This window comes from Tamandua tetradactyla, chromosome 23 (genome assembly GCF_023851605.1).
Source record: "Tamandua tetradactyla isolate mTamTet1 chromosome 23, mTamTet1.pri, whole genome shotgun sequence".
Taxonomy (NCBI): Eukaryota; Metazoa; Chordata; class Mammalia; order Pilosa; family Myrmecophagidae; genus Tamandua; species Tamandua tetradactyla.
The window spans coordinates 40500534-40644712 of record NC_135349.1 but is presented as its reverse complement, the minus strand read 5'-3'; the positions used below and the strand labels follow the sequence as shown (position 1 = coordinate 40644712).

General features: G+C 44.1%; 1 protein-coding gene and 1 non-coding gene across 4 annotated transcripts; both read left to right on the top strand.

Moving 5' to 3' along the window:
• Positions 1 to 45648: 45648 nt before the first annotated feature.
• Positions 45649 to 141613, top strand: SYT17 (synaptotagmin 17). Of its 3 annotated transcripts, XM_077141686.1 has the most exons (9): positions 45649 to 46055; positions 49519 to 49587; positions 49733 to 49750; positions 50410 to 50558; positions 57586 to 57734; positions 59963 to 60582; positions 109532 to 109652; positions 114740 to 114895; positions 140322 to 141613. In XM_077141686.1, exons 1-9 carry the CDS (start codon positions 46041 to 46043, stop codon positions 140516 to 140518), a joined length of 1494 nt encoding a protein of 497 aa, XP_076997801.1. In that variant the 5' UTR covers positions 45649 to 46040; the 3' UTR covers positions 140519 to 141613. The 3 variants fall into 3 exon arrangements, with proteins under 3 accessions (XP_076997801.1, XP_076997802.1, XP_076997803.1); XM_077141687.1 differs by lacking the exon at positions 49519 to 49587; XM_077141688.1 differs by lacking the exon at positions 49519 to 49587 and having other exon boundaries at positions 46040 to 46055; positions 49728 to 49750.
• LOC143667893 (U6 spliceosomal RNA) lies at positions 115300 to 115404 on the top strand. Its single transcript, XR_013168198.1, has one exon. It is a non-coding gene; the product is annotated as a U6 spliceosomal RNA (small nuclear RNA).
• Positions 141614 to 144179: the final 2566 nt, after the last annotated feature.

The following is a 144179-nucleotide window of genomic DNA, read 5'->3' as shown; positions in this document are numbered from 1 at the left end:
AGGAGCTCAGGGCTGGCTCTCAGGGCTGGGTTTCCCCAGCACCAATTTTCAAGGTGCCACCTTCACAGTCTTTGCTACATCAGTGTGCCCCTTGTATTTATTGTATTTACCCTTTTTTCTTTAGTCTCCCCCCGCAACGAGCCTCATTCCAAACAATATCTGTGCAATTATTGGTGGATGTAAGGATCAAATTAGTCCTTGTTAACAATCTGTGGGTGAGACAGAGCCCGTATGCAGAGGTTAATATGGTGCTAAGCTTTGTTTCTCTCCCTAGATTTAGACAAAGGCTTGAATATGCAAATCCTACTGAAGTTGGTAGGCAATATAAATAAATTAAGAGGATTAGATGTAGAGGGGAAAAAAACATTAAGTGATTCATTCAATATATTGCTTGTTTTACCACTCTGGAGAGATGACTGGAGCCCCAGCAGCCATCTTGGTCCATGAGGTGACCTTGAGTTGTGGATGGCAGTGCCGGAAGACCGAGCCTGGAGATCTGATGACACCATGGAAACTCCGTTCTAACCCTGAACTGATGAATCTCCTTTACTTGATGTGTAAGAGAAATAAGCCTTTATAGTGATTAGTTGCATTATCTTGAAACTTTTTGTTGTAAGAAGGAGAACCTAACCCTAAACGATTCAGCCATTAACAAAAATGGGAAGATGTCACATTCAAGTCCAAATGCCCATGATTACTTGAAAACCGAGATGTGGCCATACTGGCCTTACAATCTCATATGGGAGCAGTGGGGCTGGGGGCTGAGGAGGCACTGCCCCCCTTAATTAATTAATTTTTTTATTCATCTGTTCACACACTGGATAAAGGGACTGCAGGCCACAAGGTTTTCACAATCACATGGTCACACTGTAAAACTGCCCCCCTTTACGTGGGCCACAAGACCCCATGTGGCAGTTTGAAAGGATGTGTGTACCCTAGAAAAGCCTTGTTTTAATCCTAATCCCATTTTGTAAAGGGATTCTTCCAATCCCTATGCAATCCTGAATGTTGGAAACCTTTATTAGATTATCTCCGTGGAGATGCAACTCACTCAAGAATGGGTGTTAAACTGGATTGAGTGTAGACGCGTCTCCACCCACTCCAGGTGGGTCTTGTTTACTTTCCTGGAATCCTACGAAAGAGGAAACATTTTGGAGAAAGAAGGAGATTTGGAGAGAGCAGAGAAGAATGACAGAGCCACGAGAAAGCCGCAACAGAGAACGCCGCAGAACCACGAAGCAGAGAGTCCACCAGCCAGTGACCTTTGGAGATGGAGAAGGAAAATGCTTGCTGGGGAGCTGGAGAGGAAGCTAGCAGATGACTCCGTGTTTGCCATGTGCCCTTCCTTCTGAGAGAGAAACCCTGAACTTTGTCAGCCCTCGTGAATCAAGGTACTTTCCCTGGATGCCTTAGATTGCACATTTCTATAGACTTGCTTTAATTGGGACATTTCTACAACCTAAAAACTGTTAACTTGCAAATTCCCCTTTTTAAAAGCCATTCCAATTCGGGTATATTGCATTCCAGCAGCTAGCAAACGAAAACACCCCATCTCTAGTTCACACCATCCTCACTTGTCCCCATATCTTATGTCCACCCACCTCACCCACATATATTGGCCACCTGCTGCTGTTGGCCTTGGAATTGATGTCCTTGACCTACCTTCTCCGAGCCTCCATTTGCTCATTTGCAAAAGGGGACTGTGGTAGTTAGATTCAGTTGTCAACTTGGCCAGGTGAAAGCACCTAGTTCTGTTGCTGTGGACATGAGCCAACGGTAGGTGAATCTCATCTGTTGCTAATTACATCCGCAGTCGGCTAGGAGGCGTGTCTGCTGCAATGAGTGACGTTTAACTTAATTGGCTTGTGCTTAAATGAGAGAACGCAATGTAGCACAGTCTAGCAGCTTGGCATTCCTCATCTCAGCACTTGCAGCTCAGCCCAGGCCTTTGGAGAAGTCACCCCGGGGAAAGTTGTTGGAACCCAGGGGCCTGGAGAGAAGACCAGCAGAGACCACCCTGTGCCTTCCACGTAAGAAAAGAGCCTCAGTGGAAAGTTAGCTGCCTTTCCTCTGAAGAACCAACAAAATAAATCCCCTTTTATTAAAAGCCAATCCGTCTCTGGTGTGTTGCATTCCGGCAGCTAGCAAACCAGAACAGGGACTAACAACAGGGTCTCCTCTCTAGGCTTTTTGGGAAGTGTCCTTAGTGGATGTAAAGTACTTCGCAAAGTGACCCATCTCAGTAAGGAGACCCACTGCTGTTATTGCCATCACCATCATCATCATCTTCTTCTTCGTATCATCGGGAAGGAATTTGACCTTTGTTGGTGGATGATCAAGATCAGGAGAGAATGCAGGGAAACAGCTCCAACTGCCGCCGGAGTTTCTAGCTCACGATCATGCCTGCAGGCAACTTTTCATTTCAGCTCAGGAACAGAAGTGCCCTGTTCAAGTTCTCTCTTTAAAAGCATTTGCAGCAGCTCACAGCATCTGTAAAGGACGGAGCTGCCTTTGATCACTTCAATCAGCCCACAGCTTCTCCTTTTCCAAAGGCAAGAGCCGCCTCCCCACCCTGCCCCACCAAGCTTCCTCCCACCAGGCCTCCCCGAGCTGCCTGTTGTCCCCAGGGCTGGGCCTGAGGGCAGGAGCTGCCAGGCCCTCTGTGGAGGGGGGGGCGGATTCCAGGTCAACCCGGAGAATCTAGGAGGGTGGGCTTTCCCCCCTGCCACCTCCCTTTCTGCTGGGATGGTTCCCGGAGCTCCCCGGTGGGCCTGAACCCCAGCTGCCCACAGCAGTACCTTGCTTGGTAAAGCAAACCCTTTCTTGGCTGCTTCCCTTCCCTGTTTCTCACTTCCCCCTTCCCTCCCAGTGTTTCCTGGATTGCTTCCTTGCACTACAATTCCTGACTGAGGGTCTGCTTCTCGAGGAGCCTAACTAAATCAGTCTGAGCAGTCTGATTATGTTTTTATTTTACATTTTCTTTTCTTTTTTTTTTTCTGACTGTGCTTTGAATGCTCCCCCATCTCCACCCTGAGGATTTCAAGCTCGCCTCTCCCATACTGAGGAGCAGGGGCTGCTGGGGAGCTCGGCCGACCTGGGGACCAGCCACTAGAGGAAGTAAGCCCTGGGGGGCGGGGAAGGAGAGCCAAGGGGTTGGCAAGACTAAGAGATGGGGGAGGAAAGGGTCTGGGGGGCTCCCGAGGAGGGGGCCCAGGCTCAGGACGGTTGCACTGCATGGACTAGGGAAGCACCCAGCCCACTCCTTACCACTTCGTGTTGTTGGTAAAGCGAGGACCTGACAGGTTCGCCTTTGGGATCCCCACTCCTCCACCTGCTGCTGATGAGGTGACTTTGTTACCAATTTTGTTACAGAATCTTGTCACCAATGGGACTGGAGATGAGCTTCAATCCTACAGTCTATAATATCAGACAATTAGGAGTTCAGGCTTTTCCTAAAGTTTTGCAGAATCTTCTGCAGCTTCCAAACAGTAGCTTCTGACACCAGCTTCCGACACTCAGTTAACTCAATTAATTCAATGGACCCCAAGTGCTTGGAGTTGGGCCAGACCCCATGGGTTAAAGGAAATCCTCTACAAGCTTGTCCTTCAGGCACCAGTCTCAAGGTCAGGGGCCCACGACACCAATACTTCTGACCAACTGTCTACAGATTCAGGGGTCCCCACCAACCCCTTGGGTTTGCTAACTCGCTAGGATGACTGAGAACTCACTGCAAACACTCTATATATAATGACCCTGGTTTTATTATAGTGAAGAGGAGACAAATAAGAAGTCAAAAGAAGGGACGCAGAGGGCAAGGTGTGGGAGAGTCTTAGTCGCAAGCTTCTGCATCCTCTACCTGGAGTCAGAAAGCGTCACCCTCCCGGCCCCGCAGGGATGTATTTTCCCAACTGTGGAAGCTCATCGTGGCTTCCAGTGTCCCGGGGTTCTGGTGGGTTTCATCACGTGGCATGATTGGTGGAACTGATGCCCACGTGGTGAAACTCAATCCCCAGCCCCCACCCTCTCGCGGGCTACCGGGGGTCAGGGAGGTGGCCCAACCCCCCAATCACCTGGTTGGATTTTCTGGTGTGGCCAATCCCCCCTACCCCGCCCAAGTCTGCAGGTATGACTGACCCCACCCTGTTCCCTCCCAAAATTCAGAGTTTGCTTCCCCAGTTCCTAGGGACAAAGAGCAGTCTAGTGCTGCATTGTACCACCCTTTCCTACTCACAAGCTGTGTGAACTTCGGCACATTATTTAACCTCTCTGATCCTGTCTGCTAGTCCATAACACTGCAGTGAACATTCCTATAGGGGTCTCCTTGGGCAGTGGGCAAGTGTTTCTGTAGGGTGCATCCCTGGGGTCTGTATATACTAAGTTGTAGGGTATCAGCAACTTCTGTTTTATTAGTGAGGGCTGCGGGCACTCTGCAATGATTACAAGTCATATTCTCATCCGCTGTGTGTGTGTGTCACCCATCGTCCTGCATACCCTTTGCAGACACAAAAGCAATCACAACGTGGGTAGTCTTCACTTGCTTTTCTCTTCCACCTACCTGGTTTACTGATGGCCTTTGACCCATCCAGATAGGCCTCTTTCCCTCCATTTTAGTGAATTATAACGTAAGTATAGAAAAGTGCCCATATTGCTTGTTTACAACATGATGACTTTTCACAAGTGAAAATCGCCTGGGGACCACTGCTCCGATCAATAAGCTGAATCTTGCCCTCATCCCAGAAGCTCCCCCCATTCCACCCCATGCCAAAGGCTGCTAGTGGTACCTAGAGAGTAGAAACTGGATGGAGGGTGGAGGCTGCTGTATATCTACTCCCCAGCACAGCCCCCACAGTAAAGAAGCTTCCAGCCCCCAGATATCTGCCGAGGCTGAGAAGCCCTGACCTGGATGGATGTTCAGCTTTAGTAGATCCTTTCCAACGTGATTGTGTCCCCACTGCTCGCTAATATTTGCATCTTTTCCCATCATGTGGTCATATCATTTGACCAGTTCCCATCGATTAACTTCATCGTGTGTCCAATCGCTTGGCCATGATATGAAGTTACAGTGAAGGTCCAGTATCATATTTGGGAACAAACATGTCCACACTCTCTCCCTCACACCATTTTACTCTCTTTGGAGACCCCAGACAATGAAGGCGTGATCGAAATTTAAGTTAAGTGTAACTTTTCTTCTCCCCTTACATGTTTGACCTCGAACCGGCTTACAGAAATAGCTCCTGACATCTTGGCTTCTGCTGCAGACAGACATCTTGTGTATGTGGACATACCATCTGGAAGGATAAACAGGAAATCCCTCCCAGCTTGGGAAAACGGGGCAGGCCTCGGTTCTTTAGGGAGCTGGGGCCCAAAAAAGCCAAGGGTGAGCGAGGGTGCGGCCGAGAAGACCCGAAATTGACCTCCTCTCTGCCTGGAAACAGGATAGACCAGCTCTGGAGAGGTTTTACCACTTCTTTTCCTACGTACTTCATATAAATTAATACCACTTTGAAATTAACCTTGGGCATTTTGGTGCCTTTTAACTTTGTTTAAAATTCAAGTCACATATAATGCTCTGATTTTAAATGCACGCCATTAACATATACTGATCATTTTTACTTCATCTCTTTTTCAAGACGCTGGCTTAACAGTTTTGTTTGTTTGTTTGGCATGGGCAGGCACCAGGAATCGAACCCAGGTCTCTGCATGGCAGGCGAGAACTCTACCTGCTGAGCCACTGTGGCCTGCCTTGTGTTTTTTTATTTTTTTAACTTTATTGACAATGAAGTCAATAAAACAGAAAATTTAATAACGCACATTGCACAGAAGATTAAACTGAATAATACAATAGCTATTGATAAGAATTAAATTTCACTCTGCACTTCCCGGCAGTCAAAGCGAAAAGGGAAAAACAATACATCACATAATTTATTGTTCTTTAATCAAAGGAAAATTGCACATCTTTAGATGAGGTCATTATTTTCCTACATTCGGAAAGGAACAGGCTCTGAGAAATTTTTAATTAATATACTACCCACTTGCTACTCTGAGAGTAGATTTACAATTGGTCTTCCAGGCTGTGCGTCTACCTCCATTCCTCTTGCTTGCCTTGGGTGGACTGGAGGTGCGAGTGTTATCATCGTAAATGATGATAGCTGCCACTGGTTGACCTCCTACTGTGTGCCAGGCCCTGGGCTAAGAGCTTTACACACACAGTCACATCGAGCTCTCCCCACCACTTTACAGCTAAGGGAACTGAGGCTCAGAGAGGTTAGTTAACAAACCCCAGGCACACTTGGGCAGGTTTTATTGTCCTCTGGGAAGGGAAATAAGGCCAAATGCCAGAGCTGAGCTTGAAACTAGAGGACTTATGAGAATCTGGAAACTTTAACCCTATTTAGCATCCACTAAGTGCCAGGCACACATTAGGGCATTTTGTGTCATCGTGGGGGTGGCTAACAGATCGGAGCTCCAATTCCATCCTTAATAGCCAGCCATACGACATTCATCAATTACTGAACTTCTACGAGCCTCAGTTTCCTCATCTGCAATATGGGTAGATAATAGAACCAACCTCAGAGGGACTTGTGAGAAGCGAGCTTGAGAGGATTTAGCATGGTGTGTGAGAAACCCATCCATGTCAGCTCCCGATATCAATAATCCTGATGAGGCAGGAATCCCTGGCTCTGAGGCCACTGGAGTGGCAGGGCTCTGTCTCCCTTCCTCCTCTTTTTTTTTTTTTTTTGCATGGGCAGGCAACGGGAATCGAATCCAAGCCTCCAGCTTGCCAGGCAAGAACCCTGCCTGCTGAGCCACAGCGGCCCGCCCCCTTCCTCCTTTTTAAGCTTGTCTTCTTCCAAGCCCTGCACTCTCCCCGCTCTCTGATTGCCCTGAGGGGATTTGGGAGAGGGAGGGCAGTGACAAGAGGAAACAACCAAGGCAAGGCTGAAGTTTAATAAACAAGCTCCCTCTGAAGTGGCCGGAAGGCACCAGCTAATGAGCTGTCTGCAGTGACTTTCTCACCAGCTTCCCAGTAATACCTTATGCTTTTATTTATATTACATTTCCTTGTTTACAAGGCCTTTTAGGTACGTGCCCTCATCTGCCCACCAACTACCTCCCTTCGCTTCTCTGACAGTTCTGTGAAAGGGCAGGGATTCTCACTCCCATTTTATAGATGAAGAAAAGGAGGTTCAGAGGAGTTAAGTGACTTCCCTAAGACCTAACAGCAGGTCAGACACTAGAACCCATGTCTTCTGATTCCAAATTCAGGGCTTTCTCTATTGCATCATGCTGCAGGCCAGGAGTTAATCAAGCCATTTCCGGAAATGGTTAAGAGCCAGGGCCTGGGAAAAACATTTTGTGTTGGCCCAGAGGAACTTGAAAAACAACACACACTAAGGCCCTGGTTTTCCTGACGTAGCTGCCGGTCTCTCCATTCTGGTTCCCCGAGTCCTTGCATTTCTCCAACTGCCTTCACTTTCCTGCCCAGAAGCAAAGCAGCACACTGGCTTATGTGTTCATTCATTCATTCATTCATTCACTTATCTCCTCATTCATCCTTTAATACACATCTCACCCTCTGTGGGTCTCTGGCCCATTGTCACCCAGCTGGGCTTCCCTGATCACCCCTTTAAAATTGCAGCCTGTCTTCCCCTTGCCCCACACTCCGGGTTTACATCTCTGCTTCATTTTCCCCTGTAGCTCTTATCACTATCTAGAAATCCATATATTTTGCTTATTATGTGATCATTGTGGAGATAGAGGATTTTTTTTTTCTATTTTGTTCATTGCTTTATCCACGGTGCTCAGAAAAGGGACTGGTGTACAGGAGGTTCTCAATAAGTGTATCTTGAATAAATGACACAACCAACAAACGGTAATGGAGCTTTTGTTGACACTGACAAATGACAGTGCCAGGGGCTGTGTCAGGGGTTGGGGCTTACCTGGAGACCTGAACTGGTCACAGTGGTCCCTCCAGGCCCAGCCTGGGTGTGGCCTGCAGGGTTGCAAGGCCAGTGTTTGTTGATTGACTGAGCGATGGCAGCAGGGGCCTGACTATCCTGACGTTTGGGGCTGTGGGGCGAAAGGTCTCACTGGGGTCATGATGTGGCAGGTAATGATTCCTTATTCATAATGAGCTACCAGAGCTTGGGAACCTAGGGACAGAGGAAGTGGCCTCCTGCTCCTTTCCTTGATTTAACTCTACCCTTCTGAGTGTGAAAGAAAGGAGAAATGATGATTTTCAAACAAGGAACTACACAGAACCCCTAAACTTCTGGGCCCCAAAGTGACCCACCCGCATCCTCTCCCCCACCTCAGCCCGCAGCGCCCACCCCTCAGCTTGCCGTTCCTGGCCTGGGGGTCTTTGAGTTGTTATTTTAGACTGACATGCATTCACCTTTAATTTTACCCGTGGATGTATTTTTAATAAAATGGGGGATCAGAATGGGTGGAAAAAAGCATGAGCACCAGGCCGCTTTCAGGGGTGGCGGTGAAGACCTGTGTCTGGATAGGGCTTGCGTGGCACAGGTGGGGGCCTTTGTCACAACTCGCTGACAAGTGCACTTCATAGCACAGACGTTTTCGCCTGTAAACAAATACTGAGCTCTAGGGCAGCATTTATGCCTGCTGAAGTATTTAGGTGGAAGTGAACTAATGTCTGCAACTTCCTTTGAAACACGCATCAAAAACGAAGATTGGATTAACAGATGGAGAGAGGGAAGGTAAATGAAAAAGCACATGGGGCAATTGTACAGAACCTAGGTATGGAGGTACCGGTGTCGTTGCAAAACTCTTCCAACTTTTCAGAATGCTTGGAAACTTTTGTGATAAAATGTTGGGGGGTGGATCATGAGCTTTTATTCTGGCCGCAAGGAGGGGCACAGGTTTCCTGGGCAAGATGGTATTGAGGGTGTCTGAAGCAGTGAGCTGGTAGTGCCAGTTTCACAGTAGTTTTCCACTGTGTTCCTGGTTTTCTTTCTTTTTTTTTCTTGTTTAAACAGTTGCAACGTTGATGCGGTGGTAAAAGACGGAACTGCAACGCCTGTTGCCCAAATTTTGAAATGGTTTGCAGGGATTTTAGAGAGCTTTATCATATTTCTGATATTTATCAATTTTTCTCTCTTGAAATTTGGGAGCACATAGCGCTCACCTATTATTTGTTTAATCATTCACTCATTTCTTTTTTTCCTTCCTCCCTTCCACCCGCCTTCTCTCTGTTTCTCCTTCCCTCCCCTCCTTTCCTCCTTCCTTTTTATTTTTCTGTAACTCAATCACTCATTTGTATAAGATGTCTCGGTTAAAATCCCTTAATATCAGGAGAGTGAAATGTGCGATAATGCTTTTTGTAATAGTAATATAGCATGTTAAGATCTGCACAGTCCATTTGGTATCATTTTAAATAATAAAATAAGTTCTATTTATGCTTGTTTTTCAATGGTAAACTTGGTATGGTTGCCATAGTTAGCAAATAAAAACATGGAATACCTAGGTAAACTTGAATTTCAGTGTTCTAGTTTGCTAGCTGCCAGAATGCAATATATTAGAAACAGAATGGCTTTTAAAAGGGGAATTTAATGATTTGCTAGTTTGCAGTTCTAAGGCCAAGAAAATGTCCCAATGAAAACAAGTCTATAGAAACGTCCAATCAAAGGCATCCAGGAAAGATACTTTGGTTCAAGAAGGCCAGTGACGTTCAAAGTCTCTCTCTCTCATCTGAGAAGGCACATGGCAAACAGGGCCAGGGTTTCTTTCTCATCTGGAAGGGCACAAGGCAAACATGGTGTCATCTGCTAGCTTTCTCTACTGGTTTCCTTTCATGAAGCTCCCCGGGAGGCATTTTCTGTCTTCATCTCCAAAGGTCATTGCCTGATGGACCCTGCTTCTTGTGGCTATGTCATTTTCCGCTCTCGCAGAATCTCTCTCTTTCTCCAAAATGTTTTCTCTTGTATAGGATTCCAGTAAATGAATCAAGATCCACCCAAATGGGTGGAGACATGCCTCCACCTAATCCAGTTTAACAACCACTCCTGATTGAATCACATTTCCGGGAAGATGATCTAATTACAGTTTCACGCATACAACACTGAATAGGGATTAAAAGAAATGGCTGCCTTTACAAAATGGGATTAGGACTAAAACATGGCTTTTCTAGGGTACGTACATCCTTTCAAACTGGCACATTCAGATAAACAATGCATTTTTTTAAAGTATAAATATGGTCCATGTAATATTCAGAACATATATATACCAACACAATCATTTTCCTACAATTCAATTTTTTTTTCTATTACTGTTATGGTACCTGGCGCCATTTTTTATTCGCTTCTCAGTCATCATCTGGAAAGAAAAAAATTCTAGAATAACATCATTAAAACAGGTCTGATATAGCACAGTCTCTACTACACATCATAAAGCAGGTACAAGATATTTTACATTCACAGAGGTACGATACAGCATTGTCCTACATCTATAATACTAGAGGATACAATTTAAAAGGTATTATTTGAGACTTGATTTTACTTTTCCAGCAGAGAGCCCAAAGATTGGTGTGATGCAGCTCTGGTGAAGAAATGCACCTTCTTAGAAAGGAATTACTTTAACTAACGGTGCAGTTCTAAGGACATTGCTCTCTATGAACATGAGCTAAAAATCATTTTGAAAAAATAACAAACAAACAATGAACATTTGATTCATATAAAGATGATAGAGTGGAGCAAGTAAGACTCAACCTAACCCTGCAATTCAAATTTAATTGGGCATTTTTTCTGGCCACTCTAAAGATGGTTCACCTCACTTATATTACCTCGGAAGTAAAAGCCTGAAAAACATGAACTCTAATTATTTTTTATTTATTTATTTTTATTTTGGAGTAATTTTAGGTTTACAAAGTTGCAGCTACTGTACAGAATTCCAGGGTTTGCTTCATGCAGTCTTCCCCATTGTTAGCATTGTAGAAAATCATGCACATTTGTCAAAACTAAAAAGGGACAATGGCACCATACTATTAACTAAACTATGGAATTTATTCGAATTTTACCAGCTTTTCCACTGATGTCTTTTTTTCTGTTTCAATACCCAATCCAGAAGACCACATTGCATTTAATAACTGTGATTTTCTTTTTAAAGTTTCAATATTTTTAAAAATGAGATTGAATATGCTTATTCACCACTCATAAATTATCTAGATTTTTTAAATGACTGTTAGTTTTTCACAGGCTAGTAAAATATTTTAATAGAACCACAACAAAAATAAGAACTCATTCCATGGCTCTGTTTGCTTTACTTTCTAACTGGTTTTGTTAAACCCTGGATGTGCTGGTGGGAGGGCATGTGGTGTGAATGTCTTTTTTTCATCTGTAGTATTTACTGAGCAATTACTATGTGCCATGCATTGTGTTACTGCTACTGTTATCAGATCATGAGCTCTAGGAGGGCAGAAACTGCATCTCACTCATTGATATAACCCCAGTGCAGTGCATGACATACAATGTGTGTCTGCAAACATTTACCAAATAAAGGAAGTAAAGAATTATTCTCCTCAATTCCATCCTCACCAGTTTAATGAGTTTGGAAGTTTCAATTTTAAGTTTGTCAGATTAGTCTAAATCATGATGTAGTAGTAGATGAGTCCCCAAATCTCAGTGGCTTAAAAAAAAATTATCCCTCCATTCTGAATGGAGGTGATTTTTGAGGGGTGGGGATCTGCTCCATTCAATCACTCAGAGGCTCAGGCTGATGGATGCTCATACGCCAAAACAGGTTAAGAGAGAATCAAAGGTCGCACCCTCCTTCTTGAATATATGGGTTATGTCTGCTCACATGGCCCCCCTAATTGCTGGGGACTGGGAAACGCAGTCTTCTTTTGACCTAAACAAGAGAGAAAGGAAAGGGCACTTGATAAACACATTTCAGTGTCTGCCACATGTCTCCTAAGTTTCTTTTCAGTGGTGCATGCCTGTGATAGAGGGCTAAATTTCTCCAGGGTGGAAAGAGAGCTTCCATTTCTGGCCACCTGCCTTAGCTCCCAAAGTAGATTGGCCCAGAAAACGTGTATTGTTTGAGGACTGAATAAGCATCTGAATAATCAAGGAATTGATCATCTCATATTTTGCTTAGCGTTAGGAAGCACACACTCTGAGTCAGATTTAATTCCCTTGCTCCCAGGCTGAACCCTTTAAAAGGTTCTTATTAGATTCCTGGAAGAAATAATATCCATCAGACAAATAAATGAGAGGAGATTGTCCGTGGAGCTAAACTCCGGGCTGGGAAAATGTAATAAGAGGACCAATCCCTCCAGGGATTAGACAGATACGGAGAGAAAGGTCATGCCAATTCATAGCAAGCACAACTGCCATAAATCGTGTCCTTTGGGGATCAGCGCCCTGGCCAGCTGTTAGTCCAGTGGGGAAGTGGGAACGTGTCATGTTACTACAAGGACATTCTTTGTTTCTGATGGAATTGATCTCCAGAGAGTTCTGGATTGTTGACAAGGGTGTTTTACAAGCTAAAAGGCTGTATGATGGGGAATTTCAGAGCCATCTCTGTTCTGCCCTTGGCAAAGCATCAGTAAGGCTTCCCGGGGAGGCATAAGATACTTCCATGCTCTTACCTCTCTCATATTCTCTTGCGTGAATATACGTGGTTTTCCACTGAGTCCTAGGGTCCCAGAAGGAACCTCAGAATCATTCTAGAATGCTCATTGCTTTCTTTCTGCAAGTCGATATACCATCGCAGCTAAGTGCTCAGGCTCTGGAATCGGGCAGATCTGAGTTTGAAATGTGCTTTGACTAGTAACTGGATGTGACCCCGACAAGTCACATTAGCTCTTTGGTACTCAAGCTCTCCATCTGTAACATGAGCATAATCCCATCACTGTGTTGAATAGTGTCACCTTCAAGATGACCCTTTCTCTGCCTTCTTTGCCAACCCTGAGGTTGTTCCCAGTGGGAGTAGGTCCCACCCTATTGTAAGGACCATGGTGGATCTCTGAGCCAATCAATCGCACAACTCCCTGCTCTCCCAAACTCTTCTGTAGCTAGGAATGGCCATGGGAGTGGAGGCTGATGGACTGTTGCTTTTTTCCCAGAAGATTCAGTTCCTCTGGGATCCATCCCATTCTTTTCAGAGTGGGATAGATCTTGAAGGCTAGGTCTAAGAGAGAAGACACTTCCATCTGCAAGACTCCGAATTGGAAATCAGAACCCATGTTCTCACTCCAGCTGTGTCCTGGGGTGAATTTGCGGTGGTTACTTTCCCTTTTGGGATCTCAACTTTTCTCATCTGTAAAGTGAGGAGGGTTGGCTGGTGTCTGAGGTCAGTGCTTTATTTATTTACTTACTTAAAAAGGCAGAAAGGAAGCTTCAGTTCCCACACCTGGCCGCCTTCTGCCTATCACCCTTTCAGCCCCCCTCCAAGGGGCAGGTGTTGGGCTGGTCCGCCCTAGTCCAGGACACTCCTTGGGCCAGGCCCCCCCTGGTGGGAGGGGTCTCAGGGTGCCAAGGGCTGCACCTCTTGCTCTGCCTCTTCTCCCACTCCATGACAGCCGGCTTCAGCTCTCACACTTTCCCAAACGTACTGGCCAGGAACTCAGGTCCTGCACTGAGTTTGGTAAGACCCCAAGATTTATGTTCTTGCATTGGTGGGAGTTGGGGTGAGGTGGGAAATTCGGCAGTGCCGTCTTAGTCTAGAGCTTAAATAAAGTGCTTTAATCCAAGTTTATTTTAGGGAGGTCCACACTGGTGATTATTAGGTCCAAATTCAATTCTTTTTTTTGCACGAGCAGGCACCAGGAAACGAACCCCAGATTCAACTCTTAATGAAGAAGTATCCTATTAATAACTCAGCGATTAATAAAGGACATATGCTATGTTCCTTGACATGGCTCCCTAAGGAAGCCTGGGGGGGCGGGTGGAGTGGGAGAGGATGGTGGGGAGATTATCAGAGGCAGGGTCCGGGCATTCCTGGATCCTGGGTCTCCACAACATTAAAAAGATGAATGAGATCCCAATCCAAGTTAATCCTTGCTTAATTATTATTTTTTCGTCCAACACTTGTATCTTTCTGCTTCCTTTTTAAATAGTTTTATTCAATACCCTACACAATCCATCCAAATGAAGCAATCACTGGTTCCTGGTATAATCACAGAGTTATGCATTCACCACCACAATCTAGGTGCAGCCATTTCAATTTCTTCCAAAGAAACAGAAGAGGAAAAAATGAAGAATAAAAAAATAAATAGGAGAAACCACCACAAGAATCTCATACCCCTCCCTTATGTTCCCCTCTTATTGACATTAAACTTTGATATATTTTCTTTGTTATAATTAATGAAAGACTAATGCAAAGTTACTGTGACCCATAGACCCTAGTTTGCATTGATAATATGTTTTCTATATGCCATCCCATTTTCAGTACCTTGCAATGGTGAAATTCATTTGTTCTCCCTCATGCAAAAACTTTCTTGTTCTTGTACATTTAATCATCATCGTTGTCCAGTCTAGGTTTTGCTAAGTTACACAGTTTTCATCCTCTATCTTTCCTTCTGCTGTCATGCATGCCCCTAGCCTTACTTTTTCAACCATATTGACACTCTAAGCTATGTTCATTATACATATAATATTGTGCTACCATCAAATAGTGTTGCAACACATTTCTAGATCCTTGCAATCAATCTTGTTGAAAATTCTATACTCCTTCAGTACCAAATGCCTGATCTTATTCTTTTTCTGTCTTCTGATGAACTGTGTTCTTAACTTAAACTCTCCAAGTTTGTTCTTTGTAGTTGCTTCAGGTTAGGGAGCCCACGTGGTATTTCTCAGTTTATTCTGGCTAATTTTGCTGAATATAATGTCTTTAAGGCTCATCCACACTGTTACATGGGTCATGACTTTATTTTGTCTTACAGCTGGGTAATATTCCATCATATGTATATTCCACAGTTTGTTTATCCACTCATCTGTTGATGGACATCTGGGTTGTCTCCGTCCCTTGACAATCGTGAACAATGTTGTAATAAAGGCTGATGTACAAACGTCCCTTCAAGACCTTGTCTTCAGCTCCTCTGAGCATCTACCTAGCAATGGGATTGCTGAATCATATAGCAATTCTATATTTAGCTTCCTGAGGAGCCACCAAACTTTCCAGAGTGTTTGCACCATTCTACGTTCCCAACGAACAGTGAATAAGTGTCCCTCTTTCTCCATGTCCTCTCTAGCATTTGTCGTTTTCTGGTTTTTGATAATGGTCATTCTAGCAGATGTGAGATGGTATCTTGTTGTGGTTTTGATTTGCATTTCCCTAATTGCTAGTGAAGTTGAGCATCTTTTCCTATGTTGTCCTGGGTTGAAAGTGCTACGTACCCCTGAAAAGTCATGCTCTTTAATTCAGTCTTGTGGTTGCAGACTTATTATGGGTGGGGTCTTTTGATTAGGTTGCTTTGATGGAGATGTGACCCATCAATTGGAGTGAGGCCTTACTTCCATGTATATGTGACCCTCCCACTCAAGGTGAGTCTTAATTAATTTACTGGAGTCCTTAAAGTCCTTAGCTGAGAGAGAGAGAGAGAGAGAGAGAGAGAGAGAGAGAGAGAGAGAGAGAGAGAGAGAGAGAGAGAGAGAGATAGAGCTCAGAGCCGACAGAGAGCAGAGAGATGAAACCAAGACAGAAGTTTGGAGATGCAGAGAGAAAATTGCCCTGGCAGAAGCCTGAAGGACGCACAAGAGCTGAGAGAGCCATCGGAAACCAGAAGCTGGAAGAGAGGGACAGCAGACGTCAGCATCTGCCTTCCCGTATCACAGAGAAACCCCTGAAACCATTGGCCTTTCTTCTGGTCCAGGTATTTTTCTCTGGATGCCTTAGTTTGGATATTTCCATGGCCTTAGAAATGTAAACTTGTAACTTAATACATCCCTTTGTAAAAGCCAATCCATTTCTCATATATTGCATGAGTCATTTGTATTTCATCCCTGGATAAGTGTCCATGTCATTTGCCCATTTTTAAACTGGATCATTTGTCTTTTTGTTGTTGAGTTGCAGGATCTATTTATATACTCTGAATATTAAACCCTTATCTGATATGTGGTTTTCAAATATTGTCTCCTGTTGTGTAAGTTGCTTTTTACTTTCCTGACAAAGTTCTTTGATTTGCAAAAGTGTTCAATTTTGAGAAGATCCCATTAATCTATTTCTTCTTCATTGCTCATGCTTTGGATTTAAGCTCTAGGAAACAACTCCATTCACAGGATCCTTAAGATATTTTCCTTCACTTTCTTTTAAGCTTTATGTGGTCTTAACTCTTATGTTTAGGTCTTTGATCTGTTTTGAGTTCATTTTTATATAAGGTGTGAGATAGGGGTCCTCTCATTTGTTTCGGAAAGGATTTCATTCTGTAAAGACCATATATTGAAGACGCTGTTCTGTCCCAATTGAATTGACTCGATCATCTTATCAAACATCAATTGGCCACGAATGAGAGGGTCCACCTCTCGGTACTCCATATGATTCCTCTGGTCAGTATATCTAGCTTTATGCCAGTACCATGTTGTTTTAACCACTGCAGCTTTGTAATATGCTCCAAAGTCAGGTAGTATGAGACCTCCCACTTCATTCCTCATTCTCATTATATTTTTAGGTCTTCAGGGCACACTACCTCTCTATATAAATTTGAATATTGCTTTTATTATTTTTGCAAAGTAAATTGTTGGGATTTTAATGGGTATCACATTGAATATATGAATCAATTTGGGTAGAACTGACATCTGAACTATATTTAGTCTTCCAATCCATGAACACAGTATGTCCTTCCATTTATTTAGGTCTTCTTTGGTTTGTTAATTTTGCACTATTTTGTAGTTTCCTGCATATACGTCCTTGGTTAAATTTATTCCTAAATATTTGGTTCTTTTGGTTGCTATTGTTAATGGAATTTTTTCTTGATTTCCTCCTCAGATTATTCATTATTAGTGTATAGAAACACAGCTCATTTTTGTGCATTGATCTTGTTCCCTGGTACTTTGTTGTAGTTTTTTATTAACTGCACTAGTACTGTAGAGTTTTCAGGATTTTCTACATATAGGATCATGTCATCTGTAAATGTTGAAAGATTTACTTCTTCCTTTTCAATTTGGATGTCTTTTATTTATTCTTCTTGTCTAATTTCACAATATTGAATAACAATGGTGACAGTGGACATCCTTGTCTTGTTCCTGATCTTAGAGGGAAAGCTTTCAGTCTTTCCCCATTGAGGATGAGGTGCTTAGCTGTGGGTTTTTCATATATTCCCTTTTTCATGTTGAAAAAGTTCCCTTCTATTCCTATTCTTTGAAGTATTCTTATCAAAAAAGGATATTGAATTTTGTCAAATGCCTTTTCTGCATCAATTGAGATGATCATGTGGTTTTTCCTCTTTGGCTTATTGATGTGGTGCATTACATTAATTGATTTTCTTGTGTTGAACCACCCTTGCATACCTGGGATAAAACTTACTTGGTCACGGTGTATAATTATTTTAATGAACCACTTGATTCCATTTGTAAGTATTTTGTTGAGGATTTTTGCATCTATATTCATCAAATATATTGGTTTGCAATTTTCTTTTTATGTAGTATCTTTGGCTTTGGTATTAGGGTGACCTTGGCATCATAGAATAAGTTAGTTATCTTTCCTCCTCTTCATTTTTCTTGAAGCCTTTGTGCAGAATTAGCATGAATTGTTTCTTGAGTGTTTGGTGCAATTCACCTGTGAAACCATCTAGTCTTGGACTTTTCTTTATTCTGAGGTGTTTGATGACTGATTCAATCACTTTGTTTGTGATTGGTTTGTTGAGGTCTTTTATTTTTCTCAAGTCAACGATTGTTGTTCATGCTTTTCTAGGAACTTGTTCATTCTAAGTTGTCTAGTTTATTAGCACATGGTTGTTTATAGTATCCTCTCATTGTCTCCTTATTCCCATGGGATCAGTCGTTAGGTCTGCCCTTCTATCTCTGATCCTATTTATTTGCATCCTCTCTTTTTTTTCTGTCAGCCCAGCTAAGAGCCTATCGATTTTACTGATTTTCTCAAAGAACCAACTTCTGGTTTTGTTGAATTCTCTCTATTGTTTTCATGTTCTCAATTTCATTTTTTTTTTCTGCTCTAATCATTGTTATTTGTTTCCTTCTGTTTGCTTTAGGGTTACTTTACTGTTCTTTCTCTAGATACTCTAGTTGAGTCATTAATTCGATTTTGCTCTTTCCCTTTTTTAATATATGCTTTTAAGACAATAAATTTCCCTGTCAGCACTGCCTTTGCTGCATCCCATAACCTGCTTAAGATTTAACAAAAATTTCTCTCTTTTTTCAAAAAATATAAATATTTTAATAAATTTGGCAAAGTTTGAGGGTACAGGCTCAACACACAAAAAGCAGTTGCATTTCTATATACACGCAACAAGCAATCTGAAAGGGAACTTAAGAAAATTCCATTTATAACAGCATCAAAAAGAATAAAATACTTAGTAATAAACTTGACCAAGGATATGAAGACTTGTACATCCTATAAAACATTGCTGAAAGAAAATAAAGAACTAAATAAATGGGAAGTCATTTGTGTTCATGGATTGGAAGACAATATTAAGATGCTAATACCCCCTAAGCGACCCATAGCTTCAGTGCAATCTTATCAAAAATCCAGTGTTCTATTTCAGAGAAATGAAAAAGCTGATCCTAAAATTTACATGAAGTTAACAAATATTTCTTGACTATCCATCTTGTGTCATGTCATAGTCAGTTCTGATGTTCTGAGATTCTAAAATTCTCCTGATGCAGTGATTAGGACTAACTCTTAACCCCGAATTCCCATCTTCCCATTGGCCTGTGGCTTTTCCTCTCCTGAGACCTGATTACCAGTGGTGGTCCCCCAGGGGACAATGCTGGGGGGCTTACGTCTTCTCCATACCCCAACTTCCATCAGCCCATTCTTTACTATGGGAAATCGGCATTTTCTTAATCTGATGTACCAAACGACCTCATCTTCGTGTCCCCCTTTCTATCACAGTCTTTTTCTCATATAAAAATTCCAGAGCTACCTCTGCTGAGGGCTTACGTCCCTCAGCAGCAGAATGGGTTCCAGTGGGAAGGAATACCTTCCCAGAGACTAAACCTCAGACCGGCACAGCCAAATCCTGGCCTCGGGGACCTCGGAGCTTGGTCCTACGACGGGGTCCCGTTTGTCATCAGCACTGGGACCCCAGGACATTATCATGCCTGGTCCTTTGAAAGTGGAACAGGCTGTAGTTGAAGATATAAGGCAGAGGTTTCTTAACCAGCCACTTACTGTGTCTTGGTCTTTTTGCCAGGCGGGATTTGAAAAATGAAAAAGGAAGTGAGTTAGTTTACAGAAACTCTAAAGGACCACATAAGAAGAACTCGATTTAATAAGTGTTCACAGCAGCCTTCTGTGCTGGCTCTGTTTTAGGTATTCAAGAAACAGAGAAGGGAAGATGGTGCTGTCTTTCCTTTCAGGGACTGGTGGCCTAAGAGAGAAACAGAAGGAAACAGGCTAGCCTGGGCCAGATTATGATTAAATGTGCACATGAGTCAGCCAGAGTCTTGTTAGAATGCAGGCTCTGACAAATTCTCCAGGCCATAAAGAAACAGCTATATGTTTGGGTTTTTTTTTTTTTTTTTTTTAACATCTTGAGATGCACACAACACACGCAACACACACGCACAATTTGTGTTTATATTTGCTACTTGCTCTATTTTGGGAAGAGAGCATAAAATACATCTTGTAATCCATACTTACAGATATATACCTTCGTAAAATATGTTAGTGCTAAGGGTTTGCTGGTAATTCACTTTTTAACTGGACTGGATCCATGATGACTGTTTTAAGGTTCCACAGCCTATATTTTAAATAGTCTTTATTATAATATTTGTATTTATTGACTTTCTGCTAATCTGAAGATGGGAATATTGGACTTGATACATTTGCACAAAACTTTGATGGCTATATAGGGATTTAAAATTCTTTTGCAAGACAAGACAACTGAAATGTTTTGAGAAAAATTTTAAATTTAAGTAAGATTATCTTGAGGAGAGCTGAAATTAATATAATTTAGTTTTTCTGAGTTTTCCAGGTTTCCTTGTTATGTTGATATATGTTTAAATAATAATTTCTTGAAAAGTAGACAGGATTTAGGAAGAGAAATTTTGGGGAGAGAAAACAGCATTTAGGAAGAGAATTGGGGAAGGGAAATAGTGTTTTATTAAAAGGTATTAAACACTCTTTCAAAGGTAATTTAAAAATGCTCTGAAAAAAAATGCTTTGAGTCAGCAGGTCTGGGGTAGGGCCTGCGATTCTGCATTTCTTACAATATCCCAAGTGAGACCAACGCTGCTTGACTGACAAGGGGCCAGGAAATAAGAGCATGGGCTCTGGAGCCTGAAAACCCTGGGTTCAAAGCCCCTTTACCTCTCTGAGCCTCAGTTTCCTCATTTGTACAACGAGGATAACAATCCCTGACTCATGGTATTGTGTCAACATCAAATGGGATAATTCAGGCTAGGCACTCAGCCCAATGCCGGGCATATAGTAAGGGCTCAACAAATGGAAGCTATGATTGGGATGGGCTCTTAGGACTTATTTTAGGGGTCTGAGGTAAGTGTTATGGGTAGTTAAGGAAGGCTTCACGTAGGTGGTGGCATTCAGGTTGAGCCAGGCAGAATAGGCAGAAAATGGATGGTGGGGAGGTGGGGGGGAGAGAAGGGGACAGCTTGAGCAGTTGTCTTACAATGGCAGTGTGCTGAGGATAATTGCTGTTACATCAAGACCTGGTGTGACACAGAATTGGCAAAGGCCCTAGTCTTGCAGCTCCTCTTACTCGTTCCTGCTATCACCGCCGCTCTGGAAGGGACATATGCAGGAACCTGAATGGGGCTGAGCTGTCCAATACGGCAGCTGCTAGCTGCATGTGGCCAGTGAACATTTGTAGTGTGGCTAAGGCCACATGTTTGAAATAATAATATTTTGGGTTTACTGGGTTAAAGAAAATATAAACCAAAGAAAATATGCAATAAAATATATTATTGCAATTAATTTCATTGTTTCTTTTCACTTTTTTAAAGTGTGACTTCTGGAAAATTTTAAATTAAATATGTAACTCACGGCCCGCCCTCCTTCTCCCCTCTCTTTCTCCGCCGGCCCGCCGCGTGGCGCCCATGCCCCGCAGCAGCCAACGCACCCGCCCTCCTTCTCCCCTCTTCCCCCTCCTGCTCCGGCGGCTCTCCAACCACCACGGTGCCCTCTTTCCCCGCCTTCACCGGCTCCTCCGCCACCAGCCTTGACAGCCTTGCCGCCCTCACCTTTCCTCCTCCAGAACAGCTACTGGGGGAGTGGAGACAATACAGAGCAGCTCCCGGAGCCACGACGGAGATCAAAGGGACAGCGTACCCCATCCTGGAACGGCTGACTGTCTGGGAGAACCAGCTCCGGTGAGAACACCGAGGGACGCGGGCTTTCCTGGGCGGGACGGCAAGCGGCTGGAGTCCCTCCCTTCCTCCTTCCCAGGCCAGCTGGCAGAATTGGGCAGGCGGTCCCCTCAGGCCACGGCGGCTGGCGTCCCCACCACGTGAGGCCCCCTGGACCAACTGAAAGAGTTGGGTCAGAAATCCCCAGACTGCAGAGAACGGTGACCAGGGGGTCTCTTCCAAACACGTGACTCCCCGGTCCGCCTGGGAACAGTGCACTCTCCCGGGCTGCGACAGCTGGCGCCCTTCCGCCACACTTGGTGCCCCGGGCCGACTAGGAAATTTGGTCGGGCGCTCTCACGTGCTGCAGTGGCCGGCGACCCTCCCTGCGTTCGGACCCCCGGGCCGGCTGGCACTCTTCCAAGACGCTTCGGCTGTCAAACCTCCCCTACGGTGAGAGTTTTCCAGAGTTAAAGGACCCACAGCAACTTTTACTGGTGGATCCCGTAGACAAACATGTGCCACGAGCGCCACCTACTGGGCAGGATAAGAAAAACAGAACCCAGAGATTTCACAGAAAAATCTTACAACCTGTGGGGTCCAACACTCAGGGAAATCTGACTAAATGCCCAGACGCCAGCAGAAGATAACGGATCACGCTCAGAAAATTGAAAATATGGCCCAGCCAAAGGAACAAACCAATAGTTCAAATGAGATACAGAAGCTGAAACAACTAATGCTGAATATACGAACAGAAATGGAAAACCTCTTCAAAAACGAAATCGATAAATTGAGGGAGGACATGAAGAAGACATGGGCTGAGCATAAAGAAGAAATAGAAAAACTGAAAAAACAAATCACAGAGCTTATGGAAGTGAAGGATAAAGTAGAAAAGATGGAAAAAACAATGGATACCTACAATGATAGATTTAAAGAGAAAGAAGATAGAATTAGTGATTTGGAGGATACAACATCTGAATTCCAAAAAGAAACAGAAACTATCCGGAAAAGAATGGAAAAATTCGAACAGGGTATCAGGGAACTCAAGGACAATATGAACCGCACAAATATACGTGTTGTGGGTGTCCCAGAAGGAGAAGAGAAGGGAAAAGGAGGAGAAAAACTAATGGAAGAAATTATCACTGAAAATTTCCCAACTCTTATGAAAGACCTAAAATTACAGATCCAAGAAGTGCAGTGCACCCCAAAGAGATTAGACCCAAATAGGCGTTCTCCAAGACACTTATTAGTTAGAATGTCAGAGGTCAAAGAGAAAGAGAGGATCTTGAAAGCAGCGAGAGAGAAGCAATCCATCACATACAAGGGAAACCCAATAAGACTATGTGTAGATTTCTCAGCAGAAACCATGGAAGCTAGAAGACAGTGGGATGATATATTTAAGTTACTAAAAGAGAAAAACTGCCAACCAAGACTCCTATATCCAGCAAAATTGTCCTTCAAAAATGAGGGAGAAATTAAAACATTCTCAGACAAAAAGTCACTGAGAGAATTTGTGACCAAGAGACCAGCTCTGCAAGAAATAATAAAGGGAGCACTAGAGTCAGATACAAAAAGACAGAAGAGAGAGATATGGAGAAGAGTGTAGAAAGAAGGAAAGTCAGACATGATATATATAATACAAAAGACAAAATGGTAGAGGAAAATATTATCCAAACAGTAATAACTCTAAATGTTAATGGACTGAATTCCCCAATCAAAAGACATAGACTGGCAGAATGGATTAAAAAACAGGATCCTTCTATATGCTGTCTACAGGAAACGCGTCTTAGACCCAAAGATAAATACAGGTTGAAAGTGAGAGGTTGGGAAAAGATATTTCATGCAAATAACAACCAGAAAAGAGCAGGAGTGGCTATACTAATATCCAACAAATTAGACTTCAAATGTAAAACAGTTAAAAGAGACAAAGAAGGACACTATATACTAATAAAAGGAACAATTAAGCAAGAAGACACAACAATCATAAATATTTATGCACCGAACCAGAATGCCCCAAAATACGTGAGGAATACACTGCAAACACTGAAAAGGGAAATAGACACATATACCATAATAGTTGGAGACTTCAATTCCCCACTCTCATCAATGGACAGAACATCTAGACAGAGGATCAATAAAGAAATAGAGAATCTGAATATTACTATAAAGGAGCCAGACTTAACAGACATTTATAGGACATTAAATCCCACAACAGCAGGATACACCTTTTTCTCAAGTGCTCATGGATCATTCTCAAAGATAGACCATATGCTGGGTCACAAAGCAAGTCTTAACAAATTTAAAAAGATTGAAATCATACACAACACTTTCTCGGATCATAAAGGAATGAAGTTGGAAATCAATAATAGGCGGAGTGCCAGAAAATTCACAAATACGTGGAGGCTCAACAACACACTCTTAAACAACAAGTGGGTCAAAGAAGAAATTGCAAGAGAAATTAGTAAATACCTAGAGGCGAATGAAAATGAAAACACAACATATCAAAACTTATGGGATGCAGCAAAGGCAGTGCTAAGAGGGAAATTTATTGCCCTAAATGCCTTTATCAGAAAAGAAGAAAAGGCAAAAATGCAGGAATTAACTGTCCACTTGGAAGAACTGGAGAAAGAACAGCAAACTAATCCCAAAGCAAGCAAAAAGAAAGAAATAACAAAGATTAGAGCAGAAATAAATGAAATTGAGAACATGAAAACAATAGAGAAAATCAATAAGACCAGAAGTTGGTTTTATGAGAAAATCAATAAGATTGATGGGCCCTTAGCAAGATTGACAAAAAGAAGAAGAGAGAGGGTGCAAATAAATAAGATCAGAAATGGAAGAGGAGACATAACTACTGACCTCACAGAAATAAAGGAGGTAATAACAGGATACTATGAACAACTTTACGCTAATAAATACAACAATTTAGATGAAATGGACGGGTTCCTGGAAAGACATGAACAACCAACTTTGACTCAAGAAGAAATAGATGACCTCAACAAACCAATCACAAGTAAAGAGATTGAATTAGTCATTCAAAAGCTCCCTAAAAAGAAAAGTCCAGGACCAGACGGCTTCACATGTGAATTCTATCAAACATTCCAGAAGGAATTAGTACCAACTCTCCTCAAACTCTTCAAAATAATCGAAGTGGAGGGAAAACTACCTAATTCATTCTATGAAGCCAACATCACCCTCATACCAAAACCAGGCAAAGATATTACAAAAAAAGAAAACTACAGACCAATCTCTCTAATGAATATAGATGCAAAAATCCTCAATAAAATTCTAGCAAATCGTATCCCACAACACATTAAAAGAATTATACATCATGACCAAGTAGGATTCATCCCAGGTATGCAAGGATGGTTCAACATAAGAAAATCAATTAATGTAATACACCACATCAACAAATCAAAGCAGAAAAATCACATGATCATCTCAATTGATGCAGAGAAGGCATTTGACAAGATTCAACATCCTTTCCTGTTGAAAACACTTCAAAAGATAGGAATACAAGGGAACTTCCTTAAAATGATAGAGGGAATATATGAAAAACCCACAGCTAATATCATCCTCAATGGGGAAAAATTGAAAACTTTCCCCCTAAGATCAGGAACAAGACAAGGATGTCCACTATCACCACTATTATTCAACATTGTGTTAGAAGTTCTAGCCAAAGCAATTAGACAAGAAAAAGAAATACAAGGCATCAAAATTGGAAAGGAAGAAGTAAAACTATCACTGTTTGCAGACGATATGATACTATACGTCGAAAATCCGGAAAAATCCACAACAAAACTACTAGAGCTAATAAATGAGTACAGCAAAGTAGCAGGCTACAAGATCAACACTCAAAAATCTGTAGCTTTTCTATACACTAGTAATGAACAAGCTGAGGGGGAAATCAAGAAACGAATCCCATTTACAATCGCAACTAAAAGAATAAAATATCTAGGAATAAATTTAACCAAAGAGACAAAAAACCTATATAAAGAAAACTACAAAAAACCGCTAAAAGAAATCACAGAAGACCTAAATAGATGGAAGGGCATACCGTGTTCATGGATTGGAAGACTAAATATAATTAAGATGTCAATCCTACCTAAACTGATCTACAGATTCAATGCAATACCAATCAAAATCCCAACAACTTATTTTTCAGAAATAGAAAAACCAATAAGCAAATTTATCTGGAAGGGCAGGGTGCCCCGAATTGCTAAAAACATCTTGAGGAAAAAAAACGAAGCTGGAGGTCTCGCGATGCCGGACTTTAAGGCATATTATGAAGCCACAGTGGTCAAAACAGCATGGTATTGGCATAAAGATAGATATATCGACCAATGGAATCGAATAGAGTGCTCAGATATAGACCCTCTCATCTATGGACATTTGATCTTTGATAAGGCAGTCAAGCCAACTCACCTGGGACAGAACAGTCTCTTCAATAAATGGTGCCTAGAGAACTGGATATCCATATGTAAAAGAATGAAAGAAGACCCGCATCTCACACCTTATACAAAAGTTAACTCAAAATGGATCAAAGATCTAAACATTAGGTCTAAGACCATAAAACAGTTAGAGGAAAATGTAGGGAGATATCTTATGAATCTTACAACTGGAGGTGGTTTTATGGACCTTAAACCTAAAGCAAGAGCACTGAAGAAAGAAATAAATAAATGGGAGCTCCTCAAAATTAAACACTTTTGTGCATCAAAGAAATTCATCAAGAAAGTAGAAAGACAGCCTACACAATGGGAGATAATATTTGGAAATGACATATCAGATAAAGGTCTAGTATCCAGAATATATAAAGAGATTGTTCAACTCAACAACAAAAAGACAGCCAACCCAATTACAAAATGGGAAAAAGACTTGAACAGACACCTACCAGAAGAGGAAATACGGATGTCCAAGAGTCACATGAAGAAATGCTCAATGTCCCTGGCCATTAGAGAAATGCAAATCAAAACCACAATGAGATATCATCTCACACCCACCAGAATGGCCATTATCAACAAAACAGAAAATGACAAGTGCTGGAGAGGATGCGGAGAAAGAGGCACACTTATCCACTGTTGGTGGGAATGTCAAAGGGTGCAACCACTGTGGAAGGCAGTTTGGCGGTTCCTCAAAAAGCTGAATATAGAATTGCCATACGACCCAGCAACACCATTGCTAGGTATCTACTCAAAGGACTTAAGGGCAAAGACACAAACGGACATTTGCACACCAATGTTTATAGCAGCGTTATTTACAATTGCAAAGAGATGGAAACAGCGAAAATGTCCATCAACAGAAGAGTGGCTAAACAAACTGTGGTATATACATACGATGGAATATTATGCAGCTTTAAGACAAGATAAACTTATGAACCATGTAATAACATGGATGGATCTAGAGAAGATTATGCTGAGTGAATCCAGCCAAAAACTAAAGGACAAATACTGTATGGTTCCACTGATGTGAACGGACATTCGAGAATAAACTTGAAATATGTCATTGGTAACAGAGTTCAGCAGGAGTTAGAAACAGGGTAAGACAATGGGTAATTGAAGCTGAAGGGATACAGACTGTGCAACAGGACTAGATACAAAAACTCAAAAATGGACAGCACAATAATACCTAATTGTAAAGTAATCATGTTAAAACACTGAATGAAGCTGCATCTGAGCTATAGGGGTTTTTTTGTTTTTGTTTGCTTGTTTGTTTGTTTGTTGTTGTTGTTTTTTACTATTATTACTACTTCTATTTCTTTTCTTTATATTAACCTTTTATATCTTTTTCTGTTGTGTTGCTAGTTCCTCTAAACTGATGCAAATGTACTAAGAAACAATGATCATGCATCTATGTGATGATGTTAAGAATTACTGAGTGCATATGTAGAACGGTATGATTTCTAAATGTTGTGTTAATTTCTTTTTTTTTTCTTTCCGTTAATAAAAAAATAAAAAATAAAAAAAATAAAAAAAAAACAAAAAAAAAACCCACAATGAGATATCATCTCACACCCACCAGAATGGCCATTATCAACAAAATAGAAAATGACAACTGCTGGAGAGGATGCGGAGAAAGAGGCACACTTATCCACTGTTGGTGGGAATGTCAAATGGTGCAACCACTGTGGAAGGCAGTTTGGCGGTTCCTCAAAAAGCTGAATATAGAATTGCCATACGACCCAGCAATACCATTGCTAGGTATCTACTCAAAGGACTTAAGGGCAAAGACACAAACGGACATTTGCACACCAATGTTTATAGCAGCGTTATTTACAATTGCAAAGAGATGGAAACAGCCAAAATGTCCATCAACAGAAGAATGGCTAAATAAACTGTGGTATATACGTACGATGGAATATTATGCAGCTTTAAGACAAGATAAACTTATGAACCATGTAATAACATGGATGGACCTAGAGAATATTATGCTGAGTGAGTCCAGCCAAAAACTAAAAGACAAATACTGTATGGTGCCACTGATGTGAACGGACATTCGAGAATAAACTTGAAATATGTCATTGGTAACAGAGTCCAGCAGGAGTTAGAAACAGGGTAAGATAATGGGTAATTGGAGCGGAAGGGATACAGACTGTGCAACAGGACTAGATACAAAAACTCAAAAATGGACAGCACAATAATACCTAATTGTAAAGTAATCATGTTAAAACACTGAATGAAGCTGCATCTGAGCTATAGGGTTTTTTTGTTGTTGTTTTTGACTATCATTACTACTTTTATTTCTTTTCTCTATATTAACATTTTATATCTTTTTCTGTTGTGTTGCTAGTTCCTCTAAACCGATGCAAATGTACTAAGAAACGATGATCATGCATCTATGTGATGATGTTAAGAATTACTGAGTGCATATGTAGAACGGTATGATTTCTAAATGTTGTGTTAATTTCTTTTTTTTATTTTTATTTATTTTTTCTTTTTTTCTTTCTTTCCGTTAATAAAAAAATAAAAAATAAAAAAAAATAAAATAAAAAATAAAAAAAAAATATGTAGCTCACATTATAATTCTGTTGATTAGCACTGGTTTGGAGCCTCCATTTACTCCTGATTGATTCCCCTTGCTGGAGGCTGGGACAGGGTCAGTGGGAAGGTCTGACTTAGGGACCTATGCCAAGGAAGGCTCCCAGTGGTTAGAAGCAGCTAAGAGGGAAATCATAGAACAGAACTGAGGGCTGAGCTTGAGATAGTAAGGACGTCAATTGAAGTTCTTGCAGATACCATGTATCTGTTAGGTACTGCTGTGTAACAAGATGCCCCTAATCTTATTTGCCTAAAAACAACATCTATTTATTATTACTTATGTATTGTGCTGGTTTGAAGCTGTTATGCACCCCAGAAAAGCCATGTCCTTTAATCTTCATTCGGTATTGCTGGGTGGGATATTTTTGATGGTTTCCATGGAGATGTGACACACCCGATCAAGGCTGGTAACTTTTAAGTAGATGGTTTCCATGGAGATGTGTCTCTAGCCATTCAAGGTAGGTTTGCTCAATGGAGCCCTTGAATAGGAAACCATTTTGGATAAAGCTTCAGAGCCACCAGAACCAACAGAGCCCACAGAGCCAGAGACCTTTGGAACAGAGGGAAACACCCCCGAGGAAGCCTTGTGAAATGAGGAGAGAAAGCTAACAGACGTTGCCATGTGCCCTCCCAGCTGAAATAGAAGCCCCAAACTTCATTGGCCCTTTCTTTGGAGTTAAGGTATCTTTCTCTCTGGGCCTTATTTTGGACATTTTCATGGCCTTAGAATCATACAATTGCAACTAAATAAATTCCCTTTTTAAAAGCCATTCTATTTTTGTATATTGCATTCTGGCAGCTTTTGCAAACTAAAACACGCACCTATGGATTAGTTGCGCAGTTCTGCTGATTTAGACCTGGCTCAGCTGATTTTAGGGCTGGGCCTTTGATCTAATTGTCTTGTGGTGGGACTCCAAAAGTCAATAATTAAAAAAATTTCCCTAGGTGATTCTAATGTGCAGCCAGGGTACAGAACTTAGGGCAGTGGTCCTCAAACTTGGTGTGCATTGGAATTGGAGGGCTTATTAAAACACAGACTACTGGGCTTCACCCCCCAGAATTTCTGATTCAGTAGAGTTGCCCCGGGGCTCAAGAATCTGCTTTTTTTTTTTTCTTACAAGTTTCTAGGTGATGCTGACGTGCTGGCTTGGGGACTACACGGTGAGAACCACTACTGAGGAAGAAAACACCTATGAGGTAGTGATGAAAGGGGGTTCCTGCCGGACATGGGGCGGGTGGAACAGAGAGCCTACCTGGGCTGGGAGGAGGAAGAAAGAGAGGAAGTGAGGTCAGAGACCAGATTCAAGTTTCTCACGCTCTCCTGCCCTGAGGAAGTGGCTGGCACAAGTGAGTGATAGAAATCTCCCGGGAGGTTTTGGAGACCCTGAGGAAGTCTGAGATGTGGTCAGTTCTCCAGCCTGCAGGTCTCGTAAGCATGCCTGCTTCAGCATAGCGCCATGTTCAAGGTGGCATGGGACTGGGAGGTCCCCAAAGGCTAAGGAAAGACCTGGGTGGAGTGGGGTTAAGGGCAGCCTCACAGAGTCCTGACCACTGGAGAGCAATCACCCAGGGGGTGCAGCACCACCCCTTCCAGGGGTTCAAAGGTGACCATGCTCCTTCAGATGCCTAGAGCGGGAAGAAGCCACCAGAGGGACAGGAAGATGGAGGCAGTAGCAGAGTCCACTGCCACTGGTGATGGATTGCAGCATGATATCCAGGAACCCGGCCGCCCAGACCCACAGAGAGCAGCTACCCCTCAGCAGAAAGCTGCAAGAACGGAAGCTGGTGTGCAAAGCGGGGCCAGATTAGGGTCAGGAGAGCGAGGCACTGAAGACACAAAATTCAAGGATATACTCGCTCTCAGGGTGGTGCGAGTGCAGGGTCGGCCCTCACCCTCATCCCGACCCTGGCACAAAGAGAAATGAGATGAGACCCCTCTAAACTGAGGCCCCACAAATTCAACTGTCTTTCCAGAATGCTACGGGATTCTTGCATGTTCCCTGGGAATCCCTGGGAAGGTGAAAAAGTAGGGGATATTCCTTGAGCCAATGGAAGGAGTTCTGTTAGTTCTGTTTACAGGGGAAAAAGACTGTTTTAAATCAGAGGAGACTGGACTATCTTGAAAGGGCATGTTTTCTGAACCAGGAAAGGAGTTACAGACCCAGATGAGAAGATTAAGAGAAACGATAAAAATCATTGTTTTACACAACTGAATCAGGGTATTCAGGCATCAAGTTTGCTACGGGGTATTTCACAGTTGACGTATGTGGCATCAAAAGGCCTTGACAAATGAAGAAGAGTTTGCCTGAGACAAGAGATGGTTGGAAGCTTTTAAGGCTTGGGTGGGGTTGGTTTGGAGGCTGGGACCTGCCTCATCAGGTTGCGTCCACTGAGAAGCGGGGTCAGGGTCCCAGGTAAGATCTGAAGGAGTTTGGTGATGGGCAGGTGAATGCGGCTCTCTCCAAGAAGCTGACCGAACTGCCAAAGTAAAAGCAAGCTTGGGATCCAGGAGAGCAGCCCCACGAGGTGATTGCAGCGTTACTCACTCAGCAGTGTTGGCTTTGCAGAGGGAGGGGGCGCAGAGGCAGGGAGAGCTTCTCTCAAGTCAGGAGACAGACTCAGAGTTGGCTGATTTTCCCTGGATACCAGGGACAAGGGATACAAGCCTGGATGGCAGATGCCATCCTTTCTGAGGCTTCCCTGGGGTGTCTGTCCCCCTTGTCGGGGATGCGGGAGCCAATGCCCACTGGCTCTTGTGGTCGGGGAGGCCAGATGCGGCCTCTCCAGGGAGTGAAGGGAACCCAGCCACAAGGAGTCCCTGTTAAGCTGCGGCAAGACTGTCAGGAGACAATTCCCCTTTCCAAAGCCTGACACCCCTCTCTTTTTATTTTTATTTTTATTTTTTATTTTTATTTTTTTTAAAGGAAAGACAGAGAGAAGGAAGGAAGGAAGGAAGAAAGGGAAACATTTTTAAACATTTTCTTGTTTTATTGTATTCTGTTTCTCCGTTTTTGTTACATGGGCTGGGGCCGGGAATCGAACCGAGGTCCTCCGGCATAGCAGGCAAGCACTTTGCCCGCTGAGCCACCGCGGCCCCCCCTCTTTTTATTTTTTTAAAAATACTCTTTAAATTTTATTGTCATAATATGTACATACCGTAAAAGCTGCCACTTTCACCATTTTAAAGGGTGCAATCCAGTGGATGAATTACACTCACAAAGTTATGCAACCATCACTGCCATCCATTATCAAAACCTTTCATCGCTTTGTATCCCCTAAACAATTACTCCCTGTCCTCCCTCCCCTCAGCCTCTGGCAACTTCTGATCTACTCTCTAGCTCCATGAATTTTCCCATTCTAGACACTTTATCTAAGTGCGATCATACGATATCTGTCCTTTTGTGTCTGACTTATTTCATCTGATGTCTTCGAGGTTCAGCCATATTGTCGCATGTATCAGAACGTCATTCCTTTTTGCTGTCAAATAATCTTCCATTTAGGGATATACTACACTTTGTTTATCCATTCATCTGCCGATGGACACTTGGGTTGTTTCCTTTTTTAGTCTAGTATATGACATCTATAAACATCTGTGCACAAGTATTTCCTTGAGTCCCTGCTCTCAATTCTTTTGGGTCTATCCTTAGGAATGGAATTGCCAGGTCATATGGTAATTCTCTGTTTAACTTGCTGAGAAGCTGCCAAAATGTCTTTCACAGTAGTGCACTATTTTTACATTGCCACCAGCAATGTACGAGGGTTCCAATTTCTCTACCTTCTCACCAACATTTGTTATTTTCTGTTCTTTTTTGGGGGGGTGGGGGGTGGGGAAGTTGCATGGTCCAGGTATCGAAACCGGGTCCCTATTTTCTATTCTTTTTGATAAGAGCCAACCTAGTGGGTGTGGAGGGCACCTCATTGTGGTTTCAATGTGCATTCCCAACCAATGATTTGGTTGGCATCTTTCCCCAGGCTTATCCTGACATCACTGTTTTAAATCAGCCAGTTCTCTCCAGTCTCATCTCTCCCTCTGTCCAGCTTTGCATGCGCTGTCTGCATTGCCTGGGCAAAAGTGGGAAGTGAAGGGAGGAGGTCGGGTTCAGGAAGGCATCAAATGCCAGGCCAAAGGGTTGGTACTTGTCCTGCAGGCACTGGTGGCCAGGGGAGGTTTCTGGGCTGAGCACTGGCAGACTTTCTTTTCCCCATGCCTCACCCAGGTCAGTGGCCGGCTCACAGAAAATGGTGCCTAATAGACTTTGTTGAATAAATAAGCAAGGCAGTGTCTTAGAAGGGCTGGGGAAGTTTCCATTGTTTAGCACTGCCTCTTCTGTTTTGTTCTTGCTCAAAGTGATCTCTGCCCCATCCTTTCTCTACAGAACTGTGTACATGTATTCATTTCCATCGACTACCCATTTGGTTTATTCAGGAAGATTAGTGATTGGAGCTTCACTGGTCTTAAATCTGAACCCACAAATATCCAGGACAATGGGTCAAGTAGGGTTTTACCTTGATCCCCACCAAAGGCACTTTGGTTGGCCTCTCTAAGATTTTTACCCCATGATAATCTTCAGGGTTGATTGATTTTAACAGAATTTGCGCATTGTTGAAGGCATCACAATGCATCTTAAGATGGTGCTGTCTTTGTATGCCCTTTGCCCAGCACCTAGAGCTCTGTGGGGGCAAGAACTGAAATGAGACATTGTTTGACTTAGCCCAAAGAACAAGAGCTTTGGACTCTGTTGGAGCTGGGTTCAGATCCCAGCTCTGCCATTTACTTGCTGCCTGATCTTGAGCAATTACCGAATGTCACGTTGCCTCAGTTTGCTCTTGGAAATTGGGGATAGTAATCATGCCTCTGTGCCTGGCTCACAAAGTTTTAAAGATGGAATGGCCTTAATGTGTATAAAGTGTTGTTTTAGTTTACTAAAGCTGCCAGAATGCAACACACCAGAGGGGGCCAGCTTTCTAAAAAGGGGGATTTATTTAGTTAAAATTTCCAGTTCTTCAGAGGAAAGGCAGCTAGCTTTCATCTGAGTTTCTCTGTCACATGGAAAGGCACATGGCGATGTCTCCCGGCCTTCTCCCCTGGTTTCTGAGTTCCAGCGACTTTCTCTGGGGTGATTCCTTTCTGCATCTCCAGACATCTGGGCTGAGCTGTGAGTGCTGAAATAAGGTTTGCAGAACTGCTTGGGCTGTGCTGTGTTGAGCTCTCATCTGACCTCTTTCTTTAAGCCTCTGGCTAATTAAATTGAACCTCACTCTTTGTGGAAGGCCCTCCCCTTAGCTGACTGCAGGTGTAACAGCCATTAATGAATTTCAGATGCAGATGATTTAAGTTCACAGCAACTGAACCATGGGCCATCATTACCTAGCCAAGCTGACCCCTGAACCTAACTACAAGTGGTTAGGGCAGTGCTTGGTCACACAGGAAGGGCTCAGTAAGTGGAAATAGTTATTAAATGCCATTGGGGGCAGCAGTCCTGGCGACTGGGGCTCCAGGACACCCCAGTTGTTGTCTTCGACCCAAGTCCCAGAAACAATTCTGAGCAATCATCACGGATGTTTCTGGGCAAGGATGAGGGTAAACACCCCATTTTAGTTTCCTGGGGTTGTCGTATCAAAGTACCATGAACAGGTGGCTTAAAACTATAGAAGTATATTGCTTCACAGTTCTGGGGGCCAAAAGTCCAAAATCAAGTTGGTGGCCATGCTTCCTCTGAAGTCAGCAGGAAATAATGTGTCCCCTGCTTCTCCCAACTTCGAGAGGTGGCTGTTCAGCAACCCAGGGTGATCCCGCCTTTGTCTGTGTTTGTGTCCAAATGTCCTCTTGTTATGAGGACAGCAGGCAGACCAGATCAGGGTCCATCCTAATCCTGTCTGGCTTCATAACTAATAACATCTTCAAAGATCCTACTTCCAAATAGGGTCACGTGCATGAGACCTGGGGGTTAGGACTTGAACATACCTTTATGGGGATACAATTCAATCCTTAACACATCTTGAGACATACTTTCAGGATAAACTCATTTTTATTTGCAGCAAAGTGCAAATATCCTTCCGCTCACAGAGCTCTTGAACCTCGAAGATATTTGGATTTGTAATGGGCTGAGCCCTCGATCTTGGGGTTCACCCCTATGAAACGTATTCCTGCAAGGGATAGGCTAAGTTTGCTTAAAATTAGGCCTAGGAATTACCCCCAGAGAACCTCTTTTGTTGCTCAGATGTGGCCTCCTCTCTAAGCCAGCTCAGCAGGTGAACTCACTGCCCTCCCCCACTACATGCAACCTGACTCCCAGGGATGTAAACCTCCCTGGCAATGTGGGACAGAACTCCTGAGGATGAGCCAGGACCTGGTATCATGGGATTGAGAAAAACTTCTCGACCAAAAGGGGGAAGAGAGAAATGAGACAAAATAAAGTTTCAACGGCTGAAAGATTTCAAACAGAGTTAAGAGGTTATTCTGGAGGTTATTCTTATGTATTATATAGATAACCTTTTTTGGTTTATGGTGTATTGGAGTGGCTGGAGGGAAGTACCTGAAACTGTTGAGCTGTGTTCTAGTTGCCTTGATTCTTTTTTTTTTTTAATGTCATCTTATTTTTGTTTTTATTTTTATTTAAGTAACACATGTACAATTTTTTTATTAATTAAAAAAATTAACAACAAACAAAACAATAAGATATCATTCCATTCTACATATATAATCAGTAATTCTTAATATCATCACATAGTTGCATATTCATCATTTCTTAGAACATTTGCATCGATTTAGAAAAAGAAATAAAACGATAACAGAAAAAGAAATAAAATGATAATAGAGAAAAAAAAGTTATACATACCATACCCCTTACCCCTTGCCTTCATTTACCACTAGCATTTCAATCTAAATTTATTTTAACGTTTGTTCCCCCTATTATTTATTTTTATTCCATATGTTCTACTCTTTTGTTGATATGGTAGATAAAAGGAGCATCAGACAAAAGGTTTTCACATTCGCAGAGTCTCATTGTGAAAGCTATATCATTGTTCAATCATCATCAAGAAACATGGCTACTGGAACACAGCTCTACATTTTCACAGTTGCCTTGATTCTTGATGACGATTATATAAAGAGATAACTTTTACAGTGTGAGTGTGTGATTGTGAAAACTTTGTGTCTGATGTTCCTTTTATCCAGGGTAAAAAAGTACTTATAATAAATAAATAAATAATAGAAGGGACAAAGGGTAAAATAAATTGGGTGGATGGAAACACTAATGGTCAATGAGAGGGAGGGGTAAAGGGTATGGTATATATGAGTTTTTTCTTTTTTCTTTTGATTTCTTTTTCTGGAGTGATGTAAATGTTCTAAAAAATTACCATGGTGATGAATACACAACTATGTGATAACTATTGTGAGCCACTGATTGTACACCATGTATGGAATGTATGTGTGTGAAGATTTATCAATAAAAATATTAAAATAAAAACAAACATACTTATCTCAAAAAAAATAAAGGATATTTGGATTTGAGCTTGCAGAGGGAGGTATTTCCCTTTTTTGTTTCTTTTGGTTTTTAGTTTTCCAAGATTGGATATCAGTGGGGCTGGAGGAGAAGGAGAGAGATGCTGGAGTCCTCCAGGTGGGACAAGGAAGGAGACATTTGTGTCATAAGGGCAGGGCTGGCTTTGGGGACAGGTGACTTGTACACAGTCCATGCTCAGACAGGCCTGAGTTTGATGTGATGCTTTGTGACTATCATCTTGAAATTCGTACATTTTTTGAATAAGGGACCTTGCATTTCTATTTTGTACTGGACCCTGTAAGTTAGATGTAGCTGGTCCTGTTATAAGCATAAGGATGAGAAGCAGAAGGGATTCGCTCTGAGTTGCCTGCCCGTGTGGATCATTCCCTGACTGCCATGGGGGGATCACATACCATCCCAGAGTCCTCAACACTGGTCAGTCCCCTTGAGTGGAGAGAAAGGACTTGGATGTGTACAAGGCTGGCTTTAAGAAGAGAAAGCTTGCTGCCCCTGATCAAGGTGGATCTGAAAAGAACCAGGTGAAATTTCCTTATGATCACCTGTTGAGCTGTCACCGGTAAATGGTTTCTCTTGGCCCACACTGGCAGCCCTCACCCACAGGACATCTTGACCCATGATGACTTTTCTACACAAAGGCATATACTATAAGGTTACCTAATATTTCTGTCTTTTCACCATCCTCATCTCCTTCCTGGGATCTGCCTTTCTTGTGCTCCAAGTCTCTAGTGGGCCTGTCACCTATGGTGGGCTGTCTCCGCCCATAGGCTTGGATACATGATTCAATCTGGGCCAGCCATGGTGCTATATCCCCTTTCCTATCTCTGAGGGATCCAGGGTGGCAGTTTAGGGGCTGCAGAGAAGCTCCAGGATGAGGGAGGCCTGGAACAGTGTGAAAGTTGAGCCTACTTCTTCTGTCCTCTTTTGGTTGCATTGAAATGGAACTTGCAGGTCATATGGAGATAGGCTGATCAGAATATTTCACTCTTCCTTGATCTCCTGTAATCGCAATGTAAGCTTTTAGTTGCACAGTTCCTGTTCCTATGTGGCTGTAGGAATCGTCAGTTCCTCTGATGGACACCGATCCCTGGAGCTGGTGACATTCACCCCATCATGGGGTCAGATGACAAAGGGTCTTGCCCATAGTTTATAGCCCAGATTCTGCAAACATGACCAGAAAACAGTTTCGAAAGGTTCAATGTTATGAACCCTATAGTTCATAGTACAGTTATAAAAATGTTCTTAAATGAGTTACAACAAATGTACTGCACTATTGCAAGGTGTTCATGATACGGTGGTGTTCTAATCTGAAAGTTGCTGGAATACAATAAACCAGAAACAGAACAATGTTTAAAAAGGGGAATTTATTAAGTTGCTAGTTTATAGTTCTAAGGCGGTGAAAATGTCCAAATTAAGGCACCAACAGGAGGTTACCTTCACTCAAGAGAGGCTGATGAAGATCGGGGTTTCTTTCCCAGCTGGAAGGGCACATGGTGAAGTCTGCTAGCTTTCTCTCCTGGCTTCTTGTTTCATGAAACTCCCCCTGGGGGCATTTTCCTTCTTCATCTTCAAAGGTCTCTGGCTCCCTGGGCTCTGTTGGTTCTGGTGGCTCTCATGGCTCTTTCCAAAATGGTTCCCTATTAAAGAGCTCCAGTAAGCAACCCCATCTTGAATGGTAGAGACATATCTCCATAGAAACCATCTAATCAAAAGTTACCACCCATAATTGGGTGGGTCACATCTCCATGGAAACAATAAAAAAAGCCCTACCCAGCAATACTGAATGAGGATTAAAGGACATGGCTTTTTGGGGTACATAACTTCAAATGGGCACAGGTGGTATACGGGAATTCTGTATTTTATGCATCATCTTTCTGTAAGCCTATAACTTCTCTCTAAAAAGTAAAAGGCAATCAGGGCCAATTAGCCCTTCCCTGGATTGATATTTATATATACATGGATGTCTGGAAAAATTTATTTTCTCCTTGGGGTTGTTATGCTGATAAAATGTAAAGTTGGCACCCATTAGTGCCATTTTCCTACCACATGGAGAGAGACTAAGCAGAATCCATTCATTCATCTGTTCACTCATCCAACAATATCATTAAGTGCCTATTATGTTTCAGGAAGAGCTATAGGTACGTAGGATATAGCTGTGAAAGGAACAGATACAAACAAACAAAAACAAAACCCTGTGCTCATAGAGCTTACTTCTAGTGGGAAAGACTTTTCCATTTACAGAAAAATATCTTCAACCTTGCAGGCCACATGGTCTTTGCTGCAACTACTCAGTTCTGATGTCGTAGCATGAAAGTGTGTAAGCAGTCATAGACAACTGGTATTCCAATAAACTTTATTTACAAAACAGTTGTGAAGCCAGATTTGGCCTAGTTTCAAACTGTTCTTGTACCCTGGCGTAGCTGAAGAGGGCAATAGGTAACCGAGACCTGGAGTTCAGAGAAGAGAGCTGAGCTGCAGACAGTTGGGGATTTAAGTACATGGACTGAGATAGAAATTTCTGGAGAGCCAGCAGCATTCCTTGAGCTCCCGAATCAAGTTCTAGCTGAAATGTGCTAGGCGGAATTTCTAACTGGGCAGCAGAGTGCCCAGCCACAACTCTATTTCCAGGGGAGAAAGGGAGATAGCTTTCTGTGGATAACTTGCATTTTCTGCTACACACAGAGTTCTAGAAGGCAGGCCTACTGATGCAGGAAATGCATTAAAAAAATATTTTTATTGGCACACATACAGTTGCACATGGTGTACAACCAACGCTCACAATATCATCACGTCGTTGTGCATTCATTGCCATGATCAGTTTTTAGAACATTTGCATCACTCCAAAAAAAGAAGTAAAAAGAAAAAACTCATCCGCCCCATACCCCTTGCCCTTCCCTCTTAATGACCACTAGTATTGAAATCTACCCAAAATTTTTTTATCCCTTATGCCCCTTATTATATATTTAATTTTTATCCATATTTTTTTACTCATCTGTCCATACCCTGGATAAAAGGAGCATCAGACACAAGGTTTTCATAATCACACAGTCACATTGTAAAAGCTATACAGATATACAATCATCTTCAAGAATCAAGGCTACTGGAACACAGCTCAATAGTTTCAGGTACTTCCCTCCAGCCACTCCAATACACCATAAACTAATAGGGATATCTATATAATGCATAAGAATAACCTCCAGGTTAACCTCTCCACTCTGTTTGAAATCTTTCAGACTGAAACCTTATTTTGTCTCATTCCTCTCTTCCCCCTTTTTGGTCAAGAAGGCTTTCTCAAGCTTATGATGCCAGGTCCCGGCTCATCCTGGGATTTCTGTCCCATGTTGCCTCAGAGACTTACACCCCTGGGAGTCATGTCCCACGTAGGGGAGGGCAGTGAGGGGAACTGCATTTTAACAAGATGCCCAGGTACATTGAAGTCACATGGAGATTGGGGCCTGAGTGTTTCCCACATCAGAATCACCTGGGGGCTTGCCAAAGCATGGCTTGCAGGTTCCCACCCCTAGCTTCTGATTCAGGAGGTATGGGGTGAAGCCTGAGAGTCTGCATTTTTAAGGTTCCAGGCCATGCTGCTGCAGAGGGTCCAGGGACCACTGGTCTGGTGCACCAGGTACCAGGGAGGGCTGAGGGAGACCCTGTCCTGCAGGGCTCACAGCCTGAGGCCCATCCCTATTCTTCCCCACTGTGGCAGAGAGAAAACAGGTGGTCACCAGCTTCTTACTAAAAACTCTTCATAGGTTTGCAGCCTACTTATGAAATCGCCCTCCGATTTTCCTTCTTGAAAACTAAATAATCAGCTGGCCTTCTCTACATCATGGGGTAGGAAAGGGTTGGGTGACTGTAGCTACCAGCCTCAGTCAGTAGCATATGTAGTGGAAATTCTTCAATCAGTGTGGGGCTGGAGGTGGGATGGGGTGGGGGTTTCAAAGTCTAGACTGTCAGACTCCTTAATCTAAGCAAGTTCCTCGGGAGCGATGCCAGCAGATAGCATGCCAGACAGAGATATCTGGTGGGATGCAAGGACCAGCTGGAGGTAAAGCTTCACCGGTAAGTCAAATCTATCTTCTGAGCTTATGGGTACCATTGGGTCCATCCCCCTGTCTCTGTGAAATCTCTTACCCCAAGCCACTCTAGCCAGTGGAACATTCCTCCTGGGGCAACCTGGCTGGTGGCGATCACCCTGCTAGGTAGAAGTGTAGAAGCATTACAAAGATGATGTTCTAGCATGCCAATGTCAAGGTCGAACCTGGGAAAACATGCCTCAGCATCTCCTGGGAAGCTTGTTAGGAAATGAGATCCTCAGACCCCACTCCCCCAAAATTCAATGACTTACTGAATGAGAATCCCTAGGTGAGGGGTCTGGGGGTCTCCCACCCCCACCTCTTCATTGCTTCTATACACAATTAAATTTGAGAATGACTCTCGTAGAGTCTGATGTGGTTCTCTCTCCTTTCAGTCTTGGCCATGAGCAAGGTAAACATGTTCAGGGTAAATGAAGCACCTAGTGTAGTTATTAGCAATAGGGAGATAGATATTAATAGCCTGCTGAATCTTCATCCCCATGAAATCATGACTATTATCCCATTTCATTGAGGAGAAAGCTGAGGCTCATAAAGAAACATGTCTGAAATCTCACGACTAATAAGGGGCAGGCAGTATGACTTCAGGTCTGGGTGGCTCCAGCATCCAAGATTTTAACCTCCTTATACCCTTTTCTCTTCCTGGCATCACTCTTTCCTGCCAACCACAAAATGAAATTCGAGGCACAGTGGCCACAGATCGAACATATGCTGTGGGGAAAGAAACACAGAACCACTAATTGTGAACAGTGTGCCAGCATTTCACATGCATTTTCTTCATTTGCTTTATCTCACACCAGCCCTAGGAAAGACATTATCATACCCATTCCACAGGTGGTGAAAACCGAGAATCTCCGAGGTTAAGTGACTTGCTCAAAGGCACCCAGCTATTAGGTAGGCAAGGTGGGACTAGAAGCCAGATCTCTTGCTATCAAAACACACTGCCCGTGGGTGAGGGTGGAAATGAAAGAGGTATGTGGTTATGTCAGCTCTGGGGATCATACTTAACAGGTGGTCACCCTTCCTACTTCCAGATGACCTATTTAGCCCGGGGCCACCTCCCTTCTCTAAGATACAGAAGCCAAGTGCCCAGGGTTACAGATCCAGATAAAGGAGGATCTGAATGGCAGGTCTGGGAAGCTGTATAATTAAAACTGACTCAGGAAACAAGTGCCGTCAGCCTGTATGGCAGAAAGAGAAACTCACCTAACCAGAATCTGTGTTGCCCATATGGATTCTTTTGCTGTTCCAGAGCTTTTAACTGGTAGGTATTTTGACAACTGTGGTTTGCATCGTTACTTCTACCTACCTTCTTAATGGTACCGAAGAGAAAACCATTAGTAGGTGCATATGTCTCCCTCCTAGGGCTGGGTGTTCAAGAGGAGAAGGTGAGGGGCTCTGTTCCTTTAAAATTTTTTTCTTTTTATTTGCATGGGCAGGTACTGGGAATCGGACCGGGGTCTCCAGCATGGCAGGTGAGAACTCTGCCTGCTGAGCCACCGTGGCCTGCCTGGGGCCCCGTTTCTTTTAGAAGCTGTAGACAGAGACAAGCCCAGAGGTGCCAGCAGGATGGAATTGAAGCCTCATTTCCTGATCAACGCTGAGGGTGTCAGTCTGCTTTAGGAGGGCTGGTCTCTCACCGCCACCCCCTCATGGTCATGGTTTTGTCTCCCAGCATCTCTTTCTTGAAGAACTCCTTCTCCAATCTCAGTGGTCCTGACGGGGCCAGTGCTTGTGATGCCCACACGTCTCAGGTCACTTGGTCCAAGCTGAGTCAAGCAGAATGCTCAGTCCCAGGGGATGCTGCTTGGTCCGCAGGCAGGAACAGGACCTAAGCAGGACCAATCCGAGTTGTCTCATCAGATGTGACATAATGTCTTCCTTCCTTTTGGAGCATAAACTGTAAAAAGTAAAAGCATCTGGTCACTAGCTGCCATTGTTCTGCAACGTGAAGCAAAACCTACCCCAGGGGGGAAAAATCCAAAGTTCAGAGGGAAGCGGTGAAGTCGTGGGACATGGAGAGAGAGCACCCCTGCTATGACTTCAATCGCATTCCTAAACCCAGCTGTGCCTGAAGGATTTGCCCTTCGGCTCACAGTTACGAGTCCATAAATTCTCTTTTTTTCACTCAAGCTGGATTGAGCTGGGTTTCTTTCAGGGATCCTAGATAACACATACCTTAGATTCAACATAGCCAGACATGAAACAATTTCTGCCTAGCAGACTGCTCTCCTCCTTCCCTGCCTTCCACGCTCCCCTCTCCACTCACAGTCACTGCCAGGGATTCATTGCCGTTATCTTACTTCAGATGCTTATCACTTCTTACCTGGATTTCTTCAACAGCCTCCTCACCGGACTTCCTGCCTCCAGGCTTGTCTACTTGATGCCCACAGACAGACAGACAGATACATGGACCCCCAAATCTTTCTAAAGCTCAGATCTGATCAGGACCCTTGCTGCTCATCTACCAGGTATTTTACTGGCCCCATCTACCTTTTGAACCTCACCTGGCACCACTCTCCCCAGCCTCCTGCCAGAGAACTACTTGCAGTTACTACCCTGGCCTCTAGGCTAATGAGCGGACAAGCCACTTCCAGGAATCCTCACTCTTACAAGAGACCTCTTGGCAGTCTGATGAAGCCTATAGACACCATTGCAGAATAATGTTTTTAAAAACATAAAGTAGAATATATAGGATTATAATAAAATTATAATTATATTGAAATACAGTAATCAAAATACTAAAACAAATTTAAATATGGTAATTTATGGGCTTCTTTATTAATGCATTAACTAGAAATATCTAGTGGCGGATAAATGACTACTGTGATTTCCAAGCAGAAAAGAGTGTAAACGAAATGTCAAGTTATTTGCAACAACTGTAATGTGGTATGAACATGTGATTTCTCTTGGTGCCAAGGTGCTAATACTGTTGTGCCGTAGTTTGCCACCTGCACTTATGATGGATGGAAATACTAAGTTTCAGGTAGACATTAGTGAAAATGGAGATGTAGCTTTTCCCCTTTCTAAGTCCAAGGACCACGCCCCGAATTTTTTCCATGGACCCCCACTTAAGCCCCATTGGGCCCTAGAGTAATCCTCTCTCCTGCTTTGGTTCTTTAGGACTCAGCTTAATGTCACCCCCTCCGGGAAGCTTTCTTTGACCCTCAACATGCTAGGTTGGCACCCTCCTCTGTGCCCCCACCGCCCCCCGTGCCTCCCTTTATCAAACCTTATCTTTGTCAGTCACCCCAACTGGATGCAGGGCTCCTCCTACCAGGTCTGTGAAGGCGCCAGCTTCGCAGGACCAGCATTGAAGCAGGACCAGCATTGCTCTGAGCCCAGGTGACACTTCCAAGCAGCAGTGTGGGCCCCTGGGAAGGGTAGGGAGAGGTTCACAGAGCTGGGGGTCCCTGAATCCTGTCTCGGAATGACAGTTGCCACTCCCCTGGATTCCTTCATCCCAGGCAGGATGGCGCAGCAGAGAAGAACTGGGCCTTTCGAGCTAAAAAGATCTGCATTTGTATTCTGTCTCTGCTGCTTTTCACCAATATACTTGGGGCAAGTTACCTTACCTGTAAAATGAGGATATTATAGGGTTGTGGGGAGCATCAAATAAGATTGAACACGATGTACTCTGCATTCAATCACAATAATGACTCAAGAGTTGGAAACATCCACTTTAGATATTATTACTATCAATTTACTCATTCCACAAACATTTATTAAGTGACTATTGCATGCCAGGTACTCTCATACATTAAAGCATTTGTTAGGCCCAGAGGTAGGAATTACTATCCCCCATTTAAAATAAATTTCTCCATGGGGGAGGGTTGCTTCGTTTCTCAGACAGTTTCCAATCTTCAGGGATTATGGTACCAAGCTAACCCCAAGAGGTTCACCCTCCCATGTCCCCCAGCATTCAGGGGCAGGATGGAGCAATGGCTAGGGAAGGACTCGTTTCAGACCGTTTGGATTTAAATGCCAGTTCCTCCAGCCAGTATACCCTCTGAGCAGGTGACTACACCTCTTTATGTCTCCTCTGTTCTCAACAAAACAGTGGCATTGCAGTAGTGCCTACCTCGTGGTTGGCAGAAAATAAAAAGGCTGAATTTGTGAAAAGAGCATAAAATACTGCTTGGCATACAGTCCTCAAAAATGTTAGCTATTCTGCTGCTGCTGCTTCACGGGAACACTGACAAGCTCCTCTGCTCCCTCAGTTCTCCCCAAGGTGCATGTATCCCAGCAGGCACCCCTCCCCTGTAAAGCCCCTTCCCACCCAGCACCCCTTCCCATCACTCCTGGAGAAGCACAGTTGGATAAGTACCAACCGTGGGTTCATATGACAGGACCACTAGGTAGGAGCTGGCAGGCCTGGGGAAAGGAGTTTTGTCTCTCTGCCTCATCTGTAAATTGGGGATAATGCCAGTCCCGCCTGCAGGAAGCTAAGTATGCAGTCCACAGTAACCGCGCATGGATTGAATGCCTACTCTGGGCGGGGCACTATACTGGACGCATACCTGTGGGCAAGGCAGGTTAGATGCAATGAGATAACGCCTGCCGCGTCATAAGCAAGCGCTCAACATATGTCCCATGCTATATGCTCCACGTTAAATATTACATCGTACTCACAAATATATCTGTATGCTAGATTTTATTTCTACACAACGGCCCTGCGGGTAGGTAGGGCAGTGATTTTATCTCATTTTCCCTGATGAAAACGCCCTGGGAGGTGGGTGACGGGCGGGTGACGGGCGGGTGACGGGCAACAGGCGGGTGACGGGCAACAGGGGATGGTTTATCTGCATTTTACAAAGAGAATCAGCGGAGGGCAATGTTCCACTACAAATCTCTCCGTGGAAAACCAAGCCCAAGCTCTGTGGCCTTGAGGTGGGGGGGACCGGGTTCGGGGGGTGGTGGTGGCAAAAGGACCCCAGGTCTCAGGGGGCCCGGCCCACTCCGGCGGGCGAGCGAGCGGGCAGACACGCCCCGGGGCGCACGCTCGCTGGCGCAGAGCTCGGAGCCGGCAGAGGCGCGCGCGACGCCGGGCCCGACGCTGGGTGGCGCTGCCGGGCCGCCCCGCGCCAGACCTGTTGCGCCGCCCCGGGCGCAAGTGGGGCAGTTTGGGCTTTGGGCTTTTAGGGTGGTCTCTGCTCTCCGCGCGCGCCCCCCCGCGGCCCCGGCCGCACCTTCCTCGGGGCGCCCTACGTCCCCCCCACCCCCCCTTAATGTGGGGCTCCTGTTCACTTAGCCTCTGCGATCCTCACCGCAACAGTTCTAGGCGCGTCGCATGGGGCGGGAATAAAGTTTTCCCAACCTGGTCTGGGGGAGAGGGCTGGATGGAGAGGACCCTCCGAGCTCTAGACTCCAAGACCGGCTGGGCTGTGCCTCCTCGGCTTCACAGCCGCCCCGGGGGCTCTGCCCTGGGGAGGTGCCAGCGCCGGGACAGGCCAGATGGGCTGACCCGTGCACCGCCCCCTCCCACCTCCCTCTCCGTTCCCCCTCCCCTCCCCTCCCCCGCCCCGCGGCGCGCTCGGGCCCCAGCGTCTCCAGCCCGGCCTGTGCAGGGGTGGTCGCTGCAGTCCCCGCGGCCGCCCCTGGCTCCCTCCCCAGGCGCCCCGGCCTTATTCCAGCCTGGGGAGCGCCTCGGGGGGGAAGCGCGGGACGGCCAGGGAGGCCGAGGCGGGGACCCCGGGCACCCGAGCTCTCCGAACCTGGGAGGCGGCCCCGACTCGGGGAGCCGGAACGCAGGGAGAGGCAAGGACGGGGCGAACCGCGGAGGGGCGGGCGCCGCTCATCAGTCACGCCAGTCACGTCTGGGGCCACCCGGCTGCCTTTTTCTTCCTTTCCCCCTTTGCTTTTTCTTGCTCTCCCCCCGTTGGCGAGGGCAAAGTGGCCGTGGCGGCGCCATGCCCGGGCCGGAGTGAGTGCGCGCGGGCGAAAATGGCGTACATCCAGGTAGGCTGAGGCTGGGGTCAAGGTCCCGGGGGTGGCTGGGTGGGTGGGTGGGGTGCCGCGCCCCCTCCGACTGTGAGCGCGCGGAAGGGAGGGCATATGGCTAGGTTCCCACGAACTTGCCTGGGGAAAAAAAAGGGTGCCCGGATGCGGACAACCTGTGCAGCTGCTGGGGTGCGCCCCGGGAGGAGAGGCTGGGGACCCCCAGACTTCCGGATGGAGGGCCCTATGTGGACTCGGCATGCCTGCCCTCGCCTCCTGGGGAGGGAATGGGGGGATAGGGTTGACTTCTTCCCCCACCCGTCCCTTCCCCTTCCCCCTGCACCCTACCCTTGGGGAGGGCGGCCCGGGGCGCCCCTGCCACCCGGCCCGCCAGCTGCCGTTGCCGTGGTGACAGCTCGGGCTAATTGGCCGGCTGAGCGAGCCTGAGGCAGCTGTTCCGGCCTGGAGGGACGAGGACGCCCTCTCTCCAGGGCCCTGGGTTCCGAGGGGTGGAGGACACACAGGCCAGAAACGCCCTGGTGGGAGGGGCCGCAGCCAGTTACTTTGAGTCATTGCACTGGGGTCTGAGAATTGGGGTCCCCCATAACCTTGGAGGAAAAACTACCTACCCCCATCCCAAATAATTCTTGGATTGAAATTTTTTTTTTGGAGGGGTGGGGGCAGTGAGAGGCTCGTGACTCAGAGGCCTTTTTTCTCCATACATGAGGGGAAGTGGCAACAGGTCAATGCCAAGGTCAAGCAGTCAGACCCGCTGGGCTGCTTGTGGGTGGGGCTGGCTTTTCTGAGCCTGCAGAGGAGTCTCCAGACTCCCAGAGTCAAGGCCCTCTGGTCTCAGTTCTCCTCCCCAGGGTTGCAGCTGGGGGCTGCCAGTCCCTAGCCTCTCTCGTGCTCACACCTGCCCTCATTTTGTCCTTAGACTTTTTCACCTGCCAGGAGCTGTGTGTGCTGTCACCAGGCAGACCCTTGCATGTCTCTCTCCTTGCTTAGATTGGCTAGATTAGCTTCTCCCAGAAAACCCCGGGTCACTCCCCTTTCATGGAATCACTATCCTTCTTTTCGTCTTCAGTGGAGGTGGAATTTACTGTATACCAATGTGTGCTGGATGGTGGTGGATGGACTGTTTAACAGTCACTCAGCAAACATTGAGTGAGCATCTACTGTGTGCCCACTCTGGGGATGCAACAGAGAAAACAACACAGTCCCTGCTTCCAGGACGCACAGGCTAGTGAGAAGTAAAGAATGTTCCAACAAGCTTCTGGGGTTCTTGATAACCTCCTTCAGCACAGAGAAATTAAGTGACTTACCCAAGGTCACACAGCTGCTTGGGTGTGGAGGTGGGATCTAAAAGCAGAGGCTGTGGCTGAGAGGGAATTGGTGTTAAGCATCTAGTATAAGGATGGCCCAGCCACGGCGACTTTCCTTCTAGGACAAGGTGACAAACATTTTCTGTGAAGTACGAAATAGTTATTTTTGCTTTCTGGGGCCATATAGACTCTACCACAACTACTGGACTCTGTTATTGTAGGCAGCAGCCACAGACAATGTACAAATGAATGGGTGGGGCTATGTTCCGTTAAAACTTTATGGACACTTGAAATTTGAATTTCGTGTTATTTGCATAAGTCAAAAGGTATGATTTTTAAAATTTTCAACCATGGAAAAATGTACAAACCATTCTTAGCTTGCAGGCTGTACAAAAATAGGGTGTGGGCTGAAATTGTTCTGTGCACCACGGTTTGCCAACCCCTGTTGTAGAACGTCTTCCCTTTCTGGCTTGAAACAGTTTTCCTCCATCTCTGCCACCCCGTGGATCCCATTTGAGGAAAGTCTCAGGCCTGGGGGCATCCAAACAATTTCCCTTTCCTCTGTCTTCATCCTCCGTGGCGTCTCGTTGCTTCCTGGACACTCGTCTTATACCAGGGCCCTGAGAAAACTGGGTTGGCCTTATCTCTTCATCCTGGTTTTATAAGTGATTATCCTCCAGCTCACCACATACCTGGGAAATTCTTCCCTAAGTTAAGAGAATGGGGTGGATCATTGTGAAAAAGCATCTCTTCTTCCTAAACCTTTTAGAGCACTTTCTTATGTGCGCTCCATAAGAGCCTGGCCTTTTGTTGTTTTGCTCACTGGTGTATCTGCCAGGGCTGCCCCTGGTGCCTAGAAGGTTCTAATAAAGCACAGAAAGGATGCTCATCTTCTGTAGCACACGACATTGTCATTGTCAGTGCCCTATCTCATCCCAACAGCAAACTTTGAGGTGAGGGAGTCCTTTCACTAAAGAAAAGGAGTAAGAGGGTCAGAGAGGCTCTCTGACATACCCAAGCCATACAATTGGTCTGTGGTCAGGCCAGGACTAGGGTCTCTCTACTCAGCGCCCTTTGCACAGCTCCTGGACACCTCTGGGTCTCTTTCTGTGTGTGGTTTGACTTTTATTATGGAGGAGTTTGTGATTTGTGCCCGAGAATTTTGCATTTGTCAAATTTTGCACTGTCAAACCCACTTTAAGGATTTTGCATTTGCACGAGCTACATACCACCCGTACTATTATTTACTTTATATTTTTTCTATAAATGGATTCATTTTTTTTTTCTTTTAAAACACCAAATGAAAAAGAAACTTGGCCACTGCCTTAATAGAAAACCAGGATCACCGGATATAAATAGAAGGCAACTGGAAAAATAAACATAATGCACATAATGCCACGTTATTAAATTCTAGCTGGATGCTGCTATCTCTGAGTCTCAGAGCTGGGGTCTGCTCTCTTCTGCTTATAAAGGGGTGGAGGGGAGATAAGCAAGTGTTTTAGAAAGATGTTAAACTACAAGAGAACCAAGTTGAGATTTTCTCCTTTGTGAAAGAGGATCGAAAAGAATAACCGTCTCCCTCTTGATTCAAAGTCATTTAATGCTCTGTGTTCATTTCCTGAGCCTCTCTGGGACGTGGATTGGGATGCCCGGTTCCTCCTAGCCTGCCTGGTGCAGCTGCCCCATTTGGAAGCCAACAAGACCTCCCTGAAAAGGAGGAGGCTGGGAGGCTGTCCGTGCCTTGGGAACCTGGGAGAAGAGGATGGGGGGGCGGAGTGGTGAAAGAAGGGAGGGAGCCCCTCCCTCCTTCTGAGGACCAAATTATGGCTTCCTCTTGGCTTCCCTCGATTTGTGGGTGGTCATATGGAGCTCCCCATCATCACCATTGGAGCAGAATCAGAAGGTAGGGCCTCCCGGAGTGGGGGTGGGGGTGGGGGAGGTAGCCAAGTAACATCCACTCTGTGCCTGCCTGCCTGTTAGCTAATCAGGTCCTTTTGGGTGGGCTTCACGGCTATTTCTGTCTAGGAAGGTTTGCTATTCTCCCGAAGTGTGGCTGCATTGGATAGCATGATTATCTAGCCACCCGCTCTGATTCATAACAGCATACGGTGCAAATCAAATCGAAATGCTCAACTTTCCCCTTTATTTGGTGATGGTAGGCCGGGAGGCTACCAGCAGCCCTGAAAATAGCAACACCTTGTCAGGAAGTCAGCTCGCTTCCCAGGATGGTAAGTGGGAAGATGCAGGGCTTTTTTATTTTTTTTATTTTTTGAGTTGCTGGAATATTGCTAAACTGGTCTTGTTCTCTCTCTTTTTTGTAACCCTCTCGCTTCCCCATGCCCTTGGCTTCACCGTGGATCTCTAAAAGGGCAGTTGGAACCGTTAAACGAGGTGGGTTAATTCGGCGTTGCATTCGGTCTGGTTTCTAATCAAGAAATGCTTGCCTTTTATTTGGGGAGTCTTATCTGGGGTTGTGGGCATATTGACTATTAAACGATGACCTGATGTTGATAACAGCACAATTTCTATGCCTTTTTGCCGACGGGAGAGCCCATTGAGAAATAGGCTCCTTTCTCATCCCTACTCACTCGCTTTGGTCATCTCTGTCTGCTGTCATGTCACTGGGCTTATTTTTTAAAAATATCTTCTTTTTTTCCCCCTGTGTTTTCAAGTAGACAGAGAGTAATATTCATTTTGTTTCAAGAACATATTGCATGGCCCTGGTGTATAAGCCACCCACGTGTCAAGAAAAGCCGTTCACATAAACTACCAAAGGAAATACCTGCAAATGTTTCTCTCGCTATTAGTGGTTCCAGCAAGGTGGCGTTTGCCATCTTTGTGCCCGCAGTTGGTAAACAGAAACGGGAAACATTTTGTCCTAAGTGTTCAGCCACAGAGACAGGTGCCCCCCCCCCCCACTCCCGCCGCCCCCTCCGATGTCATTGTTTCTCACCAGGGATCGGCTGCTTGTAATTTTGGGTGTTGTTTTCCCCTCTCCTTCCTCTTCCCCCTCCCCCCTCCCCCCTGCCCACCTCCCCCAATGGCCTCAGGGTTTTCTTTCTAGAATCTCCGATCTGCTGCTGTGTAGATGGACCTGCCGGCACTGCTGTCAGAGTTGTTATGATTCCAGCTGTTGCCAGTCGAGTGAGGATGAAGTTGAAATCCTGGGACCCTTCCCTGCCCAGACTCCACCCTGGTTGTAAGTGAAACTGCTCTGAATTTCCTTGAAAGTGAAATCCACCTTGAGACCTTTCTCTTCTCTTTTTTTCTGCAAGGGGGCGGGGGCAGGGGGTGGGGATCAGAGCCTCGGAAGAAGAATTTGGAGCGTGAGCAAGGCTGAGCTTCCATTGAAAGCTTTGCTGGTGACGGGGACATTTTCCTGCCCCCCCGTGTTGCTTGGCACGCTGGGGAGACCAGCTGGGTGGCGGGGCTTTGGTTCAGCTAGTTTCCTATCAGGTCATTTGAGATGGGAGCCGTATAACGCTGAATATGCGGGGACGTTTAATCACGTTGAGTGTTTTGCCAAGTGGAAAAAAAGAGACCTGGGAGCACCTGTACTCTTCGAGTCACATCCAGATGCTAAAAGTTTCTGTGCAATCAGTGCAGCAGGTTGTCCTTGCATCTGGCCCGGGACCTGGCATGTAGGAGATGCCCAACAAATATTTGTTGTGTAGATGGAGGCCGGGGGGTGGGGTGGGGTCGAGTGAACAAACAAGGGCCTTCTTTTTTTTTGCTGGTCTGTATAAGAACTTCTGAAAGAGGGAAGCAGAAAAGCACCTCCAGTCTCCCTTCTGTCCTCCAACGCTGTTTGTGCTCTTTCTCTGGCATCTTTCATTTTATTTCCAATCCGTTCTCCTCCCGCGCCTGCACACAACATCTCCATCTGCCAGTCGCTCAGATATTTTGGGAACGCGTTTTGAAGCTTCTCAGCCACGTGTCTGGTCCACCTCTCTCTGGCTGGGGGAGGAACGTGGTCAGAGATTCTGGGTAGCCACAAGAGGGCCAGCCCCGGGAAGGGCTCTGAAGTCACTGCATACGGTTTCTCCAGGTACAGAGTGGGAGGCCCAGAGAGGGAGAGAGAGAGTGCCAGTCCCCACTGCTCGAGCCTCAGTGGGGCCCCAGAGCCATCTCAGCTAAATCCTTGTGCTGTGATTTAGGAAACTGCTGGTACCCCGTCTTGGCTTCCAGGTTGGGGTTTGGACCTCGGTCCTTTCTCTTCTTAGACGCTAGTATCAGATATTTCCATAGGAGAGTGGACAGGTGCTTTGTTCTCTGTCAGGGATGCAAGTTCAAATCCTGTTTCTACTACAGTGCTCTAGTTCTGTGGCTTTGGGCAAGTTGCATGATCTCTCTGTGCCTTGATTTCCCATCTGTAAAATGGAGACGATAAAAATAATGGTACTTAAAAAATAATAATAATAATAATGGTACTTGTCTCATAGGGTTGTTGGGAAGAGCTAAATGAATTAATGTATCACAGGAAATAGATTACTGGGGCCACCAGGAGGGGGGAATGGGAAGTTACTGCTTAATAGCTCCAGAGGTTCTGATGGAGGTGATGAGAAAGTTCTGGTAATGGATGATGGTGAGGGAGCTCAACATTGGGGATGTAATTAATGCTACTGAATTGTAAACTTAAAAATGGTTAAAATGGCAGATTTTATGTTATATTGATATGTTACCATAATACAATTTTTCAAAAAAGTATTAATGCATGGAAAAGTACCTACGAATGCTTGACGTCTTGTTGATAATCATCAGTGTAAGTGATTCTTTGACCCCACTTTGGCCTCAGTTTCCTTATCCATAAATTGGGAATAGCAATAGTATTTCTCTCATAGGGTTATTGTTTGGAGTAAATAAAACCCAGAAGAGGTCAGTCCAGAGAAGCAGAGGACAGATTAGTGTTGGTCAAGGAGTGGGCGGAGAGGGGAAAGGGGAGTAACTGCTTGATCGGTATGGGGTCTCCTTTGGGGGTGATGTAAATGTTTTGCAACTTGCTAGGAATGACAGTTGCATAATGTTGTGAATGCACCAAATGCCACTGAATTGCACATTTTAAAATGGTTCATTTTATGTTATATGAATTTCATCTCAATTGAAAAAGGAGTCACTAAGATATGCACACATGAGCTCAGCACGGTGCCTGGCCCCTGGGAAGAGCTCTGGGTGTGCTCATTTCTATCCTGACTGGGTATTGATAGGGATTCATTAAATGGAGATCAAGGCAATGCCAAGGAACTCTTCTGTCAGCCATGAATTGCAGCCTGACTCCTACAGGTGCTTGTGAAGCTGAGATGTTTGCTGAAATCAATTCATTCTTCGAGAGATAATTTCCGTTTCCCATTGCCCCACATGGAGAAGGTTGGCTCAGCCCATTTGGTGGATTTAAAACAGTGCTCACCACAATGGCAGCTATGGGAGGGCAGGTATTTGGGGTTCCCTTGTTTATTTTTTTTTAATGGTTGTTAACTGACTGAATGACCTACAGGCAGAAGTTGAATCCTGAAAATGCCAATCACCCAGGGGAAAAGTTAATGTCAGTTTATTTGGTAGGTGTTTCTTGAGAATCTACTGTGTGCCAGGCAGTGTGGTATATCCAGGGCTACATAGGGTCCTGTAATCATGCTCGGGAGATTTTAATTCTAGTATGGGAGATAAGGCAGGTTTATGAATCCAGTCACCCAGTGTGCTTAGACTCTTGTTACAGAAACATTTGGGGATGATGGCTGCAGGCATAGCTGGATCCAGGGGCTCATATGATGTCATCTGGGCTTCATCAGTCTCCCTCTTTTCCTTTCTTCTTCTTCTGTGTAGGATTCATTCTTAGGCTTGCTTTATCCATGTGCCAGCACTAGGTTTACATTTGACTGGCTCTACCTCATTTTTTTTTTAACTTTTAAAGTGTATAATCTAACATATGCACAAAGCAAAGAAAGAAACAAGCAATAGTTTTCAAAGCACTCTTCAACAAGTAGTTACAGGACAGATCTGAGAGTTTGTCATGGGCTACCATACGATCCTCTCAGATTTTTCCTTCTAGCTGCTCCAGAATATAAGAGGCTAGAAGGCATAAGTATTTTTTTTATCATCACAATTGACTTTTTTTTTCTTTTTTGTGAAAAATAGCATATATACAAAAAAGCAATAAATTTCAAAGCACAGCACAACAGTTAGTTGTAGAACAGACTTCAGTGTTTGGTATGGATTACAGTTCCACAATTCTAAGTTTTTATTTCTAGCTATTCTAAGATACTAGAAACTAAAAAGATATCAATTTAGTGATTCAGCAATCATATTCATTTATTAAACCCTACCTTCTCTGTATAACCATCACCTTTGATCTTTCTTTCTGTCCCACTTTTTCGGGGTATTTGGGCTGTGGCCACTGTAACTTTTTCATGTTGGAAGGGGCTGTCACTAATATGCGGTAGGGAGATGGAACTGGCTGTTGTTCTGGAGAGGCTGGGCCCTCTAGGTTTCAGGACTTCTCTGGTCCAGGGACCCATCTGGTTGTAGGTTTCTGGAAAGTTACCCTAGTACATGAAGCCTTTGTAGAATCTTATATATTGCCTTAGGTGTTCTTTAGGATTGGCTGAAATGGTCCTGGTTGGGGGTTGGCAGGTATAGGTAGCAAGGTCTAACTGAAGCTTACAGAAGAGCAGCTTCCAGAATAGTCTCTTGACTCTTTTTGAACTCTCTCTGCCACTGATACTTTATTAGTTACACTTCTTTTCCCCCTTTTGTTCAGGATGGAATTGTTGATCCCACAGTGCCGTCTGCCTCATTCTTAGTGGCAGTAAAACCTCGGGAAAAGCTCTCAGGGACCTGGCTTGGGTCATGTACCAATTACTGTGGCTTGGAGGTGGTAAAATCATGCCTGGGCTGTCTACCCACCCTGGAACCAAGGAAGGGGCGATTCCCACTCAAAACATATGACCCCAACTTAGTAAGACTAGGGGTCGGTAAACTTTTTTTTATGAAGGGCCGGGTAGTAAATATTTTCGCCTCACGGCGCCATCTTGCCTCTGTTAGAACTACTCAATTCGGCGATTGTAATGCTGTAGTGCAAAAGCAAAAAAAACAGCCAGTGGTTGGGGCTGGTGCGTGGGGTGGTGGGGTGGGGTGGGTGTAGTTTGCCAGCCCCTGTAAGAGTCAGTTTGGGTGCTGTGACCTGAGAGGAGGGAATGGGCTGTGGGCAGGCAACCGCGCCGGTGACTATGATGTCTGAGAAGGGCGGGGGAATCACGGAAAACGAGCCTGCAAGCTCAGGTTGCATAGGGTTTTGAATGTCTGATGAAAAGATGTGGATTTTCTTCTGGACCGTTGGAGACCCTGAGCAGCCTTGAAAATCATAGTCAGGTTCCTGTTTGTCCCCAGCTACCCAGAGGTTGAATGGTACAGATGCGAGACCTAGGTTCTAACACTGAGCTGGAGGGTAGTCCCACTCTGCCCTGGCTGCTGACCCTTTGTGCAAGCCGGGGATTCTTTCTGAAGGAAAAGGAGTTGGACCCTCTGGATGGACATTTGGCTTCACCACCAGCAGAGAACTGGACTGGAAGCTCCCCAACAAGGCCACTGCTCCACCCAGCTCCAGGGTGCGTGTAGACACGGCGGTCATTGTGAGTGACCCCCAGCTGGAGTTGTGTAGTCCACAGCCTGAACAACTGTACATCATCTTCCTGCTTCCCAGGATGAACCACATCTCCCCTGCCTCAGCCTGGGCAGCACTTAGCACGTTTTTGGCCCTCAACATAATGCAAAATGTTAAGAGAAATCTGTAAAGGGGAGATGGGTCCAGCCATTCCGAAAGCACGTTGACAGCTTGCACTTTCCCCAGATTTATTTACCAAGTGGGCAGTTGCATGTTATCAAACATGCAGGGAATAGAAATGTCAAGCATATGAGCTTTGCGGTACTGTTCCTACCGTGACATCTGAGCTGAGAACTCAGGGGCTTGTCCCTCTGCAGGGTGGCCCACGGCCATGAGCTGGTCCCGTGTGTGTGCTCTTCATGCAATCTTAGGGGACACAGCGATGGTTGCCACACAGACTCCCATCAAATAGCCCCTTCTCTGCGCCCCTCAGTTTTATTTGGCTCGGCTGGCTTGGTGAGGGTTGAAAACTGTATAATACAACTGGCTCCTTTGGGGTCACTGCCAGGAAGACCTGATTATAGAGTGAATTAAAGTCAAGTTGTTTGGCCAATAAGTGTGCTTTGAGCACCCACTGTGTGCAGAACTCTTACAGGCCATGCTCAGTGGTGTGGTGTGCGCTCTTTGGAGTCTGGCCTCAGATGGGATTCTACCATTCCATGATGATGCAAGGTAGCCACCTGCCCCTACCTCTTCCCACTTCCATTTCCCTGGGCTGGAAAGAGAGGGTGGGGAGGTCGGGGGGTGGGGTGGGGAGTCATGGCACTTACCTCTGGGATCGTGTCAAAGATGAAGTGAGGTGGTTTATTCTGAGCATTTAGCTCAGAGCCCGGCACATAGTAGGTGCTTAGTACCTGGTGCCTTTGCTCATAATCAGGGCAGATCCTGCCATTAAAAGGCACGTCCCAGGATGGGAGGGATGGCAAGATGTGTACCATAACTGCCACAAAGGACACAAGGCCAATCAGGGAAGCGTACGCGGAGGGAATGTTCATTCATTCATTACTGAGAATCTGGATGTGCAGCACCCGCACCTGCTGGGCATTGGGCAGGGGAAAGCGGGCAGGGGTGATGGGACAGACGCCATTTCTGCCTGCAGCGAGCCGCAGTCCTGCTTATTGTCTGTGGCAGCTGGGGAGCAGGGCCGTGCAGGTGGAGGCGCATGGTGGCCCTCCGGTTTTTGATCCTCCCTTCCTTGGAAGACAGTTCTACTTTTTTTTTAAGGAGGAGACGGATGGATACGGTATCATCCTATTTAGGAGACTCCTTCCCCATTTCATCTGCTGCATTCACCTTTTACAGATCAGGAGCAGTGGGCAAGGAAACACTGGGCATTTTCCCCTTGTAACCTTGCCAGCCTTGTCCTGGCTGGGACCCTTCCATCACTTTTGCAGAACATCTAATCAAGGCTCATTTCTTGCTCAGAATGCTTCTGAAAACTGCTTTGATTCACAACTTGCATTTTTCATGGCTAGTTTCCATAGGGGCTTAAATGCCAGGTTGAGGGGATGCAGTCTCAGAAGGCATAAATCTACAGTCATTAGAGCTTAGGGGCATGTTATTAGCAGCATCCGTCCCCCAGTGACCTCGCCAGCTTCTGCCCCCCTCCTGCCCCTGCCCCCCTGCATCCTTACCTAGTGTTATGAGGATTGGGGGACATTAAAACCACCCAGGTTTTAATACTGTCAGCTGAGAGGTACTGAGCAGCTACCTGCTATGTACCAGGCAAAGTTCTAAGCATTTCCTGAGTTAACTCATCCAGGGCACATGACAACCATATTAGGAGGATGCTGTTATTGTTCCCATTTTACAGAAAGAGAAATGGAGGCACAGAGAAGAGATGGGACTTGCCTAAGTTCACCTAGTCTGGATTCAAACCCAGGGGTTGTGTTTGTCACCACTCCCCGTACCGTGGTGTTTTGCCCCTTTCCCCACCCCCCACCTTGAACCCAAGATGATGCTTTTCATTTTCTCAGTATTTTCCCATACTCACCAGGAGTAGCACACTAAGTCTTGGCTGCTGCAAATCTATAGCTGATTTATCACATCAAACTTCTGTCCTTATATCAGTGTTTCTCAGGGCCGTTTCTGTAGGCATAGCGCTGCCACTCAAAGAACCCTTGAGCGACGTTGTTATAGGATAATTTTTAAAGGTGTTAAGTTATAGACACAGTGGCTGTTGAACTAGCAGGACACTTGCCGAAGTTAGGATGCATACACAGAACTGCAGGGTTCCACTTGGGACTGAAGATTGACAAGTGCCCGTCTTTGCTTTGCCAGAGTGGCGCCACCATGTGGCAGTAGCCCGAACAGGCTTACCCCACCTCGGAATTATGCAAATATTGACCAATTGTTCTAAATTGGAGAGTACTCATCCATATCACTTCACACTTTGCCCACAAAGACGTGGTTGAGAGTTTAAGGATACCACACTGGTTCAAATTTGCATGATTCCAAGTTTACATAAAGCGCCTCTGAAAGCCGTTTCATCCTGAGTCCATCCTCCAAGGGGCAGAGTTGCCTGTCCTGGGGGATTCCTTGACAGCCATTGAGACCTCTTCCCCTCCTACAGGATGGCCAGTCGGACCAGTGACAAGGACAGTGACTCCGTCCACACAGCCAGCGAAGTCCCACTGACCCCACGAACCAGCTCCCCAGATCAGAGGCGTTCCTCCTCGGACACGTCCAAGTCCACGTACAGCCTGACCCGGAGGGTTTCAAGTAAGCTCCTGTCTGGGGGCCCCGGGGGGAACAAGTCCGTGCAGCTCAGCCGCCAGCCAGGGCCAGGAAATGAAAAGCCTGTTTGCTGGGTCCCCAGGAGAAACGGAGAGAGCTGGCATTCCTAGACACGCAGCGGCGTCCCCAAGGAGAGACGCGAACATGGGCACTGTTATTGCTGGGAAAGGGGGATAACAAAGACGACCGGGAGAGAACGATACGTGGCAGAGGAATGCCTGGCACCGGATTTCTGCCGGGTTCAGCCCAAAGCCATCCTTTTGATTGATGTTTGCTTTTTCCCATGACCATTTTGATCAAATTGATCGATAATAGTTAAGGTATATTGTTTCAACCCCGAAAAGGCGAGTCTTACCATATTGTCAGTCATTGTTGCAGGCGCAGGTGTTTTTGGAGACCTGGTGGATTGTCACCGAGTGAGTGCAGAAGGTTGGATAAAATAAAACACCACCCTAATGCAGTGACAAATAGCACCTGACCCTTGGCCTCGGGGTCAGGGATACTAGGGCAGGGTTGAGACTGTGGCCAAATGGAAAGAGAGGGCAGCTGCCACAGAATCCCCCCTGGTTGTCATGGGACTGTGGTCCCAGTATGGTGTCATCTTTCTAAAGAGAAACTGGATTTTTATGTGAAATTTCTTTACTTTGAACCCCATCCCCCCAAATTTATCCATGAGTTGAATTTGGCCCAAAGATTACCCACCCAACCTGTCCACTCTCTCATATAATGTGTGTGTTTGACCTGTTGACCTGATTTGGGTGGGTAGGGTGGAGAAGAGAGGGGGTTAAAGCCTCCCTACATCCCACAAAAATATCTCTGTCCTGCTACTTAGCTGATGTCTGAAATTCACTAAATAGAGAAAGAGAGCTTAAAATTCACAAAACCTATCCTGTTGAGTGGAAACGTTTTGTGTCTGACCTTTCCTGGGCATAAATGGGGAAGAAAAAGGAAGTAGAGAGTTCAAGGACTAAATGGTGGAACAAAGGGGTGGCCGGCCCCTCTGGGCCTCAGTCTTTCCATCTGTGAAATGAGAAGGCTGGTTTCAGCCTGCATGGCTTTTGAGCATTTCAATGGGCCTGGGCCAAGTCCAGATGTGCCGTAAATCTAAAATATACCCTGGATTTTGAGCACAATGTGAAAAAAAAAACAACAAAGGAATTCGAAGAATTTGTCTCACTAATTTTTTTTATATTGATTACATGTTGAAATGATAATGTTTTGGATATATGGGGGCTAGATAACATATCATTAAAATTAATTTCACCTGTCTTTTCACCGTCGAGGCTACAAATTTTTAAGCAATATACATGGCATGCTTGTTGGGCTTGCATTATATTTCTAGCAGACTGTGCTGGCCCAGATGATTTCTGAGGCTTGCACGCAGTTCTAGCGCTGATGATTTCCGCTGAGCGAACATTTATCAGACTGCCTCCGGAGTGCCAGGGAAGAGGCTTCTGATTTTAGCTGGAAAGACAGATGTTTGGGCGATAAACAAGAACTCCTTGAGAGGGATAAGCAAAGATTACAGTGATGGGCTTGGGGGCAGCTCCTTCTGCTGATTGATGGAGATGGGGAGGCTTCCGGGAAGAGATGAGTTTGAATATGAGCCTTGAGGAAGTAGAAGAAGCCTTTCCATCCGTTGAGCTTGCAGTTTGTGCCCTCTCTGTTCTGAGCCCTCTCCCTGTGCTGGCTCAGGGAAGTCATCACTGCAGTCCTGGGAGGTAGGATCTGTTTTACAGATGGGGAAACTGAGTCCCAGAGAGTTGAAAAAATGTACCCAAGTCACCCGGCCTATAGGCAGCTGGGATAGAATTCCATCCAGCCTGTCTGGCCCCAGGGTCCTGGGGCTTCAGGGTGGAGGCAGCTTTGACTGGGGGAGGAGGAGGGGGGAGGGGGAGGGGGCAGGGGGAGGTCAGCTCTGCCCCTTCCAGCTGTGGCACCTTCCGCAAGTTACCTAAAATTTGTCAAACAGAGGTGATAGCGAACAGCTAATCCTTCGGGGATGGGGAGATTGGCATCCCCCTGGGCACTCAGGACTGTGCCTGGCCCTCAGCTGCTTGCCATGAGGGTGCGGGTAAAGCCATCGCCTGGCGTAGAATGAGTGACGTTTCCAGGGGTGGCGAGAGGCCGGGGAAAGAGCATGTTGAAGCGCTGTGGCGTGCAGCCGCCCCCACCCGGGTCGCTTCTTCACTGTCACTTCCGCGCCCGTTTAGGTCTGGAGTCGAGGCGGCCCAGCTCCCCGCTGGTGGACATCAAACCCATCGAGTTCGGCATTCTCAGCGCCAGGAAGGAGCCCATCCAGCCTTCGGTGCTGAGGCGGACCTACACCCCCGACGACTATTTCCGAAAGTTCGAGCCCCGCCTGTACTCGCTCGATTCCAGCAGCGACGACGTGGATGTCCTGACGGACGAGGAGATCCTCACCAAGTACCAGCTGGGCATGCTGCACTTCAGCACCCAGTACGACCTGCTGCACAATCACCTGGCCGTGAGGGTGATCGAGGCCCGGGACCTGCCGCCGCCCGTCTCCTACGACGGCTCCCGCCAGGACCTGGCGCGCTCGAACCCCTACGTGAAGGTGTGCCTCCTGCCGGACCAGAAGAACTCCAAGCAGACCGGCGTGAAGCGCAAGACGCAGAGGCCGGTGTTCGAGGAGCGCTACACCTTCGAGATCCCCTTCCTCGAAGCGCAGAGGAGGACCCTGCTCCTTACCGTGGTGGATTTTGATAAGTTCTCCCGCCACTGTGTCATCGGCAAAGTGTCCGTGCCTTTGTGCGACGTGGACCTGGTGAAAGGCGGCCACTGGTGGAAGGCGCTGATTCCCAGCTCGCAGGTAAGGGGGTGGGGGCCGGGTCTCCTCTGCGCGGCGGTTTGAAGGTTTTTATTTTATATTATATGTATCTGCATTTTTAAAAAGCTCTCCGGTTTCGCATAATTTTAGACGCATAAGAAGTTGCAGGGATAGTCGTGAGAGTCCCCACGTACTTTCACCCAGCCTTCCCCTCCCCCCACGTGGCACCAGATGCAGCCGTCGTGCATTATGAATAGCACGAAATTGACTGGGTGCAGTGTTGTTAGCTTAACTGCAGACTTTATTCAGATTTTGCCAGTTCAGTGCACCATTCTTCCTTCCTTCTTACCTGCTTTCCTTCCTTCCCTTCCTCCCTCCTTCCTTTCTCTTCCTTTCCTCTCCTCTCCTCTCCTCTCCTTTCCTTCTTTGCCTGCCTTATTTGTTTCTTCCTTCTGGTGTAGCGCTCTATGAAATCCTACCACATGTGTAAGTCTGTGTTACCCCTCCCACCCTGTGAGCCTCCATGACTGATGCCAGCTTATTTAACAGAAAGAATGATTGTCCAGAGAATGAAGCTGTTAGTCATTGTGACTTTCAGAAATTGATTTGGGGGGGGTGGGGGGGAACATGAGGAATAGAGAACGGAATGATCTATGGATGTTTTACAGGCAAGTTGTTAGATTGGCTTCTTCTCCCCTGCCAGCCCACGGTCATGCAGTTGGCCTCTTGGGGGGCCCCCCAGGACCAGGCTCTGTCTCCAGCTGACTGTTTGACCCCCACCAACGGGCAGTCCTGTGTGCTGGAGAATGGTGTGGGGAGCCCAAAGGAAGGAAAAGACCCCGCCGGTGGAAGGCCAGTGTGGTGTGTCCACGCTGAGGAAAGTAGTCCTAAGTGGCATAGGCAGGGTTGTGTTTACGTGTGTGTGTTGCATCAAACACACTGAGGTTCTCAGAGTTGTGCTGTCCTGGCCAGGAATTTGATGACCCAGCATCACGTTTGGGGATGCAGGTTTTAAACGTGTCAGTGGGTGTGTTTTTGTGTCTGTGCATGTGTGTTTCAATACCTGTGTTCACAGATACAACATTTGTGCCTTTCTAAGTTTAGGATTCCCAAGAAGACCTTGATGCAGAGAGTCATTTATTAGGGAGATGACAGTGGTAGGAAACACCATTATGGAGTGGGAAAGCCATCTAAAGGATGCCTTATCAAGCCAGCTACCAGTGTGGGTGACTGAAGCTTAACCCTGCTGGGGAAGCGGGTGCCGGTGGAAAACACACACCGCAGAATCGTTCCCCCTGAGCGGGAGGGAGCTGGGGGATTTATACACCACCTCCTGTCAGTCACTGAGTGAGGGTGTTGGGAGCTGGGGAGGTTAACTCCCTGGCACTTCCGGACTGTTAAACTGGCAAGTCAAGCAACTTTTGACATCCAGAAATGCAAAAAAAATTAAAGTTCAGGGGAGCTGGCAGCTGGAAGCCAGGCTAGTGTGCCCCGAAGTGGTAACAGCAAGGAGAGGCGGACTAAGGTGTTGCTTTAATCCCACACCAGCATCATAGGAAATTCCTCTTGGTGGTCCCCTCCTCCCCATATCCTCAGTTGGGATCTATAGGGTACTTCCTGTGTGTCCTCAATACTTGACGCCTCTGGTTTTCAAAGAATTACCCTTTGTAACCAAGGAAACTGCAGTTCAGAGAGGGTTTTCTAGCTTGCTAGCTGCTGGAATGCAACACATGAGAGATGGATTGGCTTTTAATAAAAGGGGATTTATTTTGTTAGTTCTTCAGAGGAAAGGAGCTAACTTTCCACTGAGGTTCTTTCTTAATGTGGGAAGGCACAGAATGGCCTCTGCTGGCCTTCTCTCCAGGCCTCTGGTTTCCAACAACTTTCCCCGGGGTGATTTCTTTCTGCACCTCCAAAGGCCTGGGCTGAGCTGCTTGGGCTGTGCTACATTGCTCTCTCTCATATAAGCACCAGCCAATTAAGTCAAACATCATTCATTGCAGCAGGCACCCCTCCTAGCCGAGTGCAGATGTCATCAGCAACAGATGAGGTTCACGTACCATTGGCTCATGTCCACAGCAACAGAACTAGGTGCCTTCACCTGGCCAAGTTGACAACTGAATCTAACTACCAGAGCGGATGACCTGCTAGACAAAAGAAAAGGTCTTGCCAAACTCTGTTTCCCACATTAGTAGGAGACCCGGAGGTAGAGAATCAAGACACCCACACATCTTATGACCTTAAGTTTTTGCTCAAATGTCACCTCTTCAGTAAAGCCTTGCTGGCACCGCTGCCTCCATCTGGGGCCCCCAAAAGCACAGGTCAAGATGAGGTCCTGAAAGAGGGGTCAAGATGCCCCCACGGCCACACAGAAGGGCTGGGACGGAAAGGAGAAAGAAGCATAGTAAACACTGTCATTGCACCCACAAGGCACTGCCCACTCTCCACCTCTCCCATTGTCGGGAAGTTTGGAAGGGCTGAGGCACTTTGTGCAGTGCCAGGTACCTGTAAGCCCTCAACACATGTTACCAAAAAGCGGGAGGTGTCAAAGGGACGTTATTGGGACATATGAAAAAATTGGAATTTAGACGAAGCTTTATATCAATGGTTAAGTTTTTGAACTTGATAACCTTGTTCTTAGGAATGCACATGGTGTATTAAGCATTCAAGGAGCATGATATATACAATCCTCTCTCAAATGTTAAGAAAATTGTTAGATGAATAGATGATAGAAAGACAATGAAATGGCAGATGTGTCAAAGTGTTTAAAAAATTGGTGGATCTGAGTATCTGGGCAGGTGGGGGTATTGTGAGGTTTGTATTCTTTTTGCATCTGTTCCGTAAGTTTGAAATTATTGCAAAATAAAAAGTTTGAGGGAAAAAAAATGAAGAAGTCCAAGAACAGAAGGCGTGTTCTTTTTTTTTAATTTTTCTTTTTACTGTGACGTATAGCATATATACAAAAAAGCAATAAATTTCGAAGTACATTTTAACAAGTAGCTATAGAATAGATGTTAAAGTTTGGTATGGGTTACAGTTCCACAGTTTTGTTTTTCCTTCTAGCTGCTCCACAACACTGGAGACCAACAGAAATATTAATATAATGATTCAGCAGTCATAGTCAGTCATTAAATTTTAACTTCTCTATTATTCTCCTCCTTCTCTTTAAATAACATATATACATAAAAGCAATAAATTGGGTGCACAGGTGGTTCAATAGTAGAATGCTCGCCTGCCATGCAGGAGACTCAGGTTTGTTTCCCAGACCGTGCGCCCAAAAAAAAAGCAATACATTTCAAAGTACATCACAAAAATTAGTGGTAGATTTCAGAGTTTGGTATGGGTTACAGTTTCACAATTTTAGGTTTTTATTTCTAGCTGCTCTAAGGTACTGGAGGCTAAAAGAAATATCAGCATACTGATTCAGCACTCAGATTCATTTGTTAAATCCAATCTTCTCTGTATAACTCCACCACCACCTTTGATCTTTCTCCCACTCTTTAGGGGTATTTGGGCTCTGCTCATTCCAGCCTTTTCATGTTGGAAGGGACTGTCGATAATATGGGACGGGGGGATGGAACTAGTTGATGTTCTGGAAGGGCTGGCCCCTCTGCATTTCAGGATTTATCTGGTCCAGGGACCCATCTGGAGGTTGTAGATTTTGGAGAGTTACCCTAGTGCATGGAATCTTTGTAGAATCCTATATAATACCCTAGGTGTTCTTTAAGATTGGCAGGAATGGTTTTGGTTGAGTTTTGGCAAGTTATGATAGGTAGTAGCAATGTCTAACTGAAGCATGCCTAAGAGTGGCCTCCAGTGTAGCCTCTCGACTCTATTTGAACTCTCCAGTGTAGCCTCTCGACTCTATTTGAACTCTCTCAGCCACTGAGTCCTTATTTGTTGCACTTTTTTCCCCCTTTTGGTCAGAATGGCATCCCCTGGTGCCAGGGCCAGGCTTATCCCTGGGGGTCATCTCCCATGTTGCCAGGCAGACGTTCATCCCTGGAAGAAGACATGGGTTCTTACTCTTCTTTTTAAATACAATATTCATTAGACCTTTAAAATGCAGTGAGGTGTACAGAATAAAACAAAAACTGGCCTGAAATCTCAGTGGCCAGATAACCCCTATTGACATTTAAAAGGAACAAGTTAAAGTAATGCATGTGTGAGATGAGCAAATCCGAGTGTACAGAAAGATACACATGGATAAATGAAAACCTCTCTCCTTCTCCTGCCAAGTCCTTGCTCCTCAAAGATAATTCCCTTGAGTAGTTTCTTGTGATTCTTTTAAGGAACATATTTACACAAAGAGGTTCAGACTCAATGTCTTGTTTTGCCCTTGGCTTGTTTTGTATTGAACGTAGCTCAGAAATCCTTTCATTTGAGCCCAACAGTGACTCCACTTAGGGGGCCATTTGGAAGGAAATTAGAGACCAGCCCAATTTGGTGGGATATCCTGGTTGAAGGTACAGGGATGGGAGACGGTGAAACATAGGTGAGGTGTCTTAGTTTGCCACAGCTGCTATGACGAATACCACACACTGCAGAGCAGTCAGTACACACATATTTATTGATTAAGTTCACCACTCATCTGGGTGTAGTCCATGGCACCCCAAAACAATGACAATTGTGACTCCAAAGGCCACTGATCCCAGATTAACATAACAGACGTAATAATAATGGAAAAATTTGAAATACTTTGAGAATTACTAAAATGTGACACAGAGGCATGAAGTGAGTGCATGCTGTTGGAAAAATGGTGCTGACAAACTTGCTTGATGCAGGGCTGCCACAGACCTTCAACCTGTAAAAACACAGTATCTGTGAAGCACAATAAAACGAGGTGTGCCTTCGTTCTACATTCTCTGCCTTGGAGAAACCACGTAGAAGATGGCAGATTTTAGGACCAGCAGAGAGGAACCCTCTGCCTTACAACAGAGTGTCTTTTCTGTCTCATGTTTTCAAACATTGCGCCTTTGATCTGGGCATTCGGGAAATTGGCAGCGATTGGAGCTGCTGCATTTTTTGTCTCGCTGGTAATGTTTGGCTTAAAGATCATGGCAATGAGGACCTAAATACGAAGTGTGGTGGATGGTTGACACAGGCATGAATTTAAACTGGTTGTTAAGAGAAGTTCTATTCATCAGAGTGGTTTGAAGTGAATTGGTGCTATAGCCAGTTGAAGAAAAAAATCTGTGTAGGTACAACACTCTCTTTTTGAAATATCTTTGCAACTTTTATTTTATGAGAGAACTTTTGGATTTACAGAACAATCAGGCATAAAGTCCAGCATTCCCATATACCGCCGTATTATAACACTTTGCATTGGTGGGAAACCTTTGTTGCAATTGACGAAAGCACATTTTTATGATTGTACTATTAACTATAGTCCATATTTAACTTAGGTTCAGTTTGTGCTGCGCCATTCCATGGATTTTTAAAAAATTTTTTTGTTCTAGTTATATATATATATATAAAACCAAAGATTTCCTCTTTTAAAAACTTTCAGATATGTAATTCAGTACTGCTGGTTATGTTCACAGTCTTGTGCTACCAGCACCACCATCCATTACCAAAACTTTCCCAATTAAGCATTAAATCCCTACACCCTCCCTTTTTGAGCCGTTAAAATATCCAGGAGGGGGCAGGCCACGGTGGCTCAGCAGGCAAGAACGCTTGCCTGCCATGCCAGAGGACCTGGGTTCGATTCCCGGTACCTGCCCATGTTAAAAAAAAAAATAAAAATACCCAGGAGGAAGGCAGTTCATTTTCTCTTGAGATCATGTGACTTTTGGCAGACGTGGGCAGGGTGGTGGAGAGATGTGATGCCCTGTGCACAGATCATTAGGAAGGGCTGGAGAACTTGCCCCAGCCCCTCCACTGGTTGAGATGTGACTGCAGCCATGTCGCCTTGCGGGCGCTGTGCTCATGGCACGTGGGAGCCATGTTCCTTCTCTCCCTTGCAGTGCATCGATAGAGAAACAGCTGTTTTAGGTGAAAATAGCATCTGGATGTAAAAGTGCTTTGACTTGAGAAAAATTACATGCATCTAAGAATAAAATATGAATTATTCATTTATTTATTCAATAGCTGTCATGTTGTGGGGTCTTTGGCTAATAGTATCGCTAAAAGTCAAGGCACGTTCACTCTGGGCCAGGCAATGGTGGAGACGATTTACGTGTTAAACATGGACTATAGTTAATAGTACAATTATAAAAATGTGCTTTCATCAATTGCAACAAATGTACCACCCCAGTGCAAGATATTAATAATAGGGTGGTATTCTTTAGAGAGAGAGAGAAGCTAATAAACGTGTCCATGCTGCTAACTGGTAGAATGGAGGGTCTTTGGCTTAAAAATCCCAGTCCCGTAACCAATGCAGTAGCTGCCTCTGCACAGAAAGCAAAACAGAGTCCTCATGGAGCTTACCTACTAACGGAGAGCTACAGACAGCAAGCAAAACAGTTAACAAATAACACCATGCCGGTATCATAGGTGCCCAGAAGAAAAATAAAGCAGGATAAGGGTCTGGAGAGGTGTGGCTGGGTGGTGAGTGTGGGGTGGCTGTTTTACATGGGTGATGTGGGGACATTTGAGTAGAGAGCTGGGTGGCGTGAGGGAGTGAGTCTGGGTATGAAGGAGAGAACATTCCAGGCTGCATATATAGGAATTCCAAAGGCCCAAGGCAGAAGCTTGCTTGGCATGCTGGAGGTGGGACTATAGTGAGGGAGAAGGGGAGGGCCAGGTGATGAGGTTGAATTGGTGTAAAATGTCTTGCCAACTGAGCTAAAGACTTGGATTTTATCTTCAATGTGGTGGAGAGCCAGGGAGAGTTTTGAGAAGGGAGTGTTTTATTTCCTAGTCTGCTCAAGCAAATGCCATAAAATGGCTTGGCTTAAACAATGGGAGTTTATTTGCTCACAATTTTGAGATTGGGAAAATGTCCAAATCAAGGCATTGTCAGGGCGACACTTTCTCCCTGAAGACTGTGTTTGTGGAGCTGGCTGCCCGTGATCCTTGGTCCTTAATTTGTCAACAAGACGGCATCTCCCGGTCTCTCCCTTCTCTTGTGGGTTCCACTGACTTCAGCCTCTGTCTGCTGTTTCTGAGGCTTTCACTCTCTCTGTCTGAATTTCATTCTGCTTATAAAAAATTCCAGCGATAGGATTAAGACCCATCCTGATTGAGCTGGCCACACCTTAACTAAAGTAACCTCACCAAAAGGTCCTTACAGTGGGTGGCCCCCCACAGAAATGGATTAAAATCAAGGCCTGTTTTACTGGGGTAATACAACTTCAATCTACCACTGGGTAACCAATCAGCTTAGGTTTAAGTGTAAAGGATGGTAGACTCCGTCCACTCAAATAAGGAACTAATTTAAGAGTCAACCTCCTCACCTGGCCCACATTTCCCCAAAACCACCTCAGCATATGCTAATGAAGGATTAAGTTTACTAGAATATGACAGGTGCTTGGGGTATGAAGCTTGCTTGATTGATCCCCTCTATATAAGGGCAGTTGGATATGCAAATAAAGGATTCAACATACCCTAATCTGTGATTGGTCAAAAACTTAATGAATCATTATGATAAGGTATAGAAAACTCACTTTTTGATTGGCTCACTTCCCAGACTGGATTGTAACTCCTAAGTAGCCAGCCAATGGTGAACGCCGGGGAGGGACTCCTTTGCATCAGGGACTAAGATAAAAGGAGCCTGCACGCTGCCAGACTCTGCACTCGCTTGCCACTTGTTCCTGTGAGTGCCCTTTCTCATGAGAGAAATAAAAGAGCTTCTGCCATACTGCGTGAGTGTCCGAAGAACTCACTTGAGCTGATAACACTGCTCCATACATAAATATGACAAAGGACTTATATCCTAAACATATGAAGAACTCTGACAATTCAAAGATAAAAGCACAAAAACACAAAATCGGCAACAATTTTGAACAGAAACTGCCTGACATAAGATGTATGAATAGCCAATAAGCACATGAAAAGATGCTCAACATCATTAGCCATCAGGGAAATGTCAAGCAAAGCCACGCGGTACTCCCCCTGCCCACTTCCCACCCCCACCCCGAACGGCTGGTGTTGGTGAGAATATGGAACAAATGGAAGTCTAATAAATATGTGGTGGGCGTTAAGTGGTATCACCGCTCTAAAGCTCCAGCAGTTTCCTTTGAAGCAAAACATGCATCTGTCTTTGATCCCGCAGTCCCACTTCTCAGTATTTACCCAAAAGAAGTGTAAACGTATGTCCACACAGAAACTTGTACCTGGGCAGTCGCCCCAGCTTTATCTATAATAGTCCCAAATTAGAAACATGGCAGTTATCCATCTGTAAGAAAAGGGATCAGAAACTATTCTGTTTGAATAATGGACTATTACTCAAAAATAAAAAGGACAAAAATCCTGGTACAGCAGCACAGACGAATCTCACAGGTATTGGGCTAGGTGGAAGTCAGACACCAGAAAAGCTCATACTCTATGATTGCATTTATAGGACGTGCAGGAACAGGTAAAATCCATCTGCTGGGGAAAAAATCAGAATAATGGTTGTGATCGAGAGAGTAGGGGAGAGGAAAGGGGAAATATTCTGGGCTGACAGTAATGTTCTAAATTGTGATAGGCTTTGGGGATACACACTGCATACCTTTGTCAGAACTCAGCAAGTGTTCATTTAAAATATGTACATTTCACTGTAGATATATTTTACCTAAAAAAAAAAAATAGGCATAAACAAATCGTGAACTCTGGTTAATGATGCCCCTGCTCAGGTGTTTAGGAGGATGTGTACTAAGAACTGCAACTTCCTTTGAAATGCATCAAAGAAGGCCGATGGGTAGAGATGCGATAAAGCAAATAGAGGATATTTTAAAAAATGAATGCCGGATTACTCTATTAATCACAGAACAGAGATGACGCATAGGTGGGTGTTCACTGTACAATACCCCCAGCTTTTCTAATTGAAGATGTTTATAATAAAATGGCGAGCACATTGCAAAAAAGAAATGGGGCATCTCCTAGGTGAGGGGTGATGGGGGCCTGGGCTCGGGTGGAGGTGCCGGTGGCCGAGCGGTCAGTCTGGGACACATTTTGAAGTCAGTCTTTGATGCTGGTTAGTGCTTTAGACATTCACCTCCACCAGGAGCTATAAAGAGAGCGGAGATTTCTGCTGCTGTGTTCTCTACCTCTCCCAAACGCCCGTCTCACCGGGGGGAACGTGGAGCCCCCCCACCCCCCCACCCCCCCCACCCCCCCCACCCCCCCACTGATTTTAACCCCCGAGTCTTGGGTGAGAGGCTCACCAACCTGGGCTTTAGCAAATGCCCCAGGAGAGTCTAACACAGGGGAGCCTGGCCCTCATTCTCGGAAGCATCGGGGCGCTGCTGAAGGCCGGGAGAGTTTGGCCATGGGGGCTCCCGGATGGGCGCGGGGCTGACCTTGGCCGGAGGCTGCGATGAATGAACGGGAAGATGCGGTTGGTCCAGCGTCTGCACTGCCCAGGGCCCGGGGCACAACGCGCTCGGCCAGCGGCCGCTGGTAGGATTGCTTTTGATGGAAGCATCCTGGGAAAGAGCAGGGGGAGGAGGGCGAATTCTGATCCGTGTCGGGGTATGGCGTCTTATATTCCAAAGCCAACCTACCTGCTGAGGAGGAGTGTTTGATTTGAGCCTGGAAGAAGCAAACGTGTTCAGTCGAAAGTGGTATTTGCGCCCCAGAATGCTGAATATTTATATTTCTGAAAATTGCTTTAACCTGAGATTTGGTCTAGCCGAAGGAAAACCTTTTAGACCTTTGACACCCAGAGTTCAGGGCCCTGTGGCGTAGGAAGGGAAGTCTGTACGGTTTGCCTCTAACCAGGTTACATTCCGAGAGGCTGGTAGCAGGAAATGTGTTCCGTGCGTTCCCCACATGCCAGGCCCTGAGCTGAGTGATTGCCTGCGCTGCCCTGTGGGGTGGACACTAACTGCATCTGCATTTTGTAGGTGAGGACCCCGGAGATCCAGAGAGGTTAAGCAACTTGCCCAAGGTAGCACAGCTGGAATGGGGACTTGAGTGTGAGACTGGCTCCAAGACCCTGCTACTGCTATGATTTGATTTCCTCAGGAAGAAGTCAATTGACCTATCCCATCTAACTGGGGCGTGATAAGTCGGTGTTTCTCATGAAGATACCCCAATTTTTAATATCAATTTGGGTCTTTCTTCCTTCCGTCTTTGAAGATATCCCCTTAGAAGGGGTTCTGACTTTGCTAAGAATCTTTACCGGCCTATCTTTTAGGAACCCTCTCTGAATCTGAGGTTAGTGCTTGTGGTTTCTCACAGGAGGGCATATGGATCAGATTATTTAGAAATGGCCTAAGGACAAGCTGATTTGAATGTGGTGACCAAATAGGTATCTGGGTAGGAAATCCGGTTTTGAGTTGAGGAAGAGAAAACGAAAACGAATCCCAAAACAAATGACGTGTCTCTGAGGTAAAGAGACCAGCTTCCTTAGGCGGCCCCCCAAAATGTCCATGTTCATCAGGAATCTTGGTTACCGCTGAGAGACCCCACCTCAAACCGGCTGTGGCCACAGTGAGGGTCTGTGGGAATGTGGGCTCCAGGCACCCTTGGGTCCAGGCTCTCGGGATCTTTCTCTTTCTGCTCCTCTAGCACCACCTCCTCTATTGTCTTTCTGCTCAGGCAGGCCCTTTCCACATAGAAGCAAAGTCGACCTTTCGTTGCTCCAGGGTTATCTCCTACCAGCCAGGCCACCCAGGTGGAAAGTTCCGGAAGTCCCAGGGAGAATTCTCCTGATCCTGGCTTGGTCGTGAGCCAGGACGTGCTCTGGGCTCCCCCGGGATGATCCTCACACCCAGGCTGGAAGGAAGCTCATTGCCACGCCCACGTTCTAGATTGCCCGTGAGGCCCCCTGCTCAGGGGCCTTGCAGAGCGATGGAAGTGTAGTTTAGGAGAAGGAAGGGTGAGTGTCTCTTTATTTAGCTGCAGTTCTCTCAGCTAACATTCGGCTGAAGAGCCTTGGCTGGCCTTGTCCTTAGTGAGAGGTGGAGGTCAGCTATTCAGAAGGCCCTGGCATCGGGCAGGGGTCTTTCCCCAGCACAGTGCCTAATACAGGACATCACACTTCACCCCTCTTGTCACCCCTTGAGTACTTACAGGTGGCTTTCCTTGGCCAAGAAGCAGCTCTCGAGGGTAGGCCCCCAGCAGATGGCTCAACCACATTTTCTCTGGTGTCTGCTCACCCGTGGGAGGTGGGATGGCCATCTGTTGTCTTAGGTTGGGTTCCCCTAGAAACGGACCCCTGAGTGGGGGCATTTTGTTTGGAAGGTGGTACCAAGAAAAATCAGAAGGGAAGGGAGGAAACGAGGTCAAAGGGCACCCAGTAAAGGGTGGGTCTCTCAAGCAAATGACCACTGTGGGGCACTGGAGCTTGAAGTTCCTGGGACCCCTGGGTAGGGCACGTCCTCAGGCGGGCCGTACCCGAGGAGCGAGAGAGCTGGGGCGTTGGTGCACCCACTGCCATCAGGTCCAGCTTGGGGGATGTTCCCAGGAGTCCTCAATTCCCTGACACCTCCTGCTTGCCTTGTGGGTAAGAGCAGGGGATTCGGGTGGCCAGAGAGAGCCCTCAGGCAGAGAGAAGCAGGGCTGGCTGACAATGGAAAGCTCAGCAGACTCAGGCACTAATGTGGCCCGAGCCTGGGGACATGCGCTTGCTCCTTGGCTCCTTCAGCCATGCCTATTCCTGCCAGCTGGGTCTTGCCAGGCTCTGCTTCCAGGTAGATGGTTCAACCCAGCCATCTTCCCTGGTGTCCACTCACTTCCCATTTCTCCTTTTCCCTGATCAGGAAGGGACAAAACAGATCAACAAGAACCCTGACCAAGCAGATGCCCCCAAATTAAAAGATACCTACTTTTTGTAGACATGTCTGTCCTCTGCCAGTGAGTCTCTTGGTGGCCACCTCTCTTGGCTCAGGGTGGGGAGAAAGGAGACCCACAGCTCTCCCCACTTAGCCGGCACCTCCCTCTGCCCCCACCTCTTCTGCCAGTAGAGTCTGGGATGGGTAGGTGGGTGAATACTGCAGGGCCCTCTGCCTCTTTCCAACCCGAGGAAGAGTTGTTGCGGCTCCTTGGTGCCTCTTTCCCGTCCTCAGCTTTGGGCCTCGGTGGCCAGTTCTGGGGTCAATGGGAAAAGTCCCCACTCAGCGTCCTCTTGATGCCCAAGTAAAGGCTTAGCCAGGGCCCCGAGCAGAGGGACTAATAAGTATCAGCATTTACTGCTATTTATTCTTGGTGTCTCTGGCACTTAGAAGAAACTCAGTAGACGCTAATTGACTTGAATAAACATCATCATGTAAATGGCATTTGCTTTTGAGTTTGATTGACCTGGTTAAAGAGCCAGTTGCCAGCTGTGTGACTTTGGATCTAAATCCTCCCTCTAAATTAGGGATGCTGATGTTACTTCCTGGGGGTGGGGGTAGGGGTGGAAGTATCGTGGCAATAGCTGTCATGACAGCTGACTCACATAGCACCCGCTGAGGGCTAAGCACTCTGCCCGTACTTTCATTATCTTAGCAATTACCATCAATCCATTTTATAGATGGGGAAACTGAGGCATGCTTTAACTAACATGCCCAGGGCCACAGAAGTAGTAAATGGCAACACTGGGATTTGAACCCAGGCAGCCCAGAGGCTCAGCCCTTAACGCCTCCACTCCACATACTTCTGCCAAACCAAGATCCAGCAGGTAAAGCACCTGGTGCATAGAAGACACTGAATACAGGAATTGGGAACCCCGGCACCGGGAGGTTGGGGACAGGGAGGAGAGCTGAAGAGGGAGGATGCCAAAAGGAGGAAGGCAGTGGGGGCCTTAGAACTCGATTTGTGTTTCAGTGTATGTTACTTGGGTCTTAACCATGCCCCGGGCAGACAGGAGATAGCAGGAATTTAGGACTTTCATTTAAAGCAGAAATAACTAGTGATTTGAGGTGACTGGAGTTATGTACTCGTTGGGCCTGATACCTGGGAACTGCCAGAGTTATAAACGCCCCCAACCTGCCGTGTTGGCTGCCAAAAACAGCCCAGTGAACAGTCCCCAAAATATATTTCGTATTTTGACATCCCCCCTCGGCCCGATACCATAATAAGCAAAGCCCTTGACAAGGTAAATGTCAAGTTTTTAATAAAAATCCCTCTTTAACTCGGCCCCAAACTCTCCAGGCAGAACCCTGGCCTTTGTGTGGGTGTTAAAAATTGCTTCCTGCCCAGGTTTTGGTGGCACTGTCCATCCAAAACATTCTCTGGACCCAGGCCAGAGACTGACAAAGCAGCTGTCATCTAGAAGCTTCTTTTCATGTCGTTCTTATTGTTTTCCTTCTTTGTAAATAGAAATTGATTTGGGGGGCCTCAACCTAAGCTTTTGATTCCTACTCATAACTTAAGCTAGAAGAGGAACTGCAGATGATTTGGATCAACTTCCCTGTTTTGTAGATGAGCAGACTGTAGCACAGAGAGGTTAGGTGACTTGCCCAATGTCACGCAGCTTTCAGTGACAGAAGCAGAACTAGAATTAGTTCACCTGACTTCCAGGTCAGTGCACGCTGCTCCACACAAGGGAGACCCTACTGCCACACAGTCCTGGGTTCAAGTCCGAGCTTTGCTGCTCACTGGAGGTGTGGGCCTGGGTAAGTTATTTGTCATTTGTAAGCCTCAGTTTCCTCTTCTGTAAAGTGGGGCTCATGTAGTGTGCTGGACCCAGCTTCCACTGGCTCACAAGAGTAAATTATCAAATTTTCAGGATTTTCACAAGCTGGTTCGTTGGCTTCTCGTAGGTAACTTGAAATCTGCCTGTGGTATATGAAATGGACAGATATTACAAATCAAAGCATTTTCTTTTTTTTTTCTGGTAATTAAACATTAACTTGCACACCACAGATCATAAAGGTACTTAGTTCAGAGGCTGTTGTGGATGTTGAGTAAGCTAGTTCATGTAAGGTGCTATAGCATTTGTATACAGTGGTGCCACATCATGGTCAAGAGCGTGGACTTGAAGTTCTATAATTCTCAGGGCCAGCTGTGTGGCCCTAGGCAGTTGTTCACATCCCTAATAAAAATTGTAATTGCTGACGCTCCTTGAACACTCAGTTACTATTCTACAGGTTTTATTTTAATTTTAGAAACTACCAAGGGACTACCATTATCCCCATTTTACAGATAAAGAAACTGAGTCACAGAATGTTTGAGTCACTTTCCAAGGGCCATGGAAATAGTGAATGGAGGAGGTGGTCTTTAAATCCCAGTGGTCTGCCCCTGACTTCCACCCTGAGGCTCAGCATCCTTCTTGGTAAAATGGGGGGAGTACAACCTGATTGCAAAGATTGTAGTAATGGTGTCATCTGCTCATGCTTGTGGTGTTCTCATGGGCCTGGCACAAAGCAAGGCCACAGCCAATGTGAACTGACAACTGGTCAGCACTGAGTAAATATTGCTGTCAATCATTACTATGATGATTACATTGAAATCTTCTAATCTGGAGACCAGGACTCAGTTTAACCAAGGAGGATACAGCAACATTTGCCAGCCAAACAACTCATCAACTCCAGCCAGGGTGGAGAAGATAAGGCACTGAGCCTTGAACCGTTGGTGAGTTGGGTGGCCGAGGTATCTGGGAATAAGATCCAGAGAGAATACCGGGCTCTGTTAAGAGGGAGGGGTTGAAAGTTTCCACATGATGCCAACGTTTATTGAGCATCTACATATGGCAGGTTCTGGGGCTATACACATGATTGATACCTGACCCCTGCCCTCTAGACTCTCATCATAATATAATATGTAGCAACTATTGGTCAAGTGCTACCCGTTTTCTGGAGTGGTAAGCATTTTCCCCATATATCCCACTGGATATTCATACTAGCCTGTGAGCTCTGACCATCCCTCCCCATTTACATCTGTGGGAAATGAGGATCAGGTTGGACTTGCCCCAAGTTATTCAGGGAATAAATGAGGAGCTGGGACTTGACCTTAAGCAGGGCAACTCCTAAGTTCATTCTTCTTTGCTACCTAGAGAAAGTGGACAGTCACATCCATGAATAACTGATGCAAGGTGAAAATTCACAGGGCTAATTCAGTCTTAGTTTGCCAGGCTGCTCTGACCACACACTGGTTGGCTTAACGATGGGAATTTATTGTCACGTGGTTTGAGAGGCTAGAAGTCCCAAATCAGGGCTTGGCAAGGCTGTGCTTTCTCTCTGAAGTCTGAAAGCTTTGATGCTGGCTTGCTGCCATCCTCGAGGCTCTTTTCCTTCCGTCCCTGCCTCCCATCACACAGGAATGTCTTCCTCTTGCTTCTGCTCACCTTTGACTTCCAGCTCCTCTGGCTGCATCGGAAATCCCTGTCTTAATAAAGCCTCAGTCCCACAGATTAAGGCCTGCCCTCCATCAGGTGGGTCATACCTAAATAGGATCTTAGAAGGTCCTATTACAAACGAGTCTACACTTTAGCTGATAATGCATCTTCTTAGTCTCCTATTTGCAAACGAGTGGAGACCCACAAGAACAGGGGTGACGATTAAGAACATGTCTTTGTAGGGTACACAATTCACCCTTCCACAGGCCATAAAAGGTGTCTTTTCAATTCAAGCAGCACGGGCTGGCTGCAGTGGCTCAGGGCGGGACACGGCAGCTCAGCAGGCAGAGTTCTCGCCTGCCATGCCAGAGACCCGGGTTCAATTCTTGATGCCTGCCCATGCAAAAAAAATCAATTCAAGCAGCAGCAAAACTGACTGAACAGCTTAAAGGAAATGATGAATGTAATGATAATAGACCCACCCACTAAATGCTGGACTTTAAACCCTTCTTATATATGAATATATTTAATTTTTGCAACTGTATGAATTATTTTTACTTATTCCCACTGCATAGAAAAGAATACAGACCAGGGGAAGTTAAGAAACTGACCTAAGCCCACACAAGTAAGTAAATGGCAGAGCCAGGATTCAAACCCAGCTGCTTGGAAGAAGAAAAACTGGGCATCTAATGGGGAGTTAAAACTCAATTGGTATAGAATTTCTGTTGGGAGTGGTAGAAAAGTCTTGGTGATGGACAGTGGTGATGGTGGCACAATATGGCGAATATAATTAACAGCACTGAATTGTATATCTGCATGGGGCTAACGGGGAAAATTTTAGGTTGTATCTGTATTACTAAAATAAGGTTTTTTACGTGGGGAACTGTTGGAAGGGGAGAGTAGAGGAGTTCCTAGAATCAAAGGAATTGAATCACCAAGACCCCAGGACAGCTTTGGAGGGCAGGTCTCCATGGACTTCTCTCTAGAGCAGTGCTGTCCAGTACAGAAGCAACGTGATCCATACATCTAATTTAAAATTTTCTAGTGTCCACATTGAAAAAAACTAAAAAGAAGCAGATGAAATGTATTCGAACACTCCATTTTATTTACCCCGATATTCTAAAATATTATCATTTCAACAATTAGTGCGATACTCAGTGTTCTTTTCTCGTACTAAGCCTTCCAATCCATTGTCAGTTTTACACTGACAGCCCATCTCAAGTTGGATTTGCCACATTTCAGGTGCTCAATAGCCACATGTGGATGGCACTTCTGTATTGCACAGTGTAGTTCTAGAGGGATAAGATCAATTGAACTAGACCCCAAGGACTCCAGATCATTTTCTCTTTCTCTCCATTTGTGGTTCAGATCTCCAGGGGATGGAGCATCTGATGGGTCCCCCTTGAGCGGGGTGTCCACCATGGGCTCCATCAGACATTTCTGGACAACATGGCCTCCTTTAAACTGGCCAGTTACCAATTGATGTTGGTGTCAAGATGTGTGTAAACCCAGTGCTGGGAGAAAGAAGGGGAGGGAAAGATGAAGGAAGCAGCTCTGCTTAAGGGTTTCGTTCCTGGAGCAGTTCTGTCTGTGCTGGTGACCCTGCCAGCTTCCTTAACTCCAGGTGCCCCTCTGAGTGGGTATAGCAGTTAAATAGCTGGGAAAACGGGGGCAAATGCATCGAGGCTGAACGTCATTCATCAGCATCATGGCGTGAAGGCTGCGTATTCCCTAAGAAGTCCAGATAGGGGATAGCTCTGACTCCCCATCAGCCGTGGCCTTCTGGACCATCTCTCACTTGCTTTCTGAGGTCCCTTTCAGCAACATGTGCCACTGAGGCCCTGACTACCAGGACTGGCCAAGTGACCATATTTTCTGTAGTCAGAGCCTGTGTGAGGGAAGACATTGGTTTTCTGGGTGCTGATGGAATTGTGACAGAGACTTGCTTATCTGTGGTACTCAGAGACCCTCTGGAAGGGCACTTTGGACCACCAGGGACACAAACCCAACTCAGGCTCCCCTAATTCGGGTGGGTAGAACTAATTCAGGAAACTGAGAACTCCAGGGGTTCCCTGAGCTTCAGGCTCAGCTGGATCCAGGAGCTCAAACCTTGTCATCAGGGCTGCCTTTACCTCTTTCTTCATCCCTCAGATAGACTCTTTCTACATGATAGGCAAATGGCCACCACTGATCACAGCCCAGGACTCTGTATTAGTTTGCTGTTTCTGCAGTAACAAGGTCCCATAGATTTAGCGGCTTAAAACCACATCCATGTATCATCTCACACTTTGCAGGCCTGGCTCAACTGTGTTCTCTGTTCAGTCTCAGCAGGTTGAAATCATGTGGGAGCCAGGACTGTGATCTCCTCTGTTCCAAGCTCCCTCGTTGGCAGTGTTCAATTCCTTAGTAGTAGGACTGAGACTCTAAGACTGTAGATTCCACCTGCTGTTCCTTGCCAAGTGGATCTGTCCACAAACATGGCTGTTTGCTTCTTCAAGGCCAACTGGAGAACGTGTGCTACTGCTTCTTACCTCTTACTATTTTAGTGTCCTGGGCTTCTCAAGCAAATACCATGAAATATATCAGGTTAAACAATGGGAATTTATTTGTTGGCAGTTTAGAGTCTAAAAGAAAGTCCTAATCAAGGCATCATTAAGGCAATGCTTTCTTCCCAAGGACTGGTGTCCTGAGGCTGGCTCAGTGACCCTTGTCCTGGGCTCCTCTGTCATGTGGAAATGTATGGCCTCTCCTGGACTTTCCTTTCCCTTCTATGTTCCATTGAGTTTCAGCTTCTTGCTTCTGTGGTTTTCTCTCACTCGACCTGAATTTCGGTCTGCTTTTCAAGGACTCCAGTAATAGGATTAAGACCTGTCCTGATTGGGTTGGGCCACACTTTAAGTGAAGTAACCTTGTCAAAAAGTCCTCCTGACAATAGGTTCACACCCACAGGAATGGATTAGATTTAAGAAGATGTCTTTCTGGGGTACATACAGCTCCAAACCACCATGCTAACCTCTAAGTCCTCTTTCAAAGGACACATCTGATCAGGCCAGGGCCCCTGTTCTAATTTACTAGCTGCTGGAAGGCAACACACCAGAGATGGAGTGGCTTTTAATAAAAGGGAGTTTATTTCATTAGTTCTTCAGAGGAAAGGCAGCTAACCTTCAACTGACGTTCTTTCTTACATGGGAAGGCACAGGGTGATCTCTGCTGGCCTTCTCTCCAGATCTCTGGGTTCCAACAACTTTCCCTGGGGTGATTTCTTTCTGCACCTCCAAAGGCCTGGGCTGATCTGCGAGTGCTGAGATGAGGTGTGCTGAGGTGCTTTGGCTGTGCTATATTGAGCTCTCTCATTTAAGCACCAGCCAATTAAATCAAACATCATTCATTGCAGCAGGCATGCCTCCTAACCGACTGCAGATGTAATGAGCAACAGATGAGGTTCACGTACCATTGGCTCATGTCCACAGCAATAGAACTAGGTGCCTTCACCTGGCCAAGTTGACACCTGAACGTAGCTACCACAGAACCTCATCTGCAAAATCCCTCTACCTCTGCCTTTTAATGTAACCTAATCATGAGAGTGCTAGCTGGTCATCTTCACATGTCCCACCCATACTCAAAGGGAGGGGATTGTACAAGGTGTGTATGCCTGAGGGTGGAAATCCTGGGGGCCGTCTTAAAATTGGAAGGACTCTGATTGGCTGGTTTAGTCCCATGGCCATCACTTTGGCAAGGGATAGGACTTGGGATGGGTCAAATATAAGAGCTAACCCCACCCAAACTATAGCAAAAAAAGTTCTGATATCAAGAGAAGGGGTGGCTAAGAGTCACCCCTCAGCAAACCTCCTTTGATGCTCAGATATGGCCCCTCTCTCTCCAAGCCAACTCGCAGGTGAACTCACTGCCCTACCCCCACTACATGGGACATAACTCTCGGGGATGAGCCTGGCCCTGGCATCATGGGAATGAGAATACTTCTTGACCAAAAGGGGGACGATGAATGAAAGAAAATGAAGTTTCAGTGGCTGAGAGATTTCATATAGTGTTGATAGGTCTTTCTGGAGGTTATTCTTATATAGTATATAGATATTCCTTTTCAGTTTTTGGTTATTGGAGTAGCTAGAGGGAAATACTTGAAACCATTGAACTATAATCCAATAGCCTTGATTCTTGAAAATAATTAAATAACTGTAGAGCTTTTAAGGTGTGTCTGTGTGATTATGAAAACCTTGTGACTGACACTCCCTTTATCCAGTGTATGGACAGATGAATAAGAAGATAAAAAATAAACAATAGGGGAGTATGGGGATGATGGGATGTTTTTGGGTGTTCTTTTATTTTTATTCTTATTTTTATGGTTTTTAGGGTAATGAAAATGTTCAAAAGTCAAGTGTAATGATGAGTACACAGCTGTATGGTGATACTGTGAACCACTGATTGCACAGTTTAGATGATTATATCTCAATTAAAAAATCATTGAAGAAAAATAAAAAAAGAAGAAGGACTGGGGGATGTATTAAATAGAAACAACAGGTATCACCTATATGTATCCCAAAACCTGGAGGAAACATTGTCCTGCTAACCAACAGAAGAATTTCAGAGAAGAGCTAGTCTTCATTAGAATGGCACTGGGCATCCTATTATTACCACCTTGTATTAGCGTCATACATTTGTAATAATTCGTTGAAGAATCATCTTATTCTTGTACTATTAACTATAGCCCATCATCCACAATAGGGTTCGTTGTGTTGTTAGTCTTAGGTTTTATCTTTTAGTATTTATTCTAGTAATATATACAACTTAAAGTTTCCCCCTTTTAACCACATTTACCTATATAGTTCAGTGTTATTGATTACAGTCACATTAATATGCTACCATTACCACCACCCATTTCTTTACCTTTACCATCAATCAGCCTAAATAGAAACTCTGTACAAGGTAAGCATCAGCTTCCCATTCTCTAACCCCAATTTAACTCCTGGTAACCTATATTTTAGATTCTAACTCTGTGAATTTGATTATTATAATTGGTTCATAATAGTAGGGTCATGTAATATTTGTGCATTTTGTGTCTGACTTATTTCATAATAATGTTATCATTATGTCCTCAAGGTTTATCCCTATTGTCACATGCACCAGGACTTCATTTCCTCTTATATTTGAATACTATATCATTGTATGTGTTCTAGTTTGCTAGCTGCCAGAATGCAATATACCAGAGACAGATTGCCTTTCAGTAAAAGGGGATTTATTGATTTAATGTATAGTTCTTCAGAGGAAAGGCAGCTAACCTTCAACCGAGTCTCTTTCTTACGTGGGAAGGCACAGGGCGATCTCTGCTGGCCTTCTCTCCAGGCCTCTGGGTTCCAACACCTTTCCCCAAAGTGATAACTTTCTGCATCTCCAAAGGCCTGGGCTGAGCTGCAGGTGCTGAGATGAGGTATGCTGAGCTGCTTGGGCTGTGCTACGTTGAGCTCTCTCATTTAAGCACCAGCCCATTAAATCAAACGTCATTCATTGCAGCAGGCACACCTCCTAGCCAACTGCAGATGTAATCAGCAACAGATGAGGTTCACGTACCATTGGCTCATGTCCACAGCAACAGAAGCAGGCACCTTCACCTGGCCAAGTTGACACCTGAACCTAACTACCACAGTATGTAATACCACATTTTGTCTATCCATTCGTTGGTTAGTGGACAGTTGGGTTGCATCCATCTTTTGGCAATTGTAAATCCTGCTATGAACATCAATATGCAGATATCTGTTCAAGTCCCTTCTTTCATTTCTTCTGGGTGTATACCTAGCGGCAGGATTGTGGGATCATATGGCAATTCTACACTTGGCTTCCTGAGGAACGGCCAAAATGTCTTCCACAGCAGCTGCACTATTTTATGTTCCCACCAGCAATGAGTGAATGTTCCTATTTCTCCACGTCCTCTCCAACACTTGCAAGTTTTTTTGTTTGTTTGTTTGTTTTTTAATAGCAGCCATTCTGGTAGGTGTGAAATGATATCTCATTGTGGTCTTGACTTGCATTTACCTAATTGCTGGTGATGTTGAGCACATTTTCATGTGCATTTTAGCCATTTTTATTTCCTCTTTGGAGAAATGTCTATGCAAGTTTGTTGCCCATTTTAACATTAGATTGTTTATCTTTTTTTTTGTTGAGTTGTAGGCCTTCTTTAAATATTCTGGATATTAAACCCTTATTGGATATTTGGTTTCCAAATATTTTCTCCCGTTGAGTAGATTGTCTTTTCATTTTCTTGACAAAGTCCTTTGATGCACAAAAGTTTTTAATTTTGAGAAGCTCCCTGTATTAGTTAGGGTTCTCTGGAGAAACAAAATCAACAGGAAACAATCAACAATATAAAATTTATGAAAGTTTCTCACGTAACTGTGGGAATGCAGAGTCCAAAATCTGTAGGGCAGGCTGTGAAGCTGACAATTCCGATGGAGGGTCTGCACAAACTTCACAGGAGAGGCTTGCCAGCCGAAGCAGGGAGAGCCTATCTCTTCTGAATCCTCCTTGAAAGGCTTTCAGTGATTAGATTACGCACCACTCATTGCAGAAGACATGCCCCTTGGATGATGACAAATGGAATCAGCTGTGGATGCAGCTGATGTGATCATGATTTAATTCTATGAAATGTCCTCATTGCAACAGACAGGCCAGCACTTGCCCAGCCAGACAAACAGGTACCATCACTTGGCCAAGTTGACACATGAACTTGACCATGACAGTTCACCCCGTCAACTTGGCAGTTATACATATCACCTTAAACCATACTTAATTTCTAAATAAAAAACAATAAAACACACATTTTTTTCCTTTCACCTAACAATACTCAACTATCCTGCATTTATCTGGAAACACATTAAATGTCTCCAGAACAGGGTGCAAGCTCTTGGGTAATATTCATTCTTAAACTTGATATCTTACAACTTAAATAGTATAACATGAACAAAACAGCATCACAGTCCTTGTTTCTGTAACTGATCACGTGATCGTAGTTCATATTTATCACTACCTTCTTCCACTACCCATTCCATGTTCCCTTTACCCTCAGCAAGCACTTCAGCTGGCCGTGGTTCTTTGCCTGATGTGGTGACCCAAACCTTCATTCCTAAAGTTTCAGAGCCATTGGTAGTCCTGCCTGGATTGGGTTGTTGCAGTTTTCCATTGATTTTAATCACAGGGCATGGTAGTACTAAAAGATGCCCTAGGGGATCTCCTATATTCCAAGAAAACTCTTCTTTACCTCTATTGTGTAGTTGAAGTCCTATTTCCCCCTGATAGTCAGGGTCAACCACCCCAGCTGTTCTAGTTTGCTAGCTGCCAAAATGCAATATACCAGAAACAGAATGACTTTTTTTTTTTCATTAATTAAAAAAAATTAACTAACAACATTTAGAAATCATTCCATTCTACATATGCAATCAGTAATTCTTAATATCATCACATAGATGTATGATCATCATTTCTTAGTACATTTGCATTGATTTAGAAAAAGAAATAGCAAGACAACAGAAAAAGAAATAAAATGATAATATAGAGAAAAAATAAAAATAAAAAATACAAAAAATGTATATAAAAAAACAAACAAACAAAAAAACTATAGCTCAGATGCAGCTTCATTCAGTGTTTTAACATAATTACATTACAATTAGGTAGTATTGTGCTGTCCATTTTTGAGTTTTTGTATCTAGTCCTGTTGCACAGTCTGTATCCCTTCAGCTCCAATTACCCATTATCTTACCCTGTTTCTAACTCCTGATGGTCTCTGTTGCCAATGACATATTCCAAGTTTATTCTCTAATGTCGGTTCACATCAGTGGGACCATACAGTATTTGTCCTTTAGTTTTTGGCTAGTCTCACTCAGCATAATGTTTTCTAGGTCCATCCATGTTATTACATGCTTCATAAGTTTATTCTGTCTTAAAGCTGCATAATATTCCAACGTATGTATATACCACAGTTTGTTTAGCCACTCTTCTGTTGATGGACATTTTGGCTGTTTCCATCTCTTTGCAATTGTAAATAACGCTGCTATAAACATTGGTGTGCAAATGTCCGTTTGTGTCTTTGCCCTTAAGTCCTTTGAGTAGATACCTAGCAATGGTATTGCTGGGTCGTATGGCAATTCTATATTCAGTTTTTTGAGGAACCGCCAAACTGCCTTCCACAGTGGTTGCACCATTTGACATTCCCACCAACAGTGGATAAGTGTGCCTCTTTCTCCGCATCCTCTCCAGCAGTTGTCATTTTTTGTTTTGTTGATAATGGCCATTCTGGTGGGTGTGAGATGATATCTCATTGTGGTTTTGATTTGCATTTCTCTAATGGCCAGGGACATTGAGCATCTCTTCTAGTGCCTTTTGGCCATTTGTATTTCCTCTTCTGAGAGGTGTCTGTTCAAGTCTTTTTCCCATTTTGTAATTGGGTTGGCTGTCTTTTTGTTGTTGAGTTGAACAATCTCTTTATAAATTCTGGATACTAGACCTTTATCTGATATGTCGTTTCCAAATATTGTCTCCCATTGTGTAGGCTGTCTTTCTACTTTCTTGATGAAGTTGTTTGATGCACAAAAGTGTTTAATTTTGAGGAGCTCCCATTTCTTTCTTTCTTCAGTGCTCTTGCTTTAGGTTTAAGGTTCATAAAACCGCCTCCAATTCTAAGTTTCATAAGATATCTCCCTACATTTTCCTCTAACTGTTTTGTGGTCTTAGACCTAATGTTTAGATCTTTGATCCATTTTGAGTTAACTTTTGTATAGGGTGTGAGATACGGGTCCTCTTTCATTCTTTTGCATATGGATATCCAGTTCTCTAGGCACCATTTATTGAAGAGACTGTTCTGTCCCAGGTGAATTGGCTTGACTGCCTTATCAAAGATCAAATGTCCATTGATGAGAGGGTCTATATCTGAACACTCTATTTGATTCCATTGGTCGATATATCTATCTTTATGCCAATACCATGCTGTTTTGACCACTGTGGCTTCATAATATGCCTTAATGTCTGGCAGCGTGAGACCTCCAGCTTCATTTTTTTTTCCTCAAGATACTTTTAGCAATTCGGGGCACCCTGCCCTTCCAGATAAATTTGCTTATTGGTTTTTCTATTTCTGAAAAATAAGTTGTTGGGATTTTGATTGGTATTGCATTGAATCTGTAAATCAATTTAGGTAGGATTGACATCTTAACTACATTTAGTCTTCCAATCCATGAACACGGTATGCCCTTCCATCTATTTGGGTCTTCTGTGATTTCTTTTAACAGTTTTTTGTAGTTTTCTTTGTATAGGTCTTTTGTCTCTTTAGTTAAATTTATTCCTAAGTACTTTTTTCTTTTAGTTGCAATTGTAAATGGAATTCGTTTCTTGATTTCCCCCTCAACTTGTTCATTGCTAGTGTATAGAAATGCTACAGATTTTTGAATGTTGATCTTGTAACCTGCTACTTTGCTGTACTCATTTATTACCTCTAGTAGTTTTGTTGTGGATTTTTCCGGGTTTTTGACGTATAGTATCATATCGTCTGCAAACAGTGATAGTTTTACTTCTTCCTTTCCAATTTTGATGCCTTGTATTTTTTTTTCTTGTCTAATTGCTCTGGCTAGAACCTCCAACACAATGTTGAATAATAGTGGTGATAATGGACATCCTTCTCTTGTTCCTGTCTTGTTCCTGATCTTAGGGGGAAAGTTTTCAGTTTTTCCCCATTGAGGATGATATTAGCTGTGGGTTTTTCATATATTCCCTCTATCATTTTAAGGAAGTTCCCTTGTATTCCTATCCTTTGAAGTGTTTTCAACAGGAAAGGATGTTGAATCTTGTCAAATGCCTTCTCTGCATCAATTGAGATGATCATGTGATTTTTCTGCTTTGATTTGTTGATATGGTGTGTTATATTAATTGATTTTCTTATGGTGAACCATCCTTGCATACCTGGGATGAATCCTACTTGGTCATGATGTATAATTTTTTAAATGTGTTACTGGATTCGATTTGCTAGAATTTTGTTGAGGATTTTTGCATCTATATTCATTAGTGAGATTGGTCTGTAGTTTTCTTTTTTTGTAATATCTTTGCCTGGTTTTGGTATGAGGGTGATGTTGGCTTCATAGAATGAATTAGGCAGCTTTCCCTCCACTTCAATTTTTTTGAAGAGTTTGAGGAGAGTTGGTACTAATTCTTTCTGGAATGTTTGGTAGAATTCACATGTGAAGCCGTCTGGTCCTGGACTTTTCTTTTTGGGAAGCTTTTGAATGACTGATTCAATTTCTTTACTTATGATTGGTTTCTTGAGGTCATCTGTTTCTTCTTGAATGAAAGTTGGTTGTTCATGCCTTTCTAGGAACTTGTCCATTTCATCTACATTGTTGTATTTATTAGCGTAAAGTTGTTCATAGTATCCTGTTATTATCTCCTTTATTTCTGTGAGGTCAGTGGTTATGTCTTCTCTTCCATTTCTGATCTTATTTATTTGCGTCCTCTCTCTTCTTCTTTTTGTCAGTCTTGCTAAGGGCCCATCAATCTTATTGATTTTCTCATAGAACCAACTTCTGGTCTTATTGATTTTCTCTATTGTTTTCATGTTCTCAATTTCATTTATTTCTGCTCTAATCTTTGTTATTTCTTTCCTTTTGCTTGCTTTGGGGTTAGTTTGCTGTTTGTTCTCCAGTTCTTCCAAGTGGACAGTTAATTCCCGATTTTTTGCCTTTTCTTCTTTTCTGATATAGGCATTTAGGGCAATAAATTTCCCTCTTAGCACTGCCTTTGCTGCGTCCCATAGGTTTTGATATGTTGTGTTTTCATTTTCATTCGCCTCGAGATATTTACTAATTTCTCTTGTAATTTCTTCCTTGACCCACTCGTTGTTTAAGAGTGTGTTGTTGAGCCTCCACGTATTTGTGAATTTTCTGGCACTCTGCCTATTATTGATTTCCAACTTCATTCCTTTATGATCCGAGAAAGTGTTGTGTATGATTTCAATGTTTTTAAATTTGTTGAGACTTGCTTTGTGACCCAGGATATGGTCTATCTTTGAGAATGATCCATGAGCACTTGAGAAAAAGGTGTATCCTGCTGTTGTGGGGTGTAATGTCCTATAAATGTCTGTTAAGTCTAGCTCATTTATTGTAATATTCAAATTCTCTGTTTCTTTATTGATCCTCTGTCTAGATGTCCTGTCCATTGATGAGAGTGGTGAATTGAAGTCTCCAATTATTATGGTAGATGTGTCTATTTCCCTTTTCAGTGATTGCAGTGTATTCCTCACATATTTTGGGGCATTCTGGTTCGATGCATAAATATTTATGATTGTTATGTCTTCTTGTTTAATTGTTCCTTTTATTAGTAGATAGTATCCTTCTTTGTCTGTTTTAACTGTTTTACATTTGAAGTCTAATTTGTTGGATATTAGTATAGCTACTCCTGCTCTTTTCTGGTTGTTATTTGCATGAAATATCTTTTCCCAACCTTTCACTTTCAACCTATGTTTATCTTTGGGTCTAAGATGTGTTCCTGTAGACAGCATATAGAAGGATCCTGTTTTTAAATCCATTCTGCCAGTCTATGTCTTTTGATTGGGGAATTCAGTCCATTAACATTTAGTGTTATTACTGTTTGGGTAATACTTTCCTCTACCATTTTGCCTTTTGTATTATATAGATCATATCTGATTTTCCTTCTTTCTACACTCTTCTCCATACCTCTCTCTTCTGTCTTTTTGTATCTGACTCCAGTGCTCCCTTTATTATTTCTTGCAGAGCTGGTCTCTTGGTCACAAATTATCCCAGTGACTTTTTGTCTGAAAATGTTTTAATTTCTCCCTCATTTTTGAAGGCCAATTTTGCTGGATATAGAAGTCTTGGTTCACGGTTTTTCTCTCTTAGTAATTTAAATATATCATCCCACTGTCTTCTAACTTCCATGGTTTCTGCTGAGAAATCTACACATAGTCCTATTGGGTTTCCCTTGTATGTGATGGATTGTTTTTCTCTTGCTGCTTTCAAGATCCTCTCTTTCTCTTTGACCTCTGACATTCTAACTAGTAAGTCAGAAACAGAATGACTTTAAAAAGGAAAATTTAGGGCAGGCCACAGTGGCTCAGTGGCAAGAACGCTTGCCTGCCATGCCAGAGGACCTGGGTTCGATTCCCGGTGCCTGCCCATGTAAAAAAAAAAAATTAAAAAAGGAGAATTTAATAAGTTGCTAGTTGAGGGCAAGAAAATGTCCCAATTAAAACAAGTCTATAGAAATGTCCAATCTAAGGCATCTAGGACAAGATACCTTGGTTCAAGAAGGCTGATGAAGTTCAGGGTCTCTCTCAAGTGGAAGGCACATAGCTTTTCTGGGGTTCACCACAGATTTGAACTGGCAGATTCCACCCTTTGGACCCCAAAAGGATGTGTTCATTTCAAATGCAAAATACGTTCATTCCATAACAATATCAGAAAGCCTTAAACCATTTCAGTGACAATACAAATAAAATACAAAATTAGAAACAGTATAAAATCTCATGAAGTCACGTACAAGCATGGTCTGTCCTAAGGCAAAATTATCCTCTGGCTCTGGACCCATCAAATTCAGAACAAGTTATTTGCTGCCAACATACAAAGGAGGAACAGTTATTGGATACATATATGCATTTCCATAGGGAGGAAAGAACACAGGGGTCACCGGACCCATATAGTTTTGAAAATCTTCAAAGCAAAGTCGATAAGATTTCAAAGTCTGAAAGTCATTTATCTTCAGGGCTTTTGAAAGCGGCAGTCCCACCCTTTCCAAGGGCCTATGCAGAGGCCTGCCTCTCTCTAAATGCAACCTTGGGGGACACTGGGAAGACCACCTTTTTCTTGGCTTCACCCTCTCCAAGCATCAGGGCTGTACCCCAATGAGGGACTGTTAAAACCTTCCTCTGCTGAAGTCACCCTCTGGTGTGCATTCACATGGGACAAAAAATAGGGCGAGAAAATGTCCCAATTAAAACAAACCTATAGAAATGTCCAATCTGAGGCATCCAGGGAAAGATACCTTGGTTCAAGAAGACCGATGAAGTTCAGAGTTTCTCTCTCAAGTGGAAGGCATGTGGCTTTTCTGGGGTCCACCACAGATTCAAACTGGCACACCAGATAATGACATAATTCCCTTCTTGGCTTGTTGATCCAGGGGCATAGTAGCCCAAAGTGACCAGGTGACAGTCTTAGATTCCAGTTCAATGGAATCATTGTCATTTCTCCTGATGGAAGCACTCTCCCTTTAGGAACTAAAACCTGCGGATCAGCAGAGCTCAGGGTTGCAGGGACAGGAAACAAAAATTTTCCTAGTGGATCACTAGGGGTAACAGTGAGTGGTACCACTCCCATTTCCACCCCTTGGGTCCTGGACCCATGGATCCTGGCTATGGGAGAAACAGCACCATACAACGGACGCTGATTCAGAGCATACACAGCTTCCTGGAGAACATAACCCCAGCCCTTCAAGGTATCACCACCAGTTGGCACCATAATTGAGTTTTCAAAAGGCCATTCCACTGTTCTGTTAATCCAGCTGCTTTTGGATGATGGGGAACATGGTAAGACCAGAGAATTCCATGAGCATGTGCCATTCCCGCACTTCATTTGCTGTGAAGTGTCTTCCTTGATCAGAAGCAATGCTGTGTGGAATACCATGATGATGGATAAGGCATTCTGTAAGCTCACAGGTGGTAGTTTTGGTATAAGCATTACTTGTAGGGAAAGCAAACCCATATCCAGAGTATGTGTCTATTCCAGTTAGAACAAATCTCTACCCCTTCCATGAAGGGAGTGGTCCGATGTTATCAACCTGCCACCATGTAGCTGGCTGGTCACCTTGGGGAATATCAGGAGCTGAGTGTGGTTCTCTGCTGCTGGCAGATTGGGCACTCAGCAGTGGCTGTAGCCAAGTCAGACTTGGTGAGTGGAAGTCCATGTTGCTGAGCCCATGCATAACCTCCATCCCTACCACCATGACCACTTTGTTCATGAGCCCATTGGGCAGTGACAGGAGTTGCTGGGGAAAGAGGCTGACTGGTATCTGCAGAACGGGTCATCTTATCCACTTGATTATTAAAACCTTCCTCTGCTGAAGTCACCCTCTATTACACATTCACATGGAACACAAATATATTCATGTTTTCAGCTCACTCAGAAAGGTCTATCCACATACTTCTTCCCCAGACCTCTTTGTCACCAATTTTCCAATTATGGTCTTTCTAAGTCCCTGACCGTCCAGCCAAACCATTAGCAACAGCCCATGAGTCAGTATACAAACATACCTCTGGCCTATTCTCCTTCCAAGCAAAATGAACAACCAGGTGCACTGCTCGAAGTTCTGCCCACTGGGAGGATTTCCCCTTACCACTGTCCTTCATGGACAGCCCAGAAAGGGGTTGTAGTGCTGCAGCTGTCCACTTTTGGGTGGTACCTGCATATTGTGCAGCACCATCTGTAAACCAGGCCCAAGTTTTCTCTTCCTCAGTCAGTTCCCTGTAAGGAACTCCCCAAGAGGCCATAGCTCTGGTCTGGGAAAGAGAAGGTAATTTGGCTGGAGCAGAGAGCATGGGCATTTGGGTCACTTCCTCATGTAACTTACTTGTGCCTTCAGGACCTGCTCTGGCCCTATCTCGTATACACCATTTCCATTTTACAATAGAGTGCTGCTTTGCATGCCCAACTTTATGGCTTGGTGGGTCAGACAACACCCAGCTCATGATAGGCAATTCAGGTCTCATGGTAACTTGGTGGCCCATGGTTAAGCGTTTAGTCTCTACTAAGGCCCAGTGGCAGGCCAAAAGCTGTTTCTCAAAAGGAGAGTAGTTATCTGTAGCAGATGGTAAGGCTTTGCTCCAAAATCCTAAGGGTCTGCATTGTGATTCTCCTATAGGGGCCTGCCAAAGGCTCCAAACAGCATCTCTATTTGCCACTGACGCTTCCAACACAATTGGATCTGCTGGATCATACGGCCCAAGTAGCAGAGCAGCTTGTACAGCAGCCTGGACCTGTCGCAGAACCTCCTCTTGTTCAGGTCCCCACTCAGAATTAGCAACTTTTCTGGTCACTCGATAATGGGCCGGAGTAGCACACCCAAATGAGGAATATGTTGTCGCCAAAATCCAAAGAGACCAACTAGGCGTTGTGCCTCTTTTTTGGTCATAAAAGGGGCCAGATGCAGCAACATATCCTTTACCTTAGAAGGGATATCTCAAAACGCCCCACACCACTAGACATCTAGAAGGTTCACTGAGGTGGAAGGCCCTTCTAGTTTTGTTGGATTTATCTCCCATCCTCTGACATGCAAATGACTTACCAGCAAGTCAAGAGTAGTTGCTACTTCTTGCTCACTAGTCCAATCAAAATGATATCATCCATATAATGGACCAGTGTGATGTCTTCTGGGAGGGAAAAATGATCAAGGTCCCTGCAGACAAGATTATGACATAAGGCTGTAGAGTTAATATACTTCTTAGGTAGGACAGTGAAAGTATATTGCTGACCTTGCTAGCTGAAAGCAAACTGTTTCTGGTGGTCCTTACTAACAGCTATTGAGAAAGAAGTGTTTGCCAGATCAGTAGGTGCATACCAGGTACCAGGGGATATATTGATTTGCTCAAGCAATGATACCACATCTGGAACAGCAGCTGCAATTGGTGTTACCACTTGGTTGACCGTACGATAATCCACTGTCATCCTCCAGGATCCATCTGTCTTCTGCACAGGCCGAATAGGAGAGTTAAATGGGGGATGAGGTGGGAATCACAACCCCTGCATCCTTCAAGTCCTTAAGAGTGGCAGTAATCTCTGTAATCCCTCCAGGAATCCAGTATTGCTTCTGATTTACTATTTTGCTAGGTAGGGGCAGTTCTAGTGTCTTTGACTTGGCCTTTCTCACCATAATAGCCCTCACTGCATGAGTTAGAGAGCCAATGTGGGGATTCTGCCAGTTGCTCAGTATGTCTATTCCAGTTATACATTCTGGAACTTGGAAAATAACTACAGAATGGGTCCAGGGGCCCACTGGACCCACTGTGAGATGGACTTGAGCTAAAACGTCATTGATCACCTGGCCTCCATAATCCCCTACTCTGACTGGTGGACCAGAGTGACATTTTGGGTCCCTTGGAATTAATGTCACTTCTGAACCAGTGTCTAATAATCCCCGAAATATCTGATCATTTCCTTTTCCCCAATGCACAGTTACTCTGGTAAAAGACCATCGGTCTCCTTGGGGAATGCTTGGAGGAAGATTAACAGTATAAATTTGTGGCAGTATAACAGGGTTCTCCCCCCAAAGGACCTGGCCTCCCCTTCATTCAAAGGGCTCTGGGTCTGTAAACTGTCCCAAGTCTGGAAATTAATTAAGAGGCCGTGACTATGTGTTTGTGTAATTCACGTTAGACTTCTGTTCACTTGGCCTGGAACTCTTTTGTTTATACAGCTCCAACAAGAATTTAGTAGACTGCCCCTCTATTGTATTTCTAGGTACCCCATGATTTACTAGCCAATGCCACAAATCTCCGTGAGTCAGATCACTTTGACTCCTGCTTTGAGTTTGCTGTCTATTATAATAGCCACGTCTACCCTGTGTTTGGTGATTAAGTGCTGCCACCTGGCTTCTGCCAACTCAGGATCCCATCATCCCCATTGTGTTTAAGGATTCCAGCTCAGTGACAGCAGTTCCCATAGTAATATCTGACCTACAGAGAAGTGCAACTTCAGAGGTCTTCAGGGATGATGGCGCTAGTCTCACAAATTTATTTCTCACTGTTTTGGTAAAAGATGCATCCTTCAGACATTCCTGGGGTATAAGAGCAGGTTTTGCATGATAAATCCACTCTAACATTCCAATCTCTCTAAGCCTCTGGATCCCCTCATCTACATTATACCAGGGCAGTTCTGCCATTTGAACCTTAGGTAATGTCAGCCACCTTTTATCCATGTTTCAGCCAAACATCCAAACAAACTGTTAATACATTTTCTAACCCCTCAAACTGTAACACTGAATGCAGAATCTCTGCTTAGTGGGCCCATATCAATAAATTCATCCTGATCCAGCCTTATATTCCTCCCACCGTTATCCCACACCCTTAAAATCCATTGTCACACATATTCCCCTGATTTCTGTCTATATAAATTGGAAAACTCACACAGTTCTTTTGGAGTATAACATACCTCCTCATGTGTGATACTTTGTACCTCATCTTTAGAGGCCTGCTGGGACTTTAGTCTAGTTATAGGTCTGTAAGAAATGAGGGGTGGTAGGGGAGGGTCATGAAAATAATTAGAAATATCTTCCAAGCCATTTGCTTCAGGGCATTCATTTGCAGTTTCATCTAGTGAAACAAGATTAATAACTCTAGGGCTAATCCCTTCAGGTGGAGGTTGGGTGGCCAACCCCCCCAGGCAGGCTGGAGGTGGAGCAGCTGTGTCCTCAGTGCAGACTATTACAGGGTTATTTAGAGAAGACTCAGCATGACCTAAGGTTACAACTTTACCCCCAACATCATTATCAATCCATATGTAACCATCCCATTTTTCACGGTCCCACTCCTTTCCAATCAGTGCTCTCACTTTAACGGCAGACACCATGCAAGATTGAGATTTCAGTTTATGTTGTAAAGTTGCTACACTAACAGTAAGATTCTGAATCTGATTTTCAGAGATCTCAAGTCTATGGCTACAGAGAATAAGATTTTCCTTCATGATACTCATAGAAACTTCTATATCTGTCAGACGGCACTTAAGCTTCTCATTTGAAGCCTTAAGCCCATCCCTTTCACTCATTAATGTATCCACTGTATCTAACAACAACCAGCCAACATCTTTATACTTCTTAGTTCCACAAAACTCCATAAAGGTGTCAAAAACATTGTCCCCCAGAGCCTGGCCTCATACACATGAAACATTAGGAGAATCAAATGGTGATATTTTGACTATCTCTTTTGCCAACCCACTCCATGGATTTCAAGTGTCATTCTGATTATGGGAATCAGAGTCCTTAGTGCCTTTGAGTCCAGTCAGAGTAGAAAACCACTCACAAAAACCCATTTTTAAGATTCTGTTTCTGAAGAACCACTTCTGATACCAAGTTGTATTAGTTAGGGTTCTCTAGAGAAACACCAGAATCAATAGGAATCACTCACAAATATAAAATTTATAGAAGTGTCTCATGTAACTGTGGGAACACAGAGTCCAGAATCTACAGGGCAGGCTGTGAAGCCAATGATTCTGATGGAGGGTCTGGATGAACCCCACAGGAGAGACTCACCGGCTGAAGCAGGAAGAGCGCCTGTCTCTTCTGAATCCTCCTTAAAAGGCTTCCAGTGATTAGATTAAGCATCACTCATTGCAGAAGACACTCCCCTTGGCTGATTCCTAATTGAATCAGCTGTGGATGCAGCTGACGTGATCATGATCTAATTCTATGAAATTTCCTCATTGCAACAGACAGGCCAGCACTTGCCCAACTAGACAAACAGGTACCACCACCTGGCCAAGTTGATACATGAACCTGACCATGACAATCCCATTTATTGTTTTTTCTTTCATTGCTTGTGCTTTAGGTGTAAAGTCTAGGAAGCCACCTCCTACCACAAGATCTTAATGATACTTCCCCACATTTTCTTCTGGAAGTTTCATGGTCCTGGCCCTTACATTTCAGTCTTTGATCCATGAACAATGTCTTCTTGTTTCAGCTCTATTGTTAACAAGTGTCCTTTTCACTTGTATATTTAGTGCCATGTTTTTTTGCATTTTTGTGCTTTTTATTGGTGTCTTTGTTGTTTAAAATGTTCCCCAAGTGTAGTGCCGAAGTGCTGTCTAGTGTTCTAAGCACAAGAAAGCTGTGATTGCCTTACAGAGAAAATGCACGTGTCAGGTAAGCTTCCTTGAGGCACGAGTTACAGCGATGTTGTCCATGAGTTCAATGTTTACCAATGAACGGTATCTGTTAAAGTGTCTTTAGACAGAAACACACATAAGACCAGGTTATGTGTATAGAAGTGTTGACAGAAAGATGTGACCAGAGGCTCACAGGAACCTAAACCTATATTTCCCTGTAGGAGCAATGAATGGTTCAGTATTCAGTACTTCAACATCCATGGCAACTTTATAGAACATAAGTGCCAAGAAGAAAGAGAATCAGCTATGTTCATTGTGTTCCCCAGGGGCAAAGGAAATGAGGTTCAGAGAGATTCATCAGTGTGGCTCAATCACGCAGTCAGTACATGGTAGAGCTAGGATTTGAGCATAGGATTTGAGCATTGATTCCAAATCCAGTCCTTTTCCTAATACACTGACTGTTTTGAACATATTGTGTAGCCCAGAAAAGCCATGTCCTTTAATCCTGATTCAGTATTGTAGGGCAGACACCCTTTTGATTAGATCATCTCCATGGAAATGTGGCTTATCCAATTGTGGGTGTGGCTTTTTTGTTTAGTGGAGATGTGAGTCTGACCATTCAGCATGGGTCTTGATTAGTTTACCGGAGTCCTTTACAAGAGGAAATATTTTGGAGAAAGCTCAGAGCAGATGCAGATGCTTGGAGAACAGTTGCTTCAGAGCTCACAGAGCCAAACAAGACCCAGACATTTGGAGATGCAGGGCCCAGCAGACATCACTATGTGCTGTCCCATGAGATACTAAACAAGCCAGAACCCAGAGTTGTGTCCTGGAGGAGCTAAGAGAAGGCCTATGGTGGCCAAGTGAGACCCCCACAGGAAACAGAGGCTGACAGCAACGGAGCCCAGGAGCAAAGGATCTGTAAATGCCATCCACATGTTTTCCCAGCTGACAGATGTGTTCCAGATGGCATCAGCCTTTCTTGAGTGAGGGTCACCTCTTGTTGATGCCTTAGTTTGGACATTTTCTCAGCACTGGAACTGTCAACTTGTGACTTATTAAATTCCTTTTTTAAAAGCCATTCCATTTCTGTATATTGTATTCTGGTAGCTTAACAAAGTAATACATACACCACACTACCTCTAGATGCTAGGGCAGGAAAGAGAAGAATTATAAGTCCATGAAAAGTAAAATAGCCACATAAAAGTGTTTGTTATGAGAGGCACAGAAAAATGAATAGTTTGCAAGATGAATGGGAAAGGAAGTCGGAAGAAGACGTGGCCAAAGAAGGTGGATGTTCAGCTAGAGATCTTTTAAAACTGCAGGTCTAATTAGGTGATTTTCCGCTTCAAGACCTTCAAAGTTCCCCCTCGTTCCTGAGTCCAAACTCTTACCTGACAGCAAGGTCTGATCTGACCCGCCTATTCCCCAGCCTCGACTCTGGTCTCCCAGCTGCCCCTGCCCCTTGTTCTCTGCACTCAGCCCCGTTGGCCTTTTCTGTTGTTCAAGTTGCCATCATCCTTCTTAAATCTCCAGCTCCTGCTCATCCTTCAGGTCTCAGCTTCAGCAACACTCCTGCCGGGGGAGCCTTAGGAAGGTCAGTCCCATGGCATCCCATTGTTCTTCCCAGCACAGACCACAGTGTTAACTATATAACTATTTGTTTATTCTCGGGAACTCCATTACAAGGGCCTTGTCTGTCCTGTGCACTCTTTGGTTCTTTGTGCTCAGCCCAAGCATGCAGTCAACTGATAAAAATTGTGCAGGGCGGGCCACGGTGGCTCAGCAGGTAAGAATGCTTGCCTGCCAAACCCGAGGACCTGGGTTCGATTCCCGGTGCCTGCCCATGTTAAAAAAAAAAAAAAATTGTGCAAACACTATGTGCTGGCCCTGTGCCCGGCCTATGGTATATACTTTGGAAATACCTGTTGGCTGAGTGATTGGGCTTTATCTGAGGCTGGGTAGTAGTTGGTGAGACACCAAGAAGCAAAGGGGCTTTCTATGTAGAAACAGAATGAGCTGCAAGGAGAAGGAGCTGGGGGGAGGGGGGCTCTGAGGCCTTCCCTTAGTTGGCAGACCCTCTCTAGCTGATTCCCTGTGGGTGTCCTGACTATCCTGGCTGTTGCTACTTCTCCCTGTGGTGTGTCCTCTCTAACCATAATTCTCTCCACTTATGAACATTGGGTAGCTGGACCCAAGGCTTCATGTCAGCCAGGTCAGGTTTGGGCCGATAGTTTTGATGTTATAGAGCCATGTTATAGTTCTGTAGCATGTTATAGAACTATCTCTGCTAAACAGGTGTTTCTGCAGCAAGACACTCACTGGAAGCCCAGTTTTCCAGTTTAGGACAGAATCGGTCTTTCTTTGGAGATGGCTTGAGTGGATCTACAATAGGTTGATCTAATTTGGATGGCCATTAGAGTCCTAAACATAAACTCTAAGATATCAAAAGATTGAGCTTCTCTTACATCTTCCCTATCAAAAGATTGAGCTTCTCTTACATCTTCCCTGGAAGGGAGCGCTTCATACCCAGGATATAAACAAGCAATTCACTTACCCAACATTTATTGAGGGTCAGTTACATGCCAGGAGTACTGAGCAGATGGAGGTAAGTATGAGTTTCCAGCATCAGAGCTCAGGAAGAAAGGAGAAATAAAAATGAAAACAGAGCCTCACCTCACACCATATACCAACATCAATTCCAGACGGTCCAGGGACTTAAATTAGAAAAGCCAAACTTTAAGCTTTAGAAGAAAATAAAGGAGACTGTCTTTAGGACCTTGATGTATGGAAGCATTTCTTCAAGATCATAGAATAATGTACAAACTGTAGAAGAAATATATTGATACCGTCTGCCAGACTAAAATGATGAACTCTTGTTCATTAGAGAACATGGTAACAGCTGAGAGGATGTGTTTGGTATACACATAACTGACAAATTATTAGTATCCATATATTCCAAAGCCTTTTTATAAATGAAAAAGAGGAAAATACCTAATAGAAAAATGAGCAAAAAGAAACGAACCAGATTGACATAGAGGAAACATGAACAGCTGATAAATGTGAAAAGATGCTCAACCACTTTAGCAGCCAGGGAAATACAAATTAAATCTGCACTAAGATGTCCATAGGACAGGACAAATTCAAAACCCTGACAGTGACAGGCAAATATAATCCAGTGTGAAATACATGCTGTTAGCCACGCTGTGGGTGTAGAGAGGAAAGGCATTGAATCCACACCTAGAAAGGCCTGGAAAATCAGAAGTTCATCGTTTCAATGCGAAAGAAGAAATGCGATGAAATTGATAATGGACAAAATGGATGGATATAGAAAGTTGTAGAAGTCTTGTTGGAAGTGAATTTTATTGGTTGTGCTTAAGGTTGGCTAAGATTTTATATTGTTATAAGGTTTTTAATAGTTTTCTTATCAGATGTATCTTCATGTGCAAAACAGGAATTTGGTTTTCATTCTGTTAGAATGACAGTGTTTCCTTGGATTATTCGTTTGCTCTTAGTGAGACGCTATAAAAGAATTTTTTTAACCATCTGAGTAATCTGCTTAGATGACAAAGATTCTGTGTCTTAGCAAACAAAAATACTTATTGATATGTGAAAAAAAAGAAGAAAAATACCTACATGCCCAATTTTAGGACATTAAAAATAACGTAGGTATCTAGGAAGAGGAAAACGGTTAAAATAAATGACTGTATTTATTTGGAATATGGCATAGTTTATGTGGACAGTCAAAATAATACTAGGGATGTCTAGGTGGTGACATGAAAAATGTGTGTGCATATTTCTTTGGGTTTTAAAACACAGAGAGTTCCAAAATTCGTCTGCATTGAGAATGCAGCTATGTAAATGCTGTGCTGGTATATTGACAAGGACTGTAAAAGAACCTGAAGGAAAAAGAAAAAAAGAGCATTTGATGAAATGCGTGAGGTACTGGGGTGGTAGTTGAATTTTGCCTTAAAAAAAAAAATCTGTTCCTATTTTAATGTTGCTTATGCAATAAATTAAGAGACAAAAGACTTCTCCCAGCCTCTGGGAACCGAGGCCGGGGAGCCATAGGAGCTAGAGAGCAGCTGTGTTTGGGCAGCATTAAAAGTTGTCTGCACACATCTGAAACCCTCTGCTAGGTGAGAGCGAGCAGAAGTGCCATTTACAAGCACTTCAAAGGAAGCATGTCGGGAGGCATGCCGGGCTGTTGTTTTCCCCAGAAAGAGTCTTTTGTCCTAAGAGGTTTTCTTTGATTTCCTTTTTATTGATTAGAGCTCAACAGTGTTCACAAGCTGCTGGGAGAGAGAATTTTTGTCTGGGTAGAGAGCAGAGAAGTGTCTGTACATACCAGCTGCTCTGGGCTTGCAGGGTGGCTTCTGGATTCATATGATTAATTTGCAAACAGTCTGTTTCCATTCTCTCCAGTTCATCCCACATGTTTCAACCCAATTGGGCTCATTGGGATCTCAAAAAAGGAAACCATGTACGGGGAAATGCAATGCGTTCAAGGACCGTGATGCCTACAACCTATTCTTAAAAGTTTAGAAAATAGGTAGATAAATAGATAGAGAATAGATAGGTAGATAGGTGGATGATTGATAGATGATATATAGAAGGTGGGTGGATAGATACCTAGGTAGGTAGGCAGGTGTTTTAGTTTGTAAGCTGCCAGAATGCAGTGTGCCAGAAACAGAACAGCTTTTAAAAAGGGAATTTGTTAAGTTGCAAGTTTACAGTTCTAAGACCATGAAAATGTCCAAATTAAGGCATCCGGGAAAAGATACCTTAACTCCGAAGAAAGGGCCAATGAAGTTTGGCATTTCTGTCTCAGCTGGGAGAGCGCATGGCAACATCTGCTAGCTTTCTCTCCTCATTTCATAAGGCTACCCCAGAGGCATTTTCCTTCTGCATCTCCAAAGGTTGGCACTAAAGCTTTTTCCAAAATGGTCCCCTCTGAAAGGACTCCTGTAAGCAGCCCCACCTTGAATGGGTGGAGACACAGCTCCATCGAAAACACCTAATCAAAAGGTACCACCCACAGTGTAAATCACTCTGGCAACGTGAGACAGAACTCCTGGGGATGAGCCAGTACCTGGCATCATGGGATTGAGAAAACCTTCTTAACCAAAAGGGGGAAGAGAGAAATGAGACAAAATAAAGTGTCAGTGGCTGAGAGATTTCAAGCCGAGTCAGGGTTATCCTGGAGGTTATTCTTATGCATTATATAGATATCCGTTTTTAGTTCATGGTGTATTGGAGTGGCTGGATGGGGAAGTACCTGAAACTGTTCAGGTGTGTTCCAGTAGCCTTGATTCTTTTTTTTTTAAATTTTTAATTAATTATTAAATTAAAAAAAATATATGACAACAAAGAAACACAACCACAACATATGATCATTCCATTCTACATATATATTTCAGTAATTCACAATATCATCACATAGTTGCGTATTCATCATCATGATCATTTCTTAGAACATGTGCATCAATTCAGAAAAAGAAATGAAGACAACAGAAAAAAATTCATACATACCATACCCCTTATCCTCCCTTTCTTTTTTTTAAATTTATTTATTTTTTATTTATGATACATAACCACTACAAATACAAACATTCTTATCATATGATCATTCTGTTCTTGTTATATAATCAATAACTCAACTATCATCACATAATTGTACATTCATCACCATGATAGTTTCTTAGAACATCTGCATCAATTCAGAAGAAACAATAAAAAGAAGAGAGAAAAAAATTCATACATACCATACTCCTTACCCACTCCCCTTCAACAATCACCAGCATTTCAATCTACTAAATTTATTTTAACATTTGTTCCCCCTATTATTTATTTATTTTTAATCCATATGTTTTACTTGTCCATCGATAAGGTAGACAAAAGGAGCATCAGACACAAGGCTCTCACAACCACACAGTACACTGCTACAGCCATATCATCATACAATTATCTTCAAGAAACATGGCCACTGGAGCACAGCTCCGCATTTTCAGGCAGTTCCTTCCAGCCTCTCCATTACATCTTGACTAACAAGGTGATATCTATTTAATGCATAAGATTAACCTCTAGGATAACCTGTCGACTCTGTTTGGAATCTCTCAGCCACTGACACTTTATTATTTTGTCTTATTTCACTCTTCCCCTTTCTGGTTGAGAAAATTTTCTCAATCCCTTGATTCTGAGTTCCAGTTCATTCTAGGATTTCTGTCCCACATTACCAGGAAGGTCCACACCCCTGGTAGTCATGTCCCACGTAGAGAAGGGGAGGGCAGTGAGTTTGCTTGTCGTGTTGGCTGAGAGAGAGAGGCCACATCTGAGCAACAGAAGAGATTCTCTTGGGGGTGACTCTTAGGCCTTATTTTAAGTACAGTAGCTTTGATTCTTGATGGCGATTGTATATGAGACTATGTGACTATGAAAACCTTGTGTCTGGTGCTGCTTTTATCCAGGGTATGGAGAGATGAATAAAAAAATATGGATAATAAATAAATAATAGAAGGGATAAGGGGTAAAATAAATTGTGTAGATTGAAATACTAGTGATCAATGAGAGGGAGGGGTAAGGGATGTAGGTTGTATGAAGTTTTTTTTCTTCTTTGTATTTCTTTTTCTGGAGTGATGCAAATATTCTAAAAACTGATCATGGTGATGAATATGTAAATATGTGATAATATTGTGAGCCACTGATTGTATACCATGTATGGTCTGTATGTGTGTGAAGATTTGTCAATAAAAATATTTTGTAAAAAAAGGGACCCCCCACAATTGGATGGGTCACATCTCCATGGAAATAATAAAAAAGATTCCACCCAGCAATACTGAATGAGGATTAAACAGCTTGGCTTTTCTGGGGTACACAACAGTTTCAAACTGTCACAGTAGGTATGTAGATGATAGTAGGTCATAAGATAGATGGATAGATAGAGGAATAGTTAGACAGACAGATGATAATAGATGGTGATGGATGGTTAAAGGATAGATGTATGAATGAATGGATGAATGAATGGATGGATAGGTAGAGGGATACATATAGATGGATGGTAAATTGATAGAATGGTATAGGAAATAGTGGTTGGAGTTCTCTGTTTGTGTATTATTTTTGCAACTGTCCTGTAAGTTTAAAATTGTCTCAAAAGTTGAAAGAAAAAAAAAGAAAGAGACAAGACCTATTCATTCATGTGACAGAGCCTGGGAAAGGGAAATGGTAGAAGGGGCCCTAGTCTCTTCTCCCAACTCAGCTTCAGACTGTTGAGGTTGGCTCCCGCAGGCTGATGATCCCACTTGAGCCGTGAGGCACCAGCTCCTCTGCTGCCATGGTGGGGGCTGCAGAGCTTCTTATGGCCATCAGGATTTAAGTTGTTCCAGGTGCTGTGGCTGTAGGGTTGGACAGATGGACACCGTCTGTTCTAGTTTGCTAGCTGCTAGAATGCAATATAACATAAATGGAATGGCTTTTAAAAAGGGGAATTTAATGAGTTGATAGTTTATAGTTCTAAGGTCGAGAAGATGTCCCGATTAAAACAGGTCTATAGAAATGTCCAATCAAAGGCATCCAGGGAAAGATACCTTGGTTCAAAAAGGCCGACGAAGTTCAGGGTCTCTCTGTCATCCAGGAAGGTATATGGTGAACACAGTCACGGTTTCTCTCTTGGCTGGAAGGGCACATGGGAAGCACAGCATCATCTGCTAGCCTTTTCTCCTGGCTTCCTGTTTCATGAAGCTCCCCGGGAGGCATTTTCCTTTATCTCCAAAGTGCTGACTGATGGACTGTCTGCTTCATGGTGCTGCAGCATTCTCTGCTGTCTCTGAATCTCCTCCATTCTCCAAAAGATTTCCTCTTTTATAGGACTCCAGAAACTTATCAAGACCCACCCAAATGGGTGAAGACATGTTGTCACCTAATCCAGCTTAGCAACCGCTCTTGATTAAATCCCATCTCCAGCGAGATGATCTGATTACAGTTTCAAACATACAGTATTGAATAGGGATTATTCTACCTTTATGAAATGGGATTTTGATTAAAACTTGGCTTTTCTAGAGTACATGCATCCTTTCAAACCAGCATACCATCCTTGCCTTTACAGAGAACAAGAAAGCATCTGATATGTACAAAGTGTTGTGAGGGAAAGAAAGCAAGGTGCTGTGATGGAAAGTGATGGAGGCAGAGGCCTTTTCAGCTGGGTGGTTGTGGAAAATTTGTGTGAGGAGGTGACAGTTGAGTTGAGAGTCCCAGCTGGAGGTGCAGTGGGCAAGCCCTGCTGCATCAATGGTCTCCTGTTTTCAAGGAGAATGAAGTTACATATGCTTGGGGGTTGGGTGAGATTTAATAGGGGCCAAATGATTTAGAGTCTCATAGATCCTTTAGACCAGTGCTTCTCAATCAGAGTGATTTTGTCCCCCAGAGGATATGGACAGGGTCTAGACACTTTTGGTTGTCACAGCTGGAGAGAGGATGGAAGCATGCTAATTGTGATCTAGTCGGTGGAGACCAGGGCTGTTGATAAAAATCCTACAATGCACAGAATAGCCTCTGATAATAGAGAATGACCCAGTTCAACATGTCAATAGTGCTGAGGCTGAGAAACCTTGGTGTAGAGTAGGCTAAGGAGTGAGGGTTTTATTCTAAGAGCAATGGAAGGTTTTAAGCAGGGAAGTGAATAAGAGTATTGGGCTAAATTATTTCAGCTCTGACATTTCAACCTTTTTTGCCCATATTTGACTGGAAAAGGGAGACTTCTTTGGGTTCAAGATCCTCCCAGAAGAGGCATTCCATTAAAGGCTTAAAGAGGAGCAGAAGCAAGGGAATCTTAGCTTAATCTTTCTTCAAGTCTGGAAAAGGAAGCCCAAGACAAACTCAGCTGAGCTAATGGATGGATTTTTCTCCTGTCTATTAGAGAAAAGTTCAAAGTATTTGGTTACTCTTAACATTTCATCTGGCTAAATCATATATAAGAGAAGGAGCTGAATCAGCTCAGGATTTATAGGTTTGCTTCAGGGTTTCCCAACCTTGGCACTATTGACATCTTGGGCCAGATAATTCCATGTTGCAGGGACTGTCCTGTACATTGTTGGTTATTTAGCAACATCCCTAATCTCTATCCACTAGATATTGGTAGCAACCTCCTGCCCCTGGTTGTGACAATCAAAATTTACTGAATCCTTGGAAGTATTGGCAAAGTCACCCCTAGTTGAGAGTCACTAGTTTAGCTGATGCAAGTTTGATGTGCCTGTACTTCATGGGTGTCTGCAAAAAAAAAATCACCGTTAGTTACATAATGTTCCTGCGGGGCAGGTTGGAGAACTACTGGACAAGAGGGTCCGGCATTTTGCACTCACATTCCAAGTTCTTCATCAACCAACTGATGGCCAAGATTTAAATTTAACATCAGATACTCCTTCTGGGGAGAAAGCTAAGATATTAGCTCCAGGTATCCCCCTTCCTCCATTTTGCCCTCAAGCTGTGAGAGCTGCGGGTTTTAATGTCTGAGTGGTGGGTGCTGTTTGCCTGAACCACAGATTCTAGAGCTGTCTTGCACTGGGCCTGTTTTTCATAAGGCTCATTAATGCATAAGCTCCTATACTATTTTTATGTCTTCCCCTCTCTCCCTCAATACACTGCAAATTATTCCATGGCCAGGATTGCATCTTTAATCACATGGCACCATGACATAAGAGTTGATACATAAGTTGAGCTTAAATTCTACTTTTATTATTTATGATATGACCTTTAGCCTCAATCCCATCATCTATAAAATGAGAAACTCTAGAGTTGTTGAGGGCAAGAAATGACATTCAGTCTTGGCATGCCTGGTGGTCTGGAGCTGTACGTACCCCTGGAAGAACATGTTCTTAAGCTTAATCCATTCCTGTGGGTGTGAACTCATTGTGAGTAGGCTTTTTCATGAGATTATTTCCATTAAGGTGTGGCCAACCTCAATCACAATGGGTCATAGTCTTATTACTGGAGTCCTTTATAAGCAGAATGAAATTTCGACAGAAAGGGAAAAAGCCACAAAGAGCAGCCAGAAGTGGAAATTCAACAGAACCTGGAAGAGAACAGAGGCCAGGAGAGGCCACGTGTGCATTGCCATGTGACAAAGAAGCCAAAGACCAAGTTTTGTTGGCAGCCAGCCCCAGGATGCTGGTCTCCAAGAGGAAAGCATTGCCTTGATGATGCCTGATTTGGAGTTTTCTTTTAGCCTCAAAACTAAAGCTTATAAATTCCCATTATTTAAGCTGATCCAATGCATGGTATTTGCTTGAGCAGCCAAAGGAAATAAAACAATGTGATTGAGCCAGTACCGGGCAAGTGATGGTTTCTCAGTAACAGTTTGCTGTGGTCATCATTACACAGCATGTAATGATAACACTTCAGGGCCTGGGACATGGTCACTGTTGAATGAATATTTGTTAAATGAATTAACAAAGGCATCAGTATTGTTCAATTAGCGTTCTTTTTATTTTCTGCCAACTGTTCCCCCAACTCCAGACAATGGTCTTGCAAATTGATCACTCCTGAGACAAGGCAGGAGAGAACATGCCTGGATCCATGAGAATGCATCCCTGGAAAAGTACAGCAGATGTGTGTACTGGGGGCAGGGCAGGCAGAGAGGAGAGGGGAGCTTGTATCCTACAAAGGGAAATGGAAATAAAAGAGCTTTGCTTTTTTAAGACAAGAAACACTCAACCTTCTTAGAAAGGAGAGGATACCAGGAAACCCCTTTGTTGCAAGTCCCCGTTGATGGCCCTAGGGAGGGAAGGAGAAGCTCTCTCCACTTTTGAGGGCATGAGAAGCTCTGTCCACTGTTGAGAGTCCTTAGGCTGGAGGACCCTGGAGATGGCCACAGAGTCCTCACCTCCTCCTTCCATTTCCTATAAGGGCAGCTGGGAGTGGGCAGACTGCCTCTAGGTTAGCCCCTGGAAGCTTTCTTTGCCTCCTATGGATACTCTCTGGAATCCATCTCTTACCACATTCTAGCATCATCATCTGGTCCATCAACACACCAGGTTTTTTCCTCTCTCCCTATCCCCGAGCCTTTGCACTTGCTGTTCCCTCTGTGTGACATACTCTCCCTCCCTGACAGCACATGGCTCATTCCTTCCCTTCACTCAGACTCCTTCTCAAACATCACCTCCCAGAGAGGCTGTTGCCTGGGCCCCTCTGGGCCTCACCTGAGCTTAAATGGCAGCTCCGAAACATACCCCACATTCACCATTCTCTTACTTGTGCTTTATCATTATTTTTTGTTTGCTTTCTTTTTAAAATATTTATTTTATGTGTGTTAAAAGAAAAACCATTCTTGCAATTTAGGGTCTCGTGGCTTTATTGAATGATTCATAAATTGGGCAGTAGCTCATTCTTAAAGCAGAAGGGAGCTCCACCAAGGAGGTAGAAAGGGAGCTTATATAGAGCCAACATGAAAACAAATGAGGAAATGTTCCGATTGACTGATGACCCATTTTACAAAGGGGGGTCTTATAAAGAGGGGAGGAGATATACATTGATTAATATGATCTCCTTGTCAATTTTGAACTCTCTCTATTGGTCCAAAACTGGTCTGACACCAGGTGTTGCTTATCTGCAGTTCTGTAAGGTGCTTTCCATTTTCTAGGAAAACTCCTGCAGGTCAACTGTTTTTGTCTCCTGGAAAATCCCTTCTCGGAAAGGTGTCCCTCCTAGCAAAGCCCAGTGTGAGCGGCCATTTTATTTTACTTTGCATGTTTTCAAATGAAATATTTCCAGCATCAAATAATAAAGCAGACACCCATATATCCATCTCCTTGATTGGACAGATGTTAATATTTTATCATATTTACTTGCTTGAGATCCTCCTCCTTTTCAGTCAATTTCATTGATAAGTATTAACTTGCATACAATGAATACATTCGTTTTAAGTGTAGCGTTTGCTGCTTTTTTGGCAAATGCACGCAGTAATGTGCACTGCCACAATTAAGAATAATCCCATCACCTCAGAGAGACCCCTCATCCCCCTACCCTGCTTTATTTTTCTTCCTAATACTTAATGTGATTGGAAAGCACCTCATGTACACATTTCATGATCTGTTTATTGTCTCTCTTCCCCACTGGAGTCTGTATTCCATGAAGTTATAAACTGTGTCCCAGTCCTGACACACAATCGATATTTACCAAATTCCTGGATGTTGGCTTCAGGATTGTGTGTGCATTTTGCAATGTGTGTGCATACATGTGTGGGGTAAGTTCCTACAGGTGGAAGTATGGGGCTGAGGGATATTTGCTTTTTGTTGTTATAAAAGTGACATCTACCGCTCCCCCGTCCCAGCTCTTTCTCTTCTCCAGCCCTGTAGCAGTCTATTTTAGGGTTTCTCAACCTCAGCCCCAGCTGACATTGGGGCTGGATAATTCTTCATTGTGGGGTGACAGGAGATTGTTCTGTGCATGATAGGAGGTTGGACAGCGTCCTTGGCCTCTACCCCCTGGATATCAGCCACATCCCTCTACCCTCAGTTATGTCAACCCAAAAAGTTCCTGCCGGAGCTCCCCTCGGGAGCACAACGCCGGCCCCCTGGTTGAGACCCACTGCTCTATTTACGTAAGCTAATCTCTTGCCAAACTAACTTGGGCTTCCATTGGCCCATCTTTAAGTAAGAGACTTTTGACAGGACTGGATTTATAGAATCCTTTTTTTTTTTTTTTAACCTTGTTTGTGCAGCTCAGCTGACATCATACCATGAGAAGCTGGGTAGCTTTATAAGGAGGGCAGCCTTCACTCTGACTTATAAACTCAGGAGAGGCAAAGTGTGCGAATGTGGCTGGCTTTCCCTGGCCAAGGCACCGGCTGAGTTCTCCCATGTTCCTACCTGAGGGTGAACAGGCCGGCAGGGTCGTGTTCTAAAGACGTGGTGTCTTCCAGGCCCTTGAGGACAGGTAGGAAACCAGTGGCAGCAGAGTAAAGGGCTCTGAACTTCTTTTATTATTCAAGACACCAAGATAACCCTTCCTGTCTTGGAAATCTGCACACTTGTGTGCCCAGGGCAGGGCGTCCAGCATGAAAGGAATGAAGTAGACTCATGTGGCCTCATGAAATGAAGAGCCTGAGTCCCAGCTGAAGGGGCTGCCCTGCAGCCACACTGTGCTAGGTGGGAACCTGTGCTCAGTGTTGCCAGAACTTCCCATTTTTCAACTAAGGCAAGAAAGCCAGAGTTTTGAAAATATGAAATGCCTTGACTTTCTAATGTTGGCAACAGTTTTCTTTTTTTTTTTTTTAACACAAAATGAGCCAAGCAAACTACATCTATGGGCTGCCACTTTGTTACCGGTGAGCTAATATGTGAGGCTGTTTCTTGCTTGCTTGAAGACTAACTCCCTAAGTTTAGGAATCCTTTGGTGAGCTACTGATCCATTCAGCAGGATTCACTGATTATCCACTATGTGCCAGGCGTTGTTTTAGAGCTGCCACTTGGCATTAATTTGCTGATATGACTGACAGCAAAAGAGAGAGAAATTGCGGATGGATGGATGGATGGATGGATGGATGGATGGAAGGAAGGAGAAAGAGAGAGATGGCTGGGTAGATGGATAGAGATAGATAGAGATGGACTATTCTTATCTTTAAAATATACATTCTGGAATATTACAGATAAAATAATGTGATGCTGAAATAATATAGGCAGTTGAATGAGAGAGTAGGTGATACAAGAATGGCCGTAAATTGATCAGTGTTGATGCTGAGTGATGTTGAGCATATGGAGATTTCTTATACTCTCCTACCTTCTATGTATGTTAGGAAATTTCCAATACAAAAGATGCTTATTTTGATGTCCTTATCACTCAGAGCACCATTCTGAAGGATATGCAGGTAAAATGACATCATGTCTGAGACTTGGTTGAAAATACTCAGCTGAAATTTTTGTGCAAGTAGGGGTGTAGATGAAACAGCATTTGACGAAATGTCGACAGTGACTACTGCTGGCTCATGGATACGTGGGCTTCATTAGACTAACCTAGCTAATTTGCATATGGCTGACATTTTCTATAATACAAAAATTATTCGTAAAGAAATGCAAGAATCAAAGAAGTATGTGTTGGGGGTGCCTGCTGTTCTCTAGGTACTTTTGGGAATTTGAAGGCATGCACTTGGCTGCCTAAGTAAGTTGTCCACAAATGTGGTGGTACCACCACACAGGGAATGGTTGTCGTAGAGCCAAGCATTGCCTTGTTTAGGCTGCAAGCACGGGCACTATGGTGGATTACAGATTTCTCACCGAAATAGTTACTCTTCGGGGAACTCTGCTTCCTACTTGGAGGCAGAAAAGCATAGTGGTCAGAGCTATTTGGAATCGGGCTCCCTGGTCCACATGTCAGCTCTACCACTTTCTAGATGTGTATCCTTGGACATATCATTGAACCCCTCTGGGCCTCAGTTTCCTCATCTGTTAAAAGAGAGTAACCGTAATAGCTCAGCCTTTTTATAAAGATTAAGTTAGTTAATGCATATAAGGAACTTAGGGTAGTACTGGACATGTAGCATTTATTTACTATTGATGGTTTTGTTGTTGTTAATGTCATCAAGTATTCTGAGAGCAGGAAGAACTTTCTGAGATAAATGGAAGAAACTTTTGGGGGCAGAGGCTAAAAGAAGTCAGAGAAAGAGGCACCCATTTTCAGTGGATCCACCAACAGAAGCCCATGTGTGAGATGCTGGAATCAATTCCTGCATGGTGGATGTGAGAGGAATAAAAGAAACCAGCAACCTCCTGACCATTTCCTTTCTCCGCAGAATGAAGTGGAGCTGGGGGAGCTGCTTCTGTCACTGAATTATCTCCCAAGCGCTGGGAGACTGAACGTCGATGTCATTCGAGCCAAGCAACTACTTCAGACAGATGTGAGCCAAGGTTCAGGTACAAGTGTCTTTCCTCCTTCCTTGGCCACGTCTTCAGCAAGACATCTGTGTTTGACCCAAGGGACCCAATTTTCTTTTTCTGCATCTTGGGTACTATTGATAAGTACCTCCTCCCATGAGGGCAGGAGTATCCAGAGCTAGGGAAAGTTAAGTTCTTGGATATCTTTGGGGCGAGCAGGTGCTTGATGCCATCTCAGAAACGCTATTTGAATTGGGGGTGGGAGGGAGCGGCATTGACTGACACCAGATGTGATAACTACTGAACATCTACATTCTTTTTTATACCCATGCAGCCCCAGGTGGCGATTGCATGCAGTGATCATGCATTCTCACCAGCAAAAGAGGTGGACCCACCCCAAGTATTTTTCCCCAGCTCAAAGTGTACCATGAAGCATGATGAAAGAGTTGCTATAAAAGACTGTTGGGTTGAAAGGGTCTACTTTAGAGCAAACCCAATTCAAACACAATTTTCAAAGAAATGGGGCAGATTCTTTTCCGTCTGTAGGTAGATTCTTCCATGACAGCAGAGGATGTTATCATCAAGCAGCCATGGTTGCCAGGATCTCTTCATCTCAGTGGTGGAAACTTTTTCTTCTCTAAGTGCAATAGCTAAAATAAATTGCTTTTGCTGTAAGGTGACAGCTGAATTTAGAAGGCACCTTGAATTTTCGAAAGGCATGTGATAAAAACTTATTTCAAAGGGACCAGTGGAGGGTTGGAGAGTTTGAGACTCACCGAAATGGGAGACACAGTATAATAAAATGACTCAAGATTATGGAGCCAAAATGCTTGGAACAAAATCCCAGTTCTACTGCATGTAAATGATGTGGCCTTGGGGAAATTCCTTAACCTTTCCAAGACTCAGTTTCTTCATTCTGAAAAATAGAGGTAGTAACAACATTTGTCTCATTGGGTTATTATTATTGCATTAGATAATGTACATGAATCCCTTTGTAAACTGTAAAGTGATCTAAAAATCGTGGTTATAGTTCTACCAGCTCTATACTCATTGTATGCTCTATGGTTCACTGACTTGATAATAGATTCTGGAGCATAGAGGCCACACACAGAAAACTAGGACTGGTTCTGGGTCTGGCTATGTCCCACCAGCCAATCTTTTTTTTTTTTAATTGTATGAAACAATTTATATAAAATTCCTATCATTGGGAAAGGAATAGATACCCATTTTGCCAGAGCAGGTTTTGGGATCAATGGGGAGTCTCTGCTAATAGGTTATCATGTTTTCTTTCTTTTTTTCAAATGCAATTTTATTGAAATATATTCACATAACATATAATCTATCCAAAGTATACAATCTGTGGCTCACAATATCATCATATAGTTCTGCATTCATCACCACAATCAATTTTAGAACATTTTCATTATTCAAAATAAATAAATAAATAAAAATTTAAAAAGAACACCCCAAACAACCCATACTCCTATCTCCCTATTATTATTTTTTCTTTATTTTATGACTCATCTACCCATTCAATGGATAAAGGGAGTGTCAGTCACAATGTTTTTATAATCACACAGTCACATGATAAAAACTATATAGTAATACAATCATTTTCAAAAATCAAGGCTACTGGATTACAGTTTAACAATTTCAAGTATTTCCTTCTGCCTATTCTAATACACTAGAAACGAAAAAGAAATATCTGTATAATGAATCAGGAGTCATAATCATTTGTTAGAACCTAATTTTTCAGTTACACCTCCTCCCTCTCATTTGTCTTTCTCTCAGTCTCCAGGGATATCTGGGCAATGACCATTTTAACTTCTTCATGCTGGAAATGCCCCGTTTGGGGTAGAGGAATGAAACTGGTTGATGTTCTTGGTGAGACTGATAACTCTGGGTTCCAGGGCTTATCTGGCTTAGGAACAATGTGGAAGCTTTAAGTTCCTGAAAAAATAAATTTACTAAAAAATACTTTTAGAAAGTCTTAGATGGAGTCCAGAGTATTCTCTAGGGTTTCAGGAGTACTGTTTACGAAGGCTTGGCATAGCATGGCAATTTGCAATATCTGGCTGAAGCTTGCATAAGAGCCACCTCCGGAATGACGTCTCAACTCTATTTGAAATCTATCAGGCACTGAAACTTTATTTTGTTTCAATTCTTTTCCTCTTTTTGGTCAAGAAGACTTTCTAAGTCCCATGATGCTAGGGCCAGACTTATTCCTGGGAGTCATGTCGTCCATTGCCAGGGAGACTTACATTCCTTCACCAGCCAATCTTAGGCAAATCATTTCTCATCTTGTCAGTTTCTTCATCTATAAAATGAACAATATGCCTGACACATGGGAGGAGTTCCATAAATATTGGCTTGAAGAAAAGAAGAAGGAATGAGCGGATAGGCAAATGGATGAAAAAAAGGACGGATGAATGATAGATGGATTGATGGATGAAAGGAAGGGTGGGTCTGTGGGAAGTTGGATGGAAAGATACCATGAATGGATGGATGATGTGGTTTTTTGAAAATACATACCCCAGAAAAACATGTTCTTAAACTTAATCCATGCCTGTGGGTGTGAGCCTACTATAAATTGGACATTTTCATGAAGTTAACCTTTTCAGTTAAGGTGTGGCTCAGCCCAGCCGAATGGGTCTTAATCCTGTTATTGGAATTCTTTATAAGCAGAATGAAATTCAGACAGATAGGGACAAAGCTGTAGAGAGCAAGAAGTTGAGAGTCAGTGGGACCTGGAAAAGAAAGAAGATGCCACCATGTATTGTCATGTGATGGAAAAGGCAAGGACTAAGGATAGCCAGCAGCCAGCCCCAGAATGCCAGTCTAGGAAGAAAGAATCATCTTACTGATGCCTCAGTTTTGGACTTCCCCTAGCTTCAAACAACGAACCAGTAAATTACTATTGTTTAGTCCAATCCATTGCATAGTATTTGCTTTAGCAATGAGAAAACTAAAACACATTTTGGTACCAGGAAATTTGGGTGCTACTGTTGTAATTACCAAAAATGTGGAAACTGCTTTGGAATTGGATAATGGGTAGAGGCTGGAAGAGTTCTGAGGTATTGATAGAAAAGGCCTGAATTCCTTTGAAGAGACTATTGATAAAAATATGAATACTAAAAGTACTTCCAGTAAAGCCTCAAGTGGAAATGATGAGTGTGTTATTGGAAACTGGAGGAAATGCGATCCTTACTTTAAAGTGAGAGAACTTGGCAAAGTTGAGTTCTAATGTCATATGGAAGGCAAAACTTGAAAATGTTGAGCTTGGATATTTAGCTGAGGAGATTTCCAAGCTAAGTGTGGAAAGTGTAGACTGATTTCTCCTTGCAGCTTATAGTAAAATGTGAAAGGAAAAGGATAAGCTGAGAAATGAACTCCTAAGCACAAACAGACTGGAAATCAATGGTTTGGAGATTTCTGCCCCTTTCCAGATATTGTTCTCTGAGACTAGAGCCAAAAGAAGTTCTATCAGGGTCCTCCTTGAGCTTCCAGAAAGCAAGTCCCTGGAGAATAGTGCTCCACGTGAAGATTTAACCTAACCTGGAACCACTCAGCCATTTCAGTGGAAGTTGGAATTTAAAATGCAATCATGCAGAAAAGATCTGTGGAAAATCCTTCTGTCTGATGGTTTGGATTCCTATGAACTGCCTGCAAAGCCAACCAAAGTTCTATCAAAATTTGCATTAGCAGAACCACTGCCAGCCTTGACAGAAAGGGACAGAGAAGGGATGAGTTGAAGGAAGAATAACTTCAAAGGCAGACCCATGGAAATCAAAGTCTGGACCAGATAGATCTCCTTGGGCCAATAGAGCAGGTCCAGCCATGTGTGTGGAATAGGCTGGTCTGCCCCAGTGTTTTCATTGTTCAGGAAAAATGCTGCGGCCTCAGTGCTTAGAGATGGTGGGGCCTGTGCCATGATGTCTAGGGAGAGCCTGGCTGCCACCCCAGTGTTTGGAGAGGGTAGGACTTGTGCCCGAAGTTTGTGGAGGGCATGGCCATTGTGCAAGCACTTGGAAGGTGCAGAGCTGCTGCTCCAACACACAGAGGATAAAACACTGATCCGTGGATGACTCACTGACCTCGAAATCTAATGGTGTTTGCCCTGCTGGATTTTAGAAATGTTTGGGACCCGTGACCCCTGCTTTCCTTCCAACTTCTCCCTTCTGTAATGAGAATGTCTATCATATGCCTGCCTCTCCATTATATACTGGAAGCATATAACTTGTTTTCTAGATTTCACACATCTGCAGACAGAGGGGAATTGTGCCCCAGCACAGACCACATCCAAAACCGATTTTGATGAGATTAGGTATTTAACATTGTTACTGAAATGATTTAAGGCTTTTGGGATGCTATGATGGAATAAATGTATTTTTAATATAGAAAGAGGGAGTCTAAAGGGAAGGCTGTGGTCGTTTGGAACATGCAGTTTTTTTTAAGTTAAATTGTGGCCCAACTTAATCAGGTTGGGTCTGAATCCTATTACTAGAATCCTTTATAAGCAGAATGAAATTCAGACAGATAGAGAGAAAACCATGGGAAGCAAGAAGCAAGAAGGCTAAAGTCAATGGGACCTGGAAGAGAAAGGAGAAGATACCACCATGTATACTGCCACGTGACAGAACAGCCAAGGACTAAGAATCACCATCAGCCAACCCCAGAATGCCAGTCTGTAGGAAAAAAGCATTGCCTTACTGATGTCCCAATTTTGGACTGCCCCTACCTTTAAACCATAAGCCGATAAATTTCTATTGTTTAAGCCAACCCATTGCATGTATTTGCTTTAGCAATGAGGAAACTAAAACAGAATTATGGATAGATGGATGGATGGATAGATGGATGGAATAATGGAGGGATGGAAGAATAGGTAGATGATTGAGCTTTCAGGTAGATGGAAAGTTGGATGGATGGATAGATAAATCGAGAGGTAAAAGGATGATGAATGATGGGCAGATGAGTTAACTGACAGATGGATGAGAAGATGCATAGATAGATAAAAAGTTGAATGGATGAAAGGATGAATAGATAGAAGAATGGATGGGTGAAAAGATGGATGGATGGATTTGGCTTCATGATCTCTGACATTCTCTGATGCTATATCCAATTCTCAGATCCATTTGTGAAAATCCAGCTGGTACATGGACTCAAACTTGTGAAATCCAAGAAAACATCTTTCTTAAGAGGCACAATTGATCCTTTCTACAATGAATCCTTCAGCTTCAAAGTTCCCCAAGAAGAACTGGAAAATGCCAGCCTAGTGTTTACAGGTAGGTAGTATTCCAGACCCTGATGAGCCCCAGGCAAGCCATGTTCAATTTATTGTCCAGGGGACAAAAGGCATACAGAGAGGGTCGTGTTTAAGAGCTTCAGCTCTGGTGTTTAGCTCCCCATGTCTGAATCCACTTACCGTCTGTGAGCTTGGGCAAGGTTAAATAAGATCATCCACATAGAACCATATGGATAACTATTACAACTGTGGATTCTACAGCCAAAGTCCCTGGCCCTGCCATGTAGTAATTGAGGTCTTGGGCAAGTTACTTAACCACTCTGAGCCTCAGTTTCCTCATCTTTAAAAATGGACAATGATAGTACTTGGATGACTAGGTTTGTTGTGAGGATTCAATGACTTAAGACTTCGGAACAGTACCTGGGACATAAAAAGTTAGTTTTGGTGCTCGCTTCAGCAGTGCATATACTAAAATTGGAACAATACAGAGATTAGCATGGCCCCTGCTCAAGGATGATGCAAATTCGTGAAGCAATTTTAAAAAAAAGTGAGCTTTGATGATGATGATTCAAATTGCTTACAGTCTAGTAGGGAAACATGAGAAAAAAGGGTCACCTAATCTATACAGGAGAATTTTGAAAGGCTTCCCAGAGGCACAGTGTTGGAGTAAGAGGGTTCATGTGCCACTGTCTGGTAGGATTTAGTCTATTGTTTCCAGTGGTATATTAGTTATCTGTTGCTGCAATAACAACTTGCCCCAAAATTTAGTGGCTTAAAATAACAATTGTCTCATACTTCTTGTGGGTCAGGAAACCGGGCATAGCTTAGCTGGGTGGTTCTGACTGAGGGTCTCTAACAAAGGTGACCAACAACCAGGGTGTTGTCTGGGGCTGCAGTCTCATCAGAAGCCTCGACTGGGGAGACTCCATTTCCTAGCTCACTCACAAAGTTGTTGGTAGGATTTGGTTTCTTGTTGGCTGTGGGACTGAGGGCATTTGATTCCTTCTTGATGGTTGGCCAGTAGCCCCCTCAATTCTTTGCCACCGGAGCTTCCCTATAAGGCAGCTCATGTCACAGCAGATGGCTTCCGTCAGAGTAGGCAAATCAAGGAGAAAGGCAGGGCAGGCAAGATGGAAACCAGAGATTTTTGGGTTTTTTGTTTGTTTTTAAAATATTTTTATTAAGCAATCCTCATACATGTATATTCCATACATGGTGTATCAGTGACTCACAATATCATCCTATAGTTGTGTATTCATCACCATGATCATTTTTTAGAACATTTGCATCACTCCTGAAAGAGAAATACAAAGAAAAAAGAAAACACTCATACACACTGTACCTCTTACCCCTCCCTCTCATTGACCACTAGTATTTCCATCTACCCAATATATTTTAACCTTTGTCCCCCCTACTATTTATTTTTTTATGCATATTTTTTTAACTCATCTGTCCATACCCTGGATAAAAGGAGCATCAAACACAAGGTTTTCACAATCACACAGTCACATTGTAATGTTCTATCTTTATACAATGGTCTTCCAGAATCAAGGCTACTGGAACACAGCTCCACAGTTTCAGGAACTTCCCTCCATCCACTCCAATACACCATAAACTAAAAAGGGATATCTATATGATGCATAAGAACAACCTCAAGGATAACTTCTCGACTCTTATTGAAACCTCTCAGCCTATGAAACTTTACTTTGCCTTATTTCTCTCTTCCCCCTTTTGGTCAAGATGGTTTTCTCAATCTCTTGATGCTAAATCCTGCTCATCGCGGAATTTCTGTCCCACATTGCCAGGGAGGTTTACATCTCTGGGAATCATGTCCCATGTAGGAGGGAGGTCAGTGAGTTCATCTGCCGAATTGGCTTAGAGAGAGAGGCCACATCTGAGCAGCAAAAGAAAACCAGAGGCTTTTTGCAACCTAATCTCAGAAGTTTTTAAAAGAAAGGGAAAAGGGAGAAATTTGCTTTTTGACTCCTGAGATGCAACACGTTCTCCAGAATCCTTCCAGGAAATTTTAGGAAGGTTTGTTGAACCGAAAGAAAAGGGAGTTAGCCGCCGGGATTACTGGCTGTTACTGAAGGTAGGAAAAGAGAAAAAAAGGAAAGAGAGAGAAAGCATGCACCTCGAGCTGTGCAGGACACAAGCAATTCAGAGAAATATCTGGATGCTCGAGGCTGCTGATGCTGGGCCCTGCAGGCTGTTTTCCTCCCCGTTCTTTTTTTTTTTTTTCCCACTCCAAAGGGGGTTAGCACAGTGGTTAGGGGGTTACACCCTGGAGCCCAGCAGCCTGAGTTCATGCACCCTGCCTGTGTAATCTTGGATCCTTTTTCTTGTCTCAACTTCCTCATCTGTAAAATGGGGATCATTGCAAAGTCCAGGTGGGTTAATATATGTGAAAAATCCTGATGCCCAGGCCCCAGCCCAGAGAAATGGAATCAGCGTCTTTGAGGGTACAGCCCAGGCATCTGTATTTTTCAAAGCTTCCCAGGTGACATTCTTGTGCAGCCTGGGCCAGCAAGGATCTGTCTATACCATTCTGCCTTCTTCTGCATGCCTCAGTCTGCTCAGAGGTCTCCCTCTGTGAGAGTGAGTTCCAGGACCTCATCACTGTTTTCCATAATTGGTTGGCTTTCTGCAGCTGTAGCATCAAATTGGTTCATTGAATTTGCTGGTGCATGAGCTATGAGCGAGAGAGAAGATGAGATGGGAGGCCAGGAGGGCGGGGCTGCCATCCCTCAGGCCGGGAAGACCCCAGGATGGAATGGGGAACAGAGGACATGCATGAAGTATGGGGGTCTGGGAAGTGGGACATGGAGAAGCTGAGGACTTCCAGCAATAGAAAGAAGAGAAAGCCAGTCCCAGAGGGAAGGAGGCACTCAGAGAGAGCCGGAAACTCCCTTGAGATTGAGAGATGTGAGTTTCTCCTGGGGCTGTGTTTCTCTGCAGCCCCGCCCCTGGCCCCAGGCCACTCATGCCATGCCGATTCTCTGCAGCGTCTCCTCCCTGCTACAATAGACAGTGGCTGGCAGACTTCTGTCTCCTAGAGAGATGTTTGCATGGTTGTTCAGAATTTGGAATACAGACAGATTTTGGCTCGCATTTCACCTTTGCCATTTTTGTGTTGCTTTTTGGGGGTGGGGGGTGGGTGGGTACTAAAGCCTTTATTGTAATACACAAAATATATTTACCTTACAAATGTTCAACTTTCAACAAAAATTAAAAAAAAATACATTTCATAAGATGCAAAACTAGGAAACAAGCTCATTGGGGACACCACTGCTCTACAGAGGACGGAAGGTGAGGTGAACGCAAGGAATAGAAAGGTAACTCACTCTCAGGCAGTGCACCAGTTGGCAGGAGGGAACATGGGAGAAAATGACCACTCCGCAAGCATGTGAACTTGGGAAACTGAGATCCCTTTTCTGAACCTCAGTTTTCTACTCTCTAATGAGTTTCCATTCTAAACCCCCCATTTTAGAAGCTTTAGACCTTGCTCATAGTTAGTGTTCAATAGAGACTTGATGATGATGATAATGATGACTGGTGGCTCTATCACAGAGGAGCAGACCCTAGGTTTGGGTCTCAGCTTTAGCATTAACCAGCTGTGTGACCTCCAGCAAATGATCCAGCTCTCTGAGCCCTAACTTCCTCTTGTGTAAAGCATAGCAAATCTTTCTGTTTATGGGTATTAAAGGCAAATCAGCATGTGGACCTGCCCAGCCCAGAAGTGGCCACTCAGAAAATCACAGCTGCTCTTTCTAAAACAGTATTTGAGAGAGTTAAAATGCTGACACTTTTGAGGTTAATAGCTCAGTCCAGCTGCCTGTGGTTGTCTTCCCAACATCTCCCTCATTTAATCACCATTGCCCCAAAGCTGCCAGCTGGTGCAATGTCCAGTGGATTGACACTCTGTCCCATCCAGTCACAGAACCAGGCCAGTTTCTGCTGTTGCATTTCCCAGGAGTTGGGACTGACTATGTGTGAGAAAGGCCAGAGCAAGAGCTGGCAACAGACACTTGGCTCCAGAGCCAGACCTGGTCACAGGAAGTAAGTGGCAGAGTGGGGGCAGAGAGATTAAAGCCTCAGTTTCTAGCCAGAGGATCATAAAAGTGGGACCCCAGGAGCCAGAGTAATGGGGAGATCACAGAGAGGAGATAACTCCAGAAAGGGATCCCATGAGTTGTTTTTGAACTCGTGGTCTCAGCCCAAGCTGCACTGGATCCTAAACAGTATACCAAAGGCTTTGAGAACTGAACTACAGAATAGACAACCACCCAGGTTTCAGATGGGCAGCTGTGAGATGAGCCCAATTTAGAATGTTCAAATTGTGAAAACAGCTATTATAACCATGCTCCAAGGATTAAGGCAAACCCTCTTGAAAAGAACGGTGGAAGAGTCTCAACAGATCATTAGAGAAACAGAAAATATAAAAAGGAACCATGTGAAAATTTCAGAGCTGAAAAACATAACAGAAATAAAATATTCACTGAATGAATTCAGTAGCAGAATGAAGGTGAAAGAGGAGTTAGTGAACTTGAGCATCCATCACGAGAAATTATCCAGTCTGAACAACAGAGAATATAAACATTGGGGTAGGGGGGAGGAGAAACAGTGTCAGGGACCTATGGGACAATATCAAAAAGTCTAATAGAGAAATGCAAATTAAAATTACAATGAGACACCACTTTACTTTGCTAGGATGGTTATTGTGAAAAAGACTGAAAATAGCAAATGTAGGCAAGGATGTGGAGCAGTTGGAACCCTCATACATTCTAAGAGGGAATGTAAAATGGTACAACAACTGTGGAAAGAGTTTGGCAATTCCACAGAAAGTTAAACATGAAGTTACCGTATGGCCAGGCAATTTCACTCCTAAGTATACACACCCAAAGGAATTGTGAGCAGGGACTCAGGCAGGTATTTGTACACCAGTGTTCATCACAGTAGGATTCACAGTAGCCAAAAGGTGGAAGCAACCCAGTTGTCCATCAACAGATGATTGGGTAAACAAATCATCTGGAATATTATTGGGCCATAAAAAGAATATTATTGGGGAAAAAAAGTCTAATATTAATGGCATCTGAGTTCCAAGAGAGAAGAGAAGCAGAGGGGAACACTGGGTGGGGTGGGAGATTCACTCCCAGAAGACCCCTGAATTCCTCACCAGGTTTTGTGGACCTCCAGCTCAGCAGAACCAGGTGCTTCCCTTTTCGTAAAAGAATTTGTAAGCCATGAGAGGAGGCTGTGTGGCACCATGGTCAAAGTCAGCCAGGTCTGATGTCAGAGTCTTGCCCTGTGTGACCATAGGCATATTTCTTTCTTTTTTTTTTCAGTTGAGAAGTTGTGGGTTTACAGAAAAGTCATGCATAAAATACAAGGTTCCCATATACCACCCTATTATTAATACCTTGCATTGGTATGATACATTTGTTACAATTTACACGCATGTTTAAATTATACTATTAACTATTTTAAACCCATTGTTTAACTTAGGAGTCATGTGTTGAAAAAACATGGCTTTTGTTTTAAATTTTTATTCTAGTAATATGCACAACCTAAAATTTTCCCCTTTTAACCACATTCAAAAATATTATTCAGTGCTGTTAATTCTGTTCACAGTGTTGTGCCACCATCACCACCATCTGCTGCCAAAACTTTTCCATCACCCCTAATAGAAACTCTGGATATTTGAAACCTTAATTTCCCATTCCCTACCCCACCCCATCCCCTGGTAACCTATTCTCTAGATTTTGACTCTGTGGGTTTGCTTAGTCTGACTATTTCATTTCAGTGACGTCATGCATTTTGTGTCTGGCTTATTTCACTCAACATGGTGTTTCAGGGTTCATCCATGTTGTTCATTGTATCATAACTTCACTCCTTTTTATGGCTGAATAATATTCCCTTGTGCATATATTGTGTCTATATACCGCATGTTTATGCATTACAATTGTGTCTAATGCCACTGTGAAGATTGGTTTGCAGATATCTTTTCGAGTCCCTGCTTTCATTTCTTTTGGGTATTTATCTAGAAGTGGAATTGCAGGGATATGTGGTAATTCTATACTTAACTTTCTGAGGAGCTGCCAAATTGTCTTCTTCAGCAGCTGCACCATTTTACATTCCCACCAGCAATGAATGATTGTTCCTATTTCCCCATATCCTCTCAACGCTTATAATCCTCCATTTCTTTTAATAGTAGCTATTCTAGTGGGTATGAAATGGTATCCCATTGTGGTTTTGACTTGCATTTCTCTAATGGCTAATGACGTTGAGCATCTTTTCATGTGCTTTTTTTTTTTGCCATTTATATACCTTCTTTGGAGAAATATCTATTCAAGTCTTTCACACACTTGCACAAATTGGATTGTTTATTTGTTGTTGAGTTACATATTCTGGATATTAAACCATGGAGATGTTTCTTAATCTCTCTGAGCCTCAGCTTCCTTGTTTGCCCAGCTGTGATTCTATTACTTTTATTTATCAAGAATTTCCTATGTATCCATTATCTTATTTAATTTTCAGCAACTATATGAGGTGTGATCTGTTTTAAGCCAATTTTTCAGTTGGGAAGACTAAGGCTCAGAGAGGGGAGGTAATTGGTAACATACCAAGTCACCCAGCTGCTGAGAGTTTGCACCAGGCTTCAAACTAAAGCTGTTTACTCCAAAGCACTCACTCCTAATCACTACATTTCTTTAACCGTTAACTTTAGACCTTAGTTTATACTGATTGTATTTTTCCCCATATACCGCCATATTAGCACCTTGTGATAGTGACATATGTTTGTTCTCATAACACACACAACCAGTTCATGTAAGAGCTTGCTTATATTTATGCAATTAACCCCCAACATTGCCCACTCTAGATTTCACTGTTATACAGTCCCAGTGTTTATCCTTTACTGTTCCTTCTGGTGACGTACACAATTCTAGCCTTCCTCTTTCAACCATACTCACACTCAGCTTTGTGGATTACGCTTACAGTACTGGGCTACCCTCACACAGTATTGTCCTATCCATTTCCAAACCTTTACAGCCAACCTTATTTAACATTCTATACTCCTTAATCATCAATTGCCCAATCTCTGCCCTCTTTTTGTCTCCTGTTAATCACGACATTTTGATGTGCTCATGAATCATCTGGAGATCTTGTTTATATGCAGGTTCTGATTCATTAAGTCTGCAGTGGGGCCTTAGCTTCTGTATTTCTAAGGCACTCCGTGCAACTCAAATGCTCATTAGACGATGTTTAGAATAGCAAGAAACCCCTTCCTCTGTGACCAGGCAGAGAGGACAATGTGAGTTCGAAGAAGTTTTGACCTAGGGAATAATACAATCTAGATAATGTTTTAACAAGATAGTTCCAGGTGTTGAGTGGAGAATGGGTTGTAGGAAAGTAAGAGTGGAAACCAGGAGACCATCTGGGAGGTGATTGTACTGGTCCAGGCAGGATGTGATGGTGGCTTGGTCCAAGCAGGGAGCAGAAGAGTTAGAGCAGTCACTCAGTGGGGTATAACATTGGCGGTCAAGTTGACAGAACTTGTTTAGATGCAGAGGATGAGGCCTTCCCTTGGTCAGAGGACTTAACTCCTCCAAACCAGGGATTCCTTGTCTATAAATCTCACTTCCCACAAGTCTGTTGTACAGACAAAGGGAAATAGTATACAGAGTGTGCAGGCAGTAAGAGCTCAGTGACCTTCAACCTGGATGTGGGCAGAAGCCAGAACTCCAGCCAAGCAATTAAGAGATGGAAGCAGAGATCTGTCACCCTGGCAGAGCAGAGCCCACAGCGGGTACAACCCCACCCCCAACCCCGCCCACCTCAGCCATCCTTCTAGACTGCTCCTTGAGGCTGTTGAAGCCTACACAAGCAATAAGGCTTGGCTGGATCTTAAACATTTGATTTGGGTTCTAGCAGCAGCCTTTGAGGACCAGGCCAGCTGCCAGGGTTCCTGAGGACCTTTATTCCATTTGAATGGCTGTTTAATGATTCTGGTACCTCTGAATGGAGACTCATGCTAGGCAGATCCCCATGGGGGAGTTCATCAAGGAGCTGAGAATTTATCCAACCGCACACATCCCTGCAGGGCCCGAGCTCTTTGGGGTGGGAAAGGGGAGCCAGCAGAAGACAGATCTCAGCCTTGCCTTGTGCTCTGTCCTGGCAAGAAACAGTCTTTGGTACAGCAGCCAAAGCTACCACCTGCCTGAGTTTGAGATGATCCTTCCCAGACATCCCTCTGTCCAGATGCCCAGAGCCTCACTCTGACTTCATCAGCTCAGGGCTGCCAGTCAGCTGGAGAAAGTTTAACCTTTAAAATGCCAGAGCCTGCAGGGTACAAACTTTAGTGTAGCTGGACTGCCTTCATTTCAAGGAAACTTCTTTGCTGCAGTGAAAATAGCTTTGATTAGAAATCAGAAAACTGGATAGCCATAGCTTCACCACTGTATCATCTGGAGTAGAACATTTTAATCTCTCAGAGCCTCAGATTTCCATTTAGCAGTTGCATATAAAATCTGGCTCATTCAGTATTGAACAATATTAACAGTAAAACACTTAGATAGCACTACCTGTGTGCCAGGTAATGCTCTAAATGTTTCACGTGAATTAACTCACTTAATCCGCATAGCAACACTATGTACAACACAGGATTCATCATTATTACCATTATGTGGGTGAGGAAACTGAGACACTGATAGGGTGCATAGGTTGCTCAAGATTCCAGAACCAGGATTCAAACCTAGGTTGTCTAGACCCAGATCTAGGCTCATAGTCTCTGGGTTGTACTGCCTCAGGTATCTATTAAGGTCTCAGTGTTTTGAGGACCTGCTCTAGTTGCTGGATAAACAGCAGGAAAACAGCAATAAGTCATCCTTTCATGGTGCTAGCATTCTAGTTTTGGCGAAACAAACATTAAATAAACACCTAAACAATAATGATCAAGGCGACAGAGAGGTCTTGGAGCATTACTTTAAACTGGGTGGTATAAACCAAGAGGGGGCCAAGCTATGAAGATGAGGGAGAGAAATACTCCAGATGAGGAAAACAGCAAATGCAAAGGCCCTGAGGTAGGAATGAGCTTGTTTTGTTCCAGGAAGAGAAAGAAGCCCACAGTGGCCACAGCACAGTTCATTAGGAGAATGAATTATGCAGTGAGGTCCCAGCAATAAATTGAGACCACAGAAAGGAGCTTAAATGACAGGTATTTATTGAACACCTCCTGCAGCACTGGGGAAAGATAAGTGAACAAATAAAACATGTGGTTCCTGCCTTCAGGAAGGATAGGCTATAATGAAACACATGTGAAGACTTACTTAGCACATGGCAGGTGTTCAGTGGGTGAAATTTTCTTTTCTGTTCTTTAAGTCTACATGGAAACTGCTTCCCTAGGGTTCTGCCCCCTGCAGTCTCCTTGCATCCCCCCTCCCCCATTAAAGCAAGACAGAATATAGTTGGTTTCTAATGGAAATGATTTTTAGAGACAGCCTTAAGCAAGGGCATTATTTGCCAACTGTTGACCAACTGTTGGCCATCCTTTAGGATTCCAGCTTACACAAAAGGCCTAGGAATAGCATCCACTAATGGTTTTATTCTGCTTAATTTTACTGAGACCAGAGAAGCAGAAGAGAGGCAGCCTGGGGAGCAACTCACCAGTGGGTCCCCCTTCCATCTTTGTTCAGGGTCACCCTTGGCCTTTTGGTAGCCTCTTTGTCAGGAGGGGCCAGGACACTTTAGATATGCCTGAGCAGCCATGTGATAAAATGAAGATTCCTTAGCCTCATTCCCTAAGATCCAGTGTGTCCTCAAGACATTTGAAGACCAGGGCAAATCATTCTTTCCCCAGTTATTGAGTATGGTTTGGAAAAGAAGTCACAAAAAGGGTAGTGGGAGGGACTCCCAACTTGGCAGGCTGGAATTCAGTGATATCTCTTCTTAATAGCAACCCACATTCATGAAACGTTTACTAGGTTCTAGGCACTCCCCCATGCATTTTACAAGCACTATCTCAGTTGATCCCCGCAACCACCAAATGAGATAGGTGCTGTCATCAACCCCATTTTTCAGAGGAGAAAATGACTTCAGAGAGCTCAAGTGACTTTCTAAAAGTCACTATATTAGTTAGGTAAGGCTAGCAGCCATAACAGATCAACCACCAAGGCTGTGTGATTTATTACAACAGAGGCTTATTTCTTGTGTAATCAGTGGCCTTCCATGTGGTGGTTCAGTGACCCAGGCTCCTTCTGTCTTGTGGCTCTGCCACCTTTTCAGGTCTTGGAGGGCTTTGCCTCCATCTGCTGGTTGGGGAAAGAGAATTGAAGATTGCATGGGAAATTTTTATGGGCGGGGCCAGGAGATAATGTATATCACCTCCACTTCCACTCATATTTGATTGGCTAGAATCCTTGCAAGGGATTCTGGGAAATGTAGTCCAGCTGTGTGTCTAGGAAGAAGAGCCCTGGCAGGTCATTGGGTGCCATCTCTGCCAGTCACCCTGGGTTGAGGGGAAGAGCCAGCCCATGTGCTGAACAAGCTTGCCTGACTGCATCTGAGTGCATGATCCATGGGGGATCCTCATACCACCAAATTCCAGGCTTGGGGAGTGCAGCCTCACAAGAGCAATATGCGTGGTGAATTCACCAAATACCTTGTGACTGGCAAGCCCCTGGCACCAGCTGACCTATGAAGGTATTAGAACTGTGGTTCTCAATCGGGGGGCAGTTTTGCTGCCCGGGGGATATTTGGCAATGTCTGGAGGTATTTTTGGTTGTCACACCTGGTGGGTGGGGGGTGCTCTGGCATTTAGTGAGTAGAGGCGGGGGATGCTGCTAAACACCTTACAGTGTGCAAACAGCCCCACAACGGCAAATGATCTGGCCTCACACATCATGGTAGAGTGAGAACCGTCGGGTTCTCTGGAGTGTGCTGGGTGGGTGGTGGCCTGTGCCAGCAGGTGTGAAAGGCTGGCATGGGCTCGGAGCCAGTCAGCTCCTGGTATGCTCCTCTTTGAGGCTGGTTTATTCCCCCGTTGGCATTCTAATCCTTTATCATTTCCCATGGTTTCTCTTTGACTGCCTGAGTGTTAAGAATCAGAGGCAGAGCAGGCTGAGTGAATTCATACTGATCTAAGCCGATTTTCCAACTGGCTTCCCTATCTCTACCCATAAAACTTGGGCAAATAGAAATATTTTGTTCTGCAAACAAGCTCCATTTCCCAGGTAGTGTGATTGTGACCCGGGTAGAGGGACTGCAGCGTGGCTCAGTAGGGGAGGGGGTAGACAGTAGTCTTGGAAAGATGAGGGAAGTATTGTTACATCAGGCCTTGGCCCCTCCTCTGCTGTAGCGTTTTATGAGTTCACATCACCTGCAAGTAGTGATGTAAAGAGTATGTGTGGAAGGAGTACTAATGGCTTTTTAATATTCTTATTGTAAAGGAATATATGTATATGTTTATAAAGATATATAATCCAACCACATAGGAGGGAGTAAAATAAAAGGTAAAAAGCCCCTAATTCCCCCTACGTAGAGGTAATTACTGTTGGCAATTTATTACAGCCTCCTTCCGGGAGTGTATGTATATATGTATACATGTGTATGTCGGTGGTGTTTGTATATGTAGTTGAATCTCATTATTTCTCATAGTTATGTTCTATAAAGTCTCTACAAACACTGATTTAGCAAATATTGGGGCATTGCTTCTAGGAGAAATAGAAGATTAGATTCCTGTGAGTCTCTCATCACAGCACTTTCATCAACTGATTAGTACATAACCTTGTTTGATGTGTGTTTCTGTGTAAAGAAACCTTATTTAATAAATATTGTTGATTCATTGATATTTAACCTCAGGCTAGCAACACTGTAACTCCTGCCTTTGTGAAGCTGATCTTATTTTCTCCATAAGGCACATTGCAGCTGTCTTACACTTAGGAACACTAGACGGCACTTCAGCACTACACCTGAGGGCTATTTGAAACAGCGACATCACCAAGAAAAAGCACAAAAATGTGAAAAATGTGGCACCAGATACACCACAAAAGGACACTTGCTTATGTTATGAAAGCTGAAGCAAGAAGGCAGAGCATTGCCTCATTGAACCTCAGCTGGAGATGTGCACTTCATCTAACTCAAATTTTTTTACTACCCTGTATGCACCTACAAATGACAGGGAAAACATCTCGAATATTGATTTGGAGGTCACAAATAAATTTTAACGAGTAGATGAACTTGCATATATGGCATCTGAATAGTAAGGCTTGGCTGAACTTATATATACATGTACACCTCCTCCATCCTCTTTTGTTAGCATCATATATTTATTTATATATACTTGTTTGCAACTTGCTCTTTTCATTTAATGGCTTGGACATTTTTCCAAATTGGCTTTTATTTATTCATCCAACAAATTTTCATTGAGTATTTTTATGTGCCAGGCACTGTAGTATAGCAGTGAACAAAACACAGAAAAATCCGTTTCATCAGGCTAATATTAGAATGTGGGAAGACAGACAATAAAGAAAACGAATAACCGAGTCATACATTTAAGTAGATGGCGTTAAGTGCTAAGGAGAAAATTAATGCAGGGAAAGGGGCTAGGGAGGAGTTACAATATTTTGAAGTGTGGTCAGGGAGGTCCTTGCTAAGAAGATGACATCTGAGCCAAGACTTGAAGGAGGAGAGGGGTGAGTCATGTGGATGTTAACAGGAACAGCATTCCAGCCAGATGGAACAGCAGATGCAAAGGCAAGGAGATCAGTGTGATTGACCTGAACGTCAGATCTCTCTAAATATTTTTAATGGCTGCATGATATTCTACTGAATCAACAAGTTGGCAGATAATTTAATCAGTCCCCTGTGGGTAAACACTGAAGTTGATTCCAGTTTTTTGCTGTTAGAGACGTTGGAGTAAATACCCTCATACACATCCCTTTCAGGATGTTTCCTTATGCACTGAGCTAAAATTCTAGCAGTGGGATTGCTGGGTCAAAGCATATATGTTTTTCCATTTTAATAGTTACTGTCAAACTTTGCCATCTGTATTAGTTTCCTAGGGCTGCTGTAATCCAAATTGCCACAAATATGGTAGTTTAATTCAAGAGAAATTTATTCTCTCATGGACCTGGAGGCTCAAGTTCTGAAAATCAAGGTGATGGCAGGGCACTAGGGAAGAATCCTTCCTTACCTCTTCCGGTTTCTGATGGTTGCTGGCAATCCTTGCAGCTGCTGTACTCCCATCTCTGCCACCGTCGTCAAATAGCCTTCTTCTGTCTCTGTCTCCAGGTCTCCTTCTTCTTTCTCTTACGTGGCCACCAGTCACTGGGTGAGGACTCATGGTCATCCAGTGTGGCCTCAGCTTAACTTGCTCACGTCTGCAAAGACCCCGTTTCCAAATAGTCACATTCACAGTTTCCAGAAGAAGTTAGGACTTATTCTTTGGGGGGACATTCTTCGATCCACCACACCATCCCTCAGAAAAGTGGCACAGTTTTTACTCTTTCATGTCTTCTTGAAGCATGCAATTGCAGCAGATGACTTGGGCAAGTTTTTCAGCCCCTCTGTGATCCAAAGTCTTCATTTGTAAAATGTTAAGTTCCAACTCCTGACTCCCAATGCAATCTGGGAAGGATAAATTAAGCAAGGTTTTAAAATGATTAATTGCTGAACAACTATGGGGTGATATCTTTATTTTTTTTTATTATTATTTTTTTTACATGGGCAGGCACCAGGAATCGAACCCGGGTCCTCGGGCATGGCAGGCAAGCACTCTTATCTGCTGAGCCACCGTGGCCCGCCCTGGGGTGATATCTTTATCATTCATTTCTTATTTTTAATTTTAATTATGTAAACATGCGGAAAAGCACAGAAAAAAAAATTTGCAGCCATGGACCCACTACCCAGATCTACTTTAGATTTGATGTTTGTTTGTATTTCTCAGTTGGCATAGGTAAAATTCCATGTCTGTTGATGTCTTCAAAAATCTGGTGAGTAGGAAGTACTTTTTAAAATTAAAATGAACGAAAAATCGATGGACTTCAACAAGATTAAAAACCTTTGTTCTTTGAAAGGCATAATCAAGAAAATAAAAAGGCAAGCCACATGCTGAGATAAGTTTTTTGCAAAGTTTATATCCAACAAAGATCCTGAGTCCAACATATATAAAGGAGTCTTATAAATCAATAACAAAATAAATAACCCACAACCATGAGAAAAAATGGGTGAAAGATTTGAATAGACTCATTCCACAAAAGAGGGTGCGTAGCTGAGGATGTGCATAAAAAGATGATCCACCTCATTAGTCACCAGAAATGCAAATTAAAGCGCAATAAGGTACCACACTAGACAACCAGTAATGCAGGTAAATTCAAAAGTTTGAAAATACCAAGTGTTGGTGAGGATAAGGAGCAACTGGAATTCTCATGCATTTTGATGGGAATGTTTGGGAAACAGTATGGCAGTTTTTATAAAGTACCATACACAATTATGATGCAAGTCACCAATTCCACTTCTAGATGTTTACTCAAGAGAAAAGAAAACACATCCACAAAAAAAAAAATCATGTATCCAAATATTCATAGCAGCATTGTTCAAAAAAGCCAGAAAGGGGAAACAATCCAAAAGTACATCAGCAGGTACATGGATAAACAAATTAACATCCATCGTACTATAAAATACTGCTGGGCAATAAAAAGGAAAGAAATCTTAATACATATAACAACATGGATAAATCTCAAAACATTATGCAAAGTAAATAAGTCAAATGCAAACAACTGTATCCTGCCTAATTCCGTTTATGTGGAATTCTCACTTGCTTTCTTACTGATTTTAGAAGATAATTAATTACCCCTGCTCAAACTTCAACAGGTATCTTGTACCTGGCTCTGAAAACAATTTATAGCAAGTATTTCCCCAAAGCAAGACCAGCGTCTCTGAAACGAAAGTACAGAGATGATCCCCATTTGGATGTAAAATTGTGGTTGTTCATGTAAAAGCAAGCACGTTGCTGTATAGTCACACCTTTAAATGCTTCCTCATAGACAGCATGATTCACACACATATCTGAAAGTGATTCTTCAAACCATATGTTGTCTTAATAAATGCAGGTTCCATATGGCTCAGGCCCCCACACAGTCACAAAGAAGAGATCTAGACGCTCCAAAGGAATGTTAAAAGAAATTTCAATCTTCTGTTTCTTGAAGAAGGAGAAAGAGATACAATTCATAAGCCACAGCAACATTTTTCAGAAGCCCCTTCTTGTACTCTCCAAGTCTCTCTCACCCCAAATCTGCTCTGGATTTTCTTCTAGGTCATACTCCCAAACCCTCCCTGGCCAAGTAAAGGTGCTTATTCTCCCCCTGCTCCCCGAGTCGCTCAACTTTTCTTCCCTGTTGATCTGTGCAGTACCTCAGGTCTCCTTGCTGACTCTCCTTTGGTTTAAGGGTGCATGGGGTGACACTTAGTGTTAATGAAGAGAAACCTCATCACGCATGGTTTTCCCTGAAGGCAGAGTTTCTCAAGCCTCATACTTAAAAGAAATTGACATTTTGGGGCCAGATCATCATAATCCTTTGTCGTGGGATGCTGTCCTGTGCGCCAGTTGTTCAACAACATTCCTGACTTCTACCATCTTGAAGCCACTGGTCTGCTCCCCCCTCCCCAGTGGTGACAACCCAAAATACCTCTACACATTGTTGTGTTTTGGGGTGTGCATGGTCTGGGAATCAAACCCGGTCTCCCTCATGGAAGGTGAGCATCCTCCCACTGACCCACCATGCACCCTCTCCATACATTGATAAATGGCCCCTTTGGGGGGTATCTTCTCTTCTCAGCTGCTAAAACAAATACCATCGGACAGGCTGGCTTCAACAGTGGGAATTTATTGGCTCATGGTTCTGAGGCTACAAGGAGTCCGGAAGCATGAGGTCAGCCAGGCATTACTTTCTCCCCCAGGGCTGCGGTCTTCTGGGGCTGCTGCCAGACAGCCTTGGTCCTTGGCTCTTCTGTCGCGTGGCAGTGCACGTGGCGGGGTCTTCTCCTTTCTCCTCCAGGTTCCATTGGCTTCCAGGTTCTTCCTGTGGTTTCCTCTGCATCTGACTTTCACTCTGCTTCTAAAGGACGCCAGTTATCTGGATTGAAGCCCATCCTCATCCCGTTGGGCCACACCTTAGTGGAAGTTGCAGCTTGAAGAGACCCTATTGATGATGGGTCCCCATGCACCAGAATGTGGTCCAGAACCAAGAACATACCCAAACCGTGGTCTTCAATTCAGTCCACTGCGCAGGGGTGGGTGGGTGAGATTCTGCTCTTCTTTTTGAAATGGGAGGAGAAATGGTACTGAGCTTTTCTTTTCTTTTATTAATTAAAAAAAAATTTTTTTAAAGACCAAAAGACTCGAAACAAACACTAAACATTCTTAACTTTTGATCATCCCGTTTTACATATATAATCAGTAATTCACAATATCATCACATAGTTGCATATTCATCCTCATGATCATTTCTTGGAACATTTGCATCTATTCAGAAAAAGAAATAAAGAGAAAACAAAAAAATGCATACATACCATCCCCCCACCCCTCCCCTTCACCAATCACCAGCATTTCACTCTAAATTTATTTTAACATTTGTCCCCCCTATTTTATCTATTTATAGATAAAAGGAGCATCAGACATAAGGTTTTCACAATCACACAGTCACATTGTGAAAGCTATATTATTATACAATCATCTTCAAGAAACATGGCTACTGGAACACAGCTCTACATTTTCAGGCAGTTCCCTTCAGCCTCTCCATTACATCTTGATTAACAAGGTGATATTTAATGCGTAAGAATAACCTCCAGGATAACCTCTTGACTCTGGAATTTCTCAGCCATTGACACTTCATTTTGTCTCATTTCACTCTTCCCCCTTTTGGTCGAAAAGGTTTTCTCAATCCCTTGATGTTGAGTGTCAGCTCATTCTAGGGGTTTTCTGAATTCCTTGATGCTGAGTCTCAGCTCATTCCAGGATTTCTGTCCCACATTGCCAGGAAGGTCTACACGGCTGAGAGTCATGTCCCACTTAGACAGGGGGAGTGAGTTTGCTTGTTGTGTTGGCTGGAGAGAGAGGCCACATCTGAGCAACAAAAGAGGTTCTCTTGGGGGTGACTCTTAGGCCTAATTTTAAGTAGGCTTGACCTATCGTTTGTGGGGTTAAGTTTCATATGAACAAACCCCAAGATTGGGGGCTCAGCCTATAGCTTTGGTTGTCCACACTACTTGTGAGAATATCAAGAATTCAACTTGGGGAAGTTGAATTTTCCTCCTTTCTCACCATTCCCCAAAGGGGACTTTGCAAATACTTTTTTATTCACTGTTCAAATCACTCTGGGATTTATCGGGGCATCACTCTGGACAAACCCACAAAATCTCATGTCCTACTCAAGGTTCCATGTACTTATGGTGTTCAATGAAGCTGTCTACATAAGTTATGTTAGGAAATGCAGTAGTTTAAATATAGATTTTGTACCAAATAAACATTTTTTGCTTTAGTCTAACACATAAGTTAAAATTTTAAAATATTAATTACCATGTATTTTCAGCACCCTGCAGTAATGACATTCCTTTGCTCTTCCTCAAGGCAAAAACACTTTTTATATTTGTACATTTAGTCGCTATCATTATACACTCTAGGCATTCCTAGATTATACCATCGCAGTCTTTATCGTGTATCTCTCTTTCTGATTTCATTTGTGCCCCCAGCCCTCCTCCCTCTATCATTCTCACATTCAGCTTCATTCAGTGTTTAAACATAATTGTATTACAGTTAGGTAGTATTGTGCAGTCCATTTCTGAGTTTTTACATTCAGTCCCGTTGCACAAACTGTATCCCTTCAGCTCCAATTACCCAATATCTTACTCTATTTCTATCTCCTGATGGTCTCTGCTACCAATGAAGTTCTCCAGGTTTATTCACTAATGTCAGTTCATATCAGTGAGACCATACAGTATTTGTCCTTTTGTTTCTGGCTAATCTCACTCAGCATAATGTCCTTAAGGTCCATCCATGTTGTTACATACTTCGTAACTTTATTCTGTCTTATGGCTGCATAATATTCCATCGTATGTATATACCACAGTTTGTTGTGGTGCTGAGCTTTAAGTTTCCATTCTTGCAGTTCCTTAGGCTGGCTGTGCGACCTTGGGCACACAACCTCCAACCCCTCTGAACCTCCAAACCCTCACCTGCAAATCGAGGTATTAATAGTACCTTCCCTCATAGGGCTGTGGGACGGAGTAAGTTTAAAAAAATAATAAATGTACGTAAAGTCCATGGCTTGGAACCTGGCACGCAGAACTCAGGATTCAGGATTGCTTATTTTTAACTATTATAGAACTGTTATCTGAATTATCATTATTACTGTTGGACGGAAAAACAAATGGAGAAGAAAAGTTCTGTCCAAGCAGCTGCTACAAATCACAAAATGAGCCAAAATAGCTCGGAAAGCATTGCCCTTATGTCGTGGACATAAGGGTTTTAGAACCAGGAAATGTCAGAGCCAGATGGGGCCTTGGAAGCTACGATCACCCACCTGTTGTAGGTGGGTAAAATGGGGAAAATGAGGGCCAGGGAAGGGACATGATACCTTGTTTGAAATAACTTAAAACAACCTCTAGATTTCAGAAAGAGAAAGAGAAAAAGTCACATACGATAATTGGAGGACACTTTGGAAAAGTGAAAGGGAATGGGTACCGCATTTGTCAGGGGTGTACCAGAGCTGGCCTGGGGGTGGGGAGTGGGATGCAGGGATGTACAGACTGCTTTGCATCTCTTCTGAGAGTTAAGTCATGAACATACAAGTAGGAAGGACTATGGTGGGCCTGGCTGGCTTAGTGTATTTTTGCAGAAATGGGGAGGCAGCTCAACCCAACATCCAAGAGGTGGATGTATTACAGGGGGCAGGCTTGAAGTGGTGGGGTTCTAACCATGGTCTGGGGGTGTCCCTGCACTGTGCCCCCAGGCTCGAAGCTGCAGGTGGGGGGCAGTGAGAGCCTGGTGCACGGATGAGAAGTCCGCCATCACCTTGTGAAGCAAACATGTACAACGTGGAGCTGCCAAGTCTGCTCCTGCTGGTAAAGATCAGGATTTTTTTTCTGCCTTTTAATCTGCAGTGTTTATCACACCCACACTCTCAGTCAACCAGCTTCCCTTCCAGAATCTGCCTGACTTGGCAAATTTTAAATTAACAACCCAAAGAGTTTAGCTCCCACTGTGAAGAACAAATTCACTTTTACAGCTAAAAGCAACCTGTGAAAAAGCCTCAACTCCCCTCCACCCCTCCCCCTGCTCTGGCTCTTCCCCGTGGAACCTGCAGTTTTGACAGCAATCTCAGGTCACCTGGCTCAGTCTCCCATCTCCCCAGCTGTAAAGTGGGCCAATGATAGCAACTACAGTGGTTCACAACCAGGGACGGTTTTGCTCTCCCACCCACTCCAGGGTACAACTGGCAGTTGTCCCAACTGGGTGGGTTGGGGGGCGGATGCTGCTGGCATGCAGTGGGTAAATATCCTTCGGTGCACAGGACAGCCCCACGCCCCACCTCAACCCTCCCTCCCACCCCACCCCCCACACAGAATGTCTAGCCTAGTGTCATAGTGCCAAAGTTGAGAAACTCGGGTCTAGCGCATTGTTGTGAAGATTCAGTGAGTCAATCCAAGTGAAGCACTTGGTCTCGGGCCATACACATAGTAGGTGTTGTTTAATCAACAGCACACAGTGTGACTCTCCATGGGCCTTCAGAGGCTCATCTTTGAGTCCTGATGGATATAACTCATCAAGTCTCATCATGTTACTTCGGAAGGAGAAATCAGGTGACGCAATTGATTTGAATGATGTCTAAGTGTATGACAAGTAAACAGCTCGAAGGGAAAACTGGAGGAATCATCCTCGTGAATTGTGTGCATGAACTACATGACATCTGTTCTGACTGTTGAGTGCTGTTCTGCCATGGACTGGGTGGTTCCGGGTGTTGGAGAGTTGCTCCCAGTAGTCTAGGGTATGTTTGGAGTGTAGACATTGCCCAGCAGTGTATTAGTGACCGTGTTAAAATCAGCCCCCCATAACTATCAAGTAGGTATTTTGGAGTTGCCATATGATAAAATTTCTAGTTGTGTTTCTGAAAAGAAGCAATTTAGGGATCTAGTTGGTTGGATTTGGTTTCCTTTAAAGATTATTAGGTGCAAATATCATCAACTGGCTGTGTGACTTGGCTTCCTTACCTATAAAATGGAGGGGACAGAGGTATCTGGGCCCTTTTCTGGATTCTCTACATGCATTCAGCCTTAATTTCCAATTCTCTCCATGACCACACTCCTTAGAATTTACAGTGATGGCCAATCCCAATATTCTCCCAGGTAACTTTAAAGAACAAAACTAAAAATGTTTTTTAATTGTAAAATATAACATATATACAAAGCAAAGAAAGAAAAAAGCAATAATTTTCAAAGCACTCTTCACCAAGTAGTTACGAAACGGATCCTAGAGTGTCATGGGCTACCATTCCACCATCTCAGATTTTTCTTTCTAACTGCTCTGAACTGCTGGAGGCTAGAAGGAATATTAATATAGTGATTCAGCAGCCATACTCATTTGCTAAATCCCATTTTCTCTGTTATACTTCCTCCTTCTTCTTTAATCCTTCTCCCAGTCTATAGGAATCTTTGGGGAATGCCCGTTCTGATTTTCATGTTGGAAAGGCGTGTCCACACTAAAGCCTAGGGGGATGAAATTAATTGATAATCTTGGAGAGGCTGGTCCCTCAGGGTTTCAGGATTTATCTGACCTAGGAACCCTCCAGGAATTGTATGTTCCAGGAAGGCAAACTTGGTGCATAAAACCTTTACAGAGTCTCAGTTCAAGCCCTGGGTGTTCTTAAGAGCCAACAGGAGTGATGTTGATTGAGATTTAGCAAACCATGGCAATCAGCACTGTCTAACTGAAGCTGGCATGAGAGCAGCCTCCAGAACAGTCTGTTGACTCTGTTTGATCTCTCTTGACCACTTATGGCTTATTTTTTTACACTTCTTTTCCCCCTTTTGGTTCAGAAGGCATTGTCAAACCCATGGTGCCAGGGCCGGACTCATCCCAGGGAGTCACGCCACATGTTGCCAGGGACACTTTCACCCGTAGATGTCATGTCCCACATAGGGGGAAGGGCCATGATTTTCCTTACAGAATTGGGCTTAGAGAGAGAGAGGCCACATCTGAGCAACAAAAGAGGTGTCCTGGAAACACCTCGTAGGCCTCATTATAGGTGTTCTTAGCTTCTCCACTAAAAAAATAAGTTTCATAAGGGCAAGTCTCAAAATCTCCCAGGAAACTTTTATCATGGGAGCCATTTGTCTTATTCCGCTTCAGCTTATTATAATTTGCATTACAAATTTTGAGACTGTTAAGACTGCCATAAGCATACCCAGTTATTTGCAAGTGCCAAAGCCTGCCAACTAGCTCAGATGGTTAGAGCCACAGCTGCTTCCCCTCCAAAAGACTGAGTCACTCAGGAGCTCCCACCTTTCTGGGGCCAGACATTCACCAGCCAAGATACTCTGCAACTGGGATGAGGAGTGTAGGATATTAGGCTTCCTTTTCAGTCTTCTTCTGGTGATTTTGATGTGGCTTCCTAATATCAACTTATTTTCCCCTTTGTTTCCTTACAAAATAACATGTACTTATTTTAAGAAATTTGAGCTCTATATGTATTCGTGTTGATGTAATACAGAAAGTGAAAAGTTTCCTCTGTTTCCCTTCTCTAAAGAGAGCTACTCTTAACAGTTTGGTGAACATTCCTTTAGACATTATTTTCTACACATTCTTTAACATTTTTTAACCAAAAGAAAGTATGCTTACATATTACTGTTTTCCAACTTTCTTTTACCCCCTAGCTCTTTGTCTTGGAGATTTTTCCACTTCATAAGTACAGGTCTACCTCATTTTTAAGTGGTATGGATTTCCATGATGTTATTTTATCAGAAATTATTTAACTACAAACCTCCAATATTTAAAAAAAATTTTTAGCAGATCAATTATGGGTTTACAGAAGAATCGTGATAAAATGCAGGATTCCGTCTAGTGCAGTGTTATTGACACCTTGCATGGGTGTGGTACATTTGTTGCAATGGATGAAAGCACATTTTTATTATCACTACCTGTTAGCTATCACCTGTGGTTTAACTTGGGGCTTACTGTGTAGTGCAGTTTCAGGGATTTTAAAAAATATTGTATTCTATTAACATACATACAACCCAACCTTTCACCTTTTAACCACTTTCAGATATAAATTTCATACTGTCAATTACATTTTCAATGTTGGGCTACTGTCACCACCATCCCTTACCAAAGCATTTCTGTTGTGCCAAATAGAAACTCTCCACATTTTGAACTTTAACACTCGTTTCCCTACCTCCATCTCATCCCCAAGTTACTGAAATTTTAGATTCTGACTCTATGAATTTGCTTAATCTAATCATTTCATATCAGTGAGATCATAGAATATTTGTCCTTTTGTGCCTGGTTTATTCCACTCAACGTCACTACCTCAAGATTCATCCATATTGTCACATGCACCAGAACTTCATTCCTTTTTACTGCTGAATAATATTCCGTTGTATGTATATACCACATTTTGTTTAGCCATTCATCAATTGGTGGTCACTTCTATGTTTTGACAATTGGTGAATAATGCTGCTTTGAACATTGGTGTGCAAATATCCATTCAAGTTCCTGTTTCAATTCTTTTGGTTGTATACCTTGTGGTGGGATTGCCCGAAGACCCCTCCAGTCTTAGTCTGGGTTCCTCCCCAGTGGATCCTAAGACCTCGATTTGGGTGCAGATGGGTTCTTAGGGAGGTGATCCCAGCTAACATGACTAGGATGGAGGGTTGAGACAGGATAGGGAGGCAGGTCAATCAAGGACGTGCTGACGATGGGTAACCATCACGGGAAGTGGGGCCCCAAGCCAGCCAGGGCTCTCCAAGAGTCTTTGAGGCTCATGACTTAGAATTGCCCCCATTTAAGGGCTGGGATGTTATTCACTAACTCCCATCTCTTCCTGGTCAAGGATTGTTCCTGGGAGGATCAGCTCCTCAAGACATGGGATGAGCCTTAGACACAGGCTGAGAAATTCCAGGACCTGGGGATGCCCCCAGCAAGAGAGGTTACAGGTGCTCCTGGTGAGCACTGCTGGGTATACCAGAAGTATCCACAGAGGCTGCGGGTAGCCCCCAGGCTGGGCTGAGGGCTGGGCAGGCCACCAAAAGTCTCAGCTACACTTCCTCATAGACATTTTTGTTGCAAAGTGGGTTTGGCTGTGTCCAATAAAATTTTATTTACAAAAATAGTTGGCAGGTCAGATTTGGCCCGTGGGCTGTCCTTTGCTGACTCCTGCTAAGAGAATATCCTTATATGTACATCTTTGCCTATTTGTGCAGGTATTTCTATGGGATAGGTTCTTAGAAGTGTAATTCTTGGGTCACGAGGTGTGAGCATTTTTATTTTGAATAGAATGAACTTCCCCAAAAGTTGGCCATCTTCCACTTGTACCGGCAGTACATGAGAGTACTGGAGACTTCCCCTCTTAAAACCCTTTTCTCAAGAAAGTACAGCCTATATCCATCTACTAGGGATATTTCTTCATTTTCATTCTTGAGCTTTGAAAAAGGAAAGGAAGAGAGAACATCTGGCCCCAGGAGGAGAAAACCAAACGGGCCCTGAGATGGTTTCCTAATAGGATCTTGTTTTAGATTCCTGGTCCCCAAGGAAGGGGACTCTGGTACCTTTTCATTGTCCGGTGGGATCATCCCTAACCCTGGCCACTACACATAGTCCCCAAAAGTTCTGAGTGCTACCATTGCAAAAAAAAAGTCTCTTCAAATCTATCAGAGAGCCCATTAGCCAACTTCCTTTATTAAACACAGCTTTCATTCCTAATTTTCCCTTTTGTAAGGGATTTTATTTAAATGAGGTCCACCTATACATACTGAGCACTTTACCAAATGTACACAAAAATAGGTTTTGCCCAATTTTTGTCCCCAAAGTGCTGACAAGTACAGAACACCCTTGATCAACTTAGCATAGAGTCGTTTCATGTATCATAGTTCATTTTAGGTTTTTTTAGTTTTTAGATAATATATGGGGTGTTCGTTTTTGTTTTTCCACTTTTCTTTTGTGCCCATTTGTATCACTTGGAATTCTCGATGTGAACCCACAGGGAGAACAGAGGCTCATTGGCATTCACTCTTATTTTTTGTTGCATATTTTAGCTGGTGTATTTGGTAATCGGGATCCCTCCCAGGCCCACCTTTGCTCAATGCCCGCTGAGAGAGGCTGTGCTAGTTCCCATCCGGTGGCCCTTCATTTATCACACAGATGCAGCCTGCTTTCCCAGTAGCGAGACGGCCTCCTGGACCACCCCCACACAGATAAAGAATGCAGTGCACTTGGCCCACAAGATAAATCAGGCTACCCAGCTCATTAGGCTTTGAAAGACACAAATTAAGCTTGCATTGGATTAACAGTGAAGCCTTCCAAAGAGAAGTGCACCATAACGCAGGGTGGAAGAAAGTGTCAGAGTCATTCCTTGCAGGGAAATTTGTCTCTGTGGCTTAGAACAGAGAAAACTTGAGCTCTCTGTCATAAAAGGTCAGCAGACAGAAATTCAGGCGAAAAATATCAACATAGCATTTGTTGAGTGGTTCCCATGTGCCCCGCTGTGTGTGCTGAGAGCTTTAAACACACTCATTGAAACCTCCCAGGTCAAAGAACTGTTGAGATTTCCACTTAACCAATAAGGAAACTGAGGCCCAGGGCTCCCAGACGTTGGCAAACGATGGGACCAAGTTCAAACTCTGGCCCCACAGCCCAAAGCTTAACCCAGTACTTCTCAACTGGGATCAATTTGCCCCTGGGGGGACATTTGGTGATGTCTGGAGATGTTTTAGGTTGTCACAACTCCTGGGGGTGGAGGGGAAGATGTGCTCCTGGCATCTAATGAGTAGATGCCAAGGCTGCTGCTAAATCCCCTTCAATGCCCAGGACAAATAATTATCCAACCCAAAATGTCAGCTGTGCTGCAACTGAGAGACCTGATGTCCCCACTCACCTACTGCCATGATGATGGCCATGTGCTCTTCCCCTAGAGCTGTCACTGTGAGGCGGTGGGACCCTGGGTTAAAGTCGTGCCTTGCAGGTGGTGCCGATACCAGGCAGAAGGAGCTGGCGGCGTGGCTGGAGCAGGGAGACTCCCGGGGAAGAGGGAGGGGAAGGGGGATCAGAGCACCCTCCCCCTGAAGCCACGCGGATGGTTCACCATGGGGGTTGAGGGTTGCACAGACTAACGGCCTCTGTCTTTGTCCCCGCCTCCCTTCCCCGCCCCCTCCTTCCTCTGCCCTCCACGCCGCCCGCCCACCCGTGTCCCTCGGCTCCCTAGTGTTCGGCCACAACGTGAAGAGCAGCAACGACTTCATCGGGCGGATTGTCATCGGCCAGTACTCTTCCGGCCCCTCGGAATCCAACCACTGGCGGCGGATGCTCGGCGCCCACCGCACAGCCGTGGAGCAGTGGCACAGCCTGCGGTCCCGGGCGGAGTGCGACCGCGTGTCCCCTGCCTCGCTGGAGGTGACCTGAAGGCCACAGGGGAGGCAGCTTTCGTTTGTTTAAAAATAAAAAAAATAAAAAAAAGAAGAAAATTTAAGACAGAAACGTGACACACATCTACGACATCTCCACCTGTACACACACTCAAAACAGACACTCACACGCGCACCGCGTCGTCTCGGAACTGAGAGGCAGCCGAGTACCGATCCCAAAATGTTCGCCTTCGACGAGCTACGCCTGAGAACCTTCCAGAAGCCCCATCCATAGGTCCCGTGCAGAGTGGGCTCCGCGGTGGGACCCATTGGGGGGCCTGCTCCTGTTGACTCCCCCTTTACATTTGCCCCCAAATGCACTTTAAACCTTGCGCCAGAGAAAGGGCCTCCCAATGGGCGCCATCTTCCATCGAGACTAAATTTACCAAGAGTTTGGCCACTATATGGGAGGCCTGACCCCCCCCACTCCCAAAATGCCCCCCCACTGGACCTTCCGAATAAGCTCCTGTTCCCTGGTCCTTCAAACCCAGAGGTGTGAGTATTTCGTCCTCTCTCTAGTGAAGGTGATAATTAAGACTATTTGGGGAAAACCAAATGGCAACAAAATATTCCAGTGTAAGAAAACTGAACTTAACCGAATTTGTCGTTGTGTTAGCTGATTCCGGGGAGCTCCCTCTGGGCGTTGTGTCTGTGTTCGTGCATGCGTCCTCATACGTGAACACATGTATGTCCCCGACTGTGTCCTGGGGGCAAGGTGGTGGGCTGGCCCTGGCCATACCCTTCTCTCTGCCTCTCCCGTCCGGCGACATTTCACCCAGTGTCATCCTGTCTGTCAAACCCTCCACCTTCGGTAAGAGTCCTGTGTGTGTATATCAAGTAAATAGAGTGTGATAGAGTAAATTTGACATTTTGGGGCCGAATTATGGTGATCATAACTCACAGAAGACCTGAAAAGCACTGATCCCACTGGATGGAAATGGCCAGCCCCAGCCCACCAGGGGTGAGCTCTTTTCCCACCATAACCTGAACAGTCTTTCCGTGGTTGTGTGTGAACCAAAGTCATTTCTCTCGTGCTGAGGAATTAAAAGTGTAGTTAGAATAGATTTCTTTCTCTCTCTCTCTCTCTCTCTCTCTCTCTCTCTCTCTCTCTCTCTCTCTGTTGGATGCTTCTGTATCTTTTTTTTTTCTCATGGCATATTGTCTGATATGATGGGGAGGAATTCACTGAAATTAAAGATTATTTATTTGTGCCCCACATTCCAAGTTCTCTTTACTTCATGAACACAGAGCGTCGAGGGTAGGAGGGCGTCACAGTGAGTACTGCCGCGTAACAAACCATTCCAGCAGTTCAAAGCAATGAGATGCATTGTGCTCTCAGGTCTGTGGGTCAAGAATTCAGACCAGGCAGGGCAGGGCTGGCTCGTCCCTGCTCCGTGATATGTAGGGCCTCAGCCAGGAGGCTGGAGGGCAAGGAGCTGGAACCGTCAGTGACCTGCATGAGCTGAGCTGGCTTCCGTGGCACCAGAGAGATCTCTGGGCAGGGAAAGGGAGCGGTGCAGGTGCCTGATGAGGTGAGCTGTCTCCGTGGGCAGGGAGGGCCCACCACGGCCACAGGTGAATTCAGGGGTGGACCTGAATTCCCACTGCTGCTGGGATACTTGCCCCTTCTTTATGTCCAAAGATGCCATTTAAAAATAACTCCGGAATGGTGGCACTTAGGTAAAAACTAAAAACTTACTCCTAGAATAAAGACTGGAAGGCAGTGCCCTAAAGAACGGCAGCATTTTTCCTTTGGATGCTCTTTTACTCCTCAACTTTACACTTTCCGATGTAGTGTCTTCAAAGGCTCCACTGTGACCCGTTGGCAGCCACCACTTGTCGAGCGCTTCTCCCGTGTAACAGGCATCGTTCTAAGCACTTGACTTTTGTATGAGGGAAGCACTGCTTTTCCCCACTTTACATGAGGCCTGACCCCCCCACTCCCAAAATGCCCCCCCCACTGGACCTTATGAATAGGCTCCTGTTCCCTGGTCCTTCAAACCCGGAGGTGTAAGTATTTCCTCATCTCTCAATTAAGACTAAAACCAAATGGCAACAAAAAATATTCTGGTGTAAGAAAACTGAACTTAACCGAATTTGTCGTCGTGTTAGCTGATTCTGTGGAATAGCAGCAGGCCACGAGTGGGAACGTGGATGCATCTAAACTGGAAGCCGTGAAACGAAGCACTGGCCTTCACTGCTGCTTTTATAATGGTGGTGAAGGGACGTGGGAAGGTTCTGACAGGTGGGCAAAAGTCCAAAAGTGTGGAGGTGACTGGCATGCAAGGCATGCGGAGGCTGAGATTGGGCCTGAGCTGTGTTCGAATTCTGTCGGTTTCTTTCATCGGCTAACAACATTTTTTTTAAAATCTAAGTTAAAGGAGAGAGATAGATGATAAATGATGATAGTATAGATAGATGATAATACAGATAATACACGGTAGATAAATAGATGGATAGATTAGATAGATAAATGATAGGTGGATAGGTAAATGGATAGATATACATGGTAGATGACAGATTAGATTGATGGATGACCGATAGATGATTGATAGCTGATAGACATGACAGGTCAATCTCGTCTGAATTCTCAGTCTGCCATAAGCACAGTGCGTGTGTGTGTGTGTTTGGAGCCCACCATCATGCAATAAAGACAACTTTAAGAAGCTAAACACCATCACACAATAAACATCACAGCCTCTGCCCAAACATTAGCAAAGAAATTGAAGAAATTTTTTACTTTCTGACCAATAAACTTGGGGTCTAGAGCGAGGGTTGGCAAACTGCAGCCCACGGGCCAAAACCAGCTGGCTTCCTGTTTATGTAAATGAGGTTTTCTTGTAACAAAGCCACACCTACTCATTTACATATTGTCCTGGCTGCTTTTGTACAACTGTGGCAGAGTTGAGTAGTTGTCACAGAGATCGTATGGCCTGCAGAGCCTAAAATATTTATTCTCTGACTTTTTACGGAAGAAGTTTGCCCTACAGGAGTGCTTCTTAAACTCTGAGGATCTTGTAGATTCTGCCTCAGCTGGTCTCGGGGAGGGCCTGAGATTCTGCATTTCTAACAGCTTCCCAGGTGGTGATGGTGAGGCCGCTGTACAAATACTTTCTGGGTTTCCAACCAGAGACGGGGCGTGGACTGATGTACAAAAGCCTCCAGACATCAAATTACGACACAACTCACTCAGGCAGCTTATTTGCCAAATCAAAGGATTTTCCAACTTTCCTGAAAGATTTCCAGTGGCCTGCATTTCACCACCTCCTTCTCCCCACCTAGTTGGTATGTTCACAAGAGGGTTTGTTTGATTTTCAGGCCACCCCAGGAGCATGACAGCAGGCACTTCCAAAGTGTGGGGAGAGAGCGTCCAAACTCTCGCATAGTCATATTTCGTATCAACCTCTTCAAATGCCAATGTTGGTGGGTGTGTTAAATGCAGACATGCCATCTCATTATTTATAAATAGACACATGTACACTGAAGTTTCTTACCAATAGGTATGTACAAGCGCCAAAGTTTTGAGCCAACTGGTTAACCCGAGGCAGGCTGCAGACTGAAACCGGGCCGGAACTGCATTTGCCCCCTGTCAGGCCTGGGCAGACTTTCAGCCCCAGCGCCAGCTGTGCAAAGCACACAGAGTGGGCACAAATGGAGCT

Excerpts from the sequence above, each read along its gene's own strand:
- SYT17 (XM_077141686.1), top strand. Across the intron at positions 50,559-57,585 it reads GCCCAGACTCCACCCTGGTT|GATGGCCAGTCGGACCAGTG; the intron begins GTAAGTGAAACT and ends CCCCTCCTACAG. Across the intron at positions 57,735-59,962 it reads CCTGACCCGGAGGGTTTCAA|GTCTGGAGTCGAGGCGGCCC; the intron begins GTAAGCTCCTGT and ends GCGCCCGTTTAG.